At 41.7% G+C, this 144,179-nt stretch overlaps 1 protein-coding gene across 1 annotated transcript; it reads left to right on the top strand.

The window, feature by feature from the left end:
* The first annotated feature begins 24,988 nt into the window (after nt 1-24,988).
* rtn4rl1a (reticulon 4 receptor-like 1a) lies at nt 24,989-125,074 on the top strand. The gene is made up of 3 exons (XM_080508847.1): nt 24,989-25,123; nt 123,043-123,497; nt 124,139-125,074. Exons 1-3 carry the CDS (start codon nt 25,111-25,113, stop codon nt 125,036-125,038), a joined length of 1,368 nt encoding a protein of 455 aa, XP_080364973.1. The 5' UTR covers nt 24,989-25,110; the 3' UTR covers nt 125,039-125,074.
* Nucleotides 125,075-144,179: the final 19,105 nt, after the last annotated feature.

Below are 144,179 nucleotides of genomic sequence, written 5' to 3'. Positions count from 1 at the left end.
CTGTAGATGTTCTTGTCCTTTAGATGGGATTTAAATCAGTCTAATACTGTGTCAGTCATGCTCACCCTTTGATCCAGTCAGTCGAACACTATGTCATGATCAATAGTGTAAAAAACAGCATTAAGATCAGGCAAATTCAGAACTGAGTTTCTCCCATTGTCAGTGTTCAGACGTGCGTCACTGAAGACATTGATGTGAATGGAAACCTGACTGAAAGGCTTCAGAAGAGTTGTTTAGATTCGCAAAACTGTGTAATTATTTATTTATTGAGTTAAAACTACAACATTTTCATAACCCCACCCCCACCCCCAAGACTGACATAGGCAATGTATGTATTTAAGCTATATACATTATACTTACCTCAATCCTGAAGTCCTGCCAAGCCGTACATTTAAAAATCTTTGAATAATACATGCAACAATACACATACTGGATGTGTAAGCTCTCTCTCTTTCTATCTCTCTGTGTGCGTGCCCGTGCACATACAATAATCTACGGCAAACACGTTAGCAAAGAATTTCATCATCACCAGTACTTATTAGGAAATAACTTCAAAAACGTACACATGCCCGAAAGTCATGATTCTCAAAACAAAGTGGGAAAGAGAAAATCTCACGAACAGTGCTCAAAAGGTTTTCATTGGAGAAAACAGCCTCGTGTGTGTGTGTGTGTGTGTGTGTGTGTGTGTGTGTGTGTATGTGCATGCATGCGTGCGTGCATGCGTGCGTGAATGTGTGTTTTTTTTAAAATGATGCACTGATGCATCACTGTTAAAATTCACAGTCTATTAGCTGCTGCAGCGCTAGCACAACTTCATCGGATTGCGAGTGGTCCTGATGCTTTTGGCTGCGGGCTTTCATTAAAATATAGATCAAAGAGATCAAATTGATAAAAGTCTGGAAGGAAGGATAAACCATGTCGCCACCAGAAATTAAATTTTATGATCAGACGCGAGGGAGTCAAACACTGAACATGGGAAATCCCACTCTTTACCCTCACTCCATCATCTATTTCGCATGCTCCTCAATTATTTAATTTAATGTTACAGATATTTCAAGTTCAAGTCATTGAAGTCCCACCACCACACATCCTATGAAAAATTAACCCGGTACAAGTTCCCTGTCAGCATAAAGAAAATGGCTGGAACAGAGTGTTGCTGATCTGTTGTCTTTGGAAAGAGGCCCGACTTCAGAGAGATGAATGAGTCTGAACTTGTGCAGAATAGTATATCGGGCCATTTGGGAACTGTGGAGGAACTTTCACCAGTTTGCAGGCGAGGGGAGACACAGTGGACACGGGGGATGAAGACTGATGAGATGAAGAGGGATGCAATGAGGAAAGACAGTCATGCTGAACATCAGGTGAAGGGTCTTCTGCTATTTCTTTTGCCTTGGGCGAATGAGAAACTTAATGGGAGCTCAGGGAAAGTTACACGCTGTCCTCACATTTATTCGGAACCTTATCAGAGCTGCTTAACAACCTAACATGAAACAATTTCTCAACATTCTGAATTTTTGAAATGTTAAAAAATTAAAGCCAGTCGACTCAAACAGCTTATTTAAAACATTATTATTCACTTCAGCATTCTCATGATTTCTATACATTACTCCTTTTTAGTCATTCAAATACATTTTTATGAGTTTTAAATTAGAGTAAATGAGTTTTTATTGCCTGTGGTCTTTCAAATGTTCTTGGAATTTATTGATATCTTCTTATATTTCTATGATTTCAGTGTAATTGTATGTGCTTCTTTGCCTTTGTGAAGCACTTTGAATTCCCTCATGTTTACATAGACATTGCAGAAATACAGTAATGACAAGCTTTCTACATTAGCCATGATGACAAACTGATGAAAATCCCACCCATCCATCCATCCATCCAATGGGGCGAGGGCAGGATACACCTGGATCCTGTTCTTTTTTATTTATTTGAAAGCAGCTGTCTTCAGACACAAAAACATTTCAACCTTAATCACCATAATCTTTAATTAATCAATCGTCTTTGTATTTTCTTGAATGTGCGATTACCTCAATGTGTGGGCCCTATGTATTACTGTATACAAGGTGGGGTTCAGGATGTGAGCTACACTACAAACTCACTGGTGCAGTCATTTTTTTCTTCAACACATCTCATTCTCACGGCCATCACACATCTTTCCTATCTCTGCCTTCCAACACAGCAACCGATATCTGTTTATTTTGCTGCATTTGCCAAAGTGCAGGGACCGGAATTGCATCGCATTGCATTTCTACAACTGTCAGAAACTCAAACCAGGCCGACAAATGACAACAACCGCAGATGTAATGAAGGCTGCTGCCAGGCAGCTGGAAGGGCTCAGATGGTAGGACAACATTAGTACCAAAAAAAAAAAAAATCTTGCTTGTTGTCATCGTAGGTCAAGGTAATGATACGACATAAAATGACATGTTACATGAAATGATATGATATATAATAATACAATGTGACACCATACCATGTGAAATGATAAGATACATTGAGATATATAGCACAATACGGTTCATTGATTTACGATGTTCTATGTAACAACATTTTATATACTATGCAACAACACAGAGACAACAAAATGGATAGAATACACAATGCGATACTTATTACAATATGAAATGATTCAGTACAAAATTATGTGAAATGATCTCATATGAATCAATATGATATAAAATGATGGAATGACAAATAAGTACATGGTAAATGATACGATTTGATACGAGATGATTTGACTCAATACATTATGAGACAACATAAAACTAGATGGTACATCTAAAAATGTTTCAATACAATTTGACATGGTTTATTATAATATGAAATTACATGACATGATTATATGCTATGACATATGGAGAAAAGATATGGTACAATTCATAATAGGATATGGCATAATATGAGGTGACAATACAAATCACAGTATCAAAGATACAATATGATGCGTTAAAATACAAAACGACACAATATGATACCATGTATTACAACACAGAGATTTCAGACAATTTTATTCGTTTCTGTGAATCTTTTTCAGACAGGAGAAACTGTTAGGGAATCCTGAAATGTGGACATATCCAGCAAAAACAATAGATCTTTAATAATCCAAACCATGGGATTAAGTGTCAAAAAGCAGACTCTAAATAGTTATACAGTGGGATCAAAACATGGGCAATATCTGGCATTAAAATCTATACATAAACTGAATGTTTCAAGAATATTTCTATTTGATGCGGTTTGTTCTGTACATCACATTCGCACAGACATGGCGTAGCACACAGAAAAGTTGTGGGATCAGACAAAAATCCTGGCAGCTCTGGTTGCAATAGACAGTGCTCTTTCCAGTTCCAATGAGTCCATGGACGGAGATAACCCCACTTGTCCTTAGAGTTAAGTATGAATCGGATGAATTAAATGCAGAAAAATAATTTCCCCAAGGGGATCACAACTGTGCCCGTGAACCGTTGTGTGTAATATAAGTTTAATTATTTACATTCATTTTTGCATTTACATTATATCTCTATTCACAATTATGTGGGAGCAATGGTTTCATCAACTAACCCCAAATAAAGAAAATCATTTTCTATCTTTTGTTTTTCCGAGCAATGATTAAAATTTCACAAATCCTTGTAAATTAAATGCAAGGATTTATTAAATCCTTGCATTATTTGTATTCAGCATCTTGAAGCATCTGATCTGCTTACTGTGGACAAGGTAAAAATGGTAAAGTGGTTTAGAGAGAGCTATCACTGTCCAGACAGCTGTGTCCCTGCAGGCGTGCAGAGTGTGCTGAGCATCAACACACGAGTTAGCGATCAGCCATCTGGGACCTGGTAGTTAGGCGGGGACGACAACCAAGCGCCTGATCGCTGTGACCTTTACACCTGCTCGGAGGGAGAGGCGGATCCCAAATGGAAATGCATTACCAACACGATTGTTTTCTTTATTCTGCTTTTAACTCCTGAAGATTCGGCGTGGGTTTTGAGATGGGTGTCACACGCGGCTCTTGTGAGCCGGAGCTACTGAAGGTCTTCTGTTTGCTGTGAAAGCACACAGAGGAGAAGTGTTGTGTCATGATGCACATGCCAATTAGGGAAAGTTAAAAAAAAAAAAAAAAAAAACACACCCAGGGGACAAGGCTACTGTTGATGCTCTCCCGTGCTGATGAGGAGTCATGTGTCGATCCACAGGGAGCCGGAACTGGAGCGACAAAATAACGGGAGTTGTGATAAAAAGGTGTCGGAGAAGAGAGGGGGAAGAAAAAAAAAAAAAGAAGCGGAGATTTCCAATACTCAGGTGTAATGTGGCCCTTCTCTGTCAGGCTGATTTATGAGCAACAGAAATGTTGTAATATTCCTGCTGCAAATCAGAGGGACGGGGGAGCGGCGGTGGAAGGAGCAGAGACACGTCGAAGACAAACAGAGGGGAGAAATAAACATGAACTCAAACTGGAGAGGTAAACAATAAGTGTTGCATGGCATTTTGAAAAACGTGTGCTGTTGATCCACCGTCTGCGCCTTCACACCACGCCGAAGCTTTCGCAGGTGTTTAAAGGAGCAGTGCACTCTGGGAACGCATGTTAAGTTTGCTCATACAATAAAGATGGGGGGGGGGGGGTGTCTTAATGGTCTTCTGCAGTGATGACTCAACTTTAGACCCCCCCCCCCCTCCCCCAACGTGTGCGTCAGACGTCGAGCAATAATAAAAACTACTTGAATATCTCAGTGGGAGACTTCTCGAGATTGCCAGTGAGAGCCGGAGCTCCTTTCAGTGGGATTCTTGTTTCAGCCCAGGTTCATATTGGATGCGCCGGTATGGCTGCATATATGTGTATCCATTGCTCATTATGTGGCTTTAATTAACCTTATCGCTGCACAACATGCACAGAGAGAGAGAGAGAGAGAGAGAGAGAGAGAGAGAGAGAGAGAGAGGGAGGGAGGAGGGCAGCGTGCAGAGCATGATAACCTTGAAACACGGTTCAATGTGTCACCGCATACATTTCCTCTTTGAACTTATTGCTTTGCAGGGAGTGCCCTTCTGCCGTTAATGCATTTGTTTGTGCACCAACATGTGAGCCGCAACACCCCCTGCACACACACCGACACACACATTCTGACACATGCTTCTGTTTTATGAACTAAGAACTCATTTAAAACAGGTCCATGTATATAACCCACGTGGACATTATTCATGAACCTCCTATACAAGTGTGTGACGTTTCCAAGATTAGTAAACAATACAATGTACATTATGTTTGTCTGACCTTCTTTGATGTCTTTGTGAGTATTTCACATTTTTATTTTAATGGAGTCTCTCTTTGTGATAGTTTTTTTTCTTTTTAGTCATTTTTTGTTCCGTAATAATTTATTTTCCTTCATGGTATTATTGTAAGGGTCCGTTTTGTGTCTTCATTGTAATTTTGTCGCTATTTGAACTTGTTTTACATCTCATTTACATCTGTTTCTTATTGTTTCTTTACACATTTTCTACTCAGTAATTGTGATATTTATTTGTTTATATTATTAATTGGATGTTTGTTATATTGTTTTGCAGTTTATGATGTTATATGGTGTCTTTTTGCAATAGTTAAACTCACTGTTTGTTTATATTTTTGGTGATAGTTTAGTTTTGGAGTTTTAGTCTCTTTTTGTAATGATTTTAAGTAAAAATGTGTGGTTTAATGGGCTGTTCTGTGTCTTTTTCTGATATTGTTTTGTTGTTGTTTGTGGTAAGTTTTCCCAGCGTTAGTTATGATTTGTATTTTAAGGATTTTTAATTAAATCACTTTTATAATTGTATGGGTTTTGATAATGTGTTTTTTTTGTTCTAAATATTGTTATTTTGTCTCTGAAGCTCTTTTTTGTTTATGGTAATGTTCTCTTTGTGTATGATCATTTAGCTTTTTTATCCATTTAAACCTTTTTTGGTGAATGTTTTATGTCTGTGTCTCTTTTTGAGGTTGTTTTATGGTAATTTTCTCTCTTTCAGTAATTGATTTGTCTCTGTTTTGATGTATATTTGTGACATTTTCAAGTCCCGGATTGTTTGAATTTGTCTGTGTGTTGCCAAGAAGTGATGTCTTTTGTCAGTTTACACAAATAGGACTGAATTTATGTTTTCAACAAAAATAAGCTAAATTCTACTCTGGTAGTAGACGTAGTAGAAGTAGTCGACTATCATCAGTCAATTTTATCTTATATTTAGAAAGCCTTGTGTGAAATTGTAGAAGAGATAAACTAATAAGTAACTCCATAAAAGAGCACGGATTAAGTTTTTTTGTTGTTGAAATGTTCCAACAAAGCTAAACTTGTCTTTTAGTGATATGCTGATGGGGAAAACTAGTCACTTACAGGTCATTCAGCATCACACCCACTCAGGTGTGTCTCATGCACTTCTCCATCCGAACAAACAGCACGGCATTATCATTCAACACACCAACACACACACACACACACACACACACACACACACACACACACACACACACACACACACACACACACACACACACACACACACACACACACACACACACACACACACACACACACACACACACACACACACGCACACACGCCGTGGAAAATTCCACTTCAGGTACAGCGCTGCTTCCTGTCATTAGTGATGAACACCGGGCGATGCAGGGGGAGAAAATTCACAGGCTGCCCCGTCTAATAATAACGACATGCAAAGTCAGGAGGCTGAGAGATGTGAGGAGTGATGCAGGAGGAGCAGCGCGAGATGAAATGAAAGGGGGCAGAGGGGGGATTAGCTACAGCTATTAGCAGCTTCTAAAGTAATCACACTCATTAGTTGCTATCAGATTGGGTTAGATGGTTATAAAACAAAGGAGGGGGTGGGGGTGGGGGTGGGGGGGGGGGGGGGGGGGGGGGGGGCACAGCTCCAACCTACTTATTTCTGCTTTTCCTCCACAGCACTTTACAGTTGACATCGAGTGTCTGTCAAACCCAGTGCTGGAAGTGTTATTCATATTTAAAAAGAACAAAAGAAATAGAGTTATTCTTGAATACAAATACATCTCTGCAACACCAACCTCACAAATTCTACAAATGCAAAATTATCTTTGACCATAAGTGATTTCACTTGGTGGTTTGACCAGGGTATGTTTGAAAGAAGTTTAATTTCAGAGTGTTCACATAAACTGTCACATTTGATCAAGTCAGATGCAGACTTACTATATAATGGCGTACCATTATGGTCGGGAAGACTGTTAAGTGAAGCAATAAAAGGTTTAAAGTGAACATTTCAGTGAAAAGAAAGTTATCAGTGTATTGTTATGATGTCTTCAGAGAACAATTTCCAGGAAGAAACGACAGAATAGTGTTGCTCGAGGAGGAGAGAGAGAACTGACAAAGTGGTTCGTGACAAGAGAGAGAATTTAAAAAAGGAAAAACGAACCGCCTTGGATGGCAGTTCTCACTTTCTCTTCAACACGCTGTGGCAGATTGGCAGATCACCGAAGAGCGATGAAGGACAAATGTAAAGCCATCCCAGGTAACCATCCTCCCTCTCTTCGCTGTGAATCACAGCAGATTAACAGCTCCTGCTTCTCAGATAATGTGTTAATTAGATGAAAGTGAGGATGGACAACCTGAAAACACGATGCCTCGGGTCAACTCGCACGCCTGTACGATCACAGAAAAGTACGCTGAAAGATAAGAGATCACACGTAGTTCCTATAGATGTTTATCAAAGTGAATTTGAAATGGGAGAAAGAATATAGTGTACAAGGGAAGACCTGCGCCTCATCAGTCCTGAAACAAATCGACTCACGATACGGTTATTCTATTAGGTTTCTATTAGCCTTGACACCAAAGAACCAGAAATGACCATACTTTGATATGATATGATATGCAGGTACTTTTAATTAGAAAAAAAATGTTGGTAAATGTGTTATTAGATCTTTTTACATCGTCCCTTGAACTGGATTAAAACCTACCCGGGCTGCAGGCCACATGTCTGACACCTGGTTTTGACAATTATTAAAATCCTTGACACAATGGATAGATAACGATGGTGACGTTAGCTACAACTTGTAAAGTTATCAAGAACATTTAGATGCCTTATATATAATGTGTCAAATAAAAACATATTGCTTGTATGTTTTCATTTCCAAAACATTTACATGGCAAACGTATTGAAAACATCATCCGTTTAAACGGAAACAGCAGAAATGCTGAAAAAAGATGTAGTGAGCATGACAGGCCACTAGTGGATGCTGTTGTTTGTAATTATGATGAAATCACACACACGTGCAAATAACAACTAGTATGAACTTTAACAATAGTGAGGGCACGGACATTCGTATAGACAGATGAAGCTATTGCTCTCAACTATAAAAGCACCAAGTCCCAGGAAACTATGGACACGCTGGAGGCATATTGTTGTTGTTATTGTTAATCTAATCACACATGTGCAGAAGAACTGTTTACTACCACCGTGGTTTAGCTTTATCTTGAAGACATTGCCACTTAAGTTTTCCAAGTTACAGGTTGCATCTGAGGGAAAGTCACATCCATCAAAAAAATACAATATGAAGATGAAAGAAAACGTATTGCATGTTCAAATTGTATTTATTTTCCCACGAATTAAGGTAATTGCAACGTCAATAAGAACTCATCTCTACATTTGTTTCTCTAGCAGTGATCGCTTTTCAGCTTTCCTTCAGTTGGAAGCTTCAGTCAGTTTTTCTTTTCTGCTCCATATTTGATCATGTGCAGTTGAAATGTTTATGTGCAGCATTTTCTGTTTCACGACTTTTCCTTGTGATGCCAGTTAAATACAAAGTGATGGAGGTTTTTCTGTGGTACTGAAGCAGCATTTTGTTGTCATACAGTCACATCTTGTAGTCCCAGATGGTACGTATCAATTCTGCGATAAGTCCCTACTTAATAAAAGACCCATGACCAGCCAGAGCAACAAAAAAAGAAGATTTATAGTGTGGAATATATGGTAGCTCAGAATATATAGTAACTATTAACACATTATCTTCAACTAATGCTAACAGCACATAGAAAAGAGAGAGATAGGAGCTCTGCAGCAAATGTTACATGGATTTATTGTAACTGTGGTACAAAATGTATATTAGCCATCAGTTACTATTATACTACAACACACACAAGTAGTTCTTTCGCACAGTCCTTCCCAACATAGGTTGACAAACAGGTGAAACAGCTGGCAGGCTGTAAAAAAGCTCATTTTAAATATAAGTGAGCAAAACCTCCTGACATGAGGTGCGATCTCACTTTTTGTCTTTTAAATGCCTCTTTCTGAATGACGCACGAGTCTTTACCCCCGGAACACAGGAAATGCCTCCTGTTGCATTGCGGTTCCGTGGGGAGAGGCGTGAGAGCCCCTCGCAGCTTCCGCTTCTGCTGCAGGGAAATTTGGAGTGATTGTGCATTTCAACTGCATCCAGCGGAGATGTTGCTGGAAATGGTTTTCATGAATAATTTTCACTTTATCCAGCAGAGCAGAAAACATATTGGGACAGGAGGAGAGAGGGAGAGGAACGAAAAGACAGGAGTAAATTACAGCAATATAGAGGAGATGTGAACTCTTGGCGATAGGAATTAAGCTGGGCTTGTATTTTGTCGGAAGGCTACACATTTTTGCGACCGCGTACCTCACTGTGCATTAGCTGACGTTGGCTGTCTCCATTTGTTTCGAGGCGGCTGTATTGACGAGCGGCACCAAAACACTCAAACGGTGGCCAGTTTTATCAAAGATTATTTAAGGAGAACAACAGGAGTTTATCAAGAAGAGGCGGTGGGCACTAGGCAGCGAAGAAGTGTGTTTATTTAAACCAAATTAAGTCATTAATCACAAATTTATATCTGACATATGATATTTACGTCATACAGTCCACACTGTAGGCTGATTTATTGCCTCACAGTCCGTTTTCGGGAATAAAATAAGAGCTGGCAAAAATCCTGCAGACGAGTACACTTTTCCAGTCAGATTTAAGTTACATGATCGAGAACTTGAGACTCATACTATTTTTATATTAACAGTAAAAAAAAAAAAAATGCACCATGTAAAATGAACCCACAGCCTCCGCTGCTTGCTTCAGTTCTAAGAAATCATTCTTGTCTCGCAGCTCCTTGTTTTTTGGCTGTACGCTGCAAAACTTTACAGTTTTTATTCTTTTCTTTCTTTTTTTTTCTTCTCCCTCCATTGACCTCAATTTCAGCGAATCGGTTGGAGCTGTACTTTGTAAACCACTTTGTTCTCAGCACCTCATAACAGGCAGGAACAGTTGACAGATAGCTGGTGAACGTGATGGAGATTTTAGCAGCGTCACAACAAATGACCGACCCAAATCAGAGGTACAAATAGAGAATAGTGGACTAATACATGGAACATATAAAACTCGAACCTGCTACGTTCCGATTGAGAAGCGACTCTGCCAAGTGAGCCACAGCTGCCCCAAGACTACACAGAATATCACACCGACTGACACACTGATGGAACTCATACAGCTTAACTGTGTTATTTCAATCACAGTGGTTGTAGTTTACCTGGAGTCCAGTGTGAGTCTCGGTCAGAGACTGAGCCAAGAGGGTGAATGTGTAACAAACAATGCTCCCCGCAGGCGCTTGCCCTGTCTGTGTGAACTAGAATCTCAAAAGAAAAGAAAAGGAAAAAAAAAAAAGAAAAGAAAGGAAATTACAGGACAAGGAGGGGGAGCAGTTTGGACTCACTTGGTGTGTATATCACTGGGTGTTTGAACCGTTATTCTCCTCCCTCCCTCCCAGGACTCAACCAAGAGAGCTTTCTGGTCTGTATCTGCATTCGCAGCCTGCTCAGGACAGAAAACACAGTGTTGATTACATTAAACGTGATACGGATCTGGTGCCTGTGCCAGGGGTTCAATACGACTGACAAATAAGAAGACTGAAGACGTGTGTTTTTTGGCTCACTCAGCACTCCTCTCCCTTTCTTCGAGTCTCCTCACACTTAATTACACTTGATACGGAGTGTCTCCACTCCCTCCACCACCACTGCCACTCTCTCTTACTTTGACCCTGTTTAGCCCTGCCTCACTTCCTCCCATATAACACAATGATTTACTTTAAATTGCTTTTTATTTTTACATTTCTCTTCACAAACCTGTCCGCCTGAAATGACTTTGTTCTCCGACACCGGAGCCTGAGGTTTTTCACCCTGCACTTGTAAAGGTTTATGCGTGAACAGCACATTAATTTTAATGAAAGGGAAATGCATGTAAACTCTACTCAACAATTACTGGTGACTTTTTACTGCAAAGTGCATGGACATGAGCACACAAATGTGTATATCGTTACTTGAAGAGCTGACACGTTCACAAGAGTAATTCTTTTCTCTCGTTTCTCATTTTGTTGAATCCTATTTGCTCTAACGATCAAACATTTGGATGTTATTGAAGTCCTGCTGATATGGATCTGGGTGATCGACTACAACAGTTGCCAAAAATAACATTGAAAAAAGGAAACTCGAATGGGACATATACATTTGCAAATATGTTTTGTTTGCTTTTGGGCCCAAGAGTTTGAGGAGAAGATCAATACGTGTCTGATTTCTGTCTCTTGCAGCCGCAGCCAAGACGTTGTTAGTATAAAGACTGGAGGCAAACAGAGAAACTGTGACAGAGGCTCATGTGAAGAGACGGAACGTAATCAAATGGCACAGAAGCAGTCCAGCAAACACTCATTCAACACATGCAGATGATTGTTCTCACACACAAAATAAAGGCTATCTGAAGTGTCTGTGAATGTTACAGTTATTGAACTACTTTTTTTGCCCACATTTATTTATCGAATTCTGTTTTATCCACAGTTAGGACCCGAAGCGCGGACTTGAGGCGGACTCATCATTGTGAGGTGAGCATTCTTGCTATAGATTCATTAGTCTTTAACTCTTTTGTTTTATGTGTCTATTGTTTTAATCCCAACACAGATGACGGGAGAACAAACATATAAAAGATTCACACTTTTTGATTTATTTGATGTCTTTTTGGCATCGTGTTTGTGTGGCACCGCTGCAATGACGTCTGAAACTAAACTTTAAATTGTGGCTACAAATTAATATTTTGTGGCCACAATTGAGTATTTTCAGGCCACAACATAATAATAGATATCATGAAAAATAATAGAAAATCATTTCAGTTCTCGGAATGAGTTCTCGTGTCTGGAGTTCCATGTTTGTAATGTTTATGTGGAGCTTTAAGTCATTTTCGTGTTTCTTTGTGATGTTTTTAATGGAATGCAATTTCTTATCACACACTGTATGTCTGTGGTCATTTTGTGCATTATTGGTGTTCATATGTGCCTCTTTGCTATTATTTTGCTTCTCTCTCTTTTAGTTTAGGTTTAGTCTAGGTTTTCATAGTTCAATTATATAAGACTCGTGTTTTTGAGTTTTTGTGATTTTGTGTCTTATTTTATCTCTCTTTATGATCGATGTCCTGTTTAGCCTCTATTAACAGTTGTTTTCTGTGACATGATTCAAATCTTAGACGCTCATAAGCAAACTTTTCTGCAGAAATTCAACAGTTGTGTTAACATTTCACATTTATCTGATTTAAATTGTGTGTGTGTGTGTGTGTGTGTGTGTGTGTGTGTGTGTGTGTGTGTGTGTGTGTGTGTGTGTGTGTGTGTGTGTGTGTGTGTGTGTCTCGTTTGCTAATTTCTGAACCTCAATGGTGGAATAAAGGAGACACCAAACAGAAGGAAAGACTGTTAAAGTGCTCTTGAAAGCTTACGGAAATGTACAGCCCACAGTGTTATGCTAATTCTATTTGTTTGTTTTGTGCCAAAGAGGACCACAATGTTTCATAACTCACTTTATTTATTTAGTTTGCCATTTCTGTAAATTAAAGCTTATCTGAAACAGCAGTTCAAAAGTTCATTGGGTTGTCCCACTAAAGCAGAAATGTTAGAAATATCTGAACGAAACAACAGAAGACAGAGGGAATTAAAAGAGGTTATCACAGAAGTGTTTTATTTGGGACTCCCTCTGGCATTCAATCAAACATTATTTATCACAATATTCATGAAGTCGATTGTGAAAATATTTTTCATAAAGACTGCAGTTTTATGAGGGAAGCTTTGTATTGAAAATACAAAATGTTGAAATGTTAGGAGAAAGGCAGTTTAAAACAATTAGTACGACAGCTCTGCATTCTGGAAATACTAAGCGCTTGCAGAGGAGGAGACGGTGAGGGAGGCTAATTACTGAAGGGAGATGGGAGTTTTGTGAATTATCGCTGTTTGCCGCGATATTTAGCTGTTTATGAGTATAATAAATGTGCGGAGCTGCAAGGGGGCCAAACAGTCTCTTGGCAGAGAAAGCGCCGCGCTCAGTGGCGGGTGATGGACTCAGTGTGCAAATGTTTCCTTGCAGTTTTCATCGCGGTGCGATAATTGCACCATCCAGCAGTCTTTCTTCAGCCTCCACGTTAATGGTGACACTGTTGCCCTGTGAGCACTGTTTCTGCAGGGCGCCGCCGCACAGCCGGGATAAATGAAACCATTGTGGACACGTGAGAGTAGCTGCGGCGATGCTTTAAATGTAAACTCTGAGTGAGTTGGCCCGACCTCCATCTTTGCTTTTGATGGTGACACAAAACACACAAACACGCACAGACAGAGTGCCAACTAGTGGAATGTGAGCTCGGATTAAAAGAAAAGTGAAATTCCACTAGTGGTGTCAACAAAATTCCTGAAAGGCAAATGAATGCAGCCTTGTAACATGTGTATAAACAATGGTGTGTTTATATAGTATAACTGGGAAAGTTACAAGTGAGGACATTACGACTTCCGAATTAGAAGCAGGGTGTATTTTGCTTGTCCCTACCCTTCAGATAAATTCAGTTTAATTCTATGCAGGTTTATCTATACAGCACCAAACACAACTCAGTCGTCTCAAGGCATGTTTACAGAGAAAATCCCAACGATTCTGAATAGCTACAGTGGCGAGTCGACAACAGACAGACTGCAGCTCTGAAGCAGCAGAGAAGATGAATAAATGTATGGATAGAAACACAAACTTTATGTCAATACAAGAGAAGTTAATGGACATTATGGCTTTTAAGTTTCAGGTTTAAAGTGTACATTCCCCTGATTGTTCTCGATGAGCTCTGAATTCACTTGAGCGTGTTTGAGTGTGTGGGCAGGAATATGTTTGTCAGCGCGAGCGCTCCAAGGTGAAGGCCGGCGGTCTCTCCCACAGGGCCCGACAGATGCATATTGCTGTGAAGCTCCACAGTAAACATAACACTTTGTCTTCCTCGCTCGCTCTCGCTCTGTATCTCCTTTCCCCAAACCCTGTAAAACAAGATGGACAGGGATAAAGTACAACTGGGAGAGAAAGATAAACGATGGGACAAGCGAAAGATATGGATTGGGCCGATAAAATAACTCGTTCATTTGGGGGCAGTCTCAGGAGAATAAATGCAGCGTGTGGGCAGGCGCTGCTGACAGCTTCAATTGGGCCTATAGTATGCACTTTATGTAATCTATTGAGCATTTCCAAATGCAGCTGTGGCATTGTTTCCGCAGGAAATTGAGTCGGACTGAAAAGCTGACTGACCACATGGGATGAAGGTGCATTCAGAGCTCTGCTGCTGGTCTTTCACATTCACCTGACCAGCCTTTCTCCTCAATTATTTGATGAAAACGGTGTGACTCACTGTGTGTTTCTGCTTGGTGGAATTACCACTGAATTAAAAACAGACATGATAAACAAACGAGAGTGAGGGGGGGGAAAGCTAGGAAGTTTGTGTTGTAAGTGAGAGCAGCCACAGGAACTGGAGAGTAATTGAAGAACGGACTCGGGCAGCAGTCCATAGTGAGGATGCGGTGAAATGGAGGAGGACGCAACTACAAATTTGCTGTGGTTAACAACCTGGTGGTCGATAGGCCTCATCATGTTACCCTTCAGAAGCAAAACGGGGGAGATGGGAGACGGGCCGCTTGAAGTGGAGTGTTGGATTCTGTGTGTGCGCCGCTGCCAATGAAGGCTGTGCAAAAGACATGAAAAGGGAAAACAGAACAGGGAGGAGACCTTTCAGCTGAAAAGGTCGTCCAAATAGCTCCAATTTTCAGGCTAATCAGAGAGGGACGGTATGGACACTAATCGGCTGGTCAGAAGGTTGTGAAAGGTCACTAAAAGGTTATAAAGGTCACGGCGGCCCAGCACAGATCACCTGTCCATCATCCCTGCCAGTGACCTATCTTTGCAAGGTGAGCAGGAAAGCGAGACAGCGAGGAGTTATTAATGTCTCGGCGTTGAATACGTTCTGCTTAGGTGAGGGTAAGACAGTATTTACTGAAACGAGGCACAGCTCATCTGGTCAAGACCGAAATTAGCCTCATGAGAGGATATAACAAGAAGGGAAGAAAGTCATTTAAAGCAGAAATGCTGGAGAGACAGATGGAAGGGTGAATGGGGAAAAAAAAAAATCTGCTTGCAATTATAGGAGCCCAGAAGAGCTGCTCACTCCACTCAGATAACATAGCGGATTATGTATTTCTCAGAACGTACGAGAGCAGGAGCATGACAAACCCACGATTAGCAGGACTGACTAAAAGATGAAGGATGATAAGCCGAGGACATGAGCTTGAAATCTGAAATGAGATCCTTGATTTGACCTCCTTCACCTCCTAGACAACTCAGGCAGTGGTGTAGTCTTTGAGGAAAACACCACGCTTCACAAAAAGCCTCAAAACATCGGGCTTGTCAGCGAGTCTCACATTTCCCCCCATATGTACGAGAGGTTTTGATTGTTTTACCCACCGCTCGGTTTTAATCAGGGGCTAAAATCCCCAAACAATGGCTGGTTACCTGCCAAACTTACCGGTAAGAAGATAATACGAGACAACATTTGGCAAAGGAGTGTCTGGATGGACAGATGGCGGCTGACCGGTGTTGACATCAAAACCAGGTTTGAAGATTTCCCACACAGGAGTCCAACATGGCACCGAGATAATTATAATGTTGCATGGCGGCAGATCTTATTCTGATAGAAAATAGCAGTCGGCGGGAGGTGTGGATGTCATGAATAAATGGATGAGAGAATGAGTTTGTTTTATGTGAGGGGGGGGGGATTTTTTTTTTTCTTTGTCTGGTTGATTCCCAGCTATCAGGTAGTGAGAGTTAGATGTTGAAAAATCCCCTCCAGACATGTTTAAAGAACTTCACTTTTTTTTTTCTATTTAAATACTCCAGTGGTGTCTGGCAGTTTTCAAACAAAAAAAAGTTGAATTACCTTGTTTAAAAATCTTAGACGCACATCAACTCTCTCCCCTTCATTAAAAAAAAAGAGTATCTGCGCATAAGAAGACATTTTCCTTTCAAAAACATGTCTACTTTCTCACTCAGGAATTCAGCTCTGAAGGTTTCCAGTTTACACAGGAGAGTATCAGGAAAGGACTGGCTTCAAAGCCCTGGATGCTACAAAATACTGCTTATAGACTTTAAATTCAGAATTTAAGGTGACGAACACGTGACGACCGTTAAACCGTCCCATGGCAAAATGCTGAAAGAGCTCTACTGTTTAGTTCTGTGTCTTTGGTTTTGCCAGTGTTCCTGTGTTTTATTCCCATGTATTACCTTCCCATTGTGTTTTCTGTTTCATCGCATGTACTGAGCTCTCTTCATGTTTCTGTGAGCTTCACTTCTCCTCCCCTTTGTACTTTTCTTTTGGGTCCTTCTGTCTGATCACCTCCGGTGAATTGAACTCACAATCAACAATGTAAGTCAAACCATCTGTCCATCTTCCATACTGCTTTATTCAACTGTATATACCTTTTACAGGCTAAGGTTTATTTGGTGGATGTGTGGACCAATGAAATTATTCAAACCAAAACAACAAAAAAAGGAAAAAAAAAAGAGAAGGTTTGTGCGATGTTGCGATGTTGGTCTGGTTTTCACTGCAGGAGCTGACAGCTGTCTGTGCAGAAAGGGGGCGGCGTCACAAGACCGTTGAGTTTGGGCTCTGGGCAGTTCCCCATTTTTTCCAAAGGAAAATCCGCCACTGGGTATAAGAGTGGTAACCACTACGAAAACAAGCTGTCTGCAGAGATGGCAAGAAACAGATTGTATTTGAGTACACTTTTCAAGTCTCTCTCTGGAGTATTTTTCTGATTATATTTATACCTTTTCCCCACACATTCATGCAAAAATATCTGTACTTCCTCCTCCTTATATTCTTCAAAAGAACTTGTTTCGCTCTATTCATCAGTGTAAAAAGTTATTCATACTGCAGCTGTACAAGTTGATCAAGTTTGGAGTCATCGCGTTTCATTGACATTCTACAACTTTATGTTTCAGTTTCACCCTCGTGACGCGGAAAAAAAAACCCTGACCCAGCCAGGAAGAAAACACAAGAGAAAGAGATGGGGCATGTAGTCCATTGGTGGACCCAGACACAAACCAACAGTTTGTGTCTCAACCAGAGCCCCTGGTCTGGGTCCCACCATTCAGAGCCCCGCCTGGGAAGCACACCTGAAAGCCAAGTGCCCCAGCCCACCGTGCTCATCTGTCAAAACCTAAATAATCTAAATAATCTCCTGGAGACTGAAAAGTCTAAGGTCCATGACTGTTAGAAGAACTGCAGGGAAAGACAGGATGGCCTGAAAGAGATGAGTATGTTTGGACGGACAGAGAGCTTGAGAGGCTGCAGGACAGTGACGTAGAAGCTTGACGCACCACCGACCTGCCTTCTCGGGTCAACAACAGCACCAAGCAGAAGAAAGTGAAGCAACTGCAGGTGGCCGATGTGTTCAGCCAGGAGAGGTTAGCATCTGAGCTGCAGGCGGAAAAAGAAGTTAATGGCAAAACGATCAGGAACCTAAAGAATTACGTAGCAGAAGTTGAGCCTGAAAAACAAACTCAGACTCACGCTGACCGATGACCTACATGTCATCGAGGAGCGGAAAAGGTGGTTAACAGAAGAAGGCCATTCCAATAGCCCCACCACAGAGTCCTCGAGGTGGAGAAGACTCCGTCCCTGTCTACGATTGAAGACAAAGCATTAGAAGTTGAGCTGTCGTCCACCAGAAGCACCTGAACTAACATGGGACTACTCTATTCTCTGCTTAATTCCCCGCTTAATTGTTGTGATTCATTAGCTTTCTTCTGATGTTTCTGACTCACTGGCTGCATTTGTCTTGTTTGTTTGCTTGTATATTACATGAAACAATGGAATACCTGAACTGATTTTATTTCACAATAGTCATGGGAATGAGTTAGTGATTTCTTGATTCATTCTTTTCATGGGTTGTTAATTAATTGATTTTCTGCCTGTTTGATTTCCTTTGCTTCCTGATTTCATTGATTTTGCTCAATCTTCTGAGCAGCTCAAAGACACAAGCATGAGATGAAATAAATACTGAAATAAATCATTGATTTGAATAAGACTGTGATGGACACATTTCAATGAGTTCGTGACCAGCCAGCTTTTGCCAGACACAGTTTTTTTTATCTTAGAAAACACAACGTACTTCAAGTAAGTAAACTAAAAAGCAGTTATGCGATTTGTAGATTTTCATACTTTTGTCCCTCAGAAAATATTTGAAACTAATTCCCACTGACAAGTAAATTCTGAATATCATGTATATTACAGCTATACATCTATATGATGTTTATTACGATATAGTATAAGGATTATTTATTGTTGCTATAAAATCATGGAAAAGACCACCAGATTGTTGGGTCTCTGGTCAGACTCGATAAGACTTCACAGTGACAGCGGCATTAAATCACACCATGCCATCGCCCCCGTCCTTTGAAGTACGACGACTGATAATCACATTAACCTTACAAGATGATGATGATCCCTCAATTATGTGATCTTTCTCCCATAATTATGAGACAGTAAGCCATAATTATAACATAAGGCCTCCTGGCCCAGATCTTCAACGTCTTTGAGCAACTTTTCACGCAGTGAAGAGCCTCGCTGAACAATTAGTACACATTTTAATCACATATCGTGGCCGTTAAACACCGGGGTTCACTGCTGGCCTATCCAAATACAGTCTGTCTACTGAGGACATTCAATTTTGCATTATTCACATTCAAACTGATGTGTTATCATCTTAATTTGATGTTAAAATTTTTTAGATTTATTCTAATCGGGCCCAAAAGCACTTCACTTGAAAGATTAAAATTGATGTATTAACCCAAGTATCCAGCGCCCATACTAATCACCCTTCTTTCCTTTGCCCAACATGAGTGTAAGAATGTGTATAACTTAATAGCAAGTCTTTTATTACGGACTTACAATGAAAACAATCCCAGAGATTTATTATAATCGTAGTGGAACACAGATCATATTATACTGGACCACTTATTGAACCAGCACAGATATTTGTCTCAATATAATCAAAATAAATGCTTTGTGCACATCTTTGACTTACATGGGTCCATGTTTTATACAACAGTGCTTATAACACTGCACACATTCATCAGATGCGGTGGCCTTCCATTTATAATAGTTTGAATTCAAAATATCCAAAGAAAACAACAAATCACGAGAGCTTTAAAATAAACAGAGCCACAGGCTTAATGAGATTTGAGAATTGACTGTGGCTCTGGAGAATTAAACACAACACTAAACCAAAACCATATATATCCCTCTTTGTGTGCTCTCATAAATGCTTGGTTGCGAGATGATTTAAGTTGAATAGATGGGAGACAACAATGCTCTCTTGACCTGAACACGAGATTCATTTTCCACCAAAGATTGATTGTCGTTTTTTTTTAAAGGCAATCGTTTTTATGCTGCAACTGAAAACAAAGCGTTACCAAGCTCCAAATTAGCCGCTATTCATTTTTTCTGAGACCATTAGTTTTGCAGAGTGGAGTGTTGTTTGTCCACTCAGAGCTCATTTGGCTCACGGGCAGCTGTGAGAAACTACACAAAAAGTTAAATTAACTCTGATGGCATGAGCAGATACTGCTGAAGTGTTGGTTTTAACATCTCAGAGTGGAATCATTGCTCATAATTTGCATTTAGAGACAGCAAGGATTCCAGTGCATTTTCGTGTATTTTGACATTTTAATGATGTAATGTAAATAACCTCAAGTGACATTTACCCAAAACAATTGTACAGCGCTAAAGTTTTAGCATAGTGTAATACAATACTTCTTGGTGAAGATGTCTGATTGGCTTTAAATGTATTCTAAAACTTCTGAAACAACTCTAAACCTACTGCCAGTGTTCATTAAGAAGTACCCTCAGTGAAAAGAAGAAGCAGGGGTCGTGGAAGTGACGGCGTCCCCCCGTGGAGCGCTGATCTGAACATAATCAAGTCTGTCTGGGTCTAGACAGAAGCATTGGAATCAGACTGCCTACAGAGGATCTCTGCTCGTTTCTTCATTATCTTTTTAAAACATCTTTCATGCAAGTTCCTTTAAAATCTGTTTGTGGAGAAGAAGCGACGTTTCTTTGAAGGCAAAGGCTGCTCACACCAAGTATGGACGCCTCTCCTGCTAACTGGCATTGCATAAAGTGATGTTAAGTTAATGCCATCGATTAATCTCGACCGCTCCAAAATTTAAAAGACCACCTTCAATGGTCTGCAGGCCTCCCTCTTTACAGAGATACATGTGGATCTAATATCAAAACTGTTAAACGAACTAGTTTTCATGTTCGTCCAGGACGAGGTGGTGGTGTTGATAGATTTTGAAATGAAACGACACACACGTGTGTCATAGAACAATACGCTATAAACTTTAACACTACCAAGTTCATGGACATCCATATACGTCTGGACAGACGACCAAGTTGGATTGCTATTGCCTCGACACTCAACTCTAAAATTACCCAGGAGTCCCAGGAGAATTTGGACGGGGAGTCGGTACACTCTGGAGGCAAACATTGTTGTTATTGTGCATCTATTTGTGAATGTGCAGAGGAACGATTCACCACGGCCGGTGGTGCGCATGTGCAGGAGCAGCTTTTCTGTTATCTACGTGGAGATGGAGTCGGAGCGTTGATAAGATGTTGCACCTTGGGAGCCATTTTGAAAAAGTTCCAGTGTCCACCAATACACAGCCTCCATGTCAAAACTTGATGTCGATGGATTGCAGTTGCCAAAACGTTGAGCCACTCTGCCCTGTTAAAGAAAGACAAACAGGCGCCAGCGCATCAAAATCTGGCAGAGGATGATTGAAAAAAGCATCACCTGTGCCATTCAGATGGGAGGATCACAATTTGCCATAAGCGCCATTAAAATCATGGCTCCATCCACTGGCCAGTTTAGAAAAAAACATTGAAATTTCAATTTAGAAGTAATTGTGGCACTATTTCAGCAGTCCAGCCTCGTCAAGATGAAACGGCCCCTGAACTAAAATTGACAGACAATCAGGATCTAAAGTATCTATGAGATTTACTAGAAATGTATCCTACATTCATGTTAAACTGAACAATTCATGATATTCGATTAGATTTCTCGAGGCTCATTTGCTTTTTGGTAGAACTTCATAGCACCATGATGGGTGGCCGGGATCATCAATTAATATTTAATTTCTGTCGTGCTGCAGTGAAGGAAATTTCTATTTGAGCTCATCTTAAGATAGAAGGAAAAGTTTGGGTTTAGTGCTGATTCACTCTATATATTTTTCATATATTTGCAAAGAATACCATTGCTTATAATGTATCCTCGGATATCAAATTGGTGATTTCATTACTCAAAGTTACCAAGTGAACACCGTTGGCCACGTTTGTTTTTCTTCTGAGTTATTATGCTGAAATAAGACTTAACATTCGATTTCTCAGAAGGCTGCTTCTTATTTTTCATAGTCGTCAGTTGTCTTAACAAAGCATTTGTTCACAGTAAAATTATATGTCTGATTGCCACCAAATGGCAGAGAACAAACCCATAAAAAAAAAAAAAACCGTTTTGTTTCCTTGGAGTTTTTGACTTAAAGGCAATCATCTGCTCAAGCTCTGCATGCCCTGTGAACAAATACATCTTTATGTTTAACACTGACGACAATCACGTCCAGCCGTCGTAAATCTCACGTTTAATGTCTCAAGAGTTACGAGGAAGTAAATCACAACGTGTTGTCTCGCTCATTTATAAGTTTACCCCCATTTGCACTCGCAGATTTAAATGCAAGAAACACAGTAGATCTGATGAGGACGTTTATTGAAAACAAATTCACCGTCTTCGCAGACACTTAAACACACTGACACACACAAACACACACACACACACAATCCTGCAAACAGTCACATCCCACACTCGTGCATTTCATTTGCACATTTACTCCAACTCCTACTTTTTCTCCAAACTAATTGTAACTCGTTGAATCCGTAATTCAGCCAACATTGATTCATCTTTGGACTGGAGTATGCAGTCAAGACAATGCTCACGTGTGATTACAAATAAATGGGTCACATTTAAGTTGAATGACCTCCTTTAATCAAATAAGCACACAAAGCGTCCAGGGAGAGAACGGCTCTCCAGGGACGGCTAAATATATCAGCGTATGCCAGAAACAAAGATAAAAACATTTCAGGAACACATGAAAGCTGTAATTACACTCCCCGATGTTTACCCGTGCATTCGATTGGAATGGTTTTCAACACATTCAGTACCAGTGCAAAGTGTCAACATGATTCAAATTGCAGGTAGGAGTGGGTCATAATAGCGTTTTTCTTCGTAGGTCGGGTAATTAAACCTGCAGTGGTCTACTTTTTATAGAAAATGCAGGACTTCACACAGCGATCATTACAGCTGTCGTATTGGCCGTATTTATGACATTTTCTGCAGGACAGAACTGGTCTTGCTCGAGCAGGGGTGTCAAACATAAAGTCTGGTCCACAAGAGGCTCCAATCCGGCTTCTGGACCCACCTACTAAACTGTAAGAAGCAAGAAAAGCTCCAAATTTATATTAAGAGTCACATTTATTTATATGTAGCACTTTACAACAACTACAGCTGAGACCAAAGTGATGTGCAAAAATAGACAGAGGAACCAAAGAAACATAGAGTACAAGCAATAAAAGAATAAAATACAGTAAAATGATAAAATGGCAACAGTAAAAACAGGAGCAGAGTCTCAAACTTGGCGAAAAGCCAGGGAATAAAACACACCTTTCTTTAGGAACGAGCTATGATAGCGAGCTATGGTTCATTGCTCCCGAGAGTTTTTAAAAGCATGCATGCAAAATGCAACAGTTATTGATGATCTAATGAGATTTCTCTGTGTATTTTGCATTTTTACAATTAGCTATATGTTCAGATTGCAGTGATTCTTGTTATTAATTGTTGAGCTTTGCAAAAAGAAATATTGAGGTTGTTTTTTTTACATTAATAAATGCTACCTAATCTATAAAGTTGTAATTTGTTTCAGGGTTTATGCAACACAATCTAGAGGTTGATGTAACAAACACAACATCACTTTGTTTTTCCATTACAGCAAGTAAAATGAGTGTTCAGTCCAAACTGTGGTGGTGAATATGTGAAAGCATGCATGCTGAAGGCTGCAGAAATCCTGTAAGCAGGAGGCTTCTGGCAACATTAGTCTGAGGAGGCTGAGCAGAAAAACTGTGGCAGATAGGATTTCTGATCTTTCAGCAGAAATAAAGCACAAAGTCAAATCATTCCTTCTAGTTTAGGATGCAATAATAAAAAAAAAATACTGGAAAGATTCAAGCTGAAATAGTGGATTTGGTTTTGGGGCATTTCAGTGCATTTTGAAAATAAAAATGAGGGATTGTTTCAGAAAATAGCATCAGAAAGAAATTATACATTATAAATAGATGTTTGATTTGTACCAGCCAAAAATTGTAAGTCTAATAATGAGTGTGTGTTTGTTTTGTGATGGACTGGAAACCTGTTCAAGGTATAGGGATATGCTTTTATGTTACTGGTCTATGTGTTTCCTGATTCAAGCCATATTCGGAAGCACAGCTATTAAAGTAAAACTGCTCAAAAAAGATGCTTATCTAAAGTTTGTAGTGTATATTTTACGGTACTTCCACAAATGTCTGTGTCTTAATTGGATTTGTTTGCAACAAAACTGGCTGCTCTGTCTTTTCTGTCTGGGATTCTCCCATTCTGACTCATTATACTTGCATTGTAAACCTTGTACAAACGCCACACTGTACTCCATTCAATTATGGCTATGCAAATTTAAATCTGCATTGGAGAAGCAGTGAGAGAAGATGAGTGAACATAAGGAGAGCATGAGGAGGAATTTGAGATAAAAGGGGGTTCAATTAATTATAACCAAACGGATTTTGTATAATAGTGTCCTTGTCTGGATTGATGCAATGCAACTGAATTGGGGGTGGAGATTAAATAATAAACTAAAAGAGAAGAATGAAAGAGTGTGTGTGTGTGTGCATGGAGTGCTATATAGACGATTGTGGTATAACTGCCTCATAAACATGCAGAGAGAGAGAGGGAGAGAGGGAGAGAGGGAGAGAGAGAGAGAGAGAGAGAGAGAGAGAGAGAGAGAGAGAGAGAGAGAGAGAGAGAGAGAGAGAGAGAGAGAGAGAGAGAGAGAGAGAGACGCTTTGGCTTTCATCAGTCACATCTCTAGCTGTGGGAGGGGGGCTGGATGGAGCCTCGCAGCCCTCGGTAACGGAGACAGTAGTCGGCACTGACTGACTCACACCGGCGATGCGCACGCGGAGCGTTTTTCTTTCCACTGTACCTGATCTGCAGCTTCACCCACCGACAGCAGGACTGACAGGAGCACACAAATGGAACTTTCCTCTCGTTTCGTAAAACGCCTCCCCCCCTCAACCAATCTTTGATTGAATCTGGTCTCATGAAGTGAGAGCTTGTTCCCGGCGTCATTAACGGCAGATGACGGTGAGTTGAGGTCGCCTCAAACACACCTGAGCGTGTCGGGACGGGACAAGGTGGGGTTTGTTTTTTTAAAATCCCGTGACATCTGACTCACTGAAGGGGGAGAACTTGGTTCGGATCTTCTATATTCCTCCTTCTTTGTCCTCATTTGATTGAAAGAAAAACAGCCACCGAGGAGAGAAGTGCGGTGAAAGGGAATCAAGTGAACGGCTCTGGACGCGCACAAGGATGATACTCCAGCTCAGAGACGACTAGACGGTCCAAACAAGCCGCTGCCAACATGTTCAGGCGAGGTAGGAACAGGACCGAGCTGCTGTTTCATTACAGTGTCGAAATGTGTGTATGTGTGTGACAGTTTCTACAAATCCTTGTGGTATGTTTGTTTTGTGTTTTTTTAATGTGGCGAAATTGAGTTGCAGATGCGTCTCACAGTCCCCCCCCCACCTTTAGCAACTTCCCAGTCGCCCATTATTCGCTCTGGCGGTCAGGGCTGGAGAGGCAAATTAAATATTTATCTCCTTCATGTAAAAATGATTCTTAAAATAGCGAAGCGCTGCCGCACTGCAGTTTGTTGTGACTTGGATACACGAGGACGGCGCGCGCGCGCGTGGTTCAGAAGAAGGAATAAGACAGAGTGGATGAGATGGGTAAAAAAAAAAAAGTGGTAAAAAAGTGGAAAAAGTTCACGATTTCAGCATTTGTGGGTGAAGTTTCACACATTTGCGCACAGTTACGCGTGTGCGCGTAATGGTGGTGGTGGTGGTGTTGGGGGGGCAAACAAAAAAAGAGACACTGAGCCGAAACAGGTGAGAGGTGTATTTTGACTTGTGTCTGCAGTGAGGGACATGGTGCCCCCCCCCATACTCCTCCCGGGGGGGTCCACAGGGAGTAAAACACCATCACAGCACGCAGCAACCGCCCGATGTTTACACCGACACTGACACGCTGCTGTGTTGTGGCGAGAGAAGTATTAAGTTTTTACCACATTGACCTTGTCTGTATCGAAAGCCCCCCCCCCCCCCCCCCCCCACACACACACACACACACACACACCACCACCACCACCACCACCACCCACAAAACCAGCCACAACAGCAATGCAAAAATAAACCAGCCCAATATCTGAATTGTGATATACATGAGACCACGTACGTGTGCTTGGGAAGTCCAACAGTGCTGCTGTATTACAATTACAAACTAGCGCAATAATAATTCAGTGGGCCAGTATTAACCCTTTATCATCTGAATACTATCATAGACTGCAAAAGTTTGAGACTCAAATTATCATCTTTAAATCTAGAAAAATCAATTATCCATATTTTGTCGTTTTTCGTTAAAAATATGTGACAGATTATTCAGAATTTCTGTAAAACATGCTATACATATGAGTGAATCTCACTATCCTACAATAGAATTACAAAGGATTCTAAATATGATCTACATTGGACATATGTTTAAAGCTGACATGAACTGAGACTTGCACCAGACAAGAAGAAAAACAGTAATTGCTAGAAATGGTCACTTGGCTGAGAAATGGTTAAAGAGATTTTTTTTTTCTAAACTACATATTCTTTTAACTATGGCAAAAAAAAAGTAATCTATAATTATTTGCAGCATATTACTGGGACTGTATCCATCTAAAAATGTGTCAGCTAAATCTGATTTGGATGCTCAATGTGAATATTTATATTAAACAATGCTTTTATAAAGTGTAAGATTTTTTTTGGAATAGGTGAGACATTTGGGCTAACGTAAACAAGCCAGTTCTGCACCTTCATTCACAGATATTATTTATGTAATTTGCATTCAAAATAGGTCTGCCAAGCCCAACCCGCAGACCAAAACCCAACCTGGCAACGCTTCAAAAGTAGCTCAATTCCTTGGGAAACTGGCAAACCTGGCGACCCTGCTTCAATCTCACCTAACAGCCTTTTATCTGTCTAATCACCATCAACAGTGCACATTTATAAATACAAGCAAGCATTTCACTCATTTACCTTCCATGTTAAAGGAAAACACCCGGTGAAACAGTCATACGCCGCAATGACATTAAACCACACACGCACGCACACACACACACACACACAAACAGACAGTTCAAAAAGAAGTATTTTTAGCGTGCAGTGGTGGTGACTCATCTGCCAATCGCCCCCCTAAAAACAACAGTGAACGTGGAGGGGAAGGCAGCTTGTCAGAGGACTGTTTTGTGACGAGCGCGGTGCACGGCTGACTGAACCCCGAGAACATAATAGAAAGGCATTCTTTAATGGAGACGCTGGAAGTCTGTCATTTGTCATTTCAATGCGGCCCAACGCAGAGAAAGGATGCTTGCACACGCATACGTCCGTGCACATGCACATCATAATCTATTAGCTCACTCGGTTGGCCCGAGCCAGGGCACAAGCTGGGCGATCTCCTCATTAAGGGTCGGACCTAATGGGGTTGACAGAGGGCTGATTAGTGCTGTCATAGTGTGTGTGTGTGTGTGTGTGTGTGTGTGTGTGTGTGTGTGTGTGTGTGTGTGTGTGTATGACATAACAAAAGGAGAGACTGGGAGAGATTGCTGGCTTGAGGGAAGCTTTAATTTTAATCTTCCTGTAATTTCAGATGGATAGCACCCACCCCGCACACGCAGCAAAAAAGCAACGGTGACGGCTGATGCGTTGCTTTGTATCTCCTCCTACAAATATGAGCTTGTCACAATGATAAAAAAAAAAATGAAACAAATTCTGAGTAATTGTGCAGTCTGCATGAGATACAGTTATCTATGTCTGTCACCTTTACCCACAGTATCTCTCTGCGGCGGGATAAAACAAGACAGAGCGAATGAGGAGAGGAGGATAAGTGTTTTTGTGTAATGAAAACTCTCTCTCCCTCCCTCTCTCTATCTCTCTGCTTGGCCAGCTCCTGCTGCCAGCTTCAGTTTGAGGGAAGAGAGGCCTGGCAGGCTGAGTGGCTACGAGCTGGCTGCTTTTGGGAAGCTGCCGGAGCTTTGTTTCCCAGCTTGTTTGAAGCTGGATCTGTTTCCCTTACTTGACTTTGCTTCTCCTTCTCCTAACTTATTGCGTGTCTATTATTTTATCTGCAGTCCATCACAGTGGTATACAGTGACATTGTCAACTAAAATCCTCAGATTTAAAAAAAACAACAACAAAAAAAGAGTGTTTCTTTTACTGGAAATCACTCATAAATAATGTTTATTCACCTGTTGGCTTGCGATTACAGCACATTTTTATCAAGAGTTAAACAGAGGATTTGTTTTTGATCAATCGAATCCATTTTTCAGAAACTGAAACCAAAATCCAAGAGCATGGGACATTTTTCACATCAGGACCAACACCTGTGGCTACAACTTTTACATCTTCTGGTTTATTTTTGTCAGTCATGTGTCCATCTTCTGTACCACTTGCCAAATCTAAGGTTAGGGTAGTAATATGTCTAGTGAACGCAGGGAAAAGGAGTCCATCTCAGGAAAAGCACAGAGAGACAATACATACAGGCAAGTCGGAGCTCCATATTAACCCCAAATGCACATTTTTAGACTGAGCAAATAAACTCATGCACACACAGGATATACTTGCAAACACACAGAAAGCCCTCCAAATGTGAACCGAACCTGGGGAATGTCTTGATGTGAGGAGCGCCATGCAACCCAATATAATACACATACTATTGCAAAATGCAAATAACAATTATTATTGTAAACCTCATTGTTGTTTAGTCACTTTGTACGACAAAGCACCTTGATAAATCAAACCTGAAGCAGGTACTAAAAGATGAACAGATTTCACATTTGAATCTGTTCATCTTCTAATACCTGCGTCAGGTTTTACATTTTCTTCTATACCTAACATGACTATGAAATGTCTCAATATTTCAATAAGCGTAGAGGTCATATAGACACTTTCACCCAAAGCTGAACATCAGAAAGCAGTAAATCTTGTAGTTAGATCAGGGGTGTCAAACATAAGGCCCATAAGGCTGCGATCCGGCCAAACCACCAATAAATTAGTACAAATCTCAAAGCAACCATTGATTAAAGAGTAATGGACACCACACCGAGATACTGGTGATGCCCGACAGCCATGAGGTCAGGGTGAGTTTGTAAAAACATGTATAATGCAACAGCTATAGGAGAAGATCTGTGGACATTTCAATGTATTTTGAAATGTTTTCTTAAGTTTACAACATGTTGTAAAAAGTTGGGATTAATAGGTTATATTTTTGAGATTTTACTGATCTGGTCTGCTCCAGTTCAAACTGAGCTGTTTAAAATTAATTATGATCATCATTTCACAAGTTTGACCCCCATTCTAATCATGTCTCACAGCGAGGTCCAAGAAGCTAAAGTGATGGGTTTTTTTTTCAAATCTGAAGGACAAACACTCCCCAAAAAAAAAAAACCTTTTCAGAAATACCTCGGGAGTGGAAGCACACTCCACTTTTTTTTTTTCAATTGTGAACTGAGTTGGTGACCTTCGTGTTGAAACTGATGGCCGTATTGATCACTGGCTGCTGGTTTGAAGGTTTACAAAGCATCAAGATTTCAACACTTGTTGCTGCAGAGCATCTGCAGACAAGTTTGGTACATTTCTTCTAATTCCTCTCTCGTATCTGGACAAAGTCGGCTTTCATCAGATCTGTTTGTCCTTGTCAGGCTTAGAGTCAAGTAATCATAGTTTTAAAATGGTCTTTATAAAGGAAACGTACAAAGCTTTGATATCCATCCAGGAAAGAAGCATCCCCTCTTTTTGCTTCCTTTTCTTAGTCTTTTGCATATTTAATTGACTTCTTGTCCATTCAAACAGAGGTAAGCCGATGATTTGGTTCAGTAAACAACATTATTGCCAAAGCCAGCGAGCACAAGTAAGAAATGTGTCAAAAGCATCTTTAGTCTCGGGGGGTGAATCAGCTCTATTGATCAGAAATATCTTTGGATCGCTGTGAAGGACAGATGGCTCAAGAATCACAGTTAGAACAGAGTCAGGATTCAAACGTTTGCCAAACGGGCTGGAGAAATGATTTATATGCTGATAGTTGGAAGAAATAGAGGTGTTTGGATTTATGTAGGTTAATGCAACAAAGGTATGAATCTTTGAATTGTGATTGTCTTGTATAAAACTGATGCTTTTACTTGAATCCAATCGTTTGCTAATATAGATGGAATGTTACTCCTTCCATAATATTTGTGGGAAAATGGGTCTTAGAATGTCGCAACAGTGATTTTTATGGAGTATTTTTTTTCAATTTGTTGACAATTCAACTTATTAATAGAGAAGTCTGACAAATTAACAATTATATGTACCATATTTTCCAGATTATAAGTCGCACTTTAAATGTAAAAATGTATAGTAAAGAAGAAATAAAAACATATATAAGTCACATAAGATACATTTATTTACTTTTCACAAATGCTTCCTGCTAATCGGTTCAGATTTTATTTGCATATTTTATGACATTCAGTTCTAATTCTGTAACTTTTTTCTTCTTGGCAACATTTTACCTGCACTGTCAGTTGAATATGGTTGAAATGGAGCTTTGGTGGTCCCAGGTAGTATGTTATTGTTTTTTGATATACAAGCTGTTTCTTAGCAAAAGTAGCATTACCAGCCAAACAAAAATAAGAAACAAAATCTGACTCCTATTCCAGAAAACATGGTAGTTATATTTCTGTTTTTGTACACACTCGCCTCAGAGTGAGAAGGTCAGGGGTTCAAATTCTGGCCGGGCCCTTCCGTGTGGAGTGACTGTACGAGTGTGTATGGTTGTCTTTGTGTCTGGGATTGGTCTCCAGCACCCAGCACAGGATGAAGTGTTATAGAATATGGATGGATGGACTGTAACCACAGATGAGTATTAATGGCTGACGCCGACACAGACGAGCACTTTTCCATACATCCATTCAGATTCTGCCGCCCCTGCTGACAAAGTGTGTGTCCGAACAGACGTTGATTAAGACGCAGGGTGCACACCAGGTTGGACAGCTCATAAAAAAAACCATAATAAAAAAACAGAAAGAGGACAAAAGCAAACTCCACAGAGAGAGAACTGTTAGATAAGCCAGGTTATCTTGCTGTGAGGCGACAGTGCTAACCACTACATGTTCAAATGCTGTGATTCTCATGCAAGATCTGATGGGTGCCTTTCCTCCAGTGATTAATGGTTTAATTTATGGATGTTTATTTGCAGCGAACATGAGGAAAAACAATGCCCTGGGGAGGTGGAAGTCACGATGAATCTTCCTCTGTTTATTATGTTTGTGTTATAAATTGATCGAGTTGGGAGGTAAACAAAGTTTGATGCTTTCATTCCTCACCATCCTCTGAACCACACTGCAGCGAGCGAGCAGTGGTACATAGGGTCGGTGGTTTTTATGAGTTTGAGTCACATAAGTTCAATCTAGATGGCTGACAGCATGATTTCATAACTTCAGCTTTTAAAGGTACATCACTGTCTCCTCCTCTTTTCTTCTTATCATGACTTCTTGATACGATTTCATCTTCTCACTTTTATTCTTGGCCCCATCAGTGGATATATATGAAATATATATATATAAATACTATGATCCTCGAAAAATTTCCAATATCTGACGCCCAAAAATGTTCTGTGGAATTACTGTCCGCCATGATAATCTATAATGAGCTTCAGCTCTGTACTGAAATTCACAGATCAATATCAATATACGATGGTAAAATTGCAAGTCGCTGTTCATTCAGGATACAGTCTCAGCTTTGCTCGAGGGCCGGCGGTTTTCTCCGAGCCCAACTCTTAATACTCTTGACTTTTTATGAAACTACCATTTCTGCTCAACCTGAGTTGAAATTAATGAGAAATTTGATCCAGGTAACCATGTGATTGTTTTATGTACAGTATTACACTTTTACTCATGAGCGTGGGCTCGTAGAATGGCTGTGCGTGTGTGTGTGTGTGTATGTGTGTGTGTGTGTGTGTGTGTGTGTGTGTGTGTGTGTGTGTGTGTGTGTGTCTGAAATCCAATTGCCCTTCATCCCGAAACGTTGAGTCATGAACATGCAGATCAAAATTCTTGAGCAGAGAATTCAAAATGTCAATAATGTAAGACTGGTTAGCACTGTTGCCTCACAATGACAGAAGCACCGGTCTGATTCCAGGCTTGAGACATCTCATTTGGGAGTTTTCCTGTTGTTTTTGTGCATGTTTTGAGTTCTCGGAATGAAAAATCTGATCTCTCAATCTGTAATAAGTGTAATTGTCTATCCATCTGCATGAACCCAGTTTGCCCAACCTTCCTGCAGGAGGCAGCAGGGTTTGCCTCCACATTGATACAAGCACAAATTGCATATTGAAGATGTGTGGATGGGTGTTCAAGAAGGAAAACCTTTCCAATTAATGTCTTCACTGAACTTGCTTCTCTTGGCATGAATTTAATCTCATCCAGACTTTTATCTCATGCTGTGAGACAGAGTATCGTACAGAGAATCTGATGACAGGCTGAGAAAAGACGAGTGTCACGTCTTTACTATCTCTCCCTCTCCGTGCTGACAGTTTCTATGGCACACATACATTTTGCCCGCAGGCCATTGTCAAGACTACAGTCGTACAATTAGAGACCACTGCTGCTCTTTTGCCTCGCTGTGCATGTGTGTGTGTGTGTGTGTGTGTGTGTGTGTGTGTGTTCACTCGTGACTATGATATTATCTTGGTGGATAATAATAACATATGGATTAGTGACAAAATGTTTATTCGGGTCGTGAAGCACCAAATGGTGGCGTAATTGAGTGCTGAGATTGATCCAAATTCGCTCTCGCAGCACTGATGTCCCGAGGCAGCGGACAGATTTTACAGATTAGGAGACGACGTAGGAACAGGGCACTCTGTGTAGATCCTGTGGATGTATTCCATTAGAGGGCGAGATCGTCTGGGGAGTCGATGACTGGGTTGGAATTCATATGATAATCAATTACATCTCTAATGCGAGTGACAGTGGAGAAGAGGACGAAATGCGTTGCCACACACACACACACACACACACACACACACACACACACACACACACACACACACACACACACACACACACACACACACACACACACACACACACACACACACACACACACACACACACACACACACACACACACAAACACGGCTGTGCATATCAATGACCTTTGCTCAAGGTCAGTCACAGACCGCTCCTTTCTTCTGCTGTATCCGGAGTCTGGTGTGGTCTGCCTGCTCAATTCTTCTTTATGGTTAAGTCGCACAAGGATTTCTTTCAGAACGCGCAAAGCGTTTTCAATGGACACACCACGTGTGACCACGTTAAAATAATTAACAGACGCTGATGTTTTACAGCTCCGAGCGTCTAAACTAGTGAAGTCTCACAAACAACAATGGGAAAAAAAACACTTAATTAGCAGAAATTGTTTCGATGCTAAATAAACAAACACCAAATGCTACAAATTATGCAGTGCGGGGCATGAAATGGCATTTCACAATGGCCCCTTTGGTGTTTTAATCTAACTTTCCTGCCAAGTAAAGCTTTATTATGCACTTGTACATTAAAATAAAACACACATACACATACACACACTGGTTTTGCACCTTCATTAATGTTTTACTAGGTTAAAGTGCAAGGTTATGGAGCCAGCCTGCCCTTGTAAAGGTAAAGTTGTTTCATTTTTACACTGTCAGCTGACCTGCAGAAAACAATAAACAAAGCAGAAGTAATTTATTTCTCCATTTGCTCTAATTAGGCTCATACTACTTGTTTAATTTGCCACTGCTGTAAAGTCTTTGCTGGATTGTTGGGAAATATGCCACATTAATTTGCTCATGAATCTCTGTGGTTTACCTTCAGAGCCGGCTGCACACTCAGCAGGAAGGTCCTATGTGAATAAAATGCCCAATCAAATGAGACGTTATTCCCTATCAGGAGCCCCGTGAAGGTCTGTGATTGCAGGTTCACTCGGCAACAGCAGCTACTTGTGCAGCTACTCCACGCGCGCGCGTGCATGTGTGTGTGTGTGTGTGTGCGCGCGTGCGTGTGTGTGTGTGTGTGTGTGTGTGTGTGCGTGTTTGAGCCTCAGGAGTCGTCAGTGTAAAATGTCAGTGCTGGAGCAGCCGAGAGGAGTTACACTGTGGACTGAACTGACGCTGGTACAGACATGCAGAGAAAAGGGAAGAGCAGCAGATAAAGTGCCAGACAGACTCAGATAAAATGGACACAGGCATAAAATGAGTGATTGCTTGTAAACGGACTTCATCCGGAGGATAGAGGAGTGCGCACGCAGAGAGTGGGAGAATGACAGCTGACGCTGGGGGAGCCCATCGCGTTTCTAACTTGTGTTTTTTATGATTTTTTTGACTGGTTGAGCCAGCAGCATCTCTACCTCCACAGACAATACAGAAACAGTTTGAATTATAAGGCCACGTGACAATATAGATTGGATACAGTCATATTCTTTTAAAAACCTGCTTACACATCACAAAGAGTTTCTATTTGTGAAATTAAGGACCTTCACTCAATCCCATTAAAGTGCTTCCATCACCTCGATAAGGTTTGTTTTTTTAAAGTATCATTTTAAGTTACTTTCCTGCTCCCCATTTGAACAATCCTCCCGTACACATCTTTGGAGCAGTGGGTTGCCGCAGTGCAGCACAAAGGGATCAGTGGAGGGCTTTAGGGTCTTGTGTGAGGGTCCACAGTGTCGGTGATAAGGGTGGAAACAAGTATTGGCTTTTGCATTCTCCACCTAAATGTCACAGCAGGTTCAGGGAATCGAACTGGTGACCTTCTCGTCACAGGCTTCCTTCCCCAATTCCTAGTCCACAACAGCTAAAAACAAAATCCCCTAAACCGCCTTAAAGGTTGTGGGTAGGGATTCAAATTCAAATACTTAAAAGCTCATGTTTCTATAAAAATAAAAGCTCATGACAAAAGTGCTTTACATAAAAAAACAACAACAAAAAAAACAGGGCCATTGGATTGCGAGCGCTCGCAGTTTCTCTGAAAACTTCTTTGCTTTATAAGTCATTTCTAATCTCAACATGGCTGCTCCCACTCACAGTGGTTTGGTCAGTGTCTGTAGAAGGATACAGACATAGTGGATCTATGTGGATGTTTATCTAACATAGTGCAGACATGACCAGGTGCACGCGAGAATAACTGAAAGATGCATCATGTGGTTCCCTTTTTTTTGACACGTTCCCAAAATGTGCACGATGTGTTGGTAGTGGAGCTCCGATTCGCTCACCAACAAGGCCTCATTGCTGCGCTTATTGAAGCTTCAGGGCAGAAATGAGGGCTACATTTTAACTACGGACGGTTTTCAAGTGGCAGCACTTTATTTTGTCTTCATGTGTCTTGCGTGGCCTGCTGGTGAAGTGGCACTGATTGCCAGGAGGAGGGATTTAAGTTGGTCACAACTTGAATGAACAACGCCCCCCCCCCCCCCCCCCCCCCAATTAATCCGACCCTCATCCCAACATATCACACCCTGTATTAGATTGAAAGCAGTAGTTGGACTGAAGTCGCCTTTTATCGGTGCGTGCTTCTCAAATGATGCATCCTGAAGAACTAAATCCTTTGTGTCTAAATCCCATGCAGGATATCTCTCTTCCGCCCCACTCCCTTCAATCCTTCTCTCCTCCCATGTCTTCTCCTCTGTAGCCGGTTCGCTCTGTACCTGTTGAATAATTGATCGCTGTTTTGGTTTCCGATAAGGCGTTTGGGGTCCTCGGCTCTCAGCAGTGTGGGCTTGCTTCTTCGCTCTCGGCAGATCACACAGCTCAGCCCATCTCCTCGCCACATTCACTCTTGCTTCTTTTCTTGTTCCTTATCTCATCCCTTCTCTGTTGGTATGCGGCGCTCACGTTCTTTTCAGCATGATTGCCATGCATGTTGTGTTGTTTTTTGGAGCAAACAGCTGCGCGTTCCTCCTCTGTTCTTGATCAGCTCTTCACGTCCACCGTCTCCTCCTGAGTACAAACGACTAATGCAAACACAAATAAAAAGTAACTGGGAAAATGTTTTTTTAGTGTTTTAGCGGTTTATAGCAGCCATGGTCCCATACGCGCGGGACTGGAGTTGCACCCCAGTGTTTACTTGACAACAGGAAGGACTCTTGTGAAAGTTTCAGCTTTTGAAGTTGTCAATTCATCATCGCAAACACTTCTAGAAATGTGAAAAAAAATCGGCTTCTTGCCAATTAGCAGAATTTACAGACTTTCCCTAAACTGTCAATCACATCCCAAAGAGTTTCAACCTGACAGTGTAATTAGTAGTGTTTCCAGACTGCGCTCGAGAGAGAACGGCAGCATTAGCTGTTGTTTATTCCACAAGCCTGAGGCTGTGTTCCCAATATCATTTCAATGGGACTCTGTGTTGATGCAATGTGGGTACCAATGCAGAGGGCTTTTGTAAGAAAATCCACAGCTCGAATTCTATGTAATGCAAATGTTTTATAAAGTGCCAGTCAGACACGAGGCGACATAAAGTCCTTCAGAGAAGCGTAGATTTACATTAGAAATAAGACATTAGGGAGACATTAAAACTGCATTGAGGACGATATAAACAAGGTAATTCAAAGTGCCTTACAGCAGCGTGATATGCATTTCAATTAAGACATTTAGAAAACAATCATACTTCATTTTGAAGACGATAAAAACAGAAGAGATTGTATTAATAGTTAAAGATTTAAAAGGGGTAGAAGCAAACATGAGTTTTAAAACTAAATGTAAATGAAATGAAAGCATTCATGGTTAAATAACTTAATAGGCAAATACTTTACAATCTGGATTTTCATACACAGGAAGCATCAAACCAGCATTTCAATGAGATGTAGCAGGTAGTTTAAACTATCTTTGTGTGGGGGATGAAGCTTAAACTGTACCAAGATTTCAGGCTTCGATTATAGATTTTAATGGCTTTATTCTTTGAGTCCACAAACATATTTATTTATTTTTTAAATGAAAGACAAAAATCACAGTGATCTGTGTAACTGCATGATGATTTGTGCTCAATTGAACGTGTAGAAGTTAATCAATCCGTTTCTCAAGTAAACAGAAAATAGTAAAACTACAAAATGGACTTATTTTCTCATTAAAAACTGACATGTTGTTACAGAAGAACCTCATAAGTTGTTAGGATGGATGACTGCATCAACAAACCTGTGACTTCAGGTTTACATTTATTTCTTATAACAACATTAAAGTTTTATACGTATATTTGTTGTCTGTTAAGCGCACAATAATGTGAATGCGGACAAATGTACCTGGAAAACACAGATTTAGGAGTGAGCAATGTATTTTGTAACTACCTTTTGACTGTTTACTGTGATGGATCGACTCATCCTTTTGACCTTTACAAAACAACCTGCAATATGGACTCCACTGAGCTTTCCACATAAAACTCCCAAATGTATTTTCTCTCTTATAATTATCAATGGCTGTAATTCATCTTCCTGCTGCTCGAGCTATTCACGGTGAAGCGGGGCACATAGAGTTACTTCAGAGCTAAAAGTCATTTTCATTCATTATTTATGTTGTTTTGTCTAGACCCTGAAAATACTTCTCATATAGAGTGCTCAAGCATCCTAAAACATGTATTAATATGCATGCACACAATCTACTTTGCAGCCTTTCTGCGTTCCCTTGACTCCTGGAGCCGTCTGATATGCAGCTGTCGCTCTCTCTCTCTCTTTCTCTCTCTTTCTTTCTTTTCTTCCTGATGTCTCTGTGCAGTAAAGTGTTAAGTGTCTGTATTGGTTGTTACTCAGCATGTGGGGAATTGAAGGAGATGGGTTAAAGAGGAAGAAGAGTTCATCAAACCCCGGACAACAAGTCAATTCCTCCCGATTTACCACATCAGTCCAATCTGTCCTGCAGAGATTCCCCCCCCCCCACACACACACACACACAAAACGTTCATAATCAGACACACACAGACACATGCCGACTTCCTTTTTTTTCGAACATTTTCCATCTCTCTCTCTCTCTTTCTCTCTCTCTCTCTCTCTCTCTCTCTCTCTCTCTCTCTCTCTCTCTCTCGCTGCAGTATAGACAGGCAGGAGAGGCAGCTCTAGCGTCTCTTACATAACTATATCACTGCATTAACGAGCCCATCTGCCTCTGACTGGTGCTCATACTTACAGTCGGAGTTCGGTTTCAATGAAATACCCTTATTACACGGGCTCCACCACCACTAAGACCACCTCAGCCGTCCTCTTAAGTCGGATCGCCATCTAAAGACACACTCAAGCAGTTTGATTTACTAATTGCTTCTCCGTCTACGACCCTCTATGTTCTGATTAAACGGAAAAGGGGAACATTTTTGTAGCTGTAATATAAGCATAAACACATTTTATATAATTCCTTAGATTATTTGTTTTTTAATTAAGTCATATAAGGGCAGTTCTAAAAAAAACAACAACAAAAAACTATTCATTGTTCAGCCCACAAACTAAAATGTTCTTATGAAATGATATAAGATATTTCATATTTTTGTATCATTTCCTGGAAAGATTTGTTGCAGTTTCAACGACAGCATGGCAGATTTCTGCCCGCGCAGTGCACGCCTCATCTCTCCCCAATGTTTCTCAGCCTTCTGGGGACATTGCAATGATTGCATCCACTTCCTGATGACCTTTTCTCAACTCAGCCATAACTACCACTGGTCCAACACTTACTCTTACCTTAACTTTACTGTCCTCGTCTCGGCATTTTGGCTCAGGCCAAGTGTAGTATCTATTCTTATCAGGTCATTACCTGTGTGCCCCCTCCCTGGGGAACAGTGCACACTTTGTGGGCCATGCTGGCCTCGAGTTTAGGGAAGCGTAGTAGGAATTGGAGGTTTTCAGGTTAGGGCCCCTGGATGCCGCTCTGTGGCAGCCCACTGCTCTAAGTATGTGGAATTAATCATGTTAATTTTGAATAGGATGGGTTAAATGCAGAGAAGTCATTTCCCCAAGGGTTAATCAATAAAGTATGTTTTTTTGGTTTTTTTTTAAGCTGCTTTGCTTTGCAGTAACCTTCAGCAGGAACAAAAATCCCGACAGCTTTCTGCGTTTCTCTGCTTCGATCACATTAAGGACTTGAGCTGTTCTGGTGTTTTGGATCCGCCTTGCTATTAGAGCTTGTCTCCCTTCCAGTGTTGTCTCAATGAACCTCTTTACAATGCAATAAAGCTCAGTCAAAAACAACACAAGTTCAATTTCCTCGACGTGTAAAACGCTTGTAACGAGGACGGCAGCCTCTCTATTGCTTTCACGGAATCATTGTTGGTCTTTTTTTCTATTTCCTCTGCTAGATGGGAGGTGTATTACATTTACATTCATTGCTTTCCTCTTCATCAAGAGCCTGGAACACTGCCTGAATTTAGGATAAGCGCAAGCAACAATGACTAATAAAAAAATCTCTCGCAAAATTTGGGGTCAAAATGAGGATTGACATGAAATAACCCAGTTTGCAGCGTTTCAGAAAATTATGGCTTTCACACAGCAACATTTCAAAAACGATGCATATTTTCACAAAACAGCACGGATGGATGGACACCCACTATTTAAACTTAAAAACATTGTCGTGCAAGTGGGACCTAAGTTTAGGCTGGCCTTTAACACATTGCATTCAACAAAATAAAAATGATGATTTTCTCTATAGTGACACACACACACACACACACACTCCACTATCCAAAAGTTTGTTCAATCTTCTATCTTCTATCTTCATGCTGTTCCGTTTTTACTGATACCGAATCAAAGTCCTGACTAAACTCCGAGAATAGCCCTCAGGACAACAAAACACCAAGAAGCCAACAATGAGCCTGGCATGACAAAGAGTACTGGCACAAACCACACAAAGACACTGACGCATGTAATGGCTGAATTTGGATGAAGTATTTGGTGGGAGTCTGTGTTTGACGCGTGCACCAGGGCGATGAGCGGAAATACAAAGATGGAGTGATGTGAGAAAACAGGAGATGAGGGACATGTGAGAAAGTGTTGTTTGTCTGCTGCCACAGCTTGTTTGTGTCTTCAGTCTGCATCTCATTATAACACCGAGACACGGTGCGCGTGTATTCGCAAGAGCGTGTCTGGGTGTGTGTGTCTGTGTACCCTCTGTGCACACTTAGCCTTATATAACAATCCGATGCTCAGCTGGGGACACTGTACGGATAAGTCCCAGGATGGCCTTTTATTTGGAGCGAGCTTGGAGGTTTTTTTTTTTTTTTTTTGGAACACAACTAAAAAAGTAATCAGAGACAAACTTTCACAGAGACGGAAGAAGTCACAAATGAGTACTCACACTAATATTCACACACACCACTGCACAAACCTGCAGTCAGCTTAATGATATTGAATTCACAGTTTAGGAATGACACTCGCTCTTTCCCAGGCCAACAAGCTTTTCCTTTTCTGGCCTTTTGCAGCTTTTTTTTTTTTTGAAAAATAGAACTCAAACATTTGGGTTTTTTCTTTTTTAGCTGAGTTTCACTAAAACACATAGGACCTGATCACCTAAAGTTTTAAGAAACTAATGGGATCGTACCAGATCGTACAAAATACAGGGAGGAGGTTATGTTAACTGATAAATGCACAATGTGAATTACGACTTGAAATCCTTTGTGTTGTTTATGATTGGTGTGTTTTCACCATGTTTGAAAAAGCTGCTGTTCGATCGGGTTTCTTGTCATGAATAAAAAAGACTCCCAGCGTATCTTCTGGTACAAACGGGGCCGGATGTATGTAAAACCCTCATTTGAACGCTCACACACAGATGGAAAGTGCAATCTTTTTTGCAGAAACTTGCAATTTCACGCGCTTCGTACAGGATTCTAACAAGTCTGGCCCGTAAAGTAAAGTTCTCAGTGTATTGTGTTTGTTGATGGCGTGATTAAAATACAGAAAATATGTTTCAAGGCATTAAATTGAATATGCTAAATCTACGTTGCTGCTGGCGGCTCCATGTTCAGCAAATTAGGAATGATTTGTGCATGATGGGCTGAAGGTAGTGGCTGTAATAATCCATAGTGAATTTCCCCTTTATCCAGTGAGCTTTGATTTTTTTATGTTAGTAATCATTTAAATGGAGGATTGTAGCTGGAAATGAAACATCTCACTTACAGCATGTTCACAACGGAGGGGTGCGTTTGCTCTTGAATTATGGGCAGAACATTACAGGTTGATATCGTAGGAACCAACCCGAATCTTCCCGCGGAGCCACTTTATGTGCTGAGACAGACAACATTAAATATAGTGAGCTTTAAATAAAAGTGTCAGGATGGTATAGCCTTTGTTGATAGAGCTGCTTTATGGGTGTGCTGCTGTCCTATGTAAGTGGTGTTTATGGGAAGCGTGTCCCTGGAGCATCTGCCTCCGTGGGCGTCGGCACAGTTAATGTTGAGGGTTAGGGTCTGTTAGAGGATGATTGCGACAACACAGAGATGGACGCGTGCTCGCTTCACAGCCAAACAGAGCATTACAGCGGTAAGAGGAAGGAAGGGTGAACCTCACAACAGCGCACCCTCTGAACTCTCTCTCCCCCTTTAACCAATACGGCATTAATCTTCTTAAGCTGTCAACATGACCTAAAACCCAGGATGCACAAGTGTGAGGAGAAGAGGAAAAACTCCTGCCACGCAGACAACAGCTTGTGACCAATAGTGAGTTTAGCGCCGCTCACCAGGCTCATAACGGAGTTGGAGCACCATCATTCTTTTGCCCAAATTTAATTAGCGCCATGAAAAAGATGCTTACCTCAGTTGTTTGTGCTCACTCATGAGTCAGCCCGGCTCATCACCTGGAACGTGTTACCTCTCTGTGAACCAGGGCGGGCCACAGATAACCAGCTTTTAACACGCCATTTCTCCTCAAGCGTTTTCAATTTAATGGGTTGCCGTTTCCACTTTCTTATGCATTTTGATTCTGTTTTCTCACTTTTACCATGTTATGAATAATTTCACATGCCTGTGTGGAAACCTAACCAGCACTTTTGGCACTTATTATTTTTCCATTCAAGTTGTCAGATTTATTTGTTTTCAGGTCTGCGGGAATCTACTTTAAATTCTTTTTTTTTTTTTTATTCTGTCAATTCAGACAATTATAGCCCGTTTCCTCACACACTAGTGGTACAGACTTATGCCTCACAGCAAGAAGACCCTGGTTTGAATCTGGCTTCAGAGTTTGCATTTTCTCCCCGTGTGTGTTTTCTCTGCAGTCTCTGGCCTCTATCCTCAATAAACTAATTGGGTAGTACTCCAACCTCACAGCAAGAATACACAGCCAGTTTGATTTCACGTTGTGCCTGTGAAAGATGTATTCTGCCTTGTGATGGCCAGGTGATTTGTCCACAGTAAGATTGCAGAATAGATTGCAAATTAACTGCTATCACGACATGAATACACGCAAAAGACTGATGCAACGACTTTAAATCATGTTTATATGTAATTTGCATTCATGCTCATCATAGTCAATCAGATGGAGCCCTATTGGCCTATAGATGACCATGGATGTGAGTGTTTGAGGTTGCACATTATGGCGGAAGACGTGAGTGAGGTGTGAATTAGGGGCAAGAGAGGGAGCACTGTTATTTTGAAGAACAGATAATAAAGCCACGAAGACATTGACATCCTCAACTCAAGTGTTTGTTCATCCATCCATCTCCTATACCCAGGGTCAGCTCCCCCCCCCTATGGCTTCAGGGCCACATGAGGCTCTTCCGCCCCTCTGTAGTAAAGCCTTCAGTAAATTTTCAGAATGATTCATATTTCTTAGATAAATGGGAAGAAATGGCTATAATTGCTCAACATAGCTAAAAATGCTTAGTCAAAACACATGGAAATGTGTAAAGGAAAGACATTGAACATAGCTAAAATCGCTAAACAAAAGCAACAAAGGAGAAAAAAAAATACTAAAATTGCAGACAACAAATGACATTTCAAAGACAGCCTGGTTAATAAAAGGAAAATAAACATGCAAAATTGCTAAAAGAGTCAAATCTGTTAAAACTGTTGAACATTGTTTCGAAATTGCTACTAAAAAAGTGCTCAACAAAGCTACAAAACAGTTAAGCACCTTATAACATGTTTACCATTCAAAATCATGTGGCAGGGTAACATAAGACACAGTTTTTGCACATCTGGCCAAACTTTACGGTTTTATAAGCTGCATTATTGCCATTTAAAAGGTTGAATTTGATTTGCAGCTCTAGATTGATTTAATTTGGTGAAATGTGACAAAAGTGACTCTTTTGTCCATAAAGGTTGCACAACCCTGTGCTCTACAAATCATAGTGTGGTACGCAACAACACTGTCGCATGTTCACCTGTATTTTTCTTTTTGACAGAGCCATATAGTAGATGAATGGATGGAAAGTACATGTGCATTTGTGGGTCTTTGTATTGTGCCTGCCGAGGACCGCTGGGCCGTTTCCCTCACTGTGAGCCGAGACTGGCTGCAGAGAGAAAGATTGATGGACTCATACTACGCCCATTTCATGACAATAAACATTTAAAGAGAATATCGGGGAAAAAGAAAAAATATAAACTCAGCAAACTTAGGTGGCAGTGGAGATTGAAAAGCTATTTTAAGAGAAATAAACAACAAATCGATGTTAGGCTTTTCGCTCCTGTGTTGACATTTGCGTTTGTCCTCAAGTTTTTCTTGCCCTTTTGCATGCTATCTGTGTTTTTGTTTACCAGCGACATCATGACAAAAAGTTTGCCCATTGTCTCGAATGCCAAGATTCAAATCTACTTCTTGTGTAAGTTTCCGTTAGCAGACGATGCCACAGCCTGAAAAGTTACAAGCGACAACAACAGACAAGTTGTGAGTTCAGGGAAAAGTGTGGATGTCGAAGCTGCGTGAAGCAGGTGCCCAAACACCACCCCACTCCACCCCCGCTGGGCGAACATGGGAGGGAGGAAATAAAAGAAACAGAGGTGGAGGTGACCACACACATGATCTTCACAGGACGTCATTTTTCTTTTACACCTCAGCTCGCACCTGCTATTCACTGATATAATGACCTGTACAATTGTCACAGAATAACAGATGTCCACCTAATAATAATAATAATGATAATCATCATCATCATCATCTTCATACAGTGAGTCCCAAAAAGCCACCATGACCCGTGTCGTTGCTCTGAGCACTACAGTGCTACTGCCCCACTCAGGATGTGGGAAATACACTGCAGCACAGCTGTCATGAAGATGGGCTGCCTGCCCAGCGACACCAGCTGTGCCAGCCCAACCATCACTGTATCACCTTGGGAGGGAAGGAGGGAAAGGGTGGAGGAGGGAGGAGGGATGAAGGTAAGGAGGTTGGAAGAGATGAGGGGAGAGGAGGGAAAAGGGTGATAGATTAGTAGGAAGAGACACAAAGGAGGAGGGGATGCATGTCTGAAGGTGGCAAAGAGGTACGAGAGGCGAGAGGAAGACGAACTAAAGCAAAGTGGAGACAAATGAAGACGGGGTGGGAGGGAGGCGCTGTGAAAAGAGTGATGAAGGTGAGAGTGATAACAGGAGATGTGAGAGAAAGAGAGGGAGAGTTTTACGAGGGAATGGCGAGGCGGGGTGAAGGAAAATGGCCCTCACTGTAGAATGATGAAAAGCATGCAGGGCATAGTGTGAAAGAGACAGACCAGCCGGGAGGAGAGGATGATGTCAAACATGCTTTAGGTCGATTTCTCAGCTGGTTCGATCGATACCGCCGCAATCAGTCTTCTAATACCAACAGCGGTATGCAGCCTGGAAAATAAATAAATAAATAAATAAATGCAACACGCTCTATTTAGCAACTTTTGACAAGAGTTTCAGTTCCCGCTTCGATACAAACACTCATTCTGGAGGTCTGACTGCAGCCAACGTTCAGCCGCTTCGACCACACTGAATACCAGCAAACATTAACCTGACGCTCAATCTGCTCTGACCTTTAATATGAAAATGAACATCACTGAACTGCATTTTTGCCTTTTGTTTGTTATATAGACACAAACGGTCATGTGAAAAAAAAATATTACCATTGAATTCTATCTTTTGTAATTTATTGAATGAGTACATCAGGTGTGGTAGCAGTATCTACCATTCAAATAGAAAAAAAATATATTTGAAGGTTGTTGCACATGTCTATACACCAGTTGTTTTTGCATAAATCTGCAGAAGTGACAGATTTATTTTCTTTCCATCGTAAAAATGTGGAAGATTTGTGTGTGCAAACTGTTGGACATGGTGGCACCAGGATGTAAAAGAGCAATAGATAGCAGGAAAATACAATATTAACCTGCACTTAGTCAAAATGCACAACTTGATAAGAGGCAAAATGGTGTGTGGCATTGTTCTTTTCAGAAAAGTTTTGCGTTAACACAACTTTTGGAACACTATGTCCATTTACAGGACAGTGGCAAAACTGCAGAAAACTATATAGTTTTCCTGTACGGCCTCTTGTGGGAGCTGTTGGGGTTTTTTCTGTAATGAAAACACGTGCACGGAGAGAACAATACTCTTTAAGCATTCACAAAAGCAATTGCGCATTTGTATGGACAGATGATGGAGTGGGAGTGTTAATACATAAGACTCATCTCTAAAACTACCAAGTCCAAGGACAATATGGACTGGGAGTCATGACACTCTGGAGGCCGCCATTGTTATTATTGTCTGTCTACTTGCACCCGTGCAGAAGAACTATTTACTATGGACATGGTGCGCAAGTGCAGTAGCAGCATTTCCACCGTCGACACAGACAAGGGCGCAGCATATTCAGAAAGTTGCCTTTTCTATGTTTTCACCATGGCAAGGTCAGAGCATTGTCAAAAACTTCCACCTTGGGAAATGTTTTCAAAACGTTGCATTTTCAGGGACTCTGAGCACCGTTGTCATGCAAACAAACACCCAAAAACACAAAGAAAGTTTTGCATTTTCACTCGTAAATGGGGCCGAAGAATCAAAAACAATCCTCACAGGCTGAATTTGAAGAAGCTGCCAGCCCTGAACGGACTGGCTGCTGTTTGAAATCCATCAGATATTCTTCAAAATGTATTCAAAATGTCAGTCATTTACTCGTATTGCCCTATCAGCATTGCTCGTCTAAATATTCCAAAAAAGCGGCAATTTCCTCTGGATGTGCTTAATTTTTTTATGATTGCATCTAAATATCTATGATATTCCTCTAATGCCTTTTCTCTTCCTCTCCTCCCTCTGGAAATGTGTGACTAACACCATGTTAGGCGATGACTCTCAAAGCAAATCATCTGTCTCCGGGGCAGATTTGTGATGCAATGCTCAAGATTTAGGGCAACCAAGTTGAGTACATTTGTCTATATTGTAAAGGCAGGTTATGGTTTATCTTCACAGTGACTGATGATGAATCTGCTCCCAGTGAAGAGTCAGTGATACATGAATATTAAACATGGCCGCGGACATAAATAATGTTTTTATTGCCAGGATAAGTATGTCCCATCAGTTAAAGGGAGTCCTTTTGCTTAAACCAATCAGTGAGCAGTAATTCTTCCGAGCATATGCACTCCTGGAAAAAGTCTCATTTGGTATTGAACAGAATCTGCTTCACTACCAGTCATTGACTCAGGCCTTGGAAGAGTTGATATATGTGGACAGCATCCAGATTTTGCTGTAGAGCTCTTTGATTTAATTCAATGGAAGGGTTGGTGCGGCTGCCCGTATAGTGGCGTATAGTGGTTATTACTCTCATCGCAACGTGAGAATTTCCCCAGGTTGAGTTTGTGTTTTAAGGGCTTTTGCATGTATAGGATGTCCACTGTCCCAAAACATGCAGGAGTGTCAGACACGTTTTAGTACAGGGGCCACATACAGCGTTGTTTCACCATGAGCGTTCTGAACCGGCAGAATAATGTCAGAATAATCTTTAAATTTAAACATTTAAGGTTTTTCTTTATTTTGGCGCAGAGTATACGTGATGAAAATGTCTACATTTCTGAAAAACCAAACAAAAGAAAATAAAACTATGTTTTCTGGGAATTTTTTTGGGGGGGGTCTATGGTTTGGCTGGATTGGAGCTTCTTGGACAGCCGGTTTTGGTCCAAAGGCCTCATGTTTGGCACCCCTTTAAAGCATATTTATATCTGTACATCACATCAGTGTGTGTGCGTGTGTTTGCAATATAAAAGACGTATGGATGAATGTTTTGTGCGGCCATGTGGGCAGCAAAGAAAAATTATGGTTGTTTTCAGTAATAATAATGTGGATCAAAATTAACAAGGTGCAATTATTTTAATCTCGGAAAACGCAGGACTAATATATTTTTATTATCTAATATAAACGTAATGAGCAAAAAAGGGAGTTTTATGCAAAGAGGAAAACAACGACTAATGAAATAACAGCACTGAAAATAATGACCAATCGAGATAACAGATGTTTGCGTTCAGTCACAAACGTCAGTCGCAAACGTAAAACAAAACTAAAGTAAATTACATCATCATAAATAAGACGCTAACGCGGAGTGCCAGTTTGCCCATCGACCTCTCAGGATGTGTTTTGGTCTGCATTTACCACTGCCTGCTCCTACCTGCCCTGTCTCTTCCAATCTGTCTCCAGTGGTAGTCTGAGGGGCCGCCGCACGCTCGGCACGGCAAAAGATCAACACAGCTACATCTTCTCCAAATGTCATTTCACAAGCGTTTCCCCAGACACGTTCACGGAAGTGGTTTTCCGTGTAGTCACTTGTGCATGTGTGTGCTGCCGGTTGTGCTGCGTGTGGGAGTCGAGTCTGCTTCTAAAAGATGGCGTGCTTTTTTTGGACTGGATCACCCGGAGTAATAACTGATTAGGTTTCATGTGTATTTCATCAGTGTGTCTAATAGATTACCTCTGTTTCCAGACACAGAGGAGAGGTAGGGTTCGAGGTAAACAAAGTGTGTTGTCGTCGAAGCGATGGAGTCGGGGATGGATGGACTTAATACCTCCTTAATCACCTTGAGATGTCCCCAGAAACTAGGGTAATAACATGTAATCCACTTCTTCAATCCCCCCTCCCACTGCTGCCAGTTGTTTGGATGCTTGTTTGATATTTTGATAGCGACATGGGCACTTCAGAAAAAGATACAAAAATCGCATAAAATGTGAACACAGCTCAAATCCTCGATGTTGCTCCTTGCTCCAACCCCCGCCGCAACTGCTGTACCCCAGTTTCCCTTTCCGAATCCAATCCCTCCGTGTTAACCCAGGAGCCCCCTGTGGTGTGGAGAGGACGGAGCCCCTACTACCTTAAAGGGTTAGCGTGGTAATACTACCTGGAATCGGAGGCAGTCAGCCCGGCCAGAGCAGAGTTAAGCCGCTGCTCGGCTCACATGAAAGGGGAGAGAGCATCCACAGTAATCACCTGGAGAGAGAGAGAGAGAGAGGGGGGGGGCACCGAAGAGAGGGGGTCTGCCATATATTCCCTTTATCACAAGAAATTTTACGGTTCAGATCCGTGATTCTGAGGGGAATTTTATGGGTTGACCAAAGATGGGCAGCTTAAATTCAAAAGCAGAGCTGTCTCATTGCGTCCTCAGGGGTGTGTGTGTGGGTGTGTGTGTGTGGGTAGTTTTTGCTAACCTTACCTTTCTTTACTTTAAAGGTATGTTCTATCATCCTGACAGCTTATTGTTTATCAATCCTGCTTTGTACGAGCTGATTCATGCACTGCTGCTGCCGTCCACTCGAGCCCCTCCATTTTTTAATCGAATGCTTTCTCCATGGGGGGAAAGGAAAAAGGAAAAAGGAAAAAAAAACAAAAGATCAATTCAATCTGTGGGAAAAAGTTGAGTTGCAAGTCGTTCCTCCATTCTCGGTTATCAAATACGTCACTTTGATGGCGGCACCCTTGGCAAACGTACCCGCCCAGTGAGTGTTACGTGACTGGTTTATCAGTCGGCGACACTCTGGAGGTTGTTTCATAGCCTCACAGAGATATTATTGCAACACGACGCTGGCATCATTACATGTCAGTGTTGGAGTAAACACAGCAGTTACATTGCATTAATGAAACATGTTCGCTGGAGATTATTCATATCCTGTTTTAATTATGAGATGGTTTCAATACACGATAAGCTTCTTATCTGACTGTGAGCATCAGTTTATTTTCAAATGAGCCACTGATATACACATGTGTTCAAAGTCCACAAAGATGGGCAACTGCTCACACACGCACGCACGCACACACACACACAAGGCAGCACCTACAGTAGCCATTTCTCCTGAGACTGGTCATTACATGCAAATGCTTAGCATTAGCGTAACGCCCCTGAAAATCTATTTTCTCTCACAGCGTTTTACTGTGAGTGAGTCCTAATGAACCGCTGTGTTCTCCATGTACATGCGCAGGGTTCATCCGGTTCTCGGGGTGTTCCAGTTTCCCTCTCATAGTCGAAAAACACGTGCTTGAGCCTAATTGGTGAATAGATGTAAGGATAAGAAGATAGGATTCAATAGAAGCAACTGTCTTAGACCTGTTCAGTGTACATATGTCATTATTGGGGACAGTAAAACTTCTTCCAGAGTTCTCCAAAATTCGTGAAGGCTGCCGGGAACAGTTATGTTTAGCCTTCATATATTAAATATAATTTTTTTTTTGTATAAAGTATTTCTACAAAGACAACAATAGGCGGTGTGAAATGCTTTCATACAGAAAAACAAGACTCCAAGGTTTCCAAAAGTGCTATCTTTAAATAGATGATTGTTTTTTTTTGCTTGACTGACATTATTGTATGAATCTGTTGCGACACACCTAAAAGCTTTAAGTCCTAGTTCAGTTCCAGTTGTTTCCCGTCCAGGAGGGTGGATAAATAGGATGGAGTTAGACCTAAAATGGTTTTGTAGATAGAAACGTGTACCAATAAATCAGATGCAGACGCCTACAAAAAAGCAATTCAACTTTGAACTAAGTGCACAGCGGTGAGTTAAAGAGCCCCAGCTGTAATGAATCTTAGTGTCCTGTGATACACACCGACCAGCAAGCGAAGACTCAGAACTGAGGCCTTCATGGAAATAACCTCTCCAGAGGCAGTAACATGTAAAAAATTAACTATAGCTGCGCAAAAGCCACATTTTTTCCAAATGTTTTTCATATTGGGACATTTTCTCATATTAAAGAAAAACACTGATCAGATGTTGCTACGGTCATCCAAATGTGATCAATCTACACCTTTGCAGCTTTAATGGACAATAAGCATGAGGCATGTTTCTTTAAATTGGACTTTTGAAGTCATGCACGCTTCATGCTATAGGAAAAAAGAACATTTGAAGATTAAAGATTAAAGTAGGAAACATGACACAGATTGCCTTTATTTTGTTAACATCAGCAGCACATTCGTTTTAAATATTCACCGCTTCTACCCACATTTTTGGGAGAAATGCTCATGCTGACTTAACAAAATGCAAAGAGACAAGGTGATGAGTTCCTGAGCGAATGGATTTCCAGATAGACACTTAATCACGCAGAGGTGCAATACACTCAGTGTAATAATTGAAGTTATCAACACGCTGCGGCTTTGTGGCCTCTCAGAGTACCTCTGTGCCTTTCAGGTTCTTTAATAAATCCTGCATCAGTGGCAGATGTCTGCATGTTTCTGCACATAATTAGTTTACCATGGGTACTGATGATGTATCTTCACCATCGGTAATGCTCCCAAACAAACACCCCATCATAAACGAAGGGGGGAAAAAAATCCACCCTGCAGTATTTCTAGAGTAGTTAAAGCCTTCAGTATAATGTTTCTCCATCCGGCAATGTCAAGTAAATATATCGAAGGGCAACTGCTTCATACTAAAGCCCCTATTTGTGACCTAAATCCTTCAAAAAAAAAAAAAAAAAAAAGTGGCAGACGAGTGAAGGCATTAATTCCTGCCTTAATAACTTGACTGTAATGTGGCATTATGCAGCCACAGTTCACAAACTGTATGTCTGCTCGTTAAACGTTGGACATCAGCTCCCCCGCCTGAACTGAGAGATTTTTGCTGGTCTTCGTAAAAATAATACAATTGATGTGAGGAACAAGCTTTGTGCTGTTCAAAACGCTGCACATTGTAAAACTACATCATTTATAGAGACGATAACGCCATTGATATTTTATTCATGAATTCCCCCCAACATAGCAATATGATTTTAATTTTATAGCAACATTTTCACCTGCGCCTTTTGCTGGTGTAACAATTAAATTTAACACAAAGGATGCCAAATTACAATAAGCCGAAATTGCCTATAGCATCATAAAACTGAAAAGCTGTGAAAAGACATAATTACTAAGCTGGATTTAAATGAGATGGGAGTTGAAGGAGGTTTCTGATTAATTTCCCAATTGGAGCGGGAGCTCGTTTGATCACCAGAGAGTCGACAGCGAGCGCGGCCCCACAACCAGATCACACGTCCTCGTGACACCCGATGACCCACATGTCCTCAAACCGTTTCACCTTTGGTTCTTTGTGCTGCATGGATGCGGTCATAGTGGCATTTGCAAGGTGTAAGGAGCATTGTGTCAGTAATGTGCTGAGGTGTCCTCAAAAGAGTGGTTCGCTGTGCTTGTTTTCTGTTATAGAACAGGCAGCATCACCCCCCAAAAAAGTGCTGCCTTATTTTTAGCCTTTCAAACTCCCCCTGAGTCAGATTCTCATGCAGACATACGAAAGAGCCCTGGCTACTGAATGAAGTTCACTCCACTGGGTATGTTCATTGACTCTGTCACCATGGTATCTGGGATAAACCAGTCAATTCTCCTTCATCTACAAGGAGGCTGAAGAGCCACTGAGCCCGCCTATGGACGGGCATAATGCATTATGGACGGACCAATTAAGAAACGGAAACAGAACTCCGGATAAGGATGAGGAATTGAAGCGAATGACTGAAAAATGGGAAGGAAACTGCACAGGGACTCTGCATAAAGTCAGATTGATGATGTTTAACAAAGAAGAAATGGAAAAAGACTGATGTGAACGGATGAAAAGGAAGCGACCTATCAAGCAAACAGAAAGAGATCGATGTAAATGAACAACTTTAAAGTCAGCAGTGTATTGGAGCAGAGAGTGGATTTTTGCAGGGATATAAGCTCAATCCAATAACCATCACTCATCCAGCGGGAGGGGAGATGGTACAGTGAAGGGGTGGCTGCTGTTTTAGAATATATAAGCACAGCTGTCGCCTACAGCTAAAGCAGAACGATTACAGCTTAACTCCATAACATCTGCTGCTCCCTGGTCGCGGAGAGCGGGCCGCCTGAAAGCACCTCAGAGAGACGAATTAAAAACAACCGTAGTTGCGGGGCAGAGGTTGTTTACACTATGTCATGGGGTTCAGGCTATCTGTGTCACCTATAGTTGTGATATGCGATGTCCCACTTTCCGCAGGCTTTAAACCCACAGGCACAGTCATGCAGGTCTCCTCGGAGAAAAGAGTGGAAATGGAAAAAAAAAAGTTGACAGATGGAGGGAGGATCTTGGGCCGTGCAACGGCGCACTGAGAAGCGAGCGTGGACCAGTGGAACCGCACGTGGTCGTGTGCACGCCGGTCTTCGGTCTGGCCTCATTAGGAGCCTGTTTGGGGAGGACAGGGCGATGCTACCGTGAGAAGAAGGATCAAGAGGGAGCTAACGCATAGCTTGAAGTACAGTGGGGATTGAAGGCAGATTGAAGGCTAATTTCTGCAAAGACTGCAAAAAGGAGAACATCAAAGAAATGCAAGAAATACAAAGTTCATGGGCTCACTTACAAGCGCTGGGACATCCATGCAGACTTGAGTGAACTCAACTTTTTGAGTCGGTGAAGACATTGTCGACATTCAAAGACAATAACTTCTTCTGAATCATTATAGTGATTGCACGTCGCATATAGCAAAATATGAATGAAGTGGTTCGGTTAGGAAATGGAGGAACTTCAATAACCGAGTGGTGTGGAAACATATTTAATGCTTCTTAAGCTCTGTTTACACAGCAACGTCTTCAAGTGAAAATGCAACACGTTTGATGTGATTTGGGTGTCTGTTTCCTACAGAATACAGCACTCGAATACAAAATGGAGGCCAAAATGTCAGCTTCCTCTGATGTTAGATGAACCGGCTGTGACACCTCCGTCCCCTGGCACCGGGGTGGAAAAGTGAAGATTAATCAGCCGCATGAGTCAGTGTGAGACAGAAACTTAAATCTCCGCGCAAGTAGTTATTATTTTGATGTGAGCTGGTTTCACTGCAGAAAAGTGAATTAGAAGCAAATCACAGCAAATGAACAATAGTCCTGAGTTTCCTCCCACAGTTGTAAAGCATGTGTTTAAGGTGATTGGTATCTTGAAACTGACTGCAGATTTACTCATCTGGGATCGGGCCGAGTCCCCCGCAAGCCAAAGTTGGATAGACTAAAGCTTGGGGGTTTAGTGGCGAGCCCAGGAACACTTGAACACAAGGGGAGGCAGAAGTGGGGAATCGAATCACCAACTTGAGATCAGAAGACGCTGCACTTGACCGCCTGAGCCACATCCACCCACAAAAAACATGTTCAGACAAGAGTTTCACTCATGGCAAGTGCAGCTGATAATTTAAGCATAAAAAAATACTGCCGTTCTGTTGTGTCATGACTTTTAACGCCTACATCTTTTCACAAGGGTCGCACATACAGAGTGATCAGAAGAAGGAGTTTGAAGAAGTAAATAAGGTCAACAGTCGAGAATCAATTTGCAGTAGCACCATTTTAACTCAGGTTCTCATTCATCTCATGTCTTTAGCCAAGATAGTCAAATAGAGTATTAAAACAAATTAGGATATAGGAGGGAAACACTACCTTTTATGTCCAATTAGCTGCAAAATGTCAGCCTTTTTCCAAGAGACTTGACCCTGTTTTGATGCATTTAATGAATTCAAATTGATTTCTGCTGGGATGTAGTTTCAAAATGCAGGTGCAAATGCTGCCTCAGTTTTGATGGCTTTCTCCTTTCACACCCCGCTGCACAAAAGACACGGACATTTTCATTTTCCACTGTCCTTCAGTATAATAAAATCATTTCTCTGGGTGGTACCTGCATTTCACCCAGCTCACTTAGCGCATCTAAACAAAGTCTGTTGGTCTTCTGTGGTGTGAAATGAAGTCATTACACATTACGAAGGCATTATATTGCTGTTTATTGTTCAGTGTAAATAGATGACGCTCTATTATTTTTTTTTATCTTTTTTACACAATATTCTGAAAGTGGGCCACTTTTGGGTCGTGACTTACAAGTTGAAAGTCACTCCTGTAGATTAAAATGTAATTGATAGTATCTAATCATAATATACTGGTCAACGCAACGTGAGTGGAAGTTGTTATTTCGACTTTATATGTTAAATGTTTGCTGAGACTTTGTTTGTTATAAAGTGTGAAACTTCCAGACAATTTAACATATTTCCTTTAGTATGCTCTTTACTGCAATTGGAAGCATTTTTGAAAATTCAATAATTATAACATAATATAATGACTTTTAGTGCTATCTTAGCCTTTTCCTATTGTGCGCATTATACTTGCGCTGTGTGCAGTCAGATCAAATTCCAGGTCTGGTTATCTCTGTCACAGAGGCTAAGTAGTCGGTGAATTAAAAACCACTGCAAGAGAAAAGAGAAAAGAGGAATTTGGAGCAGAATTGATGAGGTGTAACAAGAAAATGGGGCTGCGGTGGCTTTGATGTTTTCACACAGCATCCCTGACAGCCATGCTGCAATGGGACTAAGACATTTTCCAATTATTTAAGCTATGAATGTGCATGAATATGGAGAGTCTACCTACTTACTGGGACGCAAAGCTCAAAATAACCATTTGAAAGCAAGTAAAAGTCCATGTATAGTTGGTGAGGCTCTTTGGGTTGGAAAGTTTGCTCACACAATTGTGTCCTTGCATGTAAAGAGTCATTAAGGGAGTTTGGACTGCACTTCTTAATGTAATTTCAACAGGTAACTCAGGAACAGTGCGACCAACCTTTGTGGGTTTAATTCTGTCATCAGATTATTTAATTCGTCCTCTTTCTTTGGAACGTTTCCATTAGTAAAAGTTATGAAATAACAATATGAATCAACCATAACATCTGAATTAAATAGAAATATAAGGATATATTGATTATCTATATAACTACACATTTCCATAGAGCACAGTGTTATATATAGTTTATTGAACTTGGTGTGAAACCAAGTCAAGTTGATAAACAATGTAGAAATATGTACGTGTACAAATGTGAACAGGATAGTGTTTAATTGTTGTGAATTCTTTTCAAGTGACATTAATTCCTCACAAAGCTTTTTTTACTTGATTCTAAGCAGCTTATGAATACTAAATACCCTGACTTGAAGTTGTAAAGCCACAGCTACTTTACAACTTTGTAGTTTCATCAGGAGCAAAGCTCCAGTGGAGCAGACTCTCAACAAATTAAAGTGTATTCAATTGGTATGTACATTTACAACACATCAATGGTTTTGGGTCTATGGATGTTTCAGGTCTTTCACCCGTTGATGCTCTCAAACTTAGGAACCTGAGAGCGAGTGATCTACATCCAAAAGGCATTAAACCATAGTTTGTCCATTGTGATGCACTTCCACAGTCAAAGGTGTCTGTGTCGCCGCTGAACGTCCTCTGATGGCTTGTCTTTTAGTGGAGGATACAAAAGCAACGTGCCCACCAACCCCATCCTAACCCCTTATACATTTTCTGTCTTTATTCCCACTGGCTTCTTCTATATCCTTCTCCCTAGGGCCTAGGCAATGGCAAAGACCAGAGTGACCATGAATTCAGATACTTCACAGCCCATCACGAGAATGCTTTTTGCCATATATCTTCTTGTAATGTAACTCATTTTCATGTCCAAGGAGGTCCATATGAGCTTGCTGGTCTTGGATTGCCAGTGTGTTTCTTTTGTGTCTGGAACTCTTCATTTTTGGTCCTGCAGATTAACCCAGTGATTACTGTTAGCCTGTAGCAGTCAATTTGGCAACAATCACCGTGTGCTTTATGACAGCTGCTGAGGATATGCTCCATTGGTCTTTGCCACAAAGGGTACATTTATGTTTCAACTTTGCCCCATTATGAAAGATTAGAAGGGATGGGCAGCTCATCCAAAAGGGTAATTTGACCCTCAACCAAGAGAACCTGAAGTGCATTTTGCTTGTTCCCATCTGTTTCAGGAACCCTGCTGCTCCCTTCTCACTATCAGGCATGCACACAACCCCCCCACCTCTGGCTTTCACTTCCTCCTGGGCCAGGTCCCGCCTGCCTTTGCCCTTGGCTTTGTGGTAGTCGTGCGTTGGAAAGATGCCTCGGCCCGTCTGGCAAACAGCCACAAATCTCACCAATGCTTTGTAGGGCTGCCGACATTCTGCCTGGCCCGCTGCCTTGTTTGCCCTCTACTTTCTTCCAGTCCTTTCCTCCGTGTCAACTTGGAAGACTCTCGGGTCACTGGCCTCCATGTTCCCCATCCAGCACCTCCCGCGCTTCAGTAACCGCAAACTCCTCACAGCAGTTGAAAGCATGAGGTTAGCTTGTTGCTCCTACTGAAGGAGACAATGGCAATCAAGTTTTTGGGTGGGGTTATCCGACACCCAAACTGTGATAGCCCATGTACAAGCCAATCCACTGCAAAGAGTAGGAATTCATGATTTTGGGTTGGATAGTAATTTCAAGCTGTAAGATACTAATATATTTGCCTTAAGTGTGTTGGAGGAAGGATTAGTCAAAACAAGTATGTCAAACTCATTTTTGGCAAGAGCTTGTTGCTCCTCTCAACGTATCCTGTTTGCATCCTTTAACATCATGGTATGGCTTCGGTGCTCTTACTACTTCATTAGCAATGAGGTGGCTGGCTTTCACTGCCGCATCACTCATCTCCATACGTTTGATCCCCCTGATCTAAAACTCAAAGCTCCACTAGGAGCAGGACATTATCTTTACAGTGTAATGTAAGATATTCACAGGAGTTTCTGCCTCGTATTGATTGGATTTGGGTACCGCCAGTCAAGAAGGAAAAGTGGTCGATCAACTTTGTCATTTCATTTTTTCAGCTTGAAGTAGACCCTAATGGTTAGCCTCGCTACATCGTGGATGATCCAGTGGTTTTCTGGGATAGATCGATCACGAAGGCTCTGGTGGGAAAACAACCATATTTTTCAGTAGTTCTGTAATGCAGCGATGTAGAAAATGTTTGAGAACCACCGCTTTATTGATTTATTTTTCTCTTATTTGCATCAATGTAATGACAAAGGCACAATAGGGAGAATTTGGCCACTTACAAACACCACGAAACACTATTCTACATGAGATTTTCTATTTTTATTTTATGGGTCCTCTGCACACACAGACGGGCAATAACAGTACATCCATTATGTAACACCCCTTCATGTAATATGCCAATCCATAAATCCATCTGTCCTTAAGCCCACTTTAACCAAGTCAGTCAAAAGGAGCTGGAGCCAATCCCAGCCAACTCTGGGTAAAAGGGACTTCACAACCTGTGGAAGTGCCATTGTTCACAACCATTCCCTCTAACGTTGAGTGCTATTATGGCCTGTTTTAGGTGTTTATCTGCCACGCTTATTGTGCACTAACACACGGTGAATCTGTGACAGCACAGCTATTGATAGAAAGATCATAAAAATAATTTTACCACACACACTTCAGCACTCTGGCAGTTTATGTGCTTGATATTTCTTTAATAAATAGAAACATCACCATTATTTCTACTGTGTGGACCTGACATAAAAACATGCATAATGCAGATGTTTTTTGAAATGTCACTATTTTTATTCCGGCAAGTATCATTAGAATTGGCTTAATGTTGAGATTGTGGTAATTTTTAGTTGTAAATGTTTGTTTTTGCAAAACTATAGACATTTTCATTATGTATATTCTGCACTGCAACAAACAAAACCTTCCAAGTTTAAATTTAAGGGTTAATAGGACACTATTTGACCAGCCCACGCGAGATGAAATGGGGCTGCATGTGGCTCCTGAACAAAAATGTGTTTGACGCCGATTTATACAATACAACTGCTTTGATTTCCTTTCGAAGGAATCTGCTAGATAAAGTTCAAGGCTGTGAGCACCTTGGCTCGCAGAGCTGGTAATTAACTGAAATCAAAGGTAAAGATTTGTGCTAACTTAGTGGAGAAAAGAAATGTAAGAAAAGCCTGATGCAAAGAAGGAACAATATCTCACTAATATATTGTAACAAACACATTTTATCACGAGATCCCAAGTCAATTTATGGTTCGTCTCTCCACAGCAGTCACAGTTTTTATGAGGCCCCACTGGAAGGAATGATTGCATACCGCTGATTTTGAGTAGCCATTCAACATGTGGAGCTTTTGAATTTTTATAGGACACCAGAGCACCATGAGAACATGCAAACTTCATCAAAAAAATCAAAAAAAAATCTGGAACATTCCCTGAGTCTTCTCGCTGGGAGGCGTTATGAGATTCCTTTGATTAATGGCTGGAACAATTTTAAAGTGAACTCCAGGAAAGCTGTGCTGACACTGCGTTTACCCTAAAACCCTGTGTCACTGCGGAGATGCCAGCCACAGTCCACAAGATTGTGTGGATTACAAAATATCTCACTGAACACGTTCTGCTCTGCCTCTGCTTCGACAGTTTGTGAAAAGGGGCTAATGCCATAGTCAGGCATAATTGGACTAATCAGCCTTTTAGTCACAACATTTCAGAGACAATGGGTGGCACTTGCAGTTCCTGACGAAGATAGTTGTTCAGACTTTAGTGGCTCCAAGCGCACTTCGTCTATGCATGCATGAACGCATACGTGTGTGTTGTGTTTGGTCCACAGATGCTTAACTCGGCTCAGCGTTCTGCAGCTGACTGAATCTTCTTTATGTAACTCTGTTTCATATTTCATACTCTTGCTATTTCAGCTTCTGCGCTTGACATTGGATGCTCGGTGGATGGGAGATGAAGAAATGGCCGAGTTGTGACAGACATGTTGTGAGAGAATAGGGGGGTAAAAACAGGGAGGAAAGGGAGCGAGAGGGTGAGAGAAGCGGAGGCTGACAGCCGACATGGGAGTGGGCTGAAGTGACTGAATGAAATACTCAAGCGTGCACACAGACCCGGGTCAAACCATATTTACGGAAACTTTCCATAGTTTGGTGTGACTCTCTGAGATGCCAAATGTAAGAGAGTGGAGAGAATTCAAATGCCATTTCAGCACATTTTACTCTGACTGATTTGACTTGACGGTTTGAGCCGCACACATCTGCAGAGCCTGAACTGAATGGAAACCCATACATGCATAAGTAACTCCTGTGCGACTTGTTTGGCCTTTTAAGTAGAAAACAAAAGTCACAAGTGCAACATGGCATGATGCCTATAATCCAATAAAAAAAAAACATAAGCAGGGAGAGGCACAACCATAAATCCTGAGTGATTATTGTTCATCTGTCAGATTCATCAGTCTGATCTCATTCGCCAGCATCAACACCCCAGGAGTCTAATCTCACGATAATCGCTCTCTGTTTAGAAAGAAAAATATCCCGGTGTTTAGATCAAAAGTTTTTGTTTGGGGTTTGTCGTAATACTTTTTTTTCTCCACTTCTGAAATACTATAATATTGGCAATCTAATGCCTTTGCGTGAGATGCTTTCTCATCATCTTTTAGTTTCCATCGCCGGGAGCTTCATATTAAATCGTTTTCCCATATGCCTCAGACAACAGCCAGCCACACACACACACACGCACACACGCACACACACACACACACACAGAAGAACCTCAGACACAATCTAATCCTTCTTTATTGTCCCAATCCACATCTCCTTTCACAGGGCCACGGGAGGAAGGCCGTTATGCAAAACAAGCCCAAAGCACTAATACCGGTACACACAGTGTATATGTGCAAATCTACACACAAACATAAAATTGCAGACTCTGTGCCAATTATTTAAGTGGTTTAATGGAGGATTTCCTTTTTTACACCATATTCCAAACTTATAGGAGATAAGTTCCTTTGCATAACCCCCCCCCAATTTGCTCACCTTTTCCTATTTTCATCACACGCAGTCGCGCAAAAAAATCATACAACCTCAAGAAAATCAGCACGTCAATGCTGACAAACTATGAGAGGTTGCAGCAATACAAAGAAAAATTCCATCCAAACTGGAAATGGCATGACAGCTGTGGCAGCACATCACAGCAACCCCAGCACACTCATTTGTAAGTAGCCTGCAGAGACACAACAAAATGTGTGAAGTCTGTGCCGTCGTGGAATATGCATGTACACAGGTGTGTGGTGTGACGTGAGAAGAGGCAAAAATTCATGGATCAGAGTTTAGTACGCAGAGCTGAGCTGGTCTGAAAAACAAGACTGCTCAACGTTGGAAACTCGTCTGCTATCAGTGGCAATCTTAGTTAAATCTCCTGAAGGAAATTTCAATTTGAAATGGTTCTTTCAATTACAACTTCCTCCCACCAGGGAACAACTGCACCAATGTCAAGAGACGCCTTCTGATTTTAATTTCAATTCTCACAACATTTTCATCTGCTTTTGTTTATCAGCAAGTTTTTGTTGTTGTTGCTGCCTGTTCAACTTTGTGATTGGAAAAAAAGACGACATAAGAGATAATAGCCTTTGCCTGGATTCACCTCATTAGTGTACTTGATGAAAACAGCCTCCATCAATAATGCGCTTCACATTTCGCTATGTCCCCTTGGAGACTCACACACAGACCAGGATCTCTGTCGGCTGTGGCTGCTCTGTCCGCTCTTGCACGTCCACTGAATCACACTCTGGAAATCTACGCCATTACTATTGACAAATGTAACTCGTGTCCAGATTTCTCCACGCCAGCACAGACACAGTCGGCGCAGCCACTCGCCTTTCTCCTCCATCCTCCCCATTCCTGTCAGATTCCACCTCCGTGACAAAAACTCTCCTGTTTTCAAATGTGTGAGATCTCAGACACTGACCACGACAGACTGGTTGCATTGAACGTGAGAAGATGGCAAATGCAGTCGTGACCTCTACCACTTCAGTCACAGCCTTTCCTCCAGCATCGCTCCAGAGATACAGCAAAAAAGACAACAACAAAAACATGTTTAAATTCTGCTTCGGTGTGACCAAAGTTCTTCCATCCAACTTTTGCTGTCACACATGTTTGTGCTCAGAAAACATTTTGTAAGAAGCTGCTGAACACGTTCCACTGCAGGTGCGCTTGACCACATCCACCTCTATAGCTGTATGTCTTTTATATCACTTTTAATTCACTGGCAATTAAAGGCCCCGCTTACACAACAACGTTGAGGACATGAGGACATGAGGACAGTCCCATATGGCACGAAGGAATGTGCCCAACTCCTTATGGCATTCACAGCGTTTACTGTCCTGAGCTAATCTCATTTTAAACAATTCCAGTGGTGTAAAATTAAAAACTGTGTTCTATCTTACAGTGGATGAACTTACTCCCTGCGTCCCTTGAAGCCCAGCCTTAACTTCAGATCACATTCTGCCATACTTCTTCACTAATCTCACCACTAAGATCCCTTTGGCATATTAGTCTCAAGTTTTCACACATTCTTGTTTGAATAATGAACATTTTTCTATAAAACAGTGATGCACAGTGCAGATTATGACGACATCTGAGAAAACCTGGTTTTCTTCTTCCTCTGGCCATTCTAATCCAAATGTAGAACTCACACTACTCCTCAACTGTAAATACTCCCAAAAAGATTTAAATTACTTGTGTGAATGTGTGAGTTCTTCTCTGTATGTCTTTGTTTGCTCTGTAATTGATTGGCAACCTTTCCAAAGTGTGTCATCGTCAACTGGATCGGCTCCAGCCCCAACAACTTTCATTTGGAGGAGGTGATATTAAAGAGAGATGAATGTACTTGTTTTTTTTTTATATTTTGAAGGATTAATCGTCATTAATACCAATGATGAACAACACTCCTTTGTCTGCGATCGCAGAATAAATGTGACTCAAACAATAGAGCAGCAGGTGTGTTTGACAGAGGTCGGCTGAAGTGTGGGATGTGTTGAAGTCCTGTGTGAATATTTTCATGGGAAAGGCAGTATTAAATATTTAGACCTTGTAAAATCTCACTTGTTGTCTGTAAAGTTTTAATTGAAGTGAAAGATGTGTTTACTTCACTACCATAAATTGTGTTGAATAAAATGTGTTGATCCATGCGAAAGATAAACGGTAAAACCGATATGTTGTCGATCAGCCCGTTTCTCAGTTTCCACAGAACATTCATTGTATGTGACGTATTTAGTAAGAATTATCAAGACTTTATTGGAGGGACAAAAATGTTGCAAGTTAGAACATGAATGAAGGCGCTGCCTCGTTGCAAAAAAAGACAAAACTACAAACAGAAGGAAACTCTTTGAGGGCGATAATGATGATGATAGTTCTTTCAGCACTTGAGGGTTATGAACAAGGCCAAACCCATCTCAGTGTCTGATACAATTTTCAAAACGACCTTTACGTTGCACAAAGAGTTTCATCAGGTGGGAAAAAGAATGGAGAGCTGGTGAAGCACAGAGTCTGAAGCAGACTTCTGTAGATCAGGTGAACCTCCATGTGTAATTAAAGTAGACGATGACGATCACAATGCACCTGCAAGACAACCGGAAAGCATCGACTCTCCTTCTCGGGCCTGCTGCTGTATAGTATTTGATTAAAGGGTTTTATCCTGCGATAAGGCATAAAGAATATGTTCTCCAGCTCACGACTTTCTTATTCCACTCAGGATCAGACTTGTCTGACATTTGAGAGCAAATGTTTCCAGACGTTGAACTTGCCAACTTTTTATTCATGTTGTGCAACAAAAAACAGCTTCCCTTTCATGTGTTTGGTCTGTCATCTGACTTCAGAGGACAGCCACTCACATATACAAGGCTGTCAAACTCTGATGTCATATCTTTTGAAAAAGGTTTAAACAAAGTGACAATGTCTGAAAATATGGTTTTACACAACCTGAGTGTGAAAAGAAGGAGCAGCTGTGTGACCTGGATCAAGACCGTGTGACTCTGCGCTGAAATCTACCTTTAAAATGGCCCATAAATGTGAAAAATGGAAAGTTGGTAGAAATTTTGAAAGGTCTCAAACACGTCAGGGCCGATGAGAGTTGACATCTGAGTGTAGAAGTTTCCATCAGACTCCATGACATACTCTCCATTTACTTGAATCTGGACAGCAGCCTCACAGCAAACACATAATTCATGTCACCTCTCACCATTCACGTGACTCTCCCCAGGCCCTTCGCTTTATTGGTTGCTCTCTTGACACCATCAGAGCCACAATGCTGCTAATTGGTGTCAAAGGAACATTTCCTATTGCTGCTGCCTTGAGTGGCTGGTATTTATTAATTCATTGTGAATATTTATTGATTAATGAACCTTGAAACAAGAAACTTATAGGCAGCAATAGAATCAAGTGGGAGATGCATGGAATTCTTACAGTCGCAGGAAGATTTTAATTCATAATGTTAATGTGTGCCTTTGTTTGGCTGCACTGAATAAAAAAAACAAGCATTTCCTGTACTTATAATTTGTTGTGCTGTTTTATGGTATTTTGAACCAAGTAAAGTCTCAAGTCTTTGAAACACAACCTGAAAGTCAACATGAAAATTACAAGAGCAGAGTGGCCAAAGTCACACCAAGTACTTGCTTTTAATGTAAAACAGAGCATCTGCTGTCCAGTTGTAAGTCTGAATGAGAGCAGCTGTAGCTTTATGATAAGTGCTCTGGTCCACCCTGATCCTGAGTACACCGTTGCGGTCAGAGACATAATCAGAACGCAACAAGGGTTCACACACAAACCTGCTAAACTGGTGAGAAATACCAAGCTTAACTAGCAGCACTCATCAGTATAACTCAAGCTTAGGATAGGATTTTCTTGTGTTGTGTTGTGCAAAAAAGCAGCGCTTCTTTCTCTTTTTTTAGCTCCTGTCTTGTCTGAAAAGTAGCCGTTACTATTTCCCGAAACTACTTTTTACACAAAAAGGAGTTGCTCATTGCCTCTGAGCTAAGAAAGCATCGTGAAAGATGCCAGACTCTTAAAGCTATATCGGACGCATCTTCTGCTGTGTGTATGATTGCAGTCGTTTTTTTGTTGCAACTTCGTGAATTTATTTATGTTCAGAAAACTCATTCAAGCCATGAAGAATCTTCCTTTCATTGAGTTGGCTTCAGCTTGAAATTAATGAGTGAATGACGCATTATTACCATACCGCCCTAGCTGGTGTGTCAAAACGACACTATAGTAATACAGCCTTGCGCTCATTAATAAAGCCGGCACACCTCAAGAAGAACATCAAGTAATTTGAGTAATTTCTCAAAAACCCTCTCTGCTCTCTGTTTAGTCCACTATTCACATAAATCATGAATACCGAGTCAAAGCTAAGTAATCATCCAAATATCATTTTCCAGTGAGCTGGACAAGTGTAATACAAGTCAAGTTGACATGTATTAGATGTTTTATTATTTTGTCTACAGCGACTGGCACAGTAGGCCGCCCCTCGGATGTGCTGTTCAAAACAAAATGGGTGGCATAAGAAAACATTTGCCCTGAATAATAATACAATAAACAAACACATCGCAATGATCTCAGGTCTGAAAAAAAAGTAAAAAAATGGCAAAAGTTATTTAAATAATTCAAAGTAGAAACCAGTGCTTGGATAAATTATTCATGGTTGAGACTGATTTTCACAGTTGGAAAAAAAATTAATAAATGAAGTGGATTCAGAGGAAACTGCTGAGTTGTTTACATGTTTAGACATTATTACACTTCTTTCACTGACTTATGAGAATTTTTTTTCTGATGAATGTTGGATGCAGCAGTTGTTTTACAATGTGCTTATTAATTATTGATGATAGTTTGGTAGCGCTCTCTTAAAGGTAAAAAGTGATTTTGATTGAGCATTTTGAGGTCGTTAAAGCAAGTTTCTTCTGCTGAATTCAAGTTCTGGGTCGACGCTCCATGCATTCACATCTTAAGTCATCGAGTTGTCATTCCTACAAGTCTGGAGCTTCGGTTCCTGTCACCAATAACCACCAATGCTACTAAATTAACCAGCAGTGAAACTTGCACACAAAAGGCTCATTTAGGTCACCCTACCGCATAGATTTTACTGTTACTCTGAAATTCACAGCGTGGATGCCACTGCACAGTGGGGATGCATTAGCACTAAAGATGTAAGTCAGATCTGATGAATGAGATTAACACCAAAAGAGAAAACCCAGACAGAGTCTTGAGAGCCACTGGGCAACATTTTCCCCGATATGTGAGTGGATGTTTTTGCGCGTGGCTGTCTCCTTTCAAACTGCCATCAAAGCTTTGTGCCGTCAAATGGTTAAAAAAATGTAAGAGTTGAGAGGCGAGCAAGAATACATTCACAGATGGGGAGAAGGGGAAAAAAAGAAAAGAAAAGATGTCCCTCCGCTACCTCATCAGCATCCTACAGCGCTGTGGAAAAGGCCAGTGCCGCTTATGCACGAGTGGCATGGCGGCAGGCGGCCTGTGTGCACATCCCTTTGAGGCACAGCCACTGCTTGTTCCTTTGTTGCAGGGCAGCTGTAACATTTTTCCAGATAGTGGTTGTTTTTTTGGTCAGAGGAACTGAGACACTTAGCAGAACAGTAACCAGGAAAACCCCCCCCCCAAAAAAAACACACATGTACAAAAGAAAAAAACAAAACACAAAACCCTGAAGTGACACAAGTCGTACCACCGGAGCATTGAAACTGCAGCCATGCATAAAAGCACTCTGTGGACAGAACATCATACGGCCGACAGGAGAGCCAGCAAGGCTTGAAGTCAACGGAGACGGAGTGTTCCTCCTCCAGTGCCACCATCAGTGAGACATTGATTGAGAGAGCGGCTCTGATGTGTCGGTTGCATGGGCTCCCTTGATCCTGCCTTCACGGTGCGGACTGCCAAACAGCTGGAAAGTGTCCTATGGATTCTACTTAACCCTAACATGCTGATTTGCTTCCCAGCACGGCAAAGCGTCGCTGAGTACAAACCCTTTGTGGCAGAGATGATTACCAAGTACAAAACAAGGTTTCATTTTGTTTGCAGCACCTCCTGCTGCGGTGGGTGATTGAACAGTGAAGGAGAGAGAGAGAGAGAGAGAAAGAGAGTCTGCACATCCTGATGAGCATTTGAAATCGTAAATGCCGCATAATGCTAAAGGCTTCCCGCCACCTACATGCACGGTATTCATTAAAGCCTTGTCTTGCGATATAATTAAAAAGAAGAGACGTGTTCGCTCTCATCTGATGCATCTGCGCTCACATTTTCATCTCTGTTAACAACGTGTGATTCATTGGCCAATCACGTCTGTCTGACTCAGTCTTTTCACTAAAACTGGCACATTATGCACTCAGGTACATGCGAGATGAAGTTTTCTTTGTAGACATGAACTCCTGCAAACAGGCAAGTATTTTACTACACGTGTATGTACATGCTTACTCAATTTCGTGTTGTAACACAATTGAAACCACATGCACCAAAAATATTCCTTAATTATGCAGATTGTACTTATGAAAGCAGAACCACAATTACTCATCAACACGGCAGCCGAATGTTCCTTATGAATCATGTGTGTTTTGGAACTCACGCGCTCGTGGTTCAGCTATTGCATTGTGACATTTGTTCTTTGTTTATACGAGATGAGTCAACACAGTATTTTTGCAAACAGCTCTGATTTGTACGCATACAAGTTGGTGATACCGTGTGGTCGCCCCTCACTCCTTTCTGGATATGAGAAAAAGTCTTCAAAAATCGAGATGAAACCAAATGCAATTTTTTATTTTTTTTTATATAGTAAGACACTGCACCCTGGTCAGAAACAATCCCCTCTCCCTCTGTTTTTTTGCACCCTGCAGATTCACATGATTCAGCTTTGGCTCTCAGCTGAAGTTCACCTCAGTGTTTCCCTCAGAGGAAGGGAATTCAAAGCTTGTCCTTTCAAATGCATGCATACTTGGCTAACATGTATTTGTAACACACCGTAATCTATTCCTCAAGTTATTTCCAATGTTCTATTGTGCTAAAAAGTACGTGTTTGGGTTGTTGTTACTCCACTTCGCTTGGTTGACCTTCGCTGTGCAGAATGATGTATGCACGGTTTGATACCACAAGGCTGTTTTCACATTCAGCCCTCCGAGCAGGGACGTTTCTCACAGTGAACTCTAAATCTCAATTTGTCATGCGTGTACGAGCGTGTTTTTGTGGCCGGAGGCCGATTATAGTCGGGCAATTTATGGAGTGTGAAAGAGTGACGCGGGGACACGAAACATGTTTTGATGTGAGGATGATTAAAAATGCCTATAAGTTGTGGACTTTTTAATAAGGTCATTTGATAAGACTGCACATTGGTATAGTGGACAGCAGTGAAGGTTTAGCTGTGTTTCTTTTTGGCTTGGGGGTCTTTCTTTGTATCGTTTGCACGCAGTCCAAAAGCATGGCTTTTCAAGTGAAAACGCAAAACTTTTGTTGTATTTTGTGGCCGTTTACATGACAATGGTGCACAGAGCCACTGAAAATGCAACTTTTTCTAAACAGCAGGTGGAACTTTTGCTTGGGGGGGACTGCTACTGTGCATCTGCACCACGGCCGTAGTAAAGAATTCTTCTCAAATGCAAGAGTAATAACGACAATGGCGGCTTCCAGAGTGTCGTGACTCCCAGTCCATATACATCTGGGACTTGGTACTTTTATGGTTGAGAGTCACCTGGAATAACAATCAAACTTCATCTGTCTATACGAATGCCTGCCTATTGGCATTGTTAATGTTTATAGCGTACTGTTCTCTGTGCGCATGTGTACAACACCAACTAGTGGCCCTACAGGAAAACCACATTGTCTTAAGCCATTTCCGTGTAAAAGAGTATATGTGAAACTTATTGGAAATGAACAAGCAAAACGATGCCTTTTCGCTTCAAACTTAGTCAGATGGGATGGACTCCTGCGACACCAAGTTGAATAAAGGGAAATAGAAGGTAGATAGATGGGTAAATTGATCAAATAAAGTGAAGCAGTGAGAGTGCAGGGAGTGGAAATAACAAAGAGACGGGGGTTTAAGTACTCAGGTCAACCGTCCAAAACAGTGGAAAGTGTGAAAGAGAGGTGAAGAAGAGTACAGGCAGGTGTCAGGATGAATCTGTGATAGAACGGTCCAAGCGGGGTCGAAGGGGAAAACTCTACCAGACAGTAGAGTGGGAGCAGCTCTGTTGTTTTGTTTGGAGACGGTGGATCTGACCAACAGCCGAGGTGCCTTTTCATTGGACTTGAGCAATAGTGACAAGATTAAGAATGAGCACATTTGAGGGGGGGGGAATCATGTTTGGTTGTAAAGTGAGAGAGACGAGATAGAGATGATTCACTGATGTAGAAGAGAGGCTATGTAGGGAAAAGGATGGCGAGGATGGAGCTGCCAGGCTTGAGAAGCAAAGGGAGGAAAGAAAGATACAGTAGAAAGAGGCAATTTGGAGAACATGAATGCAACAATGGCAAAATATACGGAATTAATTCAAAGTACTTTCATGTTTTGGATAAGAGTGTGTGAAAGTCTCAGATATGTTATGAGATCCACATCACCGGCCTATAAAATTGCTGAAATTCAATCAAATGATCCCAGAAAACAGGAGTTACAAGATGCGGTTCATATTGTCTCCATATCGCTGTGACAGCGGACGACAAATTCAGTCTTTTCTTCATCAACTTGGGCGTGGTGCATCTCTCAAATGTGCCAGCGTAGGCATTTAGTACATCAAATAAAAAGGAACAAGTGTCCTTGAGCGAGACTGGATCTCCAAATGTTTTATTAAAACCTGAAGGGACTGTCCTGCTTGTGCATTTAGGGTATTTGAAAGTAAATTACAGAGTATGTGTCATCTTTTTCCCCCCCCCTCCTTTTCAAATTGTCTTGGTTGTCAAAACTCTCACACAGTCATCCCGTCCTCAGGGCATCCTGTTGGCTCAGTTGGCTCAGCAGTTACCATGTAATAGTGATATCCCGGTTTGTCTGCGCTGTGACATATGTCTCGTGTCAACCTCCGGCTCTTCCTTTTTGTCTCACTTCACAAAAGTCTGTGAGAAAAGGAAGAAAACGGCGATAAAAAGCCACATTGAAACAGGTTTTATGTGCTCCACAAAAACACATTTTCATCCGCTACTAAACACTTCTCCAACACAGGACTCCTCTTAGCAACCAACTCAAGTTATTGTGGCTGTAACAAGGTGCTGCAGCCTTTTCACTTCTCTCTGTTGCTCTCATGCTCCATCAGGACCTTGCATTTAGTTTTGCCCATGCTGTTGTAAGCGGTGACCTTTTTAAATCTATTTTCATCCAGGGGATCTGTGTCTTTGGTGGTTAATGTGCACGTCTGGTGGAGCAGAATGCGTATGCCTTAATAAAAGCGAGAGAATGACACAACAGCCATCTCCTTGCTTGCGTTTACCGTGCATTTCATAATGTCTGCGCTCACATTGTCGGACACTTCACATGATTCATGCTCAATTTGGTGCGCCCCAAAAGTACCTGGCCAGGCTTAAAAGTGACTCCTCGATTACTCAAGAAGAAAAAAGAAAGTCCCTCTACTTGCAGTGTTGTGCAAGTTATTGAAAACTTATAAAGGATTCGAATTTACTTAAATAATAGTTACTGAAAATACAACGTAACTAGTTCCTTGGGGAAAACAAAGTTTGCTTTACTAATTTTTCTCTCCTTAATTTAAGTCTGTTTTAATAGTGTGCACAAAATGGTATTATTGTTGTATTGCTTTCAAATATTAAAGTGCAAATGACACTATTTTTTTAACCTGGCTGATGACAATGGATTATATGCAATAGTATTTTAGAAACAATTCCCCCGTGTTTGCCCTTTAATTGAAAAACCATCGGAGTAGGGATTTTTCTCCAAATGCGGCCTGCCGTTCATCGGCCACAGGATGAGACGTTTGTGCCGTAACATTTGTGGTCTTTTGTTTGGAATGAACTGCAGATTCACTATCTTTTTTCTCAAAATGCCTGAGCGACGTGTGGCTGGATTTTGTTCAAACATGTGATACATATTTTGGTGCATGTGTTAAAAAAATATTAAAGCGGTCATATTATCCAGCATTTCAGCCCTTTCACATGGTCTCATTGGTCCAAAAACCTTGTATTCAAAGTTGTATTCAAATCCAGCTTTTCCTTGATTTTCAGCCATTTGAATATTGGATCACAGGAGCTGCATTCAGAATCTGCTGTGTCTGTGTGAGCTGGACTGGCTCCGCCCAACACACGCCCATCTTGGGAAGAAGAGGAAGGACTTCCTCTCGTGGTGCCATGTGCCAGAGCAGAGCTGCCTGATTGTGGGAGGAGTCAAAGGGGGAGAAGTCTACCTTGATTATGATTGGCTAAACCCCCCGATGACACTATATAGGGTTTGATTTCTGATTGGCTGGTTGTAGCAACACACTTTTCAAAACCTGAAACAAGCCAGGGAGAGAGAGGACACACTTGCTTCACTTCTGGGGCGTCGTTCCAAGTATGGGGATGATTAGTACTGCTGGGAAACCTTTAGAAAATGAATTTTGCATAATATGAGCCCTTCAAAAGCATGTCTTGATTTTCTCATCTTAATAAACGTTGACGTGATACTGTTGGATAGACATTTAGATAAACATTTCCTCTAGAGCTGGTGGAGTGAGCCGTAATAACTCCACTAATCCCCTGACTTTTCCCCTCATGCCGACATAAAGGTATTTGGCTTATTTAATGACTTCATTTTGCAAAAGCGATCTCCCTCCTGTCTCTACTGTACTCTGCCTTGTTGAAAATTAGTAAAGGTTAGCCGGCTCTGCTAAGAAAATCAATGCATCTGATAAATATCAGCTCTGACATGTTATCCTGAGCATGTTAACATGCTGACATTTAGCCCAAAGCGGTGCATAAGAACACACTCGCAGAGGTGTTGATCACTTTTTTAGTGACCTTTATAGAACTGAGGATTAATGTTTTGATGAAGAAGAATCAAGTGTTGCGTTAATAATGTCGTTCATCATTACGTTCATCATTACGTGCAGCCAGCGTTAAGTTAAGGCGAAACCTGATCGGCTTCGTTGGGATCTGAGGCTCGTTCGTCTCGTTCTTCTCTCCTCTGTGCATTTCAAATTCACATCGTTAACCCTCTCATTTTCATGTGAATAACTATCCTTTACATGACTCTTGAACCTCATTGACTCCTGTCTGTCTCCTTTTTTCCAGCTATAGCGCTCTCCTGTGCTGCCATTGTATCGGCTGCCGTTGCCCTCAGCTCTTAGCAGTCAGGTAGACTCATTATTGCAAGGCCAGCTGGTAATTAGCGCTGTTTTAACAAGCTTGTAAGCTGCTCCCAGTCTCATGCGTCTCTGTCTCTTTTTCTTTCACCGTCTCATACCTCCCCCCCCCTTCAGCCCCCTGCCCGGTGTCCCAATTTCACATAACAGCAGAAATCGGATAAACAGTGCAGATGTGAGTCGCTGTAGTGGATGTGGCTCAACGCTCTGCATCCTCTTGTGATTGTTCGATTATCATGCTACCTTAGTGCAATCTGCAATTAAAAACAGAGGGGAATTTTTTTTATCACATCCACTGCATCGTGTTATATCATGATTTTGTTTGTCTCCTATGAGCCACTCGCTTTATTTGATGTCCTGCCACTTTTCTTTTCCAATTTGATCTAATCTAATCGCCCTGCAACGTTACTTGGCTTCATCATGTCTCCCCTGACTAGCACCCCCCCAACCCCACCCCTCCCTGTGGCTCCTCCATCATTCTGCTTGCCATGCGACTCACACAGACCTGTCTAATTACAGTGGAACAAAAAAGGGAAAGAGAGAGACAGAGAAATGGAGCAAGAAAGAACAAGACACATCCCTCTCTCCACCCCTCCAAGCCTTTCTCTTGTTCTCTCTCTTTTACTCTCTGTCTTCCCACCCCTCACAAACACACAGTGTAATGCAAACACACTTTGAGTTGTGCACTGTGAAAATATTGTCCAGCTGGGCGAGGAAGCGGACGACGTGAGCCGTTGTCGTCAGCAGATTTGAGTTACTCTGCATAGAAAAAGCTCCCAGAAATCAAAACAAAAAGCAGTGAAGGGAGTGTGTGTTATCCGAGTGTGTATATGTGCACGTGTGTGGCTAAACTGGGATAAAGTATGTTAACTTGCACTCTGCATTCAGGCATATTCAAAATCATATAATATGAAAAACTGAATGAACATTTTTTTGTTTTTGTTTTTGTTTTGCAATAAATAAACATAGAATTTCTGTGATTAACTAGTTTAGGCTGCCGTGATTATTTCATACCTTCTTTTGAACCACTGCTGGTTGTAATGGAGAGAGAAAAATAGAAAAACATGGCCCTATCACAGCTGGTATAAATTCAGAGAAAGAAAACGCCATCTCCTTGTACTGTATTGTTATCAAAATACTGAACAGGACTCACATGTTGAGCTCATATCTTGTCGCTCTTGCAACTGATCTCGCATCCATGCACACAAATTATGGGGATTTGTGTGAAATACTATATGAGGGCAAACGTCCCCATGATGATAATCATCAAATCTGAGGTGTTGACATGTTTTGAGGTAGGACTGATTTCAGGTTCAGGCAGGCGGTCGTTCAGGCTGACGCGAGCGAAAGCATCAATGGAAAGAATAGACGTCAATGTAAGGCGCTTTGAAATCTGTCACGAAAGTCACATCGCTTTTGTGAACTGACAACCTAGAAAAATACAGCAGCATCATATCGGAGCTATCCAAGCGTCGACTTCCTCTCTCCTTCTCCCACGCACACACACACACACACGTACTGAAGTGTCCTTGAGCAACGGACAGTATCTGTGGCAACTCCAGGGATCCCGGACTGTTCCGAGCTCTCCACTCTGACCCTCCTGAGCCGAGGAGAGGGCCAACAGTGAATTTATTTCACTTCTTTCCGACAGGAACTGAAAACAACTGCAACAAAAACCGAGCTCCCGAAGCTCCAAAACTCATCTAAAATCATGTTTGATGACAGATCGAGATGCGTGTCCAACCTGCTGTTATTGCCTTTTAAGCTTAACAGACTGAGCTTGAGCAGCTCGATTAGCTTGGCCTTTGTCTCACATGGGAGACCTCAATTAATTTAGGCTGCTTGGCCAGGGCTGGTTGCCATGCCAATTGGTGATCAAATCACACCGGCGTTTTTATAACCTCTGTTCTTCTTATTGCTGCCGATACGCTACATTTAGCCCGACATGAGGCTGTTATTGTGTTTCTTGGCCTCTATTTGCTGCAAACACGCACAATGTTCTCTTCATAACGCCGCTCATTTGTTTTCACCCGAGAGGATGAAACCTGTAAATTAAACTAACTACCTGCTTGGGAGGTCAGGAATAATCAAAGACTTTATCATTTTCCTTTTTCCACTGTGTGAAAACCAATTATCATCAATTGAACTGTTAGCTGTGTATATTTGTACATTACTTATGTTCAGTAAAATTTGCTACTTCATCTTAAAACTCATATTCTTGCCTTAGATATTTTCTGATCATAGTTTTGAAGGCAAAAAGCTTTCAGTTAAATATGTAAATGATTGAACATGCGTGTGTTAACTCTTTTTGAGGATTACCGTGATTTCAGGACTGTTGAGTGCACCGGAATATAAGCCGCACCCACCAAATGTGAAAAGGAAAAAAAAGAAAAAGAAATGTCTGAGTTACGTAATGCACCTGAACGCATCACCCACTTATCAGCAGGATGAAGCTCGTTAACCCTTAAAAAGCCAACTGAGAGATTATAACTCAAGTGTTATTACTTTTACATTGATTCAATTGTATTCAATTCCAAGTACAATTACTTTAGAATCAAAACACATAAGCAAATGTATTTGTGTCAAGACTTACAAGACTTACAACATCTTAACCACATTCATTTACATCGTAAGATGCACTCATTCAATTCAATTCAGCAGAGTAAAACATCTCATTTTTATGCACGCGTGAGAGAGAGAGAGAGAGAGAGAGAGAGAGAGAGAGAGAGAGAGAGAGAGAGAGAGAGAGAGAGAGAGAGAGAGAGAGAGAGAGAGAGAGAGAGAGAGACAGACCTCTATCAAAACTCCTGCAGCCAACCTGAGAAATGATGAAAGCTTCAGATAAATGCCATATTTAGAGTGCTCTGTCTGTTTCCTGTCAAAGTACTTCAAAATCCCTTGGAGACAGCCAAAAACACTCGCAGACATCCGGTGCCTGCGTTTATCTCTGGAAACAAAAAGCCAAACGTGGCGAGTAAAAAGAACCGGTGTTTGATTGGGAATGGGGTTTTGTTTGTCTTACAGAAAGCACTTGTCCCAAAAGTCAAGAATTAAAGAGAGACACTACTGGCTTCTGCATCAATTTGAACTATTTGTCAAAACACGTTGCAGTTTTATTCAAAATTACAGAAAGAATGCGTATCAGCTGCTTCGAATTACTGAAGCAGATTGTGACCAACATGTTCGATTCGGTACCCGTTTTACACCAGATGCTCTCTCTGATGCACCTGGAGCAGTTAGGGGTTAAAAAGGGTCAGGAACACCCGGCCGTGGGAAATGAACACGTGAACTACTGGTTCTAGACTGCCACTGCCACTCATTTTTAAAACATGAATGGCGGGAGAAAGATTTGTAGAATTTCCAAAATTCAGCTTCTAAGTCGTGTTGGGTGGAGTACTGGTTAGCTCTCCAACCTCCCTGTGCACACATTGGATTTTCTGCAGTTTCCACCCACAGTCCAACAGATTTGTATTGAATTTAAGATGAATTGGTCGATGTGGATGTCAATATGTGTGACTGCACTGGACAAGTCTCCATAGTGAGCTTGACTCCAGCGCTCTGTGACCTTAAATGGACTAAAGTATAGAATATGGATCGATTGGATTAATAGATACACTTGTAGATGACCGAAGTCCATCTATTTTCTACACTGGCTTTATGCAAGCCAATCTTTAGATGGGAAGTCATTGAGAATCAAATGAAAATGTATTCAAGAAAACTGGAAAGTAATACTCAATCTACTTAACATTGAGCACTGAGAAACGTTTGTGAAAGATTGTCAATACATTTACATTCAGAAATCCTACTGTAGAGGCCAAACCAATGCTTTAAGCCCCTAAGATACTACACCAGGATTACTGAATTGATGCGCTGATTGTCAGATGAATGAAAGTCAGAGTCATAGTTTACATTTGAAGACCTTGCTCATTTATTAACATCCACAACTTAGTGTCCAGTGAGATCAAGCTTATCTTGCCTTGTGACACCCAATACACCGTGTGGCGAAGATAAATAAATGTACATTCTGCTCCTACATCGACAAAAACCATCATCTGGCAGTGTATCGCTGTTCTATTCTGTGGGTGTTAAAGGGTTAATGTTGCATGGAGCTGATCGCAGCTTAGTACGGGCAATAGTCCTCGTACACCGGCAACAGGTTGCTGTAGCATCCAGAGCACTCGTGCAAAAGTCAGCGTGTTCTCGCTGTGAGGAAAAAGTGCAAAACACTTGTGTGTGTGTGTGTGTGTGTGTGTGTGTGTGTGTGTGTGTTTGCTTGTTTGTGAATTTCGCTGTGATGGCAGAAGTGCTGCAGATGAAGGTTAAGGTTGCACTAATGGTCGTTAAAGGCCCCAGTGTTTATCTTGTCCTTGTCAACATGAAATATAACCTCTCTCCCTCACTCTCACTCTCTCTCTCTCTTTCCCTCACTCTCTCTCTCTCTCTCCCTCCCTCACTCTCTCTCCCTCACTCTCACCCTCTCTCTCTCTCTCACTCTCCCTCTCTCTCTCCCTCTCTCTCTCACTCTCTCTCTCCCGCTCTCTCACTCCGTCTACAATGCCTCTAGCTGTGTGTTATTGCTGTGGGTCTCGGTCGTCTGCTCACCTCTGAAAGCCGGATTCGTGTGTTGCCACCGCAGCGGATCATTGGGAAATTTAATTACCCGTCTGAAAGCTCTTTCAATCAGACAGATTACCTGCTCTGCGTGTGTTTATGAGAGCGTGCATTGCCGTGCGTATAGGCGTGTACGGTCAATGCGTGTTAGCGCAGGCTGCCCACTGAGCACCACTTCTGGAAACCGAGAGAAGCAGCAAGTGGAGAGTTTTTCTTTCTTTTTTTCCCCCTCCCTCACACATGTAAGAGAGTAAGATTAATAGAAGGTGTATTTGATCGATTTCCATCACGCAGAGACTGAATTCTTACAAAGGAAAATCAAAAGAAAACTGAACCTTTGATATCCCAACACCACACTCTATTTAACAATGCTGCATGATACGAAAAAAGGTCACAAAAGCAAAAGATTCTGCACCTTTGGCAAATAAATTGCTCGGACGTTTTAAAAAGACACAGCTGAATGGAAAATCAAACAGAAATCAATTTGGTATTGAGGTCTCAGGATTCGTTTCTTTATATGGTAAAGCACTTTATTACTCTTCCTTGGGTTTCTTTCAGCTTTTTGCTGAGGCTTAATCCCTTAGTCATGTGGACTGACTATATGATGTGTTGTCCCCCCCCCCCCTTACTGGAACAAATAATTCTCGTGAATGTTGAGACACGATGAAGCCAAGGCGTTCGGTTCCAGTGCAGAAAATCATGCTATGTGGAAGCAGCGCTGCAAAAGACAATGAGGGAGGGATTTAGCGCTTTTATTTGCCTTTGCCACCAAAGATTTAGGACGTTACAATGATAATGACGGAAATTCCCCCGTGAATGGTTGCTCACAGGTATGAACTGTACGTATTGCATGATCCGGGCACTGAATAGCCACAGCCTTGGGTACGGACACTGTGTGCACTGTTATTGTTGTACGACCTCACTGATGCAACACGCTTGATAAAATTGCACTCCTTCTGTTGTTCCTTTCATTTCTAAGTCGATGGAAAAAGTATCAGTCTGCAAACAGATGTTTATATCCCTTCATGGCTGAATAAATCCTCCTTTTTGCACTGTGTCTGAGACGTGTAAGCCAAAACCATTTGCAAGCACTGCCCTATTTCATATTTCTTTTGTATCAACTGCTTAGGTTAGCCAGAGAAAATAATGGCTTTGTGCCCACACAGATCTTCATTTGAGAACCCACACAGAGTTGTATCCCTCAGGAGCCATGACCTCCAGGTCACTGGACGCTATCAAGAAGCAGACAGCAGTCAGTAAATTTCTCAAAATGAAAAATGGGAAGCCTCCATGTTATAATCTAGATCGAGAGACTCAAAGAGGCAAGTGACATTATGATAAAGCAACATGATGATTCTCCGTGAGTTGAAAAGTGTTTTTTTTTTTTTGTTCTTCTGATCGTGCAGATAACATTTACCTGCAAGGTTTCGACTCCTGTCCCAGTATCAGGCCTTTTAATTCCCCACCAGCTACAAATCCACAGAGGCGACAGCCCTCAAAGACAAAAGGTTACAGTTTTCCACGGCTTCGGATGCAACGGCACAAAAAGTTTAGGAAAGAAATAACATCACCTTCGCCTCGTACTCAGACACTGTGTTTTTGAGTGTTTTATATTCGTATTATCCTTACCAATAAGTTGATGTAGTCATAAGAGGAGGTGAATGCCGTGCTGTATGTTGCTTTATTTTGTCAGTCTAAACAGGGGTGTCTCTAAAACTTTTAATTGGATTTTTGATTGAAGTTGGTGGACTGATAAACCTTGAAAGGAACAACAGTTGATTAAATTTGTGATCTGGAAATAATACACTGTTGAAAAGACTTAATTTAAACATCCCGAGATTAAAAGTACTGGTTTTCAATAGAGACATAGTTTTGTGTTGATACACTTTACATTTGAATTTTTAGTAATGAAATACTGTTTTGATCAAAATCAAATACGTAGGACAGGATATGTAACCATGATCGGTAGGACAGTGAACCTCATTTTCTGTACAGCACACATCAACTCATCATTTCATTGTCAAACCCAGAGAGAAGGAAAAGTGTGTGTGTCGTGGTTGTTTAAAGTCAAATATATGAGTCCCGTTTACACAAAGTGAAAATGTATAATTTTTGCATTTTTCGTTTTGGAGAAGTTTGTGTGTACATGTGAACGTTTGGAAAAGGATGTCGTTTTCATGTTGGGTCGTGTTTTCCAGGCTTTGGCTTTATTATGATTATACCTCTTTTAACCCCACTTATCTCCTTCAAATGGTTTATTTAAATGCAGTTATGGACAAATATTATTTCGCGGTAGAGAACATACCAAGACATATCTAAAGGATGTTTTTTGCTGATTTAGGCTCCTACTGATCCATGGTTTTCTGAGCTTGTAAAGGTTCATTATGAAATTTTTTTTTAAAGAAATTTTAATAGCAATATCATAAAATGCGATATCTCACTGGAATTGCTCCCAGCTCTGTCTCTGGAGTGCAGGAGTCTGGAGTACTCAGTGAAAAACCTATGGATGCAGAACCTGCAAACTCCACACAGAAGCCATGATGTACAGAGGTTCGATATCTCTCGGGAAATATTTTGGTGGTCTGTGTGTGAAGTTCACTGAGTCCAGCCTAGACTCAGACAACAAACACAAAGCTCGTGCGAGAAGAGACGGATGGAACAAGCTGCACCACGATATGAAAATGCGCGTACACCGTCACCAGCTGGATTACCAGCAGATGAAATTCAGGAATATCAAATCTCCTCACTGTGCCTGACTGATCTACTGTTTGCTTGCTGCTTTGCAACTCCGTGTTGCCTTGGGCACACACAGAAACAGTGTGGATCAAAGAGTAAGCTAATGTGCAATGTTGCAACAAGATTTTAAACAAGATTGTTCATGACTTTCTCATTTGATAAAATAGCATCATCTCATGATGGAGTCGGAGCCAGAAATACGTTCATCTTCTATATCTGAGCAAGGTCCCATGCTGAGGGAGAGCTACAAATATGATTGACACAGCAGACGCGGGACAAAAATAGGGCAGATCTATCATAGCAACCTCAAAAGAAAAGTCTAAAGTGCTACAAACTGCTGAAGATGTGAGGCTATTATAAAAAAAAAAATAGAAAATTATTCTCTGGATTTTCAACTTCTGTTTTAACAAGATGTATTTTAAGGATTCTAGTAACAAGCGCTAACATAGAAAAACGGGTGATGATAAGCAGAAGGCTCTCGAAGTTAATGAGGTTCATCGTTAATAATTTGATGCTGAATTTAGAATCTCCTCGTGTCGCCTCTGGAGAGCTCCAAAACTCCTGAAGGTACACTTACCCCAGTTTGGGAATAGTGGTACTACATACAATGTGCTTCTCGGTATAGAGAATATAAAAAAAAAAAAAAACCTTCAAAGATACAGAGGCTCCATATCAAGACGACTCCTCACACATTTTGTGCTTCAAACATCCCAAAACTTTATAATTCCTGCTGCGTACTACTGAGTTGCAACATTTGCCAATTTTTCTCACTTTATTTTTTCTATAAATATCAAAAGTTCCCCTGTTAAATGGCTGCTTGCTAAGTCGCTGCCACTGCATATTTAATTCCCAGAAGGAACTAGCTGGAAAAACTCTGAAAAAGAATATAGAATAGTCTAGTAGCTGTAGGTTCAAGCTACATGCTTACAGAGTGCCACTCCAGCAACAATAGCTCTGTGCAGGATGAAGGCATTAATAGTCGGGGGCATTACTCATTCATGAAAATTATCCATTCACTTTCTGAGCAAAGATATTCTCAACGAGGCTTTCAGACCAAAAAGCCAGTGTCACAAACCAGACAGGTGGTTTCTCAACTATTTTAAAAGCAATCATTGGCTCCACTTTCACATAAAAACAAAATATACCCCCACCTAAAAATGAACCGGTGATTTTTTTGACAGATGGGTGACATTAACAGAGAAAGAGCCCAAGCGAGTGTGGCGAGAGACGAGACAATGCTGGGCATTGTTAAGAAAGGGATATTCTAGAATTGTTATTGTTCCGAACATGCGCTGCTGCATAATGCAAGGGTGGAGGCTTTGATTTCTCTAACTGCCTGCATGCCTTAACTTCCTGCTACAGATGCTGTCTTTCAGCTTAAACCAGTATGCAAATGTTCTGCTGGGAATTAAGAGCTTTTTTTTTTTTTAAACAGCATAAAAACACACTTATTATTGCTCAAGCCTGCCTTCAGTTAGCACTTGTACTCGAATTAATTTGCTTCAAAACCCATTTCCAGCCTCAGCGCAACCATTATTCAATTTTTACTCTTATACAATGGCATATTTGCATTGTTTCCCATAATTATTTCCATATTCATGTCCCCATTTTTTTCATAATTGTAAAAAAGCGGATTTTCTCTCGTCAGTATTCACGCCTTTGCCGTCCACCTGCAGCAGTGCTGCAAACGGAGAATGGACAGTTGTGTTGAGATGATGAAGCCTGACGTACATATTTGTGTCTGTGTTCATGGACTTCATGGGCTGTAATTATGCACACGCTCCACCGCGTTGCTCCACAGGCATCTTGCACGAGGTTTGACCTGCAGCAAGTCAGTCTGCATTTCTCCCCGTGAGTCCTCCTGCCGTACATCTCAGTGATGTACAGTCAGAAGCAGTCATAGCTCAGCGCTGGGGTTTGACGCTCTCTGTAAATGAGTCACATCAGTGCTGGTTCCTGCCCGTCACAGTGAGCCTCGTCAGCTCCACCACCGCACATCCAGCCTTTAACTTACTGCCGCAGCTTCTGAAATCCTGCATGCGCTCTTACACTGATCCGTCTGCTGGTATCACCGACTACCAGGTCGGTGAAGTCTCTCTGAAAGCACTCCAAGGAAGAGTACAGACTGAATAAGTTTGCAACAAAACACACTTCAACATGGGAGTGAAAAAAGGAAATGCAACATAAAAAAGAAAAAAATTTGATTATGAAAGTTAATTATTCTCTTCTGAAGCAAATAACAAAAAAAAACATTTGGCAAAAAAATTAAGTAGCTTACAGTAAACACGCAGAGCTACGCTAAAACAAAAGAGCTCAGAAAGATCGCTGTAAGAAAGGGTAGCCCAAATATAAGCTATAAATACTACATTTGAAAAGAAAATCACTTATGATTTAGAAAATGATCTGTCCGTGCAGCATGTAAATTTCACTTGATAAATTTTGAAATGCAATTTTTAAATCTAGGATTAAGATTAAACTGTAAAATCATGGACTTAAAAATAGGTAAATGACTTTTAAAATCATATTATCTATTATGTCTTGAAATATGATTTTCCAATTTTGGCAAGTGTCAAATAATTTGCAGCGAAAAGGCTCATAATAAACCAGGAGTGAACAAACGGGAGGAACCTGATCAAGAGGTGATCAAATGGGAAGGAGGGAGTTACACACATACACACACTAAGCGCCCTACATATTCTGATGCCCCTTAAATGGCTGACGTAGCAAGATGGCGCCGGTGTGCGTGGCGCTCTGTGACTCTCTATCCAAAGAGGCGCGGCTTCAAAAGGGTTCAAGAAGGCCAATGATCAGTCTCTCATGCTGAGCAGCTGTCGTCCAGGTCCACGGCCACACAAATCAGTGTCTGGTTATCCAATCAGTTTCCTTCTTCAGCCAATGATGTATGGCAACCTGTCAATGCCCCACACAGCTGACGACAGTGGAGCAGGAGACGAGGGGAGCCTGCTGAGGGGCAGCGCCTGGAACAATACACCGTAAATAACGCCTTTAAAATACCTTAGGAAAAAATCCAAACACCTGAAATCAAATCAAGAGTTTTTTGTAACATTGAAGACACATATTAATCGTGACAGCAACCGTAACTTTGTTATTTTTGGTAGACAAATGAGGAAAAGCTCCAAAAAAAAAAAAAAGAAAAGAAAAAAACTTGACATTTAGAAGTCTTGCTATATAAGCTTGCTTTGTAGGCTGACAAAATTAGGCTATTTCCTATTGACTCAACAACACCAATCACATTTAATTTGAAGCTTCTCTATTCAGGGCTTTTTTTTTTTTTTTAATCCTGGATCGTTTCCCATAAGTCTGAGATCATTGCTAATTAAATGTCCCGGCTTGAGGAAAGAGGTGCAGCGGTGGGCGAGTTATAGGATCGATCCGAGTTGAGACACGTCCCTAATGAGTGCAAAGCTCTCAAGGAAGATTTAAATAAAAAAGACTTTTGAAGAGTGCACTAGTAAAAAAAAAACAAAAAAACATCAATAATTTGATCATCACTAATCAACGCATCTTAATTTCTTTAGCAATACACACGGGCGATGTAGAATCACAATTAACTTCAAACACACACCACTTGACTGTGAAGAGGAAACTATGCACGTGCAATGAGAAAATGCAAACGCAGCACAAAAAGGCCACCAGCCAGACTCAAACCTGGGGAGCGCTGAAGTGAGAAGATCGAACCGAGATATAACTTAGTTGCAAATGCACTACACTTTCCAGACTACATTTTTTTTCATATTTACTTAAATCAATTAATTTAAAAGTATTTTAGCTGCATGAAAAGGAGAAAAGATTGCATCTAATATCAAATTATAAACATTGAAACCCTTTAGATCATAGTCAATGAAACTAGTCTTCAGTGAGAAATATATCAGTCTCAGTCAGAGGCCCCGTTTACAACAATGTTTTCAAGTGAAAACACAAAAGCTCCACTGCGTCTCCATGGAAACAGGTGGAAAAGGCAACTTTTTGAAAGTGCTTAGATGATGGAGACGCTGCTACTGCACTCCATGGTTCTTCTGCACATGTAGGAGTCGATGGACAATAAGAACATAAGAACACTCGTCCAGAGTGTCACGACTCTCAGTCCATATCGTTGTCTGCCCATACAAATGTCCCTGTTCTCCCATTGTTATTGCTTATGAGTACTGTCCTCTGCGCGTGTTTGTGTGTGTGGGGTTTCATCACGAAGACAACCAACAGCACCCACTAGTGGCCCAACATGAAAACTACACTATCTTTGAATGATCTTTGAATTTAATTTTTGCATTGTTTTGGGCTGTGCTGATGCAAATGAGAAAATTGTGATTTAAAATTTTTTTTTTTTATCAAGACCCTTTAGGCTAATCGCATCAATAGTTCTCCCTTGAGAATTTTGTGCCATTTACGTTCGGACAGCACTTTTGCAAATGCTACTTTTGCAATTTGATTTCTATATATGGCTTGAATAATTCTCTCAGGAACTTTAATTGTGCATTTGCACGTGATGGTTAAAAACAAAACTTAAAACAAAAAACCTAAATAAAAAAATAAAAATGGTAAAAAAAAAAAAAGTTATTAATGGCATTCATGTGCAACAACAAAAAACACAATTCTATCATCTTTAAATGAGCAGGAGACAATTAAGATGGAGCTAAAAATAAAGAGACCTCCAAGGGATTTTACATTCACGTTTTTACAGATTTACATTCCTGCGCTTACGTGGATAGCTAATATTGTCACTGTTCATTCCTGTTCTGCTTACATAATTATAAAAAAAATTAAATAAAAATACATCTCGAATGCCATGTGCTTTATATTTCTGCACCAGCATTGGTCACATGGATGGAGATTTCTTCGAGTAATCTGAACATTTGGGACTCTTCCGTGGAGCGGAGCGATGTGGAGTTTATAGAACACATGCTTCTTGAATCCCTGCAGCGTCGCAGTTTATTTCCATGTCATCGCATGTAGGTTGAAACTTATGACCGTGCTGGTACTGAATGTTCATTTCGCCGCGCGTCACGTGTAATTACTGAAATGCTCATTCTAGCGCATTTACCTAAAGGCCTCATACCCGCCAACATGTTTGCGCTTAATTATATCCAACATTTATCTACATTTGGTTGTTTCCCCTCATTTCTCCCACCATCTGATCATTATTCAGATGTCAGCTCCTCCATCTTTTATTTATGTTCTTCCCACTCAGCCTCCTCCTGGCTCTTTCCACCTCTCACCTCCTCGCTGTATGGCCGTCCAATAACCAATGTCACACTTCATTACGTGAACACGCGGACGTGTGCAGGAACATCCTGCTCTTACAGGTATCCTCAGTGTTCACCCTCAAGTATGTCTTTGTGTTTAGTCTCATGAGTCTTGTACGAACTTCACATATGCACTGGACTGGTGTGTTTTTCCCAATAGGTTCCAGTCTCTCAGAGTCTCTGCAGGGAGAATGGAGCAGCTTTTCTGGGGAAACGTGGCAAAATTTACTGGACAGCTTTGATTTCTGTAGATAATTATCCTGCATGCTTTCAAGGAATGAATATGTGATATTATTTTTTTTTTCTCTCTTTCATAAGTAATCTCTCAGCACAGCAGCAGCAGCACATTTAACAGGACACCATGTGCCTCAGCTGTTGGGTTTTGCTTTGTCATTATAGGGACTTTCCATGTTGGCATTATTAAGCATTATCTAACATTTTATCATACCAGTTAATCTTACTTGACTAATACCCACATGCGTCATCTATTATATCCTTCTGTGTTTGAGGCTTATGGATTTACCAAAACATTTCTCTCTTTTTTTTTTTTTTTTTTAAGTTTTCTATTCTTGGTTGAGGAAACAACCGTGTGCACTGCACAGAGCTCGTCTGTGGTTTGAACTGTGTGCCGTGCCTGCAGCTCGCGCAGGTTGAAGTCAGGTAATATGCTGCACTCACAATGGAGGAAGCATTTGATGCCACTGCAATTAACATTCACTATTAGATGCACTTGCCATTATGAAATATGAAGAAATAATAGTGTGCCTGTGTGCCAAGAGGCTGTGAGTGTGTGTCTGTACAGCAGCACACTTACCACACATTAGAGGCCTCTTGTAGGTTTGGGAATTTTAAACTTTCCAATTAATTTCTCCCTTTCATGATGACTTAATTTTATGTTAAAATCTGCACTCTCTACTCACTGCAGCTTAATTCTGCTCTAATTCCCGTCACTACCTGACAAGAGGTAGGAAGAACGGAAAAAACCCCCCACAGTGAATCCTATTTTTCTCTCTCCTTGATAACCTCTAACCTTGGCTTAGTCAGAGAGAAGCCTTCTGGGAAATGAAACATGAAGCCAGTTATTCGACTCCTCTTTACAAATCCCTGCACACTTAAGTTCATAAGAGACCAAGAGACACACCTACAGCTCATATCAGGGCTGACCTCTACACCTGATTGACTCCTGGATTGACCGTTTACACATAAAGATGATCCTGTGACCCTGAAGTAACACATCTACTCCTCCACACCTCCGCTCAGTTGTTGATATTGGTGCAGATCTTTATCTGACGACTGATAATGGAAGGCCTGTGTGAAGAAGAAGTCTTAAAGTGGGGGCATGGCGGCTGTCATTCCCAGGAGAGCAGTTATTCTGAGAGGGAATGGATGGCGTGTCACATTGTGCTGCGTTGGGCAGAAACAACAGTTTTAGTAATGGAAACCCACTGACCTCTCCACTAATGCTTTGCACCCCTACTTCCACAAACATTTGTAGTTTGACCGGTGCACAGCAATACGCTGCTCTGCGCTCGTGGCTTCATCTCATGTCAATAGCTCACGTAGGTGGACGAGTCAGAGTTTCCAACCCACACCAAAGATCCCTCGTCATTTGCTGTAATACGGATCTTCACACCGCGGCATTGTCATTTAGCACCTGCCCTTCCCTCGCGTCTCACTGTGCAGTCCATACAAGTGTTTCTGAAGTCTTTGTCGATGTTATATTCAGCATTATGCGGAGAGACTTTAATTCCCTCACCTCTCAATAACATAACCTGTCATGTACCACGGCAGCTATTTGATAGGTGCCAATTATGTGCGGGAACTTTCTTGTGTTTTTGAGCACGACTCGAGTTAAGATCTAATCATCGGGATGCATTTTTAAATTATCTCGAATGAGATTTTTCAAGCAATCGCAAATGTGCAAATGTGGTTCCTGATTAACCACGAACAGGATGTGAATCAGCATAACATCACAGACTAAAAGTTTTGATTTTACGGTCTCCAGCTGTGGAGAGATATTCATACGTGCGAGGCGCTAATACCGAGTGAGTACTGTTGAAATGACATCTGTTTAATCATATTGATTTAGTAGATACGAAACTAATGTCTTTTTTTTAACCTACAGTCACATTCCCATTGTGGTCATCATTATGAACTGCCTCCCTCACAATAATGCTTCATTAATTCAAGGTGTCCTTTGGATTTCTTTACATAAAATCTGTGACTATAATCACTGTGAGCTTCTTTTTCCCCCAAAAACCACAATTCTATTATTATAGATATTATATATTTTTAACTTGTGGCTATTATCGATAGCATACATTGTAATTCAATTCTAAACAGTACAACCTTCATCAAGATGACACATCTTTATCAAATCTACTTAAAAATGCAGTCAGTGGCCATCATTTAATGCACAACTGATAAAAAGTGAGTAAAGCAGTGCAAGTAAAGAGGACTGACGACAGGGTGGGGCTGAGAGGAACGGCAGACAAATCCAACATGGTAACACAATCATTTTAGTCCATTTAAATGTAATAAAGACAACAATACCGAAATATCTTGTCAATAATGTAAAAAAAATTGAATATAATGTCATCGTAGTTTGTAGCCATCATATTCATTCATTGACTATATATATATATATGTCTTTCATATATTCATAAAATAAATTGTTTCATTGTATTTTCTCTTTTACTTGTTTGTGATACCCAATCACATCTGGATTTTCAGAAATAAGATACAATTTTATCAAGAGTTATAAAATCTTTTTTTTAAAATGTAACGCGACATCTATAATGTAACGAGATGTAAATGTAGAATTTAATTAATTGCTTCAGTTTCACTGAGATGAAGAGGTCCGACAAGTTAATAAAAACAAGTCTGTAGACACTATGAAGAATTTACTTAAAGTTGTATCTCCATGACTTTTTACTCCTCATATCTTATACTTGCAGTATAACTTTTGCTCAAAATTTAAAAGGTTTCTTTTCTCACTATTTTGATCGTAGAATTGTTTTGTTTTTTTGGACAGTTGGTTTAACAATAACATTAATGTGAAAAACTGTTTCAAGATTAAATCAATTCCCAAGTCCACAATTTTAGTAGGCAGTAATGAAATTGATTAAAACAAATTATCTTAATAAAGACAAATCCCACAAACAATTAATACTAATGGTCTGCACCACTGAGAATCTGTTCCATCATCATAATTGACCAGTTATGACAAAGGAAAGCTTGAGGTAGAGAAATAATATATTTTAATAACACATACAGGCAATTTTGGAATAGATGTGTCTGTGCGTTCTTTCTCGGCTGCTCATCAAACACAACTCTTCTGGAAATTACTGGGACGTTATCAAAGCACTGTACAAATCTTGTGACAATAAAAGGTAAACGCTGCTTCAAACTAATCATTACAAAAATCTGAAATTATAGTCATCTTGCGAGAGCATCTATTTTCCTCATCTGGTTCTCTCGAAAACACAGACAATCAGAGTCGGTACCTGGTTTTATAAGACCAACAGTGGGTCCCCCCCCCCCCCCCCTCCCCGTTCGTCCTTGTCCCTTCTTTTTTTTCCTGCCCTCCTGGCTTCAGCAGCATGTCAAATAGATAATCAATAGCCTCCCGTGCCTTTGTTGCCCTGCATGCTAGATAATGGTTAGCGTTGCCACTGTGCTGAACACACCTCATTAACCACTGGTTGCAGTAGTTTGGCTCGTTCCGGTGCAGCCCCTCGCCGCTGGTCAACACTGAGACTTAATGCATGTGACAATCACCACAACGACGCACATATTTCAGGCCTGCCACCGCCACCGCCACGTGTGTCACGCTATTCCCACCACACCTGGACTCGCTCCACAACAGGAGCAGAAAACCATCAGCACTTGTTTTCTTGCTCGTGAACATGTACGTGTACGTGTATCTTTCTGCAGCAGGTACATCTGATATCTTCACGCATGCACACAGACGAGATGTGAAAATAAATAAACAAGTGAAATAATGTATGTGGGAGGCTGTGTGGAAGAGAGAGGGGGGGGGGTGAACAGGAGACAAAGAGAATGGAGGAACGGACAGAGAGCGACAGTGACGCTTGTGTGAATTGTAAAGAAGGATGGAGAAGCTCAGATAATCCACAGACTGTTGTCAGCAGTTCTGCCTCAGCACATTTGTGTGTGTGTGTGTGTGTGTGTGTGTGTGTGTGGGGGGGGGGGGGGGGGGGGGGGGGGGGGGGGGACCTACATAATGAGCGATCGAAAGTCATGCAAATACACACCGGCCAGTACGTCAGGTAGACCTGATTCATAGCAGGTTGGACACATTTTTTCCACAAAAACTGTTTTCGTTCTTGGTGGCAGAGGCTGAACATCCATGATGTCATCTCTTCTTCCACTACATCCCAGAGATGGACAGCAATCCGTTAAAACGGGATGGACATCAGCACCAGCAGCCTGATAATTGCTTTCATGTTGTTTATTTCTCTTCCTTTTCCCCTACAAACTACCATTGTGTGTGGAAATCTCAGTACAGAAGCAGTTTCTGAAAGGCTCAATCAACAGCCACGCCATGGTCAAAGTCACTCCAATCACATTTTCTTTTCCATTCTCCTCCTTGGTTTGAAGAAGGTCACTTCACCGTGTCTACATCCTGCTCTAGTTCCTGCCACGTGATTGGCTGATTTCCATCAACGGACAGCTGAAGAGCTGTACCTGATGAAATGACTGGTGACTGTATATAATAGAAAGCTGACACTGTTTATCAGTCAGAAAAACCTTGGTCATATGTAGGAACTCATGGGCGTTCAGGACAAAGACTGCCGACAGTTCAGAACAAACAATGCAATCAACACGGAAACAGCCAATTACAAGACAGAGTTAGCAGCATGGAACAACTAATGAGCAATCAGAGATTATAATAATGATCCAGTTATTACAGAAGAGGTTTGTGTGTGTTCCCCCCCCCCCCCCCCTCTTTCAGTGCATTTTGTTAGTCTCTCTTTCTGTCTCTTCACCCTCCTCTTATGGCAGGTTTCAAGTTTTCTCCTTGCAGCTCACCCCCCACCTCCCCCTCCTCCATTGGATCAGCTCCCTCACTGGAGATTGCGATTGGCTCGAAGCCTCGCGCTGCATTGTTTCTGTGCCTGATAGACACAAGCTGAGGTGTCTCCATGGCAGATGCACAAAAGTAGACACACCTTTGAATGCGCGTGCACACAAGCAGGTTAATTCTCCATTTTTCATACCATTGTCATGTTATTGAATCAAAACCAAAAATGGAGTCTTACCGACTTCTACTCCCTGAACTAATTATGCAAAGCAGAAACATGCATCAGGCCCATCAAGTCATCACTGCAGAGTCGTCTTCTTCATTTTGTTTCATTTCCCACAAGTGATAATATTTTATATCCAAGGCCGTCCCTCAGCAGAGCAAATATCCAGGTGAAGATATTGTTTAGTCTCTCAGGTCATGTTGCAGTGATGTCGGGATACTTTTTGAAATTGGAATCACTCGGAAAATAAAAAGGCATGACATGTTTTTTTTGTAATTTGATCATTTGAAGAAATGATCTGATGATCTGTGTTTCCTCCCAAAAAACAAATCCCTGCCAGAGTCAGCCAGTCAATCTCTGCTCTTCCTCCAACATTAATGTTTGCGAGGTAGAAGCACCTGAGAGTACGGTAGACGCTGCCTCTGTCACGGCTTCATACGAGCCGGTGATGATTTCTCCTCCTGAAAGCGTTGATTTGATATTGCTTTCAGCCCGGAGTATTATCAATCTTCTCATCCAGCTCGCAGGCTGCACAAAAGATGGATGAGGCCTTGCCATTCTTGTGCCAGAGAGGCGCCAGGATATGTCAGAAACAGTCACTATCATCTTGCACTGGTGTCACACCATGTGCAACCAGAGTCTGGGCAGTATTGATCCGGGGCAGATGTGGGGTCAGTTTCTGCTCTGGCTGATCAGACCAACACAAGATTGTAGTGCTCATTTCTGAGATATACTTTTCTTCTTGAAGATTGTTTAAACCAAATAATGTGATAATGGCCCATAACATAATACCTGCCAATAATTGAATATTTTATTTTAATGTAATACAGCCATAACTTGCCAATAGTGTAATAGGATATTTGAGCCATTATTGCAATCAGTAATATAATATGTTATTACACAATTATAATACCATTAAAATAACGGAATGTTATAATCTCATGCAATAATGTAATGTTATGGAAATAATACTTTTTTTTTCCAGCACCTTTCAGGACACCCAAAGTCTGTGTACATAATGGACATGTGAAAATACAGTTGAAACACAAGAAAAAGAAAACAGTCATAGCATTAAAAAGAGAGATTCACAACAGACCAACATCGTTAAAAATGTTTTAAGGTAGAATTTAAAATTGTCTGGGGTTTGGATGTTTCAGACATTGGATACCGAGTGACTGAAGGCTCTGAACATCATGGTGATCATTTGCTGGAAAGGTAGAGCTGATTGTCATCCATATAGCAATTAAATTAAAAACATAAATAAATTATATCTATGAAAAAAATATGGCTGGATCATTGTTATTAAAAGGCGGTGCAATTTCAAGTTTTTATAGGAAATAATGTGATGCGTTATGATTTACTCCACAACAAATGTCAATGTGAGGTCAGTAAAACATTCACATGCCGAGATGTAACCACAGATTAGTCCTGTAATTAAAAACGCCACCAACAACAACAACTTCATTTCTTGATTCTTTTGGTCTTAACTGGTACTTTCTTTTGGGCTTGGTCAACAAAAGTGATAATCATCCCTCCTGCGTGTAGGAAAGCACTCTGCCATCACCTGCGGGAGCGAATCTCAGAACGATGTGATAGTAGGTCAAGCTATTGTTGCACTGCATCATGACTGTGCTTAAAAAGCAAGTACCACATAATGACAGTGATTATGCAGAAAATTTAAGGAAAAAGATTTCAGCAGAGGTTGCAAATGAGCAATAAAATGCAAATGCCAGGTTGTTTTTTGTCGGATTAGTAAACCCTGACGACAAACACCACTGCATTCATATTTTTGTGTTACAGTAAGAATTATTTTTTATTTGTTTATCTTCACCACAAAGAAATCAACACCATGGTCTTTGCAACTCAAATATACACACTTGTATTTAAAAATTGTTCTCTGCTGCATGTGCCTGTGGTTTCGTTGCAAAAACAACCAACAGCGCCCACTAATGGTCCAACACAAAAACGACGCCATTTTCCATTTTTCAGCTTTTTCTGTGTCGTTTTCAAAATCCTGCTCTTGAAAATGTGAATATTTTCTGTCACGGAAATGCAAAAACGAAGCATTTTCACGTGAAACATTATTGCTGCAATGGGGCCTTAATCCACCATGACGATACAATCGTTACAATAACGCCCTAAAATTATCCACACTTGTAAATTTCATCCTGAGTCAACATGTTTTTTAAATATATTTCCACAATTTTCTTTTCCCCATAGCTCCCTTCACGTAACTAAAATGTCTTGTTCTATGTGTTGGCATGTTACTGCATGCAAAAAAAAAAGTCCAAATCCATTTTCGGACATTAGAACAATATGCAGCTTCATCAAACTCATGTCGGTTAAATCCAATTCAGGTCAAGTCTGAGACACATAACAGGACAGAGATTGTGAGCCAAAGCCATACAATAAACCTATTTCAGCTGTTTTCAATACAGTATAATATAGTATGACCTTGACTCGTCAAATTCAATAAAATGCATCACATTTTAGCTGAATCATGACTTTCACTGCATTCCAACATGGAGCGTAAATACATGGATGAGCAGCATAAATTAAATGCGGATATGAATTATTTCCAAAGTTTCTGCATTGATTTTTTTTTTTTTCAACTTATCAGTGCTATGAGGCTTTGAAGAGCATGCTTCACTTCACTGTACATCAGATAGCTAACTAACAAAGCTCCTCTAAGTCGTTCCCTTTACTGTACATTGCATTACCTTATATAATCCCCTGCCTGCACCCTGACCTTTTCCTTCAAAAACCTCGAGTACCATCGCTACACTGACTAAACCCGCAGATTATTTTATCGTAGTGAAATGGAGAGATGACAGGTAAAAGACATGAGATGTCAGCGGGACATGGCGGGAGATTAGGGACTGATTGAGGAAATGGAGGAAGAGGAGGAGATGTACAGATGGGTTTGGGATGAGGAAGGAGAAATTGACTGCGATTTGGATTTTTCATGACAGACGAGGCGGAGGGAAAGAGGTGGGGAGTTAGAAGTGAGGGAGAGCAAGGCTACGTCAGAAAGAGATGAATATTTCATCAAATTCGTGAAGACCTGGAACAGTGAGAGAGAGAGAGAGAGAGAGAGAGAGAGAGAGAGAGAGAGAGAGAGAGAGAGAGAGAGAGAGCGAGCGAGAGAGAGCCTGGGTTTAAAAAGCAGCAGAGGAGCCAGTTGTACCAGCTGTTCGTGATTTTAAACTTCAGTCTATTTTTAGTGTGTTTACTAAGTAAAGACTTTAGCATCATTAAATTGGAAAAGGTTTCCAAGCGCAAGTCGAGCCCTCCAAACCTAAAACATTATGCAACTATTTTACCTTCAAATTAACTGCTTCAAATGTATTTTAAGGCCACAATGACTTGTATCTGTTGGGCGGTCCTCATGGGGCACCATAATGTAGGGAGCTTTGAGATATTGTTGTGTAGATGTCAAACTTACTTCTTAGAGAGAAGGTCTGGTGTGGCTGCCCTTCCCTGTGGAGCTTCCATGTTCTCCTTATAGTTTTTTTTTTTACTCACAGTTAGAAACGTGCTGGTTTGAATGTGAGTACGTGTGGCTGTCTGTCGCTTCGTGTTTGTCCTGTGACGGAGCGGTGACCGGTTCAGGGTGTAAACCTGCCTTCACACATATCCTGCTTTGGATGGATCACGATAGAAGGTTGAACATTGGTACTATCTCATCGTTTTTAATATGTTTAGGATAGCATTTTGTCCACTGATACAAGTTGCTGAAAACACCACTGAGAAGACGCTGGGTGATAATTCTTTGTGTATGTGTGTGTGTGAGTGTGAGTGTAATCAACCCCACACACACTCCGGCATTCCCTCCATTGTTATTATTCCCATATTGATTTCAGAGCAGCTAAGTTTTAATGGCGTCACCCAATGTGATCAATCACTATTTTATAACTAGCTAGTAAAGAACTTTACACACACAGAGGCAGAGATTAATGTCAAATAGCCGGTGCAACTCGGACCTGAGCACATCCTCTTTTTCTCTCTTATACTGTGCCTTGTTTTTCCACCACGCTGACTTACACACCGCTCATGACCACACTTTGCTCCTCGATATTTTCTCCTTTCCCAATAACTTCCTTCTCTCTTTGCCTTCTTTTCCCTTCTTTTCTCTTGAATACGTTTACCTCCTCTCACCCCTGCACAGTCTCGCAGGTTTATTTTGGTCATGTACCTGTTAGCTCAGCGGTGTATCGTGGTTGTCAGCGTTTGCTGCCCACCCTTCTCCCTGCCTGAATAATTTCCTCACCTCATGCTTTTCACTTTTTTGTGGATCTTTTGTTTCCCCTCCTGGTTGATCAGTTCAGCCTGCCGGCACACCTTTCTGTTGTTTATCTTCTCCTCGCCCGGTGTGCCTTCTTTTTTTTTTCTTTTTTTTTTTGAATCTGTCATTTATACTTTGAGCTGAGGAAGCCTGCGTTTTGGCACCAGCCTTGGTGCCGGGGTTCATCAATGCAAGGACTCAGCCTGAAAGGTTACGACTGGGGTTACTGCCACTATGGAACTATAATTACCTCAGCTGTCAATCAAACAGCAGTGTGGCCATGCATGCATGACCCCATACACACACCTACACTATTGTGAAGAAGGTGGGACCCTAACATTCATCAGCTGCTACTGCTGTTTGTTTACGATCTGATCTGGATGCTAAAAAAAACCACAAAAAAAAGGCTGACTTATGAGTAACTAAAAAGAGAATTATCTGGTGTGTAGTATGCAAATGTATGGTAATGTTTGCCTTCTTGTTTTTGCGTGTATCTGCTTGATTTTTGTTTTAATAACAGCTCTGTGAGTCACTTTCATACACACTGACTCGTGCAACACTCTCCAGGGTTACCATAGGTCAATTTAAAAAAAGAAAACTCTTCTACATAGGATCGTGTTGCTTGAGGAAATCTTTAAACCAAAAATACTGTGCTAATTAGAAGCTCAGATGACATTTTTGAAGGAAATTTCCTATAAGTCTGTACAGGGATGTCAGTGGGTGTGCTACAGAATAAAATCAAATATCTGGAGGCCAAGGATTTGGTAATAACTTAACGGTGTGGAGGATTTTACATAGAGAAGCATCTTTGGGGTATGGCAACAGTAAATGGGGAAATATACAAAGGAAATTAAATCCCTTCGCACCCATTTCCCAACAGATTGGGAAAATAACCCGTCAGTCATCAGAAACATCCATCACGCCAAGTAATAATTTGTTAAAAATGTCATTTTCATGTTTGGCGTGAGAAAAAAAAAAAATGCAATTTCAGTTGCCATTGCGCACGGGTGCAAAACAAACCAATAAGCAATTATTTTTGTCATCCAGCAACAGTTTCCAGCTGCGACAAGTTCTTCAAATGTTTGTCCACATTTCAGCAAAGAATGCATCTGTTTCCTCTGGAATATATTTAGTTTGTGTATTTGGTATCATGTTTCGAATGAGTGTCATTTTGCTCCTGTTGCAGCAACCTGGTCTCAGTTTGCTCAGTCACGATGCAACAGCTGGAAATCAAAGATGTATTTTTAATGCTTAATCAGGAAAGTAATTATATTTGGTAACTTGTGCGTGTCTTCATGCTTTCTTCTAAACAATTAATTGTAAATTGAAAAATACATGAAGGAACAAATAGTACTAACTATTGAGAGTGTGTATTATTTTATATTTTTGTTTAATAGCTTGAAAAACCATAGTGATTAAGAAGTTTGACTCAGCAAAATATCTCATGCTCCAAGTTGGTGTCACTGATTGATACATTTGGAAAAAAAACTGCTTTAAAAGCAGCACTGTACCCAAAAATACTAAATGACAATATTTGTTTTGCACTCAATATATCCAAGTTACACAGTGGTACTCAACAAAGAATAGGCAGCCTTGAAAAAGGAACTGAAGCCCATTGAGAATTTCTTTTTCTGCCAAAATATGACATTTTTGGTGAGTTTTGCATCACTTTTCAAGAGATCTGATTGCATATTTGCCATGTAATAGTGTTCCTGCACACTTTTGAGGATTGAAGTGAACAAACATACTTCAAACAACACATCAAGCTTAATTTATGCATGACCATGTACATTTTTGTGGGTTAAAATCAGTTTGCGGTCTTGAAAACATGGAAGGTTGACAAATAATGACGAATATGGGGAGTATAGGATGGGTAGAATAGCATTGTTTGCAGTGATGTTAATGGTGCTAACAGTGCTGCTTGCATGCCGAGTGTGGATTCAGGCAGAGACGTGCTAAATATTTCAGTTGATGCCCTCGCAGGCGTTTGCTGTGCTGAGAAAAAGAAACTATTGATGTGGTTAACGGCTGAATGATGGATGAGGAAAGATCAAACTGAACAAAAATAGCAATAATAATAAGGCAATAACGGTTCCTAATCTTTGTTTTTCTACTGTAAAATCGCGCCAGGGCTTTCAGCGAACGTGTCAAAGGCTCAAAGGTTTTCGGAGTGGAATGGAAAAACTGAGCGAGTCCTCATGTGCTGAGTGATGTGGATCCCAGCTGAGCCAATGTGGAAAAAAGAACGTGTTGTTTGTTTTAACCCTGATCTCACATGTGCGCCTCTTATTATCTCTCTTATCTAATCTTCCTGTTACTTAACCGCGCTTGTGTTCAGCGTCCCGTCACTGAACTGCCCTCGACGAGGATGCGTGTTTGTACAACGCCGGGATTTAAATCCAATAACCAGCACAAATCTGATCCACAAAGAAAACGTGTTTTCCACCCCTACCTGCCGCTTCCCTGTTTTCTGCCTCAACAACAAGGTGGTTTTAGCCTCATACGCCAACACAAGAACAGAGGGAAGGCTGCAGAGGCCAGGCTATTATTTCCAGCTCGCTCCATGTCTTAATACGCAGAGCGCTCTGTTTTGATATGTACAATAAACCTACCAGAGGAGCACCGCGGGAGGTTTGAGCAGCACTGGGAGTGGCGCGGTGGGGAAGGCAGCTTAGGAGCTTATGGACAACCAACACAGCAGCGGTAGACAAAACATAGCAGAGCCGGACCATTGTACATTCAACACCCGGCCTCCTGCCAAGCCCAGCAAATCACACAGCACTGCGCTCTCATAACAGGTGCAAATGTTTATAACTAACAATGAATAAAGAAGCAGGAACACTGAGGACAGCACAGAGCGAGAGCTTCCTTTAACTGAGTGTCGGCCTCTGCAGCCACACTTATTGGCTATATTGAGTTTAGAGGCCGGAGTTAACGATTTTCACATTTGTGTTGCAGTAAATCTCAATCTCCTACATGGCTTCGCTCAGCTCAGGGGTCGCGGGGCACTGAGGCTGATCCCAGCTGACTGTGGGGAAGTGCGGAGTACACCCTGGAGAGGTCGCCAGTCCATTACAGGGCTAGCGCAAAGAGACACTCACATACACACTTAAAGCCTTTTGGAGTGTAAAATTAAGCTCAAATACATGTTTTTGGACTGTGTGGGGGGATAAACCATCCATTTTCGATATTGGTTTATCCTGTTCAGGGTCCCGGGGGTGGGGGTGTTGGGGGGGGGGGGCGGACTCCCAGCTAACTGTTGGTGAAGGCAGGTGAGAACCTGGACAGACCACAGAGAGACACAGCAAAACACAGCACTCACGGCCAAAGCAGAGTCACCAATTAACCTCACATCCATGTTTTTGGGAGGTTAGAAGGAAATGAGCACTTTGAGAAAACTGAAGCGTGTACAGAGAGAACATGCAAGCTCTGGAGGATACCAGAGTATCTGAAAAGCAAAACCATTATGAGAGCAACACTCCACCACTACACCACCATCTGCATTTAAACCATCCCCAGAGTTAACCTTGACTTGTCAGCTGTGGGATTTGAAAGTGTGAACCTCCAATCCAAAGTCCACGTCCCTATCTTCAAGACCACCAATCCTTAAATTGAAAAGATCAATCCAAGGTCTTGATATTGCTTTATGTGCACTCTCAATACAATCAGTTCCACACTGATAACCCTTTGTATAACCTGCACACATTTGCATTTTCTCCATGTGTCTGAAGGTGCTCATGCTTCCTCTCGCTGTTACGTGGTTCCCCCGAACATGACATTTCCCCTATAATATGATTAAACAAGTAAAGAAACATGTACAGTCCGAGTTTCTCCTCAAATCTCTTTGTTTTGCTTCATCATGTTTACTGTTGAGATACTTTAATCTGTGTTTGCTACTTTAAAACCTTTGTTGCGCTTGCTGGTTTCAATATTCTCCAATTGCATGCTGGACTTTCTCCAGGTCTTCTGGTTTCCTCCCACGGTCCGTGTGTTGAAGGTTGATCGGTGACTCTAAAGTTAACCGTGGGTGTGTGTGACTGTCTGTCTCTCTCTGTGTTTGGACTGGTGACCTTGTCCAGGCTTCTGGGATCAACTTCAGCTGCTCACGACTTCAATTATCTGAAATAAAGAGACGGACGAATATATTTTTTTTAAAAAAGGAAGCATAAACAGGAACTAAACGTTCCAGCCGGCGCTTGTGTCCTCACCCATTTATACGCTCCCGTTTTATATTATTGTAAGAATCCTGTCTTTTTTTCCCTCCTCTGTCATCCCAGACTCTTCTTCCTCGCCTCTCTCCCTGTTTTACATCACTTGTCCTTTAATCTGACTTTTTTGAGAAGTGGAGAGAAGAGAGAGCGTCTCGGGGAGATTTGAGAAACCCATAAAGTAAAGCGGCTCTCTTCCAAAGGCAGCTAAGAGGCTCAGGGGAGGATGGCAGTCGCCGTCTTCTTCCAGAACATGTGCCTCAAAGCGGTGACATGGTGTCACAGAGAGAGAAGAGCGCAGAGGGAAGACGGAGAAAGTGAAGCAGCGAAGGGAGGCGAGGAAAATAAAAGAGGGAGACGGAAAGAGAAAGATGGAGAGAGAAAGAACTTGGTCAACTTGTCATCCATTATAGATTGCCTATTATTCATTCAGGCCCATCCTGGCTTGTGCTGTGCTGTTCTCCCTCTTTCATCTTTACTCTCTTACTCAATCTGTGCGTGTGAGCGAGCGTGCGTGTGTCTGTCTCCAGGCAGAAATCCCACTGTGCAGTATTTTAGGATCTCCATAAGGCCAATTCTACCGCGTACAGTTAAGCGTAGCACTGTGCAGTTCCTACAACACACGGATCATTGATCCGCTGGACAACGAGCCCGACGAGAGAAACAAAAGAAGATGCAGCGATAAGACAAAGGAAACCAAACTCACTGCTACTCCAGCACATTTCAGTGTTTCCAGTGCAAAATAATGCTGTAAATTCCTCATATTGTGATCGATGTTTTAATCTGTGCAGTGGGTCGCACCTTCACCTCACATGCAGATTATACTCAGTTTGAGTCTGGGCTTGGGGAGATTTTTCCAGGTCCAGTCGAAACTCCACACTCACCAAAAACCAAAACCTCAGCTGGACAAAGTTATTCTTAATTAAATCTGAGAAATGACCTACCTGTGGCCTGAGCTGTGTTTAAGAAGGTTAATTGAAATGGGTGCATTGTGTGTGTGTGTGTGTGTGTGTGTGTGTGTGTGTGTGTGTGTGTGTGTGTGTGTGTGTGTGTGTGAATGCCATTCTGGCTGCAGCACCTTTGGCTAAATAAAAATATAACATGTGCTTAATACTTAACAACACACAAATCAACATTACAAACGGAGAAATAGTCACCTTTTTTGCACTTTTATTTTTGAGGATACAGAGGTTTTGGTTTGTTTAAGATGTTTGTTTTTTTTAGAGGTCGTCCCTGTCCATGTATGAACAAGCAAGCATTTACTTACATACACATTTCTTGTATCGCTAAATCTGAATATATTTCTGTAATGACTCTTAATTTGGAATAGTTGTCTTTTGCTTGTTTCGTTTGTTTTTTCCCCAATATAACAAAGGTTTATTCTTGCTTTCACGCGTTTTTGAAGCACTTGGGAGTGGCTCAGTGTGCAGTCTGCTGGCTGTAAACCAGCTGCAGAGAGAGAGAGAGAGAGAGAGAGAGAGAGAGAGAGAGAGAGAGAGAGAGAGAGAGAGAGAGAGAGAGAGAGAGAGAGAGAGAGAGAGAGAGAGAGAGAGAGAGAGAGAGAGAGAGAGAGAGGAGAGAGAGAGAGAGAGAGAGAGAGAGAGAGAGAGAGAGAGAGAGAGAAACCAATAATGTCAGAGGAGAAAGCTGAATATAGCATCAGTTGTGGATGAGCAGGTGCAGCGAATCTCAAACTTCACTCCTCTGTGTTTCGGTGTCAATCATTCTCATTATCAGATCTTCTCTTCAGGGTGTGTGGATCTCCTGTTCACACATACCTTTTTCTTTAATAAACACTCACCCTGTGTTTGTATTTACAGGTCCACACATACATGTGTGCATGTCCATTTATAAACTAGCACATTCACAGAGTATGTGTATGCTTTTCTTTTAGTTCATGACAAAAAAACAAAAAGCTGAAATATGAACATTTGTTTAATGATTCTTAATTGTTTCAGTTAATGCTGTGATTATAACATTAACATTTGGTTTCACACAGTGAGCACATGCATTGTGTTGTTAATGCTCTTGGGAGTGTCTCGGTGTGCAGTCTGTAAAACAGCTGCAACCGCTGAGGAAACTGTTGTTAATGATGCTGCTTTAGAAAGCTGAATATAGCATCACTGCACAGAAAGCAGGTGCAACAAATCCTAAACTTTAATCCTCTAATGTTTCGGTCTTCATAATTCCCATCGTCAGACCCTGACTCTTTTCTTTTTGTTGGTAAATGTGAACCTCCTGTTCGCACACGTCTCATTTCAGAGACCCTTGATCGCTTTTTAATTCTGCACATCCACAACTAAAGCCGGCATATCTAAATGTGAATTAACATTCTTTTTTAAAGCATACATTTATTTCCCACAACCTTTTTGAAAGATTTTTAGATATTCCTTCTATTCGTCACTAATATTATATTTGGTTCATAAAGTATTTAATCAGTTAATGACATTCAAGTGTGTTAAAAGTAAGATTTACTTTTATTTCCATGCACTGAGCATCACATGTTGTGCTTTATCGCTCCAATGACTCGAATGATAAAAGATAGATTTAGATTATTTGTATGTACACTTGTAGAAAAAAAAAGTGCAATGCACGAGTGCTCAATTATTCATTATTATTGTGTAACATATGTTACAAATATGTGATGAACTTAATTTCCACTTATTATTTTAATTTCCTTACATTTTTCTGACACTGCCACTACTGACCCAGCATCGATTTACACATATTTTTGAAGCTTTTCTGTATCTATTAGTTTACCAGACTGTAAACTAATAGAGTTGTCGGTCTGTAACGGCTTTATTTAGTTTACCTAAAAGAAATAAGATTTGAACTCTGAACATTTATTCTATTTACCGTATCAAAACGTACTGCAGTGGCCTCGGAAAAGACCTACGAGACACTGAGGGAGCCTTTCACACTGTGGCAAGTATTTACATCTTAGTATTACTCTGGAGAACAGACGTTAGACATATTCTGCGTGGGTTTAATGGAAAATATTGCACTCAAGTGTAAAATAACACTGCACTGGCCAGGACTGTAAAAGATGTTTGCATTTCCCACCTACATACGTTACACTGCATTTGTTTTCTAGAGCTTTTATATTACTGCATGAAAACAGTGCAGGATGAGAAGCGTATTTTCCCATACTGCAGGTAATGTGCACGTCCAGAAAATAGCCTAAAAGAAGACAGCTTCCCACTGGACTGGTCATGGCAGTTCTGTCATAATTCCTCTTTAAGAGATCATTTAAATATTTCCCAGGACAACCAAAGAGAAGCTGAAATATGTAGGTAAGAAATATGCCCTCCTTTTTGCTATAGAGCTTTGACATTATCCTGTGGTTTTATTATTATTACCTTCCATCTGCTCTACATTGCCTGCTTTCAGTAGGACCTCCCGGTAAGATGAAGTGTGGATGGAAGAGGAGTGGATGAAAAATTGTAAATAACCCTTATAATGTTAAAGCTCTGAAAAAAGGATCATTTAATTAGGTGATTAATTCTGTTGTTTTATTGAGCATTTGCTATTTAATTGCCTATAAGATTATTTTTGAACTTGTTGCCCATTTTATGTGCAAGTGCTTCTTTTAAAAAGGGAAGTAAGAGTAGAAGGAGAAGGGAAAACAAGGAAATTAAAATAGATTAAACTTAAATCATGGTGAAGACACAAACTCATAGTACATACTCCTGTACTTACTACAGGAGAACCAACACATAGGAAAAAGAAAATCAGCATCCAATCATGTGACATTTGTTTACTGTAAAATAATGTTATACGGTATAACTAATAGCTCGCTTGAAGGTAATTAAAATGACCTCCTCCTTAAATACACTCTGAATTTGATCCAGGAAGTTGATTCCCGAATACAGTAAGCTGAGACAGAAAATATGAGTTTAGTTTAGTTTTATTTACATTTTGTTTGTGAAGTGGACACAGATGATTGTTGTTGTTCTGTGAATACATTGACAGTTTGAAAAATTATCAAAGAATGGGTGCCTTGGCTGTTCATATCTGTATATGTTATACTGCAACTTAGAATTTAAATTTGTTTGTGTCTCAGTGAAATCTAACCTTAATTTGCTGTTTGTTTCGGTTAATTTAGTTTCAAGCGGGCTCTTAAAAATATAGTATACCAAGTGAACTAATTCTTTGTTTCTGTCTTTTGTAACTTTTTTTAACATTTTTAAATCTTAAGTTCTGTGATCTTTCGCTCCGGAAAATGTCATTAGGCTTCTTGACTTTGCGATATCTTTTAAGTGGGTGTAAACACACCGCTGTGAAGTTGTTTTTCTGCCCTAAAACTGACTCCTCACAGCCACTTGGTTCCCTGTGTGCATGTAAATGTTGAGAGAGAAGCTGTCATCCAGCTCTGTGTGTGTGTGTGTGTGTGTGTGTGTGTGTGTGTGTGTGTGTGTGTGTGTGTGTGTGTGTGTGTGTGTGTGTGTGTGTGTGTGTGTGTGTGTGTGTGTGTGTGTGTGTGTGCTCGGAGCGCCACATTGTCAGTCTGTGTATAAATGCACCAGAATTCCCCAAATCTTCTCATTCAGGATTCCCTCTCTGTCAGGTAGTTTTCCTTCCAGCTGTCTCATTAAGGCCGGATTTGCACCCGAGCTGAAAGGCGACTGCAGTTAATTACAGTGAGGGACAGGGAACAGAAGTGGATTTGAGGATCGGGGACACGTCTGCCCACACACGACACAGGCCACATGCACGCTGACACAGCTTTGCACCCAGCACCTTCCCACCCTCTCTCTTCTCGCCCTCCTTGTCGCCAACGTCGTTACACAACGGCCAAGATGTCGCAGATGCCCAACACATAGCTTAACCTTAAGGGACCGAAGGGGAAACGGGAGAAACCACTCGATTCTCCTCCCGAACTCCTGTCACACCATGTCACAGTGCACACAACCAAAGGAGCCGCTCTGGACGTCAGAGGTGTCCGATTATTCGTCCAGGTTGTGTTTTGGTTTAGCGAAAGGTTTGTTTATGGCACTTTAATCCAACATGTTTGTGTCTTTTGTTGACCTTTTCTGTCCTTTGAGTATCAACTCATTATCTTGCAATATTGTAGGGTTGACATAAAATCTGCTCCACACGAGTTAAAGTCAGCAAATCTAAAAGAAGTGATGCAGGGGAAATATAATGGAAAAACTTTGCAACTTTGCTCTAAATGCATGAAAAATGACAGACCTGGATATTAAAATATAATAAAGTGTATCATTATGATTGCGTTTACATTGCCATGTAAACGCAAAGTTTTCATGTATATGGGTCATAGAGGAGGGTATTGTACCCCCCAAAATGCTGGGATTTTAAGTAATTATAAAATGTACAGCAATAACTATCTATTCTCCGAGATATGAGTCATGACATTGGTGGACCACAATATTCATTATATGTAGTTACTGTGGTGGAATAAAGATCTGTTGAGCTGTGAAACATCTGCTGAGTGGGAAAGCTTTCGCTTGAGTAAAGTCAGCCCATATCAACATGTCAATCTGTGGTACATTTGCAAAATAGATTAATAATTCCCATCTACACATTGACATACAACACATTCTCAGGTAGAAGATACGCTAATGGAAAACAAAAATCCCCCCACAACAACATACAATTACTTGACTGTTGCATTAATTGGCTTTCATTCCATTATTATCAAATACTTGACTAAATATGTCTCTGGGAGAGTGCAATAATGAGACAAGTTGGCTGCACATCACATTACAAAAAAATGTCTTCCACAAGACGTGTTGCCTTCCTGGAACAAGTAGTTTAAATTTAAATCTTTTAGAATTATGTAACGTATAAAGCCATGAGGTGTAAACTAATTATTGACACCACACACACACAGCAGAATAATACCCTAAAGACTGGGAGCCACGACACTCTGGAGGAAACGTTGCTCTTATTGTCTATCCTGAGCATGTGCAGAAGAACGATTTACTACTGACGTGGTGCGCATGTGTGGTAATAGCTTTTTCAGAAAAGTTGTGTTTTCCTCCGTTTCCATAGATATAAAGTCAGAACATGTTTTGAACAGTTGTGTTTTCAGTGGCTCCTAACAACAAAGTTGTCCATTTTTCACTTCAAAACGTTTTCATGTAAATGGAGCCTAAATATCTTTTGATCGCAGTTTTTTTTTTTTTTTTCCATTATCACTTTTTTTCTTCTTCATTTGCACGTATTTCAGTACAGTTACTTTAAACTTCATTTTGATTAACGGGAACATTTCCTTGACGGACATCTTAACAACTACAAATGTAACCAGATTGGAATCAATCACACATAAAAAGTTTTGGTTTTTTATTTAGGAGCACCCTGTACAATTACAGTATGTAATGTATAACAAGTGCCTTTTTTCCATGGGCTTTTTTTCCACTGCCTACCATTTTGGACTTATTTGCCTTGTTTCCCTCTCTGACACCTGAGAATACCTGTTGTTAATTACATTGAACGGTGTCGAACGGTGTGATGGCAGTCCAGAGGCCTTATGGCGTGGGATGTAAATAACAACCCAACACAGCAGGAAGCTTGGGTGTGTGTGTGTGTGTGCGTGCGTGCGTGCGTGCGTGCGTGTGTGTGTTGACTCCATGTATGTGTGTCTCTGTGTTTCCTTACTGTTATGCTTATTTTGCAAACTCAGAGTGTAATCGCTGCGAGTGTTTTGTAAAGTCCAACCAGCGAGAAACAGATAATGCACCGCGCCACAGGTAACAACTCCCTGAGCCGTGAATGCATTGAGCTGAGAAATCTATGGAGTTGAAGCAGTAGACAAAAATGGCTTCAAAATCCAATTTCCCAAACCTACTCTACATTCAGAAGGGAATGCTTTTTTTTCCTGAATACCCCACAAGTAAAAATGTTTTGAGAGAGAGCGAGAAAGAGAGATATTTCCTCCCATCCGTCAGCACTTGTGTCATATGGTACATTTATGAGATAGGCATGTAAGATTGAGAACAGGATGAGTGTGAATGCGTGCTTTTGGACACACCCTGACGGATTCAATCATGTCTTGCCCAGATCTACAGGATCTGTGTGTCGGAAATGCAAACGCCTGTGATACTCCAAAATCATTGCATAGTGATGAGTGGATATGTGGGAAATTGTTGTTGGCATTTGTTTCACCAGTCTCAGTCCCATTTAGGGGTTTTGAAACATTTGTTTTTTAAATCGACTTCACTTCAAAGAGGCAGATAGAGAGCTGGGGGCCTTCTAGCATATGGTCTCTAATTGAAGGAGAGACAAAAACAGAGATAAAGCATGGGAGAGAAATTTGGGACCGTGTGTGTGTGTGTGTGTGTGTGTGTGTGTGTGTGTGTGTGTGTGTGTGTGTGTGTGTGTGTGTGTGTGTGTGTGTGTGTGTGTGTGTGTGTGTGTGTGTGTGTGTGTGTGTTCGTTCTTCTCCAGGGCTGCCATAAGCTGGCAGGGGAAAAATGACATTTAGAAAATGCATATGCACACACAAACAGCTTCTTTATTAGTTTGAGGAAACAAAAAAAAAAAAAAAAACGCTTAAAAAAATGATATAGCTATCGGCTCTTTATCTTAAGCATCCAAATCAGAATTCTTAGCTACACCATGTGTGTCAACCCCTCATTCAAATACAAAGCGACTTTCAGTAAGTAGAAGAATGGAGAAAAGAGGGATCAGAGTGAGGTTGTTAGAAAAATGGTAAGAACTGGAGAGGACTTTGTCGCTGAGGTGAAGGTGGATCGACTGGACTGACTGTATTAGTGAGTTGACAGTGAGGACAGAGTGGACAGAGTTAGAGACATGCATGCCAAAGTCATTTCCAGCTTACATGCCTGCATGAATCTGACATCCTTAGATGTTTAGAGTTTTTGTTTTAAGGTTGGATTGGTCAAGATCAGGTTAAAGTTAATGTTAGGAAAGTACTCGTCACAGCTAAATGAATGAATGTCAGTTTGAGTCTCCAACACGCATTGAAACATGATGTGCGTGTGTGTCCTTAAATACAACTTTTTGTGTTTTCCAGCAGGTGCTCCAGTGTGTGTACCTTTGCAGGTGCTTTTATAAAGGTGTGTGTGGCCTTGAGGTGGGGAATCAGAGTATTTCTGGAATTATGATGAGAGGCCCCGGTTCTGGAAAAGATCAGGGACAAGTGTTGATGTGGGTACACTTCTCTCCTTCATCACTCGCTTCAGGTGAGGCTGAGTGAAGTCGCTCGGGCTAATATAAAACACTTCAATTTACCAAAAGTACTAAGTTCTTACAAGATCATCTCTGTGAGCATCACTTTGAGCCCCACAGCAGAAAGACTTGTCTGAGGATGTATTTGCAAAGAAAGCCACACAGATGTCATATGAATGCAAAAATACACTGCATTTAAGACATCCAGTGGAAACAGTGCACCCTCAGTGGCTTCTTCTGAAGGTTTCCAGATTCATAGAAACCCAGATCATACCCAGTCATAATCTTTACCTTAAAAAGTCTTTTCTTCAAAGTCGTACAACATATTTTCTCGTTTGATCCTTGCAGTCATGCAGATAGTTGATCTGCCAGGCCTCTGATATATTCCTCTCTTCAAACTCCTCGAGCAGCTCAATACAATTGAGGTGCATTGAATAGTTTGGCTTTTTTTGGAGTAATGTTCAAAGCGGTGAAAAATGACATCTGAAAACCTCCACAGTTGACACATCTTTCCCGAAACAGCATCCCAGTTACCCGAGAAAATCCTCAGACCTCGCTGTGAACCACGTTCACTGCTTTCTACCAAAAAAAAAACAAACAGTGACACTGAACTGAGAGCAACAGCAATCATCCAAAGATAGATGGGAAAAATCTGGAGAGCAAGACCTCCATGGAACTGTAAACACAAGTCCAGAAAGGTAAAACCTTGAGAGTGAAAAAAAAAAAAACTGAAGGGAAAAGAAAAAGGAAGGGATATTTTGGGAATCCTGATGTAGCGAATAGAGACACTGAGTGATTAAATAAAGATGTTTGGGTGTGAGTTTATTCAACAAAGTGAAGTCCGATGCAGATTCTGAATAATGCAGGATGATGGCTTGCCACAATATGTCTGCCGTGAACCTATTTAGAAGTTTTAACAATGCAGCCTTTCTGCTCCACTTTAAGTCAATTAAATCAAGTCAAATAAATTGAAAGAACAGCATTTCCTAGAACTTTTCTAACCCTTGTGTATTAATCTGGTTATAAAATGGACATGGACAGTGAAGTTTACCCTCAAAATAGATTACAAGGGGTTTGATCTTATTATAGCGTGTGGAAAACAGATAGATCCCAATTGCTGTGTTAATAGCGTAAAGTTAAAAATTCTAGTGTTATAAACTCAAAGCAGATATTTAGTGGCGTTTCTTTGGGTTAAAAAAAAAAGAAAAAGGTAGTCAAGGTCAAAATCAAGATTTAGTTGAAAAATAAACAGACCACATCTTGACCAGAAGCCAAAGGAAGACGCCAGCGGCCGTCAAGAAACTAAACGAGACAGCAGAACAAGTCGGGGGTGAGACATTTCCAGATTATTTCAACCTTCGCCACAGCCAAACCCCATGATTAATCGCTCGGTTTAACCAGCAACCTTCAGATTAGCCAGATCTCGTGACGGATCAGGCGGGTTTTAACTGACACGCTCTTCTCACTTCATCCATCTCTCTTAAGCTGATGGAGGAAAGCTGTGACACTTCCCTCTGTTCTCCCCTCAAACATCCTTCTTCTTCTCCCTTCTCATATTTCCTGTCTGATGTGTCCTCTGCACTATTTCCCCATCATTCTACCTGAATGCACTTTCCAGGAGCGGCGCGGTCTCAAGACACGTCGAGAGGAAAACTGGGCCGAAGGGGAGATTGGCGCTTCTTGAAAAGCTAACACCGTGCTAATGATGTTGGGAGCTTATCGTATCAGTTGAAAACGCCATGCAGAAATCAGCAACAGGGTGACACTCCAGATGAAGATGGAGGAATAGCTGATGCAACAATTCCACCTCAGCATAGCATAGCCGCTTGTGCCGTGTCGCTCTCAAGCCATTAATCATTTTGTCGCTATGGGTATCACATTTGTCAGGCGTTGGATAACGCGACTTTGCAACCGTAGTGATCACATCAGGCGCCGTCACTTCTATAGTGGCTACGGTCATGCTCCGTGGGGAGTCTGTGTAATGAGAGAACCGATGCCGATCGCCCCGTCTTGTTTTGTCCAATCAGGCTGAAAAATGGCCGGTGCCTGTCTGTGATTGGCTGTCAATGGCAAGACTGCAATAGCAGTGTGTCGCCCCATAAAAAAAAAAAAAAAAAAAGTCCCGTGACAGACGATCGCTGTGTATGGAAGAGTATTAAGGGCCACTCAAGAAAGAAAAATTATAGGAGTTAAAAAAAAAAAAAAAAAAATCATTGTGCACTTCAAATTCAAAGTCGAGATTTTATTTTTTTATCATGCATTTAGGAATAAAGTCAAAATATCCAGCGCAGACGACGGCTTCGACAACATGCATTACAGGAAGTTTAATGAACTGGTGAAACTATTCAGCATAATAGGCTTTAGCTCATAAACACAGTGCAGTTCTGATCAGTATGAGGACTTTGAAGAGACAGTTCAGCGTGCAGCTCTCCGTCGCTCTCCACACTGACTTCTTACAGCGTATGAGAGACATTTACAATGATCCCCGGGATGCTCGGAGGGGTTTTATAAAATGGATTATTATTAAACAAGGAACTCCGGTGTAGATTCAGATCAGTAAGCAACCCTCGTTACTTTGAATTATGTGATTTAATGTGATTATTTCATCCACGGGCAAATGATGAGGGATGGACCAGAGGAGACGGGACGGTTCCCGTTTGTATTTGAGTGGCCCTAATACTCTTCTATACCTCGGACATGTCACTACACTGAAATCTTCACTTGTCATGTAATCTTCACTTGTCATGTTGGATATTAATATATGTGGCCTCTCGTTTTGTTTTCCTCTCCTTTTCACTCTTCACTCAAATCTCAGAGTGTTTGATTTACAAGGGTCATCGCCGAGCATGACAGAAGATTCCCGCTCTCAGGGCCACAAAAACAAATACTGCGGAAACAGGGTGCAAGAGAGCAGACAGTTGTGGCCGTGAACGATTTATGCAATAATAAGTCCTGATGTACTTTTAACAGTCTTTGTAATAGAGACAGATGGGAAACTAAACGAACAAGAGGGAGGAGAGCGGAGGAGGGTGACAAAGGGTGATTCATACCTGCGGTGTGGAGCAGAGAGCAGGGAATGATTTAGTCACAAGAAGAGGAAGAGAGATTTTCCTTGTGCTGAGGGAATTGGACAAACAGCTACTAAGAGGAGAACCAGCTCTCCCCCATGCAGCACTCTCTCTCTCCCTCTCTCGCTCCGTCTTCTCTTCTGGACAGGCTCATTTCTTGCTGTTCTCCGCTGAGGATATCTGCCAAAGAACATTCCAGAGCTCGTGATGCCAAGACGCATGAGGGCGATGAGCACCTCAACTCTTGTAAACCAAGACACACACACACACACACACACACACACACACACACACACACACACACACACACACACACACACACACACACACACACACACACACACACACACACACACACACACACACACACACACACACACACACACACACACACACATCTGTACATACCCACCATCTCCGCAGACACAGATGCCTGCCGCCGGTTCAGGGTCAGTCAGCTGTGAAATCCCTGTGATTGGTGTGTATTTGCTCCACTAGAGGTATACGTGTGTGTGTGTGTGTGTGCACCACAACGCATCTGAATTTATGCATGTAACTACGGGCTGTTTCAAATGTGTGCGTTGGTTGACATTTCTTCAGCTACTTTTATGTTTCCGTGCAGCAAAACAGGGTTTACTGCTTCAACCGATTAAATGATCTAAATATAATGGTCTTTTTTTTCATTTGCATATTTTTTTGAAGTCACAAGAGTATTTTCAAACCATATTCCATTTCAGGACTTTACAGAAGAACACACAGCATCATTATGAAGCATAACAAGGCAACTTATTCTAACTTTTTGCTGCAAGAATAACCTCATCAACCAATCATACACATACATACAAGATTTTCTAGTTACACAACAGTGTTTTGCCTGTATAGCCGTTGTGCTTCTGCTCATTTGAAATTGTGAAAAAAAAAAAATCACCAGAAATATATCAAACTTTCCAGCAGACATCCTGAAAACATACATTTTAACCACTGAATGTACGAGCAAAGGTCTGGAATATATTTCCTTTCAGTCAGTCATACAGTAGTTATGTTGGCAAAATATCTGGAGAGTTGATAAGATTAGAGAATTCAACTAAATACAATTTTAATCAAAGAATTATCCTATGATGGAAAATGTTCAGAAAACAATTCAAATTTAGGCTCAACATATTTCCCTAACTCTTTCAAGCCGTTAGCTTCAACAAAGTGGACGAATATACAGTGAAATCATTGTTGTGACGATCTGCGTTAACATTTCATAACGTCTCTGGCTAAATGATATCAGATTGTTGTAAGTGTGGCGAGCACCACTAGCAGCAGCAGCCTTTGTTCAATGGAGGTGTCGAGTTGAATGTGGTGGGTCATTGCTGTAACAGAGTGGCTAAATGCAACAATCCGACTCGTGGTCAGTGGCTGCACAGCAGTTAGGAAGCCTTGTACATTAAGAAAAAAAAAGAAAAAACAATTAGTTCAACCAACTTACCATGTTACCAATGTTATTATTTTATGGGATCAATGAGATATCATGAATCGATATAAGCCATTTATTGGGAATTTCTGTTGTTTCAAGCAGGGGACATAAGAAATAATAATCATAAAACAGAGCAGATGAATAGAGACTTGCTACTATAAAATGTTGCTCAATAGTTTTAGTGTTGTCTCTATCCAGTGTTGTGGACATCAGATAACATTTGCCGTAAGTCTATTTGCTGAAGTCATTTAAAATGCACTTGTGTCACTCCCTGTAGATATTAGGTCCAGGATTTAGAAGGCTCAAATAACTCATCCTGAATTATGAGTGTAGGAGATTATACACTCCTTTCAGCAGATTATAATATACAACCAACTTCTCAGATGTAAAAGTAATGAAGAAATTGTATTAGTGCATTTTGGACTGCACAACACTTGAATTCAGGGTTCTCATCTGAGCTTTTTTGAAGGTTTTTATTTTTCTCGTTTTCATTTGATATCTGATTGAAAAATGGCCCTTAGGAAATGCAACATTGTATTTCCTTGATTGAATAAGACACTGGTGCCGGTTTCACGTGTCCTTGCAAGCCTTAGTGCATTTGTTTTTGATCCCCGAGGAGGAGGAGTGAGAGGAGGAGGAGGAGGTGGTGCCACACTTCCTCATCAAAATCTGAACATGTCGTCTGTTTCCATTTGACACGTGTCACCCTGTCGGTCTGTGTTACCGTCGCGGTCTCAGGGAGGCAGGACAAGACGGAGAGCAGCAGCAGGAGCATCCTTGTATGCCCACTCACATCTTACCACTAATAGGCAGGACTTGAATGGGGAAAGCTGACCTGTATCTTCTGATTATGCACCTGAAGTGTGTGTGTGTGTGTGTGTAGGAGAGAGAGGGATGGGCAAAGTTTTCTGAGTATAATTAGACCCTGATTAGTGTTGAGATAAGCTTAGCCTTTCAAATGACCCAATTACCACATGCAAAGAGGGTAGGGGTTATTTTTGCATTTTTTTGCTCTCTCTTTCTCTGTCCTCAACTCACACACAAACACACATGGGTATGTGCTCGCACTCTGATCAGAGTACAGTGTGTGTATTTTAATGGGTGACTGTGTTGTGTGTTGAACAGATGTCACAGCGGCGAAGTCGGGCAGTGGGAGGTGGGGGGGGGGTCAGACCACTGACGCTGTCAGGCAGTGGAAAACAGACCACATCGGACCAACACTAATTATAAGATACCGAGATACCTTAAAAAATAGCTTTCAAGCAGGCTTACCTGAATTTGTTAAACAGGTAAGGGACCACTGAAGGTGCCTCATGATAATGAACATTGATTTTTCTTTCAACTTAAAGCCCTTTTGTTTCTAAGCTGGACAAAACCAGGCCCACTGGAGACATAGAGGTTAAAGAGCGAATGGTTTCCACTCATACATTGAAATTTAAAGTCCCACAAATGGATTTCCAGTATTTCGCAAAATATCCAGTGGCTCAAGAAAATTTCGTCTCATACCAACCTGACAATTTTCCTTTCCAGGCAGTCACTGATGCAAGATTATGTATGAGTCTTATCTGGGTTGAGAGAGGTTGTCCTTCACTGTCGCTTATTTGACTCATCTTCATAAGCAAGGACGGTTCTGAAAACTGCCAGTGCCGGTGTGTTCAAGGACACCTGACTATCCAAATGTTGTGAGTCAGCTTAGAATTTTTTTTACTGCTCTGTAGTTGTGTTTAAAAAGAGCTCAGATCGGATGTAACGGCTGTAAAAAAAAAAAAAAAGAAAATCTAGAAAAGAGAGGAAATAGGATAACAAAGCTCAAAGACACTGATAACCACAATTTCAAAGAAAATAGAAGGTGACATTCTGTACCTTCAGCTGTCTTAAGAAAAGTCAATCCATCGTTCAATCCTTCAAATTGTTGCTTTTAAAGGAGAATAGTTTCTTATAGTATTGCTTGACGAGTTCATGGTTTGATGATTTATATGATCCTTTTACCCTCAGAGTAATCACATTTGTATGATCATGTAAGCAGACTCACTGTCGTCTTAGTAATGCCCTCATTTACATGACAACATTTACAAGTGAAAACAAAACTTTCGTAGGGTCTTGGTTGTCCGTTTCTATGACGACAGTGCTCAGAGCCACTGAAAAGGCAATTCTTTAAAAACGATCCCTGGAAACACTTGAGCTAAATGCCGGATATGCTGCGACTGTGCATACACACCCTAGGACATCGTAAATAGTTCTTCTCCACATGTGCAGTAGATGGACAGTTTTAGTTTTAGTAGTTTAAGAGTTGAGAGTCATCGGAATAGTCCAACTTGGTCGTCTGTCCCCACAAATGTCTTTGTCCTTGCTTTCGTTGATGTTTATAAAACAAACAACAGCACCCACTATTGGCCCAACATTAAAACTACCTCATTCACGATGATCACATTTCTTCTTTTGCCGTGTGAACAGACATTGTTTTCATAACGTTGCCGTGCAAACGGAGAACTTTTCTGAAAGGAATACACAGAAACGATGCCTCCTGAAAACGGGGCCTTCCGTTGCACGTCGGATCAAGAACAGTGTGCTGCCATTACCAGATCTGTCTCATGAAATCAACTGCCACTCCTACTTTGATTGTAAGCTTAGTCTGGATTATTGTTTGTCTGGGGTCACGGGAGTGTGGCCGAAACTTTCAGCACCACAAAGCAGTAACTCCTCGGCCACAGAGACTCAGCGGTGCAGAGACGGCAGTATTGACCTGATTTGTCTCCAGTATGATGATGGATGTAATGGTTATGTAGTATAGTACATGAGAGAGAAGGATTATATAGTGCAGAGATATTTCAACTGTGTCTTTGAGGCAATGACGCCATTTAAATCTCTCATTAACTCTGCCAGAGATTTATCACCGTTTGAATGAGCAACGCTAAATGATCTTTGGGATTATGCTAAGCTAAATCAACCACTAACAAGAGAGGAGCAGCATCTATATTGAGTGTCTGAGCTGGCGTGGTCCCTCCTGCATCCCTTTCTCACTCACTGCCTCCTTTATCAAATCCAACTGTTATTTTTCACCTTTTTTTTTTAAAACGCTGTTTCGCTCTTGAATCTAATCTTCCGGTTAAATCCCGCCACTGCTGCTTAATTAGGGTTGAGTGCCGGTGTCTATATGTAGGTGCGAGAGCCTGCGGCCTGCGCACACGTGCGCACCTGCCGAGCGCCGTGCTCCAGCTTGAAGAAATGGTTTCTCTTCGCCAACGGCTGTGCTAGGTGTCTGATGTGTAATGGGTTTGTGTTTATGTGACTCATCTCACAGAAGGTTACAGAATTAGCAGGCAATTCGTCGGAAGTCACCGTTGTGTGCCGCGCCGCGCCGAGCAGACAGTCACACACCTACCTACGTATGTAATGGCCCACGCTTTGCAGTATATTCCTGTCATTCCCATCATCCTTTTTATAGCTCCAGTCTCACTCGCTCTGCTCTCTTTCCCTCCCACACCGCTCGCGCTGCGCCTCTTTCCTCCTGCCTCCACTTTCATGTTTTAAGAGCTCCTCATTCCCTTTGAGCCCGATATTGCCCGTTCCTCCCCTCGCAGGCCGCCTTCCTCTCCTTTCCTCTGCATCTTTTAGATTCAGCACTATGTTACTTTCTCCTTGTGTCTGCCGGGATGAGTGGCATGTGTCTCCTCCAGATGCCAGGTTGTTGTCGGGAGGGAGTTTTGACGCTGGTCTGACAAGCAGCGTGCGTGCGAGCGCTGGGATTTTCTCTCTACCTTTTCCTTTGCTGCTCGTGTGTCGTTGTGTGCACTCTGCGACTTGTGTGGAGGAATGAGAATGAGACGGGGAGGAGAAAAACAGAGACAGGACAGAGATGGCTCTTGTAATTGAACCCTGGCTGTGCTTGATGAAGCTTTCAGAAAATGTCTACCCAGCGAAGCTAAGATGAGAATTTAGACAAACAACTAGCGGGAAATGGACGGAGAGACACAGAGTGAGCAGCGGGGAGAGAGAGAGAGAGAGAGAGAGAGAGAGAGAGAGATAGAGAGAGAGAGACGTTGAGAGTTTTGATTAAAAAGACATCACTTGCTGAAATAGACAATTACTGGAATAAAGAGAGAGAGAGAGAGATGCACGTTTGCTACCCCAGAGGACAAAAGGACATCTTCCTGTGTGATGATGAAATCGAAAACCAAAGTAAATGTGGATAAAATTACAGAATATGGGCAAAAGTGTGTCAGGGTTCTTTCCTTGTTATGGTTGTTTTGGGACATTTTTAATTCCCTTCCATCACTGTATTGCATCAGGTGCGTTCACACATTGTTTGTTTGGTATAAACCAAACAAACAAGCCTCGGTACATTTCCAGATGCACTCTGGTGCAGTTTAATCAATATTTAAACACACATCTAAACAGCTCAGACCCAATGAGCCTTTAAAGTAGAACAGAAAGTCTTATTTAGAGTTTTGAACTAAGTTGTTCTGCTTCAGTTCAAAAGTGGTGGTCCGCCTTATGAAGCAGTTGCATGTGACAGTTACATCTTTTGATCTGATGTTAAGAATGCCAGTCTGAGTGTAAAATAAAAAAATTGCAAAGTCTTTGCTCTTCCCCCCCTTTTCTTTGGTCACACCAATGAATGAACCCCCGAGTGGGCTTCCATTAAAACTGCATTGTTTTCAGCATTTTAACCATTTCTGCTTAAATGAACATCGTTTTCAAAATGTTGACATGTAACTGCGAAATTTCTCTGAAACATAAACAATGCAAAAACAGGGCCTTAAGCTTTTGATTCATCAGACACTTAAATATTTCAAGGAATTGCAATTGATCTTCACATTTTTTAGTTGATCTCGGTTCACTTTATTCCAAATCATCAGCAGATACAATCTTTCCTTCATTATTCCTTCATCATCTGAATAAAGCAGGACACACATAGCTGTGGATTAGTTTCACTCCCTTAGTGTTAGTTCACTCTGCGATTCGTATCACGACGAAATAACTAATGCACCAAGCTGAGATAACATCTGGAGTGTTCAAATCCCAGACGGGAGCAGCAGCCAAATGCAATGACAAACAGCTTCAGCGCCACAGCTGGTTAACTACCTGTGTGGCCATTGTCACAAGTGGAGAATAGGAATTGAGAGAAGAAGAAAGAAAGAAAAACCCAAACAAACAACCTCCACACAAAAAGAACCATTGAACCATGATTTCTAGAGTTTGTAAAACCGTCCCAGAAAAGCTGTGTGTGTGTGTGTGTGTGTGTGTGTGTGTGTGTGTGTGTGTGTGTGTGTGTGTGTGTGTGTGTGTGTGTGTGTGTGTGTGTGTGTGTGTGTGTGTGTGTGTCTTGGTTTACAAGAGTTGAGGTGCTCTGATCACCAGATCACCAAACATCACTGTCCAAAATCACAAACACAAAACCCACCACAGCAGAGCACAGCATTCCCAGCACAAGCTTTCCCAGAAAAGTGGAGGCTGCTCTAACAGATTATTAAGAATCAATTGTGCATTCTAAACCTTTATTACAGACAGAGGTGGATTGACTGGAGCTCAAGGAAAGAAAGATGTAACAAAGGTCCTCAGACAGACTCCCACTGCAGAGCCTGTGGTTCACAGCCGACATCATAACCCTTAAACTGCACGCCACCGCACGGCGGTAAATTAATGCCCGTGGTTCTAAAATGGCAAGATCAACAATCGCACGCTGCATAGTCCATGGATGCAGCGTGGGACGCATTGGCTGTCCAATGTGTGTGTATTTAATTCAATTTAATCAGATGAGCAATAGAGAAAATATGAATTTTCTGTGATTGCTCCCTTTTTGGCTTTTCCCATGGTCAAGCAATCAAATTTGCAAAAGATTTAGCACAAGCAGACAAGGCAATTACTTTATAGCCTGTCGCGTAACACCAGGAAAAAAAATTCAGCTTCTTAAGACCAAAACATTTGCAGTGATTTTTGTCAACATATCAAATGAGCTCCAAGACATTTACAGCCCTTCATGAGAGAATCGACCCCTGATTCATTTTCCTATTTAACTGCAGCACATAGGGAAATATGTTGTAAAGAATTAGTGGTTAAAAGAGATTTTTATGTACCCCAACGCTCCTTACTGGGAGCTGTTACATGTCTGAAGCTTGGAGTAATGCCAGCTTTATGCCTCGGTTAATTGCTACTTTGCAATTAGTTGTCTGTTTATGTATTCCGGCACTGGAGCTGATGGCAGCCCAGAGTCGACGGTTACAAATCAAAGTGCTGATTTTTCAGTTTGAAACATATTCACAGCATCTGTAAACAAGGTATTAACAATTTATTCTTGAAGCAGGGATATAGATTTTGTTTCAATGTTAACGAGGACAGCATATTTTTTTGAAATAGTGCTTTCTAATAATTGTAAAATTTCTCTTCTGTATCACCATTTTGATCATTCTGAAGGCAAAATAAAAATCCACACCCTCACACCGGTAAATTATGCAGATGTAAAAAGAGGAGATCATCCCAAAACTGGATTTATTCATGTAGTAAGAATATTAGCAGTTGTAGTTTTTACAATAATATGAGGTCAGAATGTGGTTTAACTTCCCTTCTTTCTCCCTTCACCTGTAGAACTAGTTATTTATTGACTTTTTAGAACTTGACCTGACAAAATATTGGGGAGAAGTCAGTATATTGCCCAGGGATTGTTATATACTGTCTGCTTAAACATGACATCAGATACAAATACAACCGTGTAAAAAAGCATTGCTAATGCTAACAGTTTGTTCATTCAATATAAAGAAGCATCAGGAAGAGGCTAAACCCTCACCCTCATGCCTGGTCACCAGCCTGCTACTGTACACTCAGTAGTGAATCGGCTTGCAGCACTTCGGCCATGCATCGTCACTCGTGCATGAAGAGCACATCCAAGCTAATCCCACAAGTGTTTAATAGTGTTGCAGTCAGGTTACGGAGGTCCCAGAACCAAATGTGAATGAGCAGAATACGGAGTTTGGCAGATCAGATTTGGCAATAATCTCATGGTGGACACCCATATACTAGGCTCTGCTACTGCTCATCCCACAAATGCATGTCCCACATAGATATCATATGTCTCCATATATTCTGTGTAATTTTTTATGAAGATGTTTCTTACTGTTTTGTGATGAATTTCCTCAAAATGGTTTTTGGAGCACTAAAAAATGGCCGGAAAATTAAAGATTTCAGAAACCCTTGTGTGTTTCAACCTGAGTTGAAGGTGAAACTAGATGAAGTCAAATCCAGGTGCTTGAGGAAAGACCACAGAGAGGGCAAAATGTCAAATGAAGCCCAGACCCACCTGTCAAACCTCCTAACTTCACAGATCAGAAAATGGAAAGACTTATAAAGCTACAGATATGCAAATAGCATTTCACCTTGAATGTAACTTAAACAAGTAGAGGCTGACAGGGCAACCGCTGCCCCCCAGGGTAAGATCCATATGGCAGTCAGCTTTTCTTTTCTTTTAAATCCAGTATCACTCATTTAATCTTGAAAGTTTAGACAGACAGGGTTAATCTACAAGCACAAATCAGGATACCTTTCAGTGAAAAAGCAATGCTGTAATGCAGTGATGGAAGCAAAAAGATAAAGTATGTAATTGGAAAGAATGAAAAGGCGAAAGGAGGAAGTCAGATATAAAGCAATGATGAAAACAAAAGTTGGGGGGGGGGGGATTAGACACTGCAGGGGTAAACAAAAGGCGACAAGGGATCAAAAGCAATTGGAAATGCAAACTAATGCTGGGAGCACCATCACAAGTACATGTCAAGCAGCCTCGTTCTGGAAATGGCTTGTATGGAGGGAAAAAAAAGAAAACATAATGGGACCAGTGGGAAAACCCTGTTGGTGAGTTTAACACTGTAAACGAACAGTAAGGAATTTATGATGCAGTCAATGGTAAAGTAGTATAATGTAGTTGCCAGGTCAGATTTGACTGTAAACTCAAGTTCAGAAATTAAAATGATGCAAAGAGCAGTTTTATATGTAATTAGTCTACGTGTAGTGTGAGAGGTAAAGTTGTGGAGTAAATCAGGTGTAAACATCGTACAGAATGGAGTCACAGGAGCATGAATATACGATGCTCAGATAAAGCAGACAAAAGGAAGAAAAAAGAGAGAACCAAGAGATAAAACCCCTCAAATACCCTGCAAGACTGAACTCTGACTGCATGTTACAAGAACATTAGCAAAATCGAATCCAACGCCTGACTGTTGCATAAAAGAACCAAGTTGGAGATGAAGAAAGAGGACGTAGAAAGAGAGGGGGGATCTAGAGGTCGAACTTTACTCACATGCAAAGGAGTGATTAGCATATTTATCAATAATAGATGAGAATTGATAAGTGTATTATTCATTATTGAAACCTCTTCCAGGCACATCATCGTCGCCAAACTAAAATAATCTGTCAAGTAGAAGTGTTACAATGCTTCATTTGGTGAATTTGTGCAAATGTAATTATCCCCCTAATTTGATGCAGCGGCAAAGACTTGATGGCTGAAGCTGATGGAGAAAACATTTGTCACTAAGGTCACGTTTACATGTACCCAGTTTTTTTTTTTTTAAGTGATATTTCCCTCTCTACATTTAAAACAAAAAAATAATAATAATTTACACTGACCCACATATACAGCTGGTTCAGAGCTGCTATAAGCATGCCAAACATGTAGAGGGCAGTGTAGCAAGAAACATGAAGTCATGCTAGCCAATCAGAGTCCTAGGAAAAAAACAGGACATCACGAATTATTGATGTAAATATCCGCCTCCCCGCCTCTAGATGCAAACAGAGACACAGAGTTTTCAAGAAGCATCGTTTGTGGTGAGCCGTAGCTGTGTTTATGTGTAAAATTGCGTAGCAAACACAGACAAATATCACAGATTTGTTTTCAGATACCCAGGTACATGCAAGCGTACTCCCACTGTCAATTACAATAACAAGTCCCAAACAACTGACGGTTAATATTCAGAGAAGTAAAACAACTGTATCATGAAATGAACAGTAAAACTATCAATTATCTTGTTAAAATGCACATTTTTATAACTGAAACTTTTGTAAGTGTAGTGGAGGGGAAAGAGAATCATATAAAAAGCTTGAGGCTCCATATACATGACACGTCAAGTCCATTTTCATTTTCACAAAGGGTAGTTAACATGCCAGACCATGAGTTGGTGCTGTTGTGTTTTACTACACACATCTATGCACAGAGAACAATATGGTATGAACATTTACGTGGTGAGTACACAGACATTTGTGCAGACAGACGACCAAGTTGGTATTATAGGTGACCCTCAACTCTAAAACTGCCCAGTCCCGGGAGACTATAGACTGGGAGTCATTCCACTCTGGAGGCAGCCACTGTTGCCGTGGAAACAACGAAGGTGTCGCGTGTTTATTCCAAAACGCCGTCGTGTAAAGAGGTCATAGTACAAAACCACATTGGCCACAACGGTGGCAGACTATATAGAAGCACTTAAAAGCCTTTAACTTACACAATCACATCTTATAACGGAATATGTTGAGATGATGTGGTTTGAGCTCCTGGGCCATTCCGAGTCTTTTTGAAATTATGTCCAAACAAATTATATGCGCTGAGCAAGTGCAATGCTACATTTTTAAAAAGGAGGCATGTTGGTTAACACTGCTGCCTCACTACACAACCCCCCCCACCCCCCCCCCCCCCCCCCCCCATCCCTGTGCTTGTGCAGAATTTCTCTCGTCTTTCTCCCACAATACTCACACATGCTTGTGTGAGTCCTGTGATGGGCTGGCTCCTTCAGTCAGGTGGGACTGGCTGCAGCCACGTGCAGCACCAGCTCGCAACAACACCGAGGGGAAACCCTGAATCCCACTAGATACATGTATAAAATTTCACTGTTTTCCATGGACATTAAACTCAAATAGATAAAATGCAACCTGGAGGTGGTGCTCGAGGAAGTCATGGTAATATTACAGTCAGTGTGCTCTCAAAACCTCCATACTGGACAGACTTCACACAGCAGAGCAGATTGACTGACTTACAGACAGGAGCTCCCAGAGCTGTGCCAGTCTAAAATCAGCGAATTCCTTTAACATAACCTAAAGATCATAATATAAAGTAGTGAATACTTGACAACAATGAGTAATGAAACATGTAAAGCTGCTTTAATCGTACGTCATTAAAGGTTTTTTTTTTTTTTTATGTTTCATAAACTGCTGATGAATTATTTATTTTTCTTCATGATTAAATGTGAGAAACACAAATCTAGTCATAATTTAATAGTTGCTGCTTAACCGTCCATATTTATAAGTATTCATTAATTCTCCCCGTATTAAAGTGCGGCAGTATCGCGTTATAGGACAGGGCTGCCTTGATGATAGGTGATGCGCATGGTTATTTTTTATTTTTTTTCCTTGATGTAAAGGTCAGACTTGTCAAATACGGACGCTGCATGCATCAGATCGAATGTCACATCGAGAGACAGACGTGCTGACAAAGACACACATACGCATTATGTTACCTATGGTTTATAAAGTATCCAGAGCTATACCAGACATATGTGCAGCACGCAGGATAATACCCCTCCATCCTCTGCTGACATTTGAGAACATGCTGTTCTTTCCAGAGCAGCAGTGTCCAGGTCGGGCTGACATCTGTCCGTCACATCTGCCCATGTCAGTCACAGGCAGACACACAAACACACACTGGGGATGCCTGATTATCAGCGTCAGCCCGTCTTTAAAATGCAATATTGGCATCCTCCCAAAATGCACATTTCTGCCAGTAAAACAGGCTGATTAAACCGTGCTTTAAATAGGCCTAAAGACATCTGAATTGTCTCTCTCAGAGCCTCATCGCAGCTCGTTAGGATGAATCTCGCTGCTTCATTTGAAGGCAAACGTTACATAATTAGCTTGTTTTACAGGAATGCTGGTTTTGTTTTGCAGAACCTGATTTCACCCTTTGACGCACAACATATGCACAAACCTTCTAATGCACAACATTGGAGAAAAATAAACGGACACAGACAGCTTTATATCATTCTGTGGACTAAAATAACTTAGCCTATCACTTACTTACCGGACAGCTTGGCTTCACAGCTTCGGCACATTTGGTAAGCTTTACATAGGCTGTAACTCCGTTGGTATAGTGGTCAATTCTCATGTTTCCTCTGTCTGCATGCCAAAGGGTCCTTGAGCAAGACACTGAACCTAGATTGCAACCAATAGATGGATTAAGCTCCTTACATAGCAACCGCCGCCACTGGTGTCTGAATATGTGTGTGAATTAGACAAACAATGTAAAGTCCTTTGGGGTAAGAAAAATACTATATAAGTGAAAATAATCTACATAGTTTGCAGAGTGATTTACAATTGTTACCTAATTAAAATAAAAGTCGTGCATACTCTATATAGCCTAAACATATTCAAATACCAATGAAAGTTATGTTTGACAAATATTGTCTGAGGTAACATGAGAACGACTTACAAACAGTACAGTTATTACTTATGCAGAAGGAGCTGTGTTGACTGGTGAAATGCCTGAAACAAGCCAGCAGTTTCCTTCTAAATGCTTTAAGAAATGCATGTGGATCAGTTTGACAAGATATTTACCGCATACTCAAAATAGTAAATAATAAAACAAATGTAATTCAAATGCGGAAGATGAATATATGACTTTTGACCCATGTTGTACATTTATAATCAGCACAAGTTTTTTTTCATGGCTCTTCTCACCAGTGAAGTCTATTCATTTAAATTCATGATTTAATGCCTTTCCAATCTCAAAATGCCCTCCCTATGCGACTCAGATTTGTCACATTGAGACAAATCAAATGTGCACTCACACACATCCAAGATTGAACTCATGTCAGCACATAATGCCCGTATTGTACGTCTTTCCCTTTGGGGAAATTACTCCCCAGATCAGCATGTCCCTCTCATATCTCTTTGTCAGTTACCCCGCTTTTTCTTCCCAACCCTGCAACACATCAAACACTGGAATGATCCCAGGCAGAATAGAAATGAAGAAGAAGGAAAAAAAAACCAACAACATAGAAATAAATATATAAATGTGAGTGAAAACAAAAAAAGTAATATCCACTTCATAGGCGTGCAGGCTGCAGATGACACAGTGCTTCATCCTGCACCTCCTCCCTATTCCCTCTGTCTTGGTTTACCTTATTGTGGGAATGTATTACAGGTGTGGCGCATGTTCACTTGTAAGCAGGAGAAACATTGATTTTCTGTCAACACTAGAAGATAACCGTGTGTGTGTGTGTGTGTGTGTGTGTGTGTGTGTGTGTGTGTGTGTGTGTGTGTGTGTGTGTGTGTGTGTGTGTGTGTGTGTGTGTGTGTGTGTGTGTGTGTGTGTGTGTGTGCGTGTGTGTGTGTCACATCCTCAACATTCGTGCAATCTAAAATTGTGTATACCTTTATGAAAATGAGGACCGCGCAATAACAGATGGCAAACACAGCTTCACAAAGACATCTGGGCAACATTGTTATGTTTGTATGTACTTTGCATGCGGCACCGAGAGGACCTCTCAGTATTCAGGATTTTCAAGGTTTTTTTGCAGAACATGAAGTGATGGTCCCCTGAGTTTTGGGGTGTTTGAATGAGTTCAACATGAAGGGTGGGAAAGGTTAAGGGTAAACACTTTGAGTGATTGAAAAACATGTTGGAAGAGTCAACGTGAAAACAACGAATGCTGGCTTGTGGATAATAGTGTGTGCGTGCATGTGTGTCTTGTGCCGACATTGTAATTTGTCTGCAGCGAACCATGGCTATTGTTGTCCTTGTAAACTGAGCGCAATGAGTGTTTCATTCAAGATGTGTGTGATAGGAGAGTCTGTGCTGTATGAATTCAATTAATTCTGTTTGTCTTCCTCTCTCTCTTTCCCATCCTCCTCTCCTCTCTCAGGTTATGGTGGGGTGGAGTTACTGCTGGTGCTGTGGGGCCTGGATCTCTCTCAGCCCTGCCCTCGTCACTGCATCTGCTACACTTCGCCTAGCACCGTCTCCTGCCAGGCCCACAACTTCCACGCCGTGCCCGAGGGCATCCCCGCTCAGAGCGAGCGGGTCTTCTTGCAGAACAACAAGATCCAGCGGCTGCTCCGCGGTCACTTCTCGCCCACCACCACCATGTTGTGGCTTTACTCCAACAACATCTCCTATATCCAACCGTCCACCTTCCACGGCTTCGACCGCCTGGAGGAGCTGGACCTCGGGGACAACCGGCACCTGAAGGCCGTGGCCTCGGACACCTTCCTGGGCTTGGGTCGGCTCCACGCCCTGCACCTATACCACTGTGGCCTGATCAGTCTGCCTCCGGGGATCTTTGCAGGGCTACATAATCTCCAGTATCTCTACCTACAGGTGCATGGATAACAGCTATCTCTAATGCATATAGCATCTGCAGGCCACAATCGCATTAGGGTGTAATCTGTCCATCAGCCTGGTTCAGCATTCACCGCCTATAAATTGGAGCCTGTTCAAATGCCCGTTGTCAGCCTGAGTATAGAGACAATACCACACACTTTCACTCACACTAAAGTACACATATTGTACAGCTTCTGTGGTTAACCTCTGTGGGAAAACAGGATGGAGTGTGTGTGATTTTATTACTGACATGAGAAGAGCAATATCTGCTATAATTACAATAGGCATAGGTATAATTACCTATTCTTTGTTATTGATGGGAAAGTCAAGTGATATTGAGCAGATACAGGAAAGGTTATAGTGTGATGCAACAAAACAAATTAAAGTAGTTCACACACACCTGGCCTGTTGAACTATTCCTCATCTCTTTGCATGTCACTTAGGGTATTTCACTGTATGACTGAAACACAATAACACATTTCTTTGTATTTTCTAAGACTTTAGACCTTTGTGATGCTACAAATGCTTCACTATATGAGTCAAACTCAAACTACAGTTAATTAAAATGGATGCAAAATTCCCCCTCACTTTTATCATGTTGAACACTTTAACAATTATCGTGTTTTTACATCCCACAGGACAACCAGCTAGAGTTCCTGGAGGATGACCTCTTCATCGACCTGCTGAACCTGAGTCATCTCTTTCTGCATGGCAACCGGCTATGGAGTCTTCGCCAGAACACTTTCCGAGGTCTGGGCGTCTTGGACCGACTTCTTCTCCACCAGAATCGAATCCAGTGGGTTGATCGCCAGGCTTTCCATGACCTGCGGCGTCTCACCACCCTGTACCTGTTTAATAACTCCCTCACCGAGCTCTCCGGCGCCAGCCTCACTCTGCTGCCGGCACTGGAGTATTTGCGACTTAACGACAACCCCTGGGAGTGTGACTGCAAAGCCCTGTCACTTTGGGACTGGTTACGTCGTTTCAGAGGCTCCACTTCCTCGCTAATGTGTGTTTCACCGCCTGAGCTGGCTGGCAAGGACCTGAAAACGCTGAAGAAAGAGCAGCTTCCCAGTTGCATGTCGAGCGAGGGACACCCACGTGGTAGCCCAGGTGGGGAGATGGAGCAGGGAGAGTCTTTAAACCACCTGAATCGCCACAGAGTTCACCACAACCACCATCAGCGGCCGTACTTGCCCCATGGGGACCAGTACAGCTTGCCTTCACCCTCGCCCCTGCCGCGGCCCCCCAAGGGAGGCCGAAGAAACTGCACCCGGCGGGGCCGCAAGGCAAAGGGGGGGCACAACGAAGTGCAGGTACTTCGGGACGGGGGTGAGAAAGACTACACTGCAGATGGAGGTAAATATGACCTCTCTTCATCCGCGCGGAGGAAGAACAAGTGCGCCCCCAGAACTTCTGTTGGCCCACCGATCGGGGTGCAGAGAGCCAATAACAAAGCGGGGTCGCACCTTGCAGATTATCTTTGGTGTTTCTCGTCAGCAGTGCTGCTGTCACTCTACTGTGTGATCCTAAGCTAAGTCAAGAAATGGACACTTTTGTGCTGGCGTTGGAACCTGACGCATCACTTTCCTGAAACGCCCTGGCCTGGCTCTTTAAAGGAGGCATGTGTGCATAACCTGTGTGTACATGACTGTATAAAGAACTTTTCTCGACTGTCCCTGTGGTATTAATGCAGGGATCTTTATGAGTCATAATCAATACGTGGAAGTCAGGGAAAACAATTTAGTTCATTGCTTTGATGATGTCACCAAGGGAAACAGCAGGAAAACTTTACTTTTGTTACTGTGACATCGATTGCATCACTGAACTCATATACCTATAGAAACTGTACAGCCACTAATTAGTTTACATATTCCCAAGAGGAACTAACAAAACGCATAATAACCGTCAATGGCTCTGTGTCAATGTTCAGTCATCTGGACAAAACAGTGCTTTCTCAGTATAACCTCCATCTGTCACTCATGTAGTTATTTAAAGCAATGTCTCTGCTCACTCAAGATCACACAGACCAAGAAGCAAAACGCTGCACAAACAAGATGCAGCAGTAGAGATAACACTTTGTACCTACGGTGGTTTTACTTACTAATGACATCTGTGTCCTTGGTGTTGGCTCTAAAATCTCAATGGAAATCCAAACTGTTGCAGATGTGATGCATCTATATACTCTCGGTTGTTCAAAGTAATCTCACTGACAAGCTAACACCTTCCTTACCCTTACCTTCCAGCTGAAAAGCCATTTAGAATGAGCCAACCATTCTGGGAGCCAGCTGGCCACATTGGTGTAAATGTTTGAGAGGGATACAGTGAACAAGGGATAATTTCTGTTACCATTTGTATGAGTGTGTTCAGTCAAAAGAGAAGAAAAAAAAAGAAATCACTAAAGCCATGCACGTAGAATGAAGCTAGATCTCAAGAGTGCCTAACAAGAGCCTGTTTCTAATGAGACTAACGTATGGAAGCAAGACAGTTTCATTCGCTTGAGAAAACACTTTGAGGCTGAGAGGTGGACGGATGCAGACTGGGGGAAAGCTGAGACCCAGACCTGACTCTCAAAACTTTTGAATCTCCCAAAACTGTATGCACTTTCCTCTGTAACATTGGTGGAAGTTGTATGTCTTTCAGAGGGATGATCATTCAATCCCAATATCTACCAGAAGTCTGCAAAGTTGTTTTCTTCAACAATGAGTGAAGAAGGCTTATCCACTCCACAAATCACAATATATTTCCTTCAAAGGTTTGATGAATCACTAAAACTGGACAGAAACAAAAACATTCTGCTCACCAGAAGCCAGGAACAACTGCTGAATATTTGTCATGTTCAGTGTGCGCCAAAACAAATGGACTCAAGGATCTGCACACTCCACTTGGACAGTTGGATTTTTTATGCTGCTACGTCTGAGGACAGTGTCCAAGAGCACAATTCAAGGCCCAGGACTCTGCTTCAGGAAATACCAAGGACAGAGAGGACTGTGAGACGGCAACATTTCTAAACTGAAGGGGTTTAAGCACACATACACACACCCCTGAAGAAAAAAACTCTCCTATCAGTCACCTTCACAGCCTTCCTTTCTCACTGGAAACTTCAAAACCCATGTCAGTCCAGGACGTTTGAATCACAGAGCAGAGCACAACAGATACCAGCCAGGATTCGACCCTCCACGTAAAGCATTTAAGAGTCACTCGCCGAGACTCTCACACACTTGATTACAATAAGTGGAACCTGTACAGAAGCACATGGGCCATTCGAGTACCTTAAACTAGCCGGTGATGCTGAAGGTGTGTTTGCATCTTGCAATGTCATGAATTCTATTTTAAAGTGACATTTGTATGCAAAAGATGACCTAAAATCATGACATATGGACAAAAAAAAGGAAGGGGAAAAAAAAAAAAAAAAAGCACAAGAATTTTGATTTTGGTTTGCTGGCAGCCCGAAAAATACCTGGAATCCAAGAGCAGGGGCCACATCTGTACCCTGCTTGTGTGTCTTTCCTGCTGAGCCCCGCTTATTCATGTCTATCTATCTCGATGTTGGGAGACGTACAGAAGCCTGCCACTGGTGTCATTTTCCTGACATGTAGGATTAGAGATCCCTACTGGTGAACTTGTTTGTGCTGCTGTGAACCCAGAGGTGATGTAAATTGTGTCTGTTCATTTCTGTGAGGATGACTTTTGTATAAAAAAAAAAAAAAATAGGAGGAGAAAAAGGAAGAAAAAAATGGAAAATCTAACTCTGTTGAGTCTCTGTTCCCTTAAAAAAGCAAGCAGGAAGTTTTTGTTTTTTTTAATATGATTCTCATTATTTCCTTTGTCCGTTCTTTTTTCTTTTGCTGAGTCATTCACGATAAACGACACATTGGACACCCCCCCCCCCCCCTTTTTTTTTTTTACCCCTATGCTTTTCCCCTCCCTTTCTCCTCATTTCCCTTCCTTTCTCTCAACGTCGGTCCACTTATTCTCTCCTCCTGCAGTCCGCTCACTTCCATCCTAGACCACACCTCTATTGCCAAATTCTTTTCTTCTCCTCTCTTCTTTTGTGCAACCCAAATGTTTTGTATGTGGTTATCAAACAATGCCAGACTCAAAAGCTGTTTATAAATAACATTAAACAGAAAGTGTCCTCAAATGGCTGAGGAATTCCACGTTTGTTTGCTCCCTTTTGTCGCTACAAATGCACATCTGTCTGCCTTTGCATGTGTCTGTGTGTGGCTAATAGACGTACCTTGAAAATGAGACCTGAGGCTGTATGATAAGGCAATGGAAGAGGGGTAAAATGGTTAAATTGTGTGTGTGTGTGTGTGTGCGTGCGTGCGTGCGTGCGTGCGTGCGTGCGTGCGTGCGTGCGTGCGTGCGTGCGTGCGTGGGTAGGTAATGGAAAAAGTGTGCAAATTCATCCACTACTGGGAGAGAAACACCCACATTTAACCAGGATAGTTTCTAGCTTCCTCCATGTCCTAGTTTCATTCACACACACACACTCAGCAGCCTTGTATAAAATATGTATTGGAGTGACGGTAAGCACACAAAAAGTCACGAATGCCACACATACACGCACACACACACACACACACCTGTCGGGCTGTGTTAGCTGTGAGGTTGCGAGGGAGGTGTCTTGTGTCAGGTCAAGGTGAGGTCGAAGCAGAGCACTGGCATGTGCTATGTCCACTTTGATCGTTTGCACAGTGTCCGTAGTCATGCATGTTGTTTGCACGCGTCCCTATGTGTGCACGTGGAGGTGTATGTGTGTGTGTGTGTTTGTACAAAAGGTTCGTGTCCACCGGTGCACTTTGTTTTCCCACTGTCACGGCAAATCTTGCCTGACAGCTGGCCGGGGTGAAACGTGAAGGCCTGTGCCTCAGAGAGACAATATCACTGTGCCGTTTGTAAAACAAAGCTGACAATTGGATGAGAGAAAGGAAGAGAGAATGAATAAAGGATTTAACGGAAGAGGGGTGGAGATATCAGCGAAGGCAATCCATGAAGTAGTTATCAGTGGCAAACAGACCAGAAGATGGGGGAGAGGGGGAAGTGGCTGCAGCATTGGTGGCTGGCTGTGGACGGTCAGCTGCCGCATGCGTCTTGAATTAAGCCTGAGCTGCACTTTACACGTGTTCATCCACGTACAGGCACACTCTGCACGACCAAGACCAATTCAAATTGGAGCAGAGCTTCGGTGCCAGTGAGTTCAGGGAGATTTATGAAATATAAATCTGTTTCTAAAACAGAACGAACTTGAGTAGAGGCACATTAATTATGAAGGCACTTAAGAGTTCTGCGAGTACAAAAAAGATGACCAGTAGCAAAGCCCAATGGAAAAAAAGAAACAATACAATGAACATTAAATAAAACTATTAGGTCCAAACACGACCACTGTTTATTGCAATTCTAATCAATGAGAAGAGAGCATTTGTATGAATGGTAAATTACACTAATTACCACTTTAACATCCTCATGACACACACACACACACACACACACACACACACACACACACACACACACACACACACACACACACACACACACACACACACACACACACACACACACACACACACACACACACACACACACACACACACACACCAATGCTTAACTATGCAAGCTAGCACTAACAATTATCAAGTAAAATCTGCCTATAATGTATTTTAATAATAATAATGTCCATAATGCAGTAACTTGCTAAGATATTTAATCCATTATCATTATGCCATTTTGCCAGTAATCTAATAAATTACTGCATGACGTAAGTGGCTTTTTTTGCAGTTTGCTTATATAAAATATGTATAGTTAAGGGATAGACGCCACAAGCATTCATTGATGATACAACCTGTGCAGCTCTCAATCGTGGTTGGAAAAAATCATTCAGCATTTCTTTCCATTATCAACAAGTTAATATTGGCTGTTACACACACTATTACGAGAGTTTTGGCTTTCAGTGGCAGGTCAAGATTAGGGATTGAACCACCGCCGCTCCCCTACCGTCTGTTCTATGCAGCCATTTAATTGCATAAACTATGGTATTTGATAGAACTGGAATTTTGTGGTCATGTTTTGTGAAGTTTTCAGATTGAAATGATCACAACAGAAACAGGATTCCCATGTGTATCACCCAATGTGGTATAAGCTGTTTATCTGAGTAGCCAACCTCATATAAACCGACCTTTAAGTCCTCTAATGTCAGTTTGTCTTACATAATACAAAATGAATATCCGATTACAGGATAATAACACAAGAGCACCCTGGCATCTCTTTTCTGCCCCCCATAAAAACTGCTATGAGGACATGAACCCCAGGCAACAACCAATACAGAGATACCTATATAGGAAGAATAGTTCAGTTAAAAAGGAAGAGGAGGTGATAAAGGAATAAGGATGAGCAAATAGTGAGTAGCAAAGGAGGAAAGGTCATTGCAAAGTAAGAATTAGGCAGAACTTTGGATATGTGGAAAAAGTGAGGAAAGAATGAGCACTGACTAGAAAGGATATATTAATAACTGGTCCAAGGGAAGAGGGAGGGAACAATTTAAAAAAGCAGTTAGGAAGGCGACAGGATGAAAAACAACTTCGACAAAAGAGTCTGATGAAGTTAATCAGAGGAACATGAGAAGTTACGAATAGAAGAAATGAAAAGGGAGAAAGATGCACGGGGAAAGAGAAATCATCCAGAGACACATGTACAGTATGCAGGCTTCATGATCAAACAGAAGAACAGCTCATCCACTAGTTCAGTCCCTAAGCTGAGGATCTGAAATAGCCGCATGTGAATATTTATATATGCCTATGTTCCCTTCCAAAGGCAAAGAGGCCAGGCAAAATTGATTTCTCTGTGCGAATCCCTGAAGAGTTGAAACTCAGCAAAAGAAAAGCAGAGAAGAGAGAGGGAGAGTGGAAGGAAAGAAACAAAAGGCACATCTCGAGGAGAACAGTGGGAGATTTTGTGAAACAAGTGGAAAGCTAAGAAACTAGAGACACCTTGAGCAAAATGCAAATGTGTGATGTTTCCAGCAAACTGATGCGTACAACTGTTTGCCTTGCATCCGTCCTCTCTCCGGAGAAGAATGCGAGGATACTCGCACTGCGTGGTTTAATTCTCATTCCAGTCGCCACCCAAGCACATGGCGTCGATCACGCACCAGCTCACATGCCTCACAGTACCCTGCTGTAAGCACCATTTAACACCGGCCATCTTTTCCCTGCCATAACTCCATCAGGCTACATTACCCTCATTATAGGCAAATATCTGATTTCAATTAGGAGGAAGGTCAAAGTGTGAAATTGTAATGGAGTCGGAAGATGTGAAGTCATGAAACCAGGAGTCTTTGCACAGCAAGAGATGACTTGAATTATCAGAGTTTTCATACTTTACAGTTTGGAGTTAAAACTTTTAGAACTTGACAAGCTTTGGTTTAAATATGCAAGTAATGTCCACTTTATTTCATTTTAGCCTCCGAGCAACGATATTCCTGGTTGCATGTTCTCCATGTGCACATGTTAAAATAAGTATACATGATAATCTGTGCTCGGTGGACTCCACCTTTGGGACACAAATGTGATATTGCACACATAGATGTGTGCAAGCTGACACACTAATGGGACGCACTGAAGATCAACATTTGAAAGGGATGCCAATTAACACACTAACATATAACATTTGCATGAATGTAGAATAACTGGCATGTCTCCCAAGTAATGGGAGGAGTATATGCTAATTGGATATTATTATAAGACTTGCAAAATGAAAAGGAAATACCAACTGGCTTAGACTGCAGTTGACACGCTGCTTCGTGAGAGGCATTTCCTCAACTTGCCTTTTGTTTGCAGACTTGATTAACTTTCATGACCGGTCATCTACCACAGTGGTCGATCAACGTTTGTTTGCTGTAACGTTCTGATATGTTCAATGACTTCCTCCACCAATCACTCCTGTGGTGAACACAAGGCGTAAACACTGAAGCGAAGCAGTTCCCAGCAGATCATTTTCATGTCAACAGTCTAATGTTAACAAAACCATGCTGTTGCGATCAAGAAGAACTGTTATTCGCACTTGGAGACCTCGCTCAACTATTTAGTTGTAATCCTTCACACAAACATGGGTGAAAATAATGTTTGGAAATGCAGCCGATGTCTTTATTATCTGTCGTGTATGCATGATGAATCAAACATATGTCAGTGTGTTTTATCCGTCACTTTTTAGGGAGCCTTGCTGCAGCGTTATTAAATGTTTCATCATTCTGGATTAATGTTTTAAATCTGCCAAGTCGGTATCTGCACTGCAGCACAGAGGTCTACGTTGTCTCGGAAACAATATTTGTGTTTCGGACTAAATTTTTAATGCGTCCTTTCTTCAACCAAACAATCTGGAAGCAGATGTCGAAATTAATTCAAGCGCAGCTGGGAAGTGACAGTCGTCAGGCATTACTGTCACGGAGCTCGTTTCCCATCTGAGAGACAAATCGCAGACCTGGAGTGGAGCTTGGAGAATATTTGGGGGCATCAATAATAAATGACATGAGGAGCAAAACAAAGCAAGAGTTCGCCAAAGTGCATTTTGGACCAAACGAGAGATGCATTTAGCAACCCACTGAGATTGTCCACGGCACAGTGCGTTATGTTGAATAGATATTACTTTTAATTAATTTGCTGAGATTCGTCCTTGACCACAAAGAAACTTTTGGAAATTTGAAAACGATTGGTCAGAGTTGTGATACCACTGAAAATGTGTTATTGATTAGAATCATGAGGTTCTTAATCTGACACTAGTTGACTTGTTTTAACTCTGACTGCAGGTAAAAAGTAAACTGTGAAAGTGAATCTTGAATCACTTTCAATGATCTCGGTTTATAATAATAACGTGTGATCATAAATTAGATGAGCTGTCAGCTCTGTCATCAGTCTGGTGACTGATCCATTAAGAAAGTTCCGATGACGTCACGTCAGTTGGCAGAAGAAGCTCTAAAATCTGGAGTTACTTTTTTACTTAAAGAAAGTATTTATGAAATAAAACCAGGAACAAACATCACAAATCAGCACAGAGACAGTGAGACGCATTGTTTTTGCATTTTCATGTCAAAAAAGTTTCACATTTACGTGGCAACATTTTCATAGTGAAACGCTGAAAACGATGCATTCAGCATTGCCAAGCCATGCGCAGTAGCGGCATTTCCACCATCAACACAGAAACGTAGACTAATCCTTTTCAGAAAAAGTTGCATTTTGCTATGGCAACACCACAGAAACACTACTTTACCCAATAAAAAAACATTACACTATATTTTGAACGAAGTCATTATCTTCGAGTCGTGCCCCAATGCATGACGATAGAATGATGACAGAGGGGTTCAGAGGGCGTACGTTCTGTGGGCAACTATTCCTCCAAAACTTTCAGTAAGTACTGAGTGAGCATGACAAGTTATTTGCCCGAGCGACGACCTCCGTGTAGCCGTCCACAGCCTCAGTGCTTCCCGAGCTCGACCCTGTGTCACAATCGCAAATTAGACACCAGTGTGAGGATGTTGCTCGCTGTCCAGTGATCTGTGTGAATGAGCCACTCAGACATGCAGGTGTGAAAAGAAAAATGTCATCAGGGCTAAAAACCCACCAGTCAGAGCCCTGCTGAGAGTGACGCAATATGTATAAGCTCCTCCTACTAAAAGCTTTCCTGGAGAAGTAGCAAAAATACCTTTCCGATATTTGTTATCCCCTTTTCCCCCCTATGAACCCCACTGAGATCTCCTCAGCTAATGGGGTCCTATCTATTATTTCTGAACACTCTGCTTTACTGGGTTTTAAACTATTCCTCGAGAAGACAACGCTTCACTGTTAGCCCTCCTGTCATCTCAATGCCGTCCTGAACTTAATTCCTCCATCATTATCGCTGATCTAATGGAAAAACTCCTTTTTATTACCTGAAGCTTACGTTGATTAAAACCTTCTTTCTCATTACACACTTAACAGATACTTTCGGGGGAGTATGTCGCGCTTTACTGCTTTTGTTTTTACTGGATTTCCTTTTACCTCAAAGTGGAAAAAGAACATTTCTTCCATCCCCAATCTTCCATCTTCTATACCACATTATTCTATTCAGGGTGTGAAGAAGCTCTTCACCCTGAACAAGTCATGATTCCATCAGAAGACAAACACAGAGAATAAGACATTTACACATCTGGGTAATTTCACAGTGACAAGTTAACCTCAGACCACATTGAAAACTAATACATCAAAATTATAGCATAAAACCCAATGAGATGAGTGGGAAAGTATTGGTACTTTTACTTGTACTTTTCATGGATGTGCAGTAAATATAATCACAAAACTGCTTGGTTTTACCGCCACAGGCCACGGCTTGGTCACAGACGTAACGACAGACTGGAGTGAGAATACAGTGCAGAAAGATTCTAAAACAGCATCTTAGTGGTTATTCAGCTGCTCGCCACAGTCAATCATTGCAGGTTGTAATGTAGACTTGGATAGTTTTTACACTGAATGCATTTTGTGCTGCAACTGGGATTCGAATCATACCACTGATAGATTAACACTGGGCGCCCCTGTGCAAGGCTGTTTACCCCTAACCGGCCCCCGGGGGCCGCACAGTGGCTGCACACTGCTCCTCTGGGAGGCGTTAAATGCAGATAACAATATACACTGCACATTTGTTGTATGTGGGACGAAGGAAATCAGTCTATCCAGAAATGTAGTTCAATTAGCACTTCTAGTTAAGGAAATAATGTTTTTTTGGTTTAATTATAGAAAATACCCTTCCACATTTAAACAGCTTTCAGATGGACACAAGCGCACATTGGTGGAATTCAAATATGCAACACATGATGTAAAGGATGTTTATGCAGTAAATACAGAGCTGATGTTTCACATCTATGCTCTGATCTCATCATTCTGTGAAACCTTACACTGAGCCCTGCCCAGCAGAGATTACACCAATAATAAACTCACAGCAAAATTACATTAGATGCAGGGCATAGCAACAGGTATTATGGAAACAGTGTGCAACCATGACCCACATAGCGACTCAAGACGGCGCAGAGAATTTAAATGGCCAATGGACATCACTTCATACACGCCATGCAAAGGGGCTCCACTTCCTGTGGAAGCAATTTGTTGCTCCCTGCCTTGTCCAAATACACATCCACTGAGGAAGATCAAACCACCACCATCTGGACTGGGCGATGACCCATTCCACCAACACAGCCAAGCGTGCACGATATTCGTTTAAACATGAGATATGAGTATTGCAATCGTGACTGAACTTATGGTAAATACGCGTTAGCATATGATATTAATGTCTTTGTGCTTTGGGGTTTGCACCTTTAAATAACAGTACTCGTTCCCTTTTTGAATACAATTTTAACCGGATGCAACTCTGTTTGATGTTTGTGCTTCTGTCTTTTGCCACCAGTTCTGATGTAATGTTGGAATAATTAATGACATATAATTCATTGTAAACAGTCCAGTGCAGCCGGGCTCTAATCTGATTGGCTAAATATGTTGATATTCGCATCATTAATGCATCTTGCTTTGAAATATAATTTATTGCAGTTTAGTCAGTCTTTTGCATCGTCTGTTTGTTTATCCCTACGCCAGTTCGGCCACATTTCCCAGCTGGCAGTGCACCAGAGTCACCAACAACTGCTCCCACCCGTTGGCCCAGATTGCAGAAGGATGTTAAGGAGTATGTCGCCGCTTGTCCCACCTGTGCAAAAATTATCCACTTCTCCTCCCGTTAGCGAAGTTGTATCTCTTTCAGTGCCATCCTGGTGCTGGTCAGAGCTGTGTATGTTCACCAGTCCCCACTCTTTCTCGCTCTGGAGCGAGACGTCTGGGTACCCTCTGCAGCGGTCCTGGTACGGACACGCTGCTGCAGGTGGGTCATCGCCCATCGTAACCTTCTCAAAGCTGCTGATTTTCCCCAAGGCAGGGCAGGTCAGGCCAGGGCAAAGGGTGTGGCTGTCAAACTGAGACCTCCACCTCCAAGGGGGCCTTCCTGTAAGCTGACTCCTCAATTCATCTGCCTTTTCCCCATCGTCAAGAAAATCAACCTTGTTGTAGGCAAGTTACCCAGAACCGCGAGAGTCCACCCCACATTCCAAACCAACCAGGTTAAATCTGCAAGGGAATGCCCCTTTGTGTCCATCTTTAGACCTCCTCCTCCTCCTCAAACCATGGATGGTGGCCCAGCTTAGACCATTTGCAAGCCTCTGGGGGTCCATTGTTGGGGTCGTGGTCATCAATACCTGGTTGACTGGGAAGGTAACGGGCATGAGGAGAGAGCTTAGGGGTCTTCCTGTGAACTATTTTGTCATCATTTCCTGTTTTAATGTTGACGTCTCTCATTTTAGACTCCCTAACTCCTCATGTCTGATTGCCGTTCTCTGTCCTGATGTGTTTCGCCTTTGCCTGAGTGTATGATTTTCTTGGTTATGGTGCTATATTGTGGGCTTGAGTTCTGCATCATGTTGCCAATTCATCTGTGTAGTGCTGCCAGTCATACCAGGTTTTGTCTTGAGTTCCAAGTTTCATGTTCCTGATCGGTTTCTGTCCCACTACAATTCCTGCCCAGCACTTGAGTGAGTTTCTAGTTCTGACATTTATATTCACGACGCCTGCTTCGTCCGTGACAAGTCCGTCACCAGCTAGGATTTTCATCCACTCCACTACGCTTGTACTGCTCTCAGTCATCCCATCCACTAGCTCTGATCATTATCTGCATGACCATGACTCTGCTGCAGCACACTACATCTCCCCTTGTTCCTGTGAAATAATAAAGACAACGCTTGTCTTGCTACCTGCTGTGTCTGGCCTTTCCGTATTGACTTGTGATGATATAAACCCATAATAGTCACTTAAAATATGAATCAGTGGTTATAAAAAAAAAAAAAAAAATCTACGAAATTCTCTTTATGCAACAAAACAGCTTTCACTTCAGCTTGTAGAAGCCAAATAATATTTTCATCATCATAACAAACAACGTATTACTTCAGTTGGAGATCACAATTCTGTTCATTGAAAATATGAGGTCAAAAAAGGAGCCAAACAAAAACATTCTCTGCCACAAAAAAAAAAGAAAAAGCAATTGATTGATAATTGAGAAAGAGGCAGACACCAAGATATCGCCCACAACAGTCCAGTGTTTGTGTCTGGCCAATATTGGATTATTTAGATAGACCCACATGTCAATATATAAAAGCTCACAGCAGATAAACATAAAAAAGGGCCCTGTAGGTAAATTTGTTTTGGATGCCATGATTCTACACTGGGTGATCAGAATAACAACCCAGACAATAAAAAAAAACAACTCTTCAACTGGTTTTGAAGATTATATCTGACCCCAGGAAATGGAATTTACATCAGCATATTTCATTCACATTCTCAAAAAAAAAAAAGGTTTTGTTGGAATTATCATCAATTCCGCGCGTCCGTTTGGTTATGAAGAGGAGTCAAACCGTTGTCTGGATGAATTGCAGGAGTCTTTATTGTACTGAATGCATTCAGGGCAACCATACATGCACTACAAGAGTACAGAATAGAAGCCTCGTACTTTGACGGAGCATAAGATTTATACAGTTGAACATGACCTCTTGACCTCGGCGGACCCCTTATTTGGTCTCAGAAGGTATTTCATGCTTGTGATTGGTCACAGTCAGATAGTGGTCTCTACATGAGTCAATGCATACGTCATGGCAAAGGTAAAGTTTTTGGGGTAAACAAGAGCTGGTTTGAGCCGGTTCTTCAAACCGAAAGTACCTGAGGTGAATGTGAGGACAGAGGTTAATAAGAGGACAGGCCTCTGATTATAAGAGGTAATACTGTGTTAACCCTTTCAATCCCCCTTTTGAGCTTATCAAAGCTCAACACAAGGAAATGTGCCTAAAAAAATAAAGATACTAAAAAAATATATATATTTATCCCTTTTGGGCTTTGTCCAAAAATGTAACAATCACAACTGTCAAAACATCATTTTGAGACCTTATATTCAAGTAATTACTTCAAACATGATTATGATACTTCAATAGCGGAATAAACAGCGCAAATGTGTAAAGAGAGAGAGAGAGAACTATGGAGGTGGTTTGGCACACCACTTGTTGGAGAGGAGCACTCCTTCTCGCTCTCTTGGTGAAGGGAGGTCTTGCACCTTTTCCTTTCTGGGGCGTCTTCCGATCTCTCGTCCCGCCGAGGATCAGGGTGGACTACCTGATCCTTGATGAGCCACCAGAGGATTATTCTGCCTCTTTTGTTGAGGTGGTCTTTGGTTCCTCAGCCGAGGAGGTCCGGTCCTGCTGGTCAGCAGGTGTTTCACGGCGTCCGGTCTCTTCAGCCGAAGAGGGAAGCGCCGTTGTCGTGTGGGATAGATGGTACCAGGTGTCCCCCTTTCCTTGGAGTCGGACTGCATGGGAGGTTCTTTCGGTGACAGCGAATGGTCCGGTCCAGCGAGGTTCAGACCACTTTCGTTTCAGGGATTTCAGGTACACCTGTCCTTTGGGCAGGGCTGGTTGTCCTGTGACGTCAGCGACTGCAGCCTCGTCTGGTTTCGGGTCACCTGGAAGATCAGAGAGTCTGCAGAATTGATTAGCAACTTCTCTCGCTTGTGCATTGATTTTTTCATTTGTGTACGTTACCAGTCGAGTCTGGGGACCTGGAAAAGGTCTACCCGTGCATGCCTCAAAAGGCGTCTGTGTCCTTGTCCCACTTAGGGACATTCTGACTGACATAAGTGCCAGTGGTAAAGCCTGCAGCCAGTTCATAGAGGTGGAGTGAACAATCTTTCCCAGTTTGTCCTTCAGAGTGCGGTTCATCCGTTCCACCAGTCCCTGAGACTGGGGATGATAAACCGATCCGAACCTATGTTTGAGTCCCAACATTTTCTCCACTAATTGAAGATGTTTGTTTTTGAAATGAGTTCCATTGTCTGATTGTATCACTCTGGGGAACCCGTGTTGCGGGATGTAATGGTTCACCAAACACTTAACCACTGTGTTGGCGTCTTCACGCCGAGCCGGATATGCCTCTGGCCACCCTGACCAGGCATCTGTTAGTACCAGAAGGTACCTTTGTCCATTAACTGGAATGAGCATGTCGGTGTAATCCATTACAACAAGTTGTCCTGGTTCTGTTACCTGGGTCTGAGCTCTTTTACCGGGCTCTGGTTTAGTCGTTGGTTTGGAATTGTACAGTGCACACGTCACACATTCAGACAACACATTTTGACATACTTGCAACATGTAGGGATGCCACCAACATTTTTCCAACCTCCTCCGAACTTCCTTCAGGTTTGAATGTGATGGACTGTGTGCTTCATGTATCAGTGTTATCAATGTGGATTGTGGGACTGCAATCTTTCCGTCTTTTCTCCATATGCCCTTCTCATCCTTTTTTGCACCTTTTGATATCCAGCCGGATAGTTCCTCCGGGGAAACCTGGTGCTGTTCCTGTTCAGGTTCTAATTCAGAAAGTGTTTCTGAGGTTCTTAGAACCATCTGGGTGTCAGCTGGTTGGTACCCGGCAGCCATTTTGGCTGCCTCATCAGCTGCACGGTTTCCTCGGGTAATGGGATCTATCCCATTTGTGTGTGCTTTACATTTAACAACAGCCACTTCTTTTGGTAGGTTTATCGCTCGTAGAAGTCGGTGTATGTCTGGGAGATGTCTCACCTGTTCACCTCCAGCTGTAACAAAATCATTTCTGATCCATTCTGTCAGGGTTACATGTATTATTGTACAAACGTAAGCTGAGTCTGTGAAAATATTTACAGTGCAACCTTCAGCTAGCTCCAATGCTTCGCACATTGCAACTACTTCTGCTCTTTGAGCCGATTGTTTCCCTTCAATCTTTTTGCTTACTTTTATGTACAAATAGCCAGTGTCTTGTTCCTGTTCTACCACTGCACATGCTGAAACTAGTTCGTTTACTGTAAGATCTCTGTGACAGCACCCGTCGGTGTAGAGTGTGAGGTCAGGGTTTGGGATGGGTGTCGTGTGCAGTCCGTCTCTGAGTTTGTTTTCTCGTAGAGTCAGTTCTGTACAGTTATGTGGTTTTCCTTCCAACACAGCGTCGGCCATATTGATTCCTTCATGTGTCCATGTGATGTGTGGTTGTGTCAGCGCTTTGTCAATGTCTATTTGTCGTTTTGATGTCATTGTGAAAGCTTTGCTGTCCACTAACTGAACTAGCTCATGTGAGCAGTGTATAGTCAGTGGATGTTGCATAACAACATGAGCTGTTTTTTGTAGTAATCGAGTTGTTGCTGATGCCAGAGCTTCACACAGGGCGTGTCGTGCCTCATATTGTTCATATGGTGTGGAGATGTACATTAGGACCTTTCTCTCTCCCCCTTGCTTCTGGTGCAACACACCAGAAGCACTGTTTGTTTTTGCTGAAACATCAAGGTGAAAAGGAAGTGTATAGTCAGGGAGAGCAGCATCAGCAGCAGAAGAAAGAAGTTGTTTAAGCGAGACAAACGCTCGTTCAGTATGTATGTCCCAGTCCAGCTTAGCAGTGAGGTTTCTCATGCCTTTTTCGTTTACCAGGCGCCGCAAGATATGTGTGCGTTCCGCATAGTCTGGGACATGGAATCTGGAGAAGTTGCACAAACCCAAGAAAGAAAGCATTTGTTTGACATTTTCAGGTTTAGGATGGGAAAGAACAGCACAGCGGTGAGATGACAGCATGCCAGAGCCGTTACAGGAGACTTCTCGTCCAAGAAAAGTCACGCGTGAGCGAGCACATTGCATTTTGTCACGGGAACATTTCAGACCTGAAGCGTTAAGATGAAGTAGGAGATCGTGAGTTGCAGTTAGAGCAGATTCTTCAGTTGGTGCAGCCAGGAGGATGTCGTCCACATACTGGATGAGGAGGACACCCTCCGAGAGTGACAAAGGAGACAGAACCTTACGGAGAACCGCATTGAAAATGCCAGGAGACAGAACAAACCCTTGGGGCAGACGCGTGTAGGTGTACTGAACTCCCTCCCACGTGAATGCCACCATGGGCTGAACCTGCGAGGAGATAGGGACCGAAAAGAAAGCATTAGCAAGGTCAATGACAGTGAAAAATCTGTGTTCAGGGGTCAGTTGAGACAGGGCAGTAAATGGGTTAGGGGTTGGGAGAACAGGCGTGGTTACGTGCGCATTCACAGCTCGAAGGTCATGGACCATCCTGTACTTTCCTGGGCCTTTCTTTACTGGAAGCAATGGCGTGTTCCATGGAGAAGGCTCCGTCGTTGGTTGGAGTACGCCAGCCATCAAAAGGTTATCGATGGTACCTTGAATTGCTAACCTGGCTTCATTTGGGATCGGATACTGACGTTCCCACACCGGGGTGGGGTCGTGTTTCCAGGTCACCGGAGTAGTCTGGACATGTCCGACATCGTCTTTTCCTGTGGACCAAACAGATTCGGGCACGGAAGACAACAACGTTGCAGTGTGTTCGGAGTCAGTGGTTTCACGGCCATGTGATCGTGGGAGAAGATGATGTTCATAAATTACAGAGAATGTTGTGAGATGTGGGGGAACGGGGATGCGATAAGCCTGCAAGGATTTAGAATACATAAGGTCCAATCTGGTGGTTGTACACCAGTCTGTGGCCTTTTCACAGTCTGCTGCAAAAGGCCCTAGATCTTTGGCGGTGTGTTTGGGGCTAATTAGCAGTGTGACGTGTGGTGCACAGGGTACCATGGGTGGGGGTGGTGTCCGCATCATATACCACTCCCGTTGTTCTGTTGTGAGCGAGATGGATAAACATGCACCCGGCGGACCTACTACCAGGTAGGTCGGGGTCATGGAGTCCATCGAGTCTGCAAGAGATTTGTCAAATGCATCCAAATAACAAGTGTCATCACATCTGTCATAGTACATAGTGCAATGCAGAGGATCAGGAGGAGGTCTCAGGGGAGAGAGAGTCATCATCCATGGCGTCCAGCTGTTGACAAAATCAGTGACAGACCTCCAGTTTGGTGCGGTGATCTGCACAGCAGCCCAGTAGATGTCAGCAACTTGAGTCGAGTTACTGGTTTCCCACAACGGGAGCATAAGGGCAGCCACATCATCTGAGCAGTTCAATACAGTTCCATCAGGCAATGTCATTTGAATGCCAGCAGAATGGCATTTCAGCAAAGGTGTGAACACGGCCAGCAGGTCTCTTCCCAGGAGGTTTACTGGACACTGAGGAGCATATACAAAAGAACAGGAGTGTGTCTGTGCACCCAACTTTGTGAGGAGGGGTTTTGTGAATTTGCAGGAAGTTGATTGACCCTCAAAACCAGTGAGTTCAATAGATCTTTTGGAGAGAGCAGCCTGGCGTGGCAGTTCGTTCAGAGTGGATGTTCCAGCACCTGTGTCCACCATAAAAGAAAATTGTTGTTCACCGACTGTCATAAGAACTCTGGGTTCCTGCAACCCAGGTTCCAAAACTGGTTCCGGGCCCCGTCATTGTGGATAACTGCCTCCTCGCGGCGGTTGCTGTTGCTGCGGGGGCATGTGTTGTTGGGCAGGAGCCTCCCATGTGCCTGTCGGCCATGACGGTTGTGGTGGCATGAAATGAGGTTGCATCACCTGATTCTGACCAGCAGGTGGCGGCATCCGTGGAGGACCTCTCCAGCCAGATGCACGGCCTCTCCCCCTTTGCTGGTTGTTTTGCGGGCAGTTCCGGGAGATGTGGCCAACCTGACCACATACCCAGCAGACGGCGGTGCTGTAATCAACACCTCCAGGTGTCATCTGTCGTTGTGGCGCCGGATAACGACCTCCTCCCCGTCCACCAAAACCTCCGCGACCCTGAAACATCACACTAGACATCACAGGTATTATTGAAGCACTTGAATCGTCAATTTGGGTCGGAGGGGATTCTTTAGGCCTAACTGGAGCCTGTACTTTCTGTTCCTTTTTTAGCTGCATGTGAAGCAATTTTTTCTGAAGGATTTCAGTTTCCTTGCCTTCCTTGCGGTTTTGATCTACATATCTTTTTAAGTGATGTGTGACGTGCAGCTTCCATGTTTTCAACGGACGGGCGTTGTGTTCGGGGTCGTCTTGTAGCTTAGTAAGAACCTGTAACGGGAGTCCCTTCTCTACTCCTAGTTTATACATTAGTCCGGTGGTTGCATCCTTTGAGGGGTGTGAACCTGTTTTACTAATAAATTCACTCTCCGTTCGTTGTATAAACTCATCAGCGGACTCATTGTTTTTTAGTTCAAAAGTGAGATCCTCCACTGAACAGGGAGGAACAGGGAAGACGTCCTCGAGGGCTGCTGTAAGGGAAGTGAAGAATGTTGTGGTCAACTGAGTATCGAGAGACAGACTTCCTAAGCCTGAGCGGCTAACCACTGCTTCAAACTGTGTCTGAGTGCAAGCTCTGCCTATGGCTCCTTTCATGTCCCCCCATGCAAGTGTCATGCCGGTGCAATGTTTCAGTACCCCATTCAACCAGCGGAGGCCCCCCTCCGCGATGGGAGGCAGGGCATCCACTATGCCCTGTACTTCTAAGAAAGTCCAGGCCTTGTACGTGCTCACCTGACCATTGGGTCCCATTTTTGTGAACAGCGGAAATTGACTACCTTTGTCGCCTGCAGGTTGTTTTTTTCTGAGACTCATGTCATGTCGCCGTGGTGTGCGTGATGTAGATTGGGAATCGTCTCCCCATTCTGTGCTTTGTTCGTCGTTGTCGCTATCTGCGTCAGTCTCCGGCTGCTTCATCCTAACCCGTCGTTGCCGCAATGACTGCTGTAATGAAGCAAGGAGTCCCTGTGAGTCTGGTCGATTACGTGGAGTCTCAGTCTGGGATTGTGATGGTGTGAGCGCTGGGGTCAGAGGTGGTTGTAGTCGGCGGGGGTTGTCAGAGGGAGTCAGGGGACGGGAGGAATGCGCAGGGAGGGGGCACGGGGGGAGGTCAGGAATGCTGTCAAAAGACGCTGTCGGGGCCAAAAAGTGGTCAAGAGGATAGGAGGTCTGGGGAGAAGTCAGGGTTGATGGTTTTCTGTCTCGTGTTTTGGGTTTGGCATCTGGGGTCGGTGCCAGTAGGTATGGGTAAATTGGATCGGCTGAAAGCTTTGATCTTGGCTGAACTGGTGGCTTTTCAATCACGTATCTACCCGTGGGAGCCCCTTTGTCATGAAGTTCTCCTTTTAACACTCCACTCGTAATTTCAAATGTGGGCATGCAGGTGGTTCGGAATGGATTGAACGGATTGGGTGGAATGTCTGACTGTGGTAATTCGTACTGAGGTGGAGGATCTATGTTGACGTGTGGTGCAGGTAATGTGGGGTACAGTCCAGAGGAGGAAGGCATTGCATCAACATTAAAAGCAGGAATCTCACTGAGACAGACAGCCGGCGCGCTGAGGGGCCCCCCCCTCCTTTCTCACTCCGTCTCTTTTCCTCTCCCCCTGAGTCTTCAATTTTTTTCACTTCTGCATCTGACTTTCTCTTATAATTTTTTTCACACACCAGTGCAGTCATGTATAAATTCCTCACAATGCCCTTCCACTCATTGATCTTACTATGCGATACTCTCCTTTTTCTCGCACCCCGAGAGAATCCGACCAGTCCCTTTTCTTCCAAAGATTTCAGCTTTTTCAAGTAACATTGTTCAGCTTTACCGCATATTCCCATCAAACATTTACTTGAACTCTTCCGAGATATCCAACCTCCTTTACCCATCTC

This window comes from Blennius ocellaris, assembly GCF_963422515.1.
Source record: "Blennius ocellaris genome assembly, chromosome: 14".
Taxonomy (NCBI): Eukaryota; Metazoa; Chordata; class Actinopteri; order Blenniiformes; family Blenniidae; genus Blennius; species Blennius ocellaris.
The sequence above is the reverse complement of the archived record's forward strand: the minus strand, read 5'-3'. Positions and strand labels throughout refer to the sequence as shown.

Coding starts and splice junctions, on each gene's coding strand:
- rtn4rl1a (XM_080508847.1), top strand. Junction 123,498..124,138: donor TCCAGTATCTCTACCTACAG/GTGCATGGATAA, acceptor TACATCCCACAG/GACAACCAGCTAGAGTTCCT.